This window comes from Taurulus bubalis (genome assembly GCF_910589615.1).
Source record: "Taurulus bubalis genome assembly, chromosome: 16".
NCBI classification, from domain to species: Eukaryota; Metazoa; Chordata; class Actinopteri; order Perciformes; family Cottidae; genus Taurulus; species Taurulus bubalis.
This window is the reverse complement of record NC_136604.1, coordinates 16,526,609-16,639,684: the sequence shown is the minus strand read 5'-3', so window position 1 is coordinate 16,639,684 and position 113,076 is coordinate 16,526,609. Positions and strand designations below refer to the sequence as shown.

Genomic DNA, 113,076 nt, shown 5'->3' with positions numbered 1-113,076 from the left:
ACCGCAGAAGTTGTGATTCAACCTCTAGGTCGCAATGTAAAATGTGCTTCTCCAAAGTCCTGGGAGCTTGCTAAAGACAGAAGACAAGAACCAGAGATTTCATGGTTTTATAAAAAAAAATCGTTGTAACTGTTGCCAGGCAAAATCCTTAAAAAAGCTAGACACCTCATTCGACATGATTTACTTTAATTGCATACATTTCTTCAGATATAATCACTTCATTTTGTTCTGGTGAGAGGATTCATGACAAATTATATTGCCTGCTTATGGCAGTATGAGTGCAGTAATATACTCAAACATTAAAAGAAACCTAATAACCTTGTAATGGAGACCCTCCATTTCGAGCATTGGTTCAAGGAATGAGAGACTCAAAAGGTTTAATGAGGTGGCCTTAAGTGGTGGCCTCAAGTAGAATTGTTTGAAGGCAAACCTGGGAATACAAATGCATGATTGGTTTGGCTCTTTTTTTTCTTCTTATTTCATTTATTTGTTTATTTTGCAGGGACAATACACACTAATCAACAGTAAAACTGTAAGTGAGCCAGAGTTAGCCAGAGAGGCTAATTTTCATCTGCTGTCCCTGGCAAGATTTCTTTATGGCAGCCTGAAATTACAAAATTTTCAATAACATAATGCAACTAAGATGCGTCGATAGACAGAAACGTATAGACACAACTAATTTACATCAAAGCAAAATAAAAGTGTACCTACAGTATAAGCACATATAAAACACTGGAGGCACAAAATACATCAACACTAAACAACACAAATGCATATATAAACCAAATAAGCAGGCAGGACAGACAGTACATTAATGCTTGCACACCTGATTGGCAACAAGCCATTCCTTAAGGCTATGTTTGAATGTGTTGTATGTTTCTTTTGTGCATATGTGTGATGGAAGAGCATTCCACAAGTTTGCTGAATTCACAGAAAATGCAGATTTTCTAAAAGAGCTTGACCTATGTGACCTTGTTGCTGGAGAATATGGATAGGTTTTAATGTTGTGCTGCTGGGTTGTGCCCAGCTGATTAAGCAGTAGGTCAAGTGGGGGATAATCGTTGCATTAAAATACAGTTTCACAGCCTGCATGATAAGACTGTATATATAAAATTCATGAGGTTAAATTTTAAAACCTTTGTCACATGTTTACCTGCTTTTTAAAGGAGAGATTAGAATCAATAAAAAATCATAAATATTTCAAATCTGACACTACCTGTAGCCTCTCACCAGCAACAGAAACACCTGGCTCTGGAGACACTCTTTGTCACCAGATCTTTGTGAAGAACATAAAGTATTTTTAACACTCAGGTGAAGGCTCTGACACACTGGGTTCTTCCTTCAAGGTAAGATTTCAGCAAGGCAAGAGACTCTCGATAAAAAAACAAATTTGACAGTTTATTAATCAGGACATTGTGATTAACTGTGTCAAAGGCCTTCTTGAGGTCAAGAAAAACCGCTGCTTCTAAACCCTCTTTATCCATTTTCAGCTTCAAATTCTTGAGGAGAAAGCAATTGGCTGTTTTAGTCAAATGATTAGCCCTGTAACCAAACTGCATAGGATGCAACTGATATGGAGAGCTGTTGAGATGTTTATTTAGTTGCTCTGCAACACATTTCTCAGCAATTTTGGAAACAGCAGGGAAAATACCGATAATTAGAGACATTGGTTGAATCTCCTGACTTAAAAACGGGTGTTACTATGGCTGATTTCCATCCTATCGGAAACACAAGGTGCCTGAGAGATGTTTTGACAACGCTCGTGATTGGATGGGCGAGAGTCCCTTTGTGTTTCTTCAGAAAAATATTGTCAAATCCATAAACATCTCTGGCCCAGAATTCTTGAGTGAGCCAAGAACTCGTGTCACAGTAGATTCAGAGACTTCCTGAATAGAGAAGCATGGTTGACCTTCATTTACTGGTGTACGATGAAATTGACCTGAAGCATTTAAGTTATTTGTTTATTTAAATAATAGTCATTTCATGAATGTCAATTATAGTGGACACCAGGACAAAATGAATGCATTTAATGACTCAACGTTGTTGTCGGAGACAGTACTCAAGCATAAAGGATGCTGTACCAGATAGTTGAGGGAGAATCAGATTTGGAGCTTTCAGATGATGAGAGGGATGAGAATGAGTTTGAGTTTGGTGAAGAAGAAGAGGAAGAAGATACAGGAGGCTCAGATGAGCAGACAGACTCAGAGACAGACAGGGATGAGCAGGAACGACGTGGTCCTCTGTGGGCCAGGAGCAGCACGTAGGCCGATGTTTGTTCCCAATGATGCACTATGTCCTGACTGCATTTAATCCAAATAGATTTGTGTGAGGTTTAATTATTATTCCTGTTATTAGCTTTCATTTAATGCTGTTATTTGCCATCATAATATATTCACACCTGTGCTACCTGGGCCTCCTGACTGTCAAGATGACTCTACAGCCTGTCCAGACTGGAGACCAATTCAGTACTTTTTCAAGTATGACAACAAAGTATTTGAAGATTGAGCAGCATTCATTCAAAGATGAAGAAATATTTTGTTTTATAATCAAGTTGAATGTATTATTGGTTTAATATCACTCTATAGCCATAATTTGTTAGTTTTTTTAACTTCTATATTTGGCTGTCTTTTCACACGGAAATTGTCCTGTCGTCCGCTACAGTGGACATGCTGTAAAATTAAAAATAAAAATAATTTTCCAAAAGTCTAAATTGTAAGATGTTTTGTTAACTCCAAATAGGTAGGAAATCACAAAAAATATGAATTTGGAAGACACTATTTTCCCTTAGTTCCCAGGAGGATATGTTTTCTCTTCATTACGTGTTGTAAAAAAGTGTTTCCTCTCTCCAGCGCTCTCTGATTTTAATTACATACATAATAAAAGTTATTGAGTGAAACAACAGATCAAATCTTTGAAGACAGTTGTTTGTGGTCCTTTTGTTGTTCAGACCTACAATGAACATATTTTAACCAGATGGTGAATAAGAAAACAGATGTAATATATAGGGGTGGGGAAACAAATCGATTCAGCATAGTATCGCGATATTTTGCGTGCCGATATTGTATCGATACACGGAAGCCAAGTATCGATCTTTTATTTAATCAATTATAAACTTTTTGGTGCTCGGAAAATAAAATCAATTGCTTTTTCACTGGATGGTGCTGTGTTGTTTTCTGGTGAGGTCAGCGGCGGTCCCGGATCAGCGTAATGTTAGGAAGTTGATAAAAACAAACATGGAGGCACCGGAGAAAGAAATTAGAAATGCGCCGTCCGTGTTTAAATCAGATGTCTTGACTTCCTGTCACTTGCATAAATCTAACTGTACTAAAAAAATAATGTTGAAAGACTCTTCCAGAACAAGCATCTGCTGAAAGGTGTCAAGCTGCAGAAGAGCGATTCCTCAACTGCTGCAGTAAACTGAGCAAAGTAGATATACTTTCAGGAAGCTGATCAAGTCTCCAGACTCAACTACCGCTGCTAGTTCTGTGGCAGCTCATGAGACAGTGAGGCGTCCGCTAGTAAAGACGGATCCGTCCTCCTCTGTTTGCGTAGCTCACATAGCAAAAGATATGCGTTTAAAATGTAAAACTCACGTGAAGACAGGGATCGAACCTGTATACTTTGTGATTACAGGGCAAACACTCTACCACATGAGCCACATTTATAGACAGTATTCAAGATTTGCATAGTTTTGCTTTTAATTGATCTCAATGTAGTCGACACATGACTATTTTTTGTCTCCTCTTCATAAGAGTTTGATAGTTATAAACAGGTAAAATAGCAATACAATGTCAAAAATTGTCTTTATTCTTGTTCTATAATTTCATAAATAGAACAAACTATAGTTTTTTGTATATATACAGTATATTATGACTGACTATATACACAACTTCAGGAGCTGTGATATCAAATAGCTTTTGCGGCTCCAGAGACATTTTTTTGTGTGGAAAAAAGGGCAAAATGGCTCTTTGGATAGGAAAGGTTGCTGACCCCTGGTCTAGGATAACGTTTGCTAGTGGACCAGGATTCAGTTGTATATCCCCACTTAGTAACAGCAGAAATAGTGCTGTAAACATACCTTTGTTTGCTTCTCTTGGTGCACCGTTTGCTGTCTATGAGAAATTCCATTGAAATGTTCTTTCTGCCAGAACATGGAATAAGCAGTCAAATGTGCCCAAAGAAATTCAATCTCTGTAAGTTATATAAAAATGCAGAATGTCCAGGAGTAATTGATTGATTTCCAGCCAAACAAAGGCCTTGAGCAGGTGGAAAAAGCAAAAATCATAAGCAGAAGAACAGTGTTAAAACACCTCCATTTTCTCTGTACCTTTTACTTCATTTGTGTCGTCTTTGCATTGTCTATATTGTCTTAGTATTTCTTTGAATTGCAGCGTTTTAGTTCAAAAGCATTGGCAAAACTGATAGAATCTGGAGTAAAATGACAGTTTGGCTCCAACACAAATTGTGATTTTACGACTTTGTTATTTTTGTATGAATGAGACAAATGAGATATGACATGTTAATTAGTGAGTTTTAGAGGTGCTGGAAGGCGTTTGTTGTTGTTTTGTTTCCAGCCTTTATGCTAAGCTAAGCTATATCGGCTGCTGGCTCGAGCTTTATATTTAGTCCACAAACACAAGACTGCAATTTATTTTTTCCCAAAATGTCCAACTATTTGTTTAATGTATAACATACACTTACATGTGAAATATGACACAGCAGGAAACTTATATCACAACTGTATGAAAAAAAAGGAACCAAATAATCTCTTCTTCAGAATTACATTATTTTACAGGAAATATTTAATCAGTTAAAAGTCAGTAGTCACTAGTGTGCTCTTCTATTATTGTATAAGGCATACAAAACACAATAAAACAGAACCATATCAATTTTGTTGTAAAATATACGGTATCTTTTTTAAATATAAGTAAAACGCTATCTAAAACTTCATTTTGTCGCTCCTTTGTATTTTGGCAGAGATAGTATTCAGTGTGTCGTCACTGTAGTCCTTCTGCTTGCAGCATCTCCTCTGGATGAATTTGTAGAGGGCAACCACTGGGATGGCTAAACTGGGAATTCCAGCCAGAATGAAGATGATGATGTAGATCCAGGACGGATATGGACGGAATTCAAGGTTGGGGAAGCTCTCCTATGGCCAGAGTTAAGGAAATGTAAAAAAAAATGGACGCCAATGTCAAGAGGTCTAAAAATGGTCTTTAGACTGAAACTATTGTGATGAGCACACTTACCGCCTCCTGGTCCCACACAAAGTAGACGAGGCTCTTGCTGATTTGGGTTACAAAGTAGAATACCAAGATGACGACCATAATGAGTGGACTGACAAACCTCCATGTCACCTGCCAGAAAATATTGGGCTTGTGGCCGATCATAAACTCAATGTCCTCGTTAAACCTGTTTGGAAGCAATAAAAGCGGGATGTGTCAGCAGAGTGTGCATGAAAGCATCCATGAAAGACAACCTTGTACTTTTATTAGATACAGTAAATACAGCAGCCTCTGTGGCTTTGTGTGTGTGTTCAACGTGTTGAAGCTGCACTGGACCTCAAGGAAATAAATCTCCATTTGTATTGAAACATAAAGACTAGTAACAGGGTGAAACACTACAATATAATAGCTTTCTTATGAGTAGCGTCATCAGCAGTATTATTGAATCACACCGGGAAAAACATATTTTCCATAATCCTCACTATAATCTTGCTACATGACACACACTTCTTTATCTCTTCAATGTTGACGAACACATTATCTCTGTTCCAAGGTCAGATTACAATGATCTGTTCTTTCTTACTGCAGTACTCACTGATATTCAGACACCCTCATTGCCTGTCCATCAGCTGTTTCTGTCTTATGCTTATACTACAAGAACAAGCCTAAGAGTCTCCAGCCATACTAGCAACTCTGTGGGGCTGCACTTGGGCACAGCAGTGCTTTGAGCTCAGCTGCTAGCCAGCATGCTAACATGCTCACAATGGCAATGCAAAAAATGCTGATGTTCAGCAAATATAATGTTTATCACATTAGATTATCATGTTAGTGTGTTGAGATTTTCTAATTTAAACTGAACACAAAGCTGCTGGCATGGCTAAAAAGACATTACCTTGGACTCTCTGTACCAATGACTCACCTATCTACGCCATAGATGTACATAACAGCAAACATTTCACAAAAGCCGATAACCAGAAGAGGGATAGAACCAGCAAAGTTGTCAAAAAGAGCTAGCCAGTAGTTTCCAGAGCGCAGGGAAAAGATGAGCCCAAGAGCGAGGGAGATTGAGCAAGTCAGAGCTGAAAAAAACGATACAAAAAGTGATTACACTCATATATCTAGATCCAATGTACTCATCCTGACATGAAAAATAAACTTATCAGAAAGATTACCACAGAGAACTTCTTTGGACCAAGATCGGGGAAGAATATTGAGGTCCTGCAAAGGAACCACCACTCCCTCTATGTTCCCGAACATAGTTGAGAGGCCAAGGCAGAAAAGCATGACGAAGAAGAGAACGGCCCACAAAGGAGAAATCGGCATTTTGATGATGGCCTCCGTGAACACGATGAATGCGAGACCTGTTCCCATCACACCCTGAAGTGTATACCAAATGTGTAAACCATTCATCCTCTGTTAAATCATATAAACATTTTTTTTTAAATTAAAAATCTAATGTAAATATTCATATTCTCGTATTCAATCTACTCACCTGACTGAGGAAAACCTGCATGTCACAAGTCTGCAATTGTAATCCTTGAATAATATCTGGATTTGTCTGGTTGAGGGTTGACAGAACCTCATTGTAGTTGTTTTCTGTGATGATGTTTTCAGGATAGTTAAAGGTATTCATCAGCTTCAAGATGTTGCTAAAAAAAAAGAAAAGCACAGTGAGATGAGTTAAGTCTTAATAAGTGAATCCTAATCATGGTTTTAAAGGCTTCTTTCATGAGATTTAAAACTCACTCTGATGTGCAGTCGTCAAAGTTTTGCATGGCCCTGAAGCCGATGATGGAGTAGATAACTGTCGCGGAGTACACTGAGGTGCAGCCATTGATGATGGAGATGAGAACAGCGTCCTGCTCGCAGTTGTTGCTAAAAGACAATTATGATCATGTGAGGAGAAATGTTCTAAGGAAGGCTTAATGCATAACTGTGCATTTTAGGCAGTTACTCACTGAATAGAGTTGTAACTGGAGAAAGAGATGAGACCTCCAAAGGCCACAGAGAAGGAGTAGAAAACTTGAGCGCCTGCATCTAACCAGGTTGTTGGATTCATTAATTCATTTATCTAAAAGAGAATAAAAAGTAACGTATATAAACAGTCAAACTGAGCACAGATTGCCATGCTAATTATTTCCTGTTGTGATATTCTGCTCTTCAGAAGTGACCTTCTGACACACCTACTGTTCTTGCCCGTGTTAATAATTAACATGTGAAAACACTGTAAACCAGGATCCTTAACGAGGATTTAAAAAATTACTGACTGTCATGTGACATCATAAAAAGTAAGCAATCAATCAATTGCTAAATTGCATGCGCTTAGTGTTGCTTTGAAGTCTTTTGAACCAAGTGCAAGTCAAATAGCAACATTACCAATGCTAGTATGACAATTACAACAGGACACTAGCCAAAATCACACCACACATGCTTCTTTTCTTCATTTTGTATTACATTAATTATACTGACAAATGTTCAGTAGTGCTTACATCTGGTGTGAATAGGAACCTGATCCCCTCGAAAGATCCTTTCAGAGTCAGTCCTCTGATGAGGAAGATGGTGAGGACCAAGTATGGTAGAGTGGAGGTGACGTACACAGCCTGAGAGGGGACAGAAATAACAACATAATCCAAAGACACATCTCTATATTTGAACAAATGCAAGCAGGCATCGGATCTCTTGCATCAGATTATTCAGATGTAATATGACATTCAGACCTTTCCAGTGGTCTCAATGCCCCGGATAGTGAGAACATAGAGCAGAGTCCAGGCAGCCACCAGCGCGAGCACAATCCACCACTGTGGACCGCCAGACTCATCAATAGCTGTTGAAGTGTTCAGAGTCTCTCTGTACCAGAAGTAGTCGGTAGTGCTGCTCCGAGCACACTCCTCAACCACACCTGCAAAGGATAAGCAAGTAGCAACTTGAGCAACCTTGGAAATAAATGTTACCACAGACTTTTTATTATTTGACTGTCTTCTTGATGCATGAGGGCATACCTGTCCTGTTAGCATTGAGAGGACATTGACTCCAAGGCAGAGGGTTTTGAAAGGAGTTGAAGAGATACCACATGATCCAGGCCATGATGGTGTTGTAGTACATACCCACCAAAAACGAGACAAGCATGGATGCAATACCTGTAACATAATGAAACAATTAGTCTTGTGGTTTTTTTTCTTCTTCTTAACAAATGTTGCAAAACTAACATGCTTATGATACGCAGACATGCAGGCCTGTACCAAATGTTATGGAACTCCATCTAATAAAACTACAAAAATGTGCATGTTGGTGATGGATAGAGGAAAGTTCAGAGGATCACCAAAGTAAGTACAATTTATCCTCTGTGGACCATGAATCCCTCCACCAAATGTCATGTTAATCCAGTAAATAATTGCTTAGATATGTCCGTTGGGACCATGTGACTGATGTGCAGGCAGACATGTCGGCCCTGGAGTAACACACCCTAATGTGCATGCTTCTTTCTTTTTTTACCCACCAATTCCAGTCAAGTATGGACTGATCGAGCTCCACACTCCCACACTGCCCTTTCTTAGGCGCTGACCGATTGCAAACTCAAGGTGCAGCAGTGGGATTCCCTCCAGGACGAGCAGGATGAGAAATGGGATCATAAAGGCTCCTAGAAGTACCACAGTCACATTGTCATAGTGAGTGTATTGACTATAATCTGCACTTTAATATAGGTAGGTAAGTACATATTCAAGAGACAACTTCATTCACAAAACTATTCCCATAAAGATGCCCATGAACTGTAAAAAGCACAATAGGTACTACATAAACCATGATTAACACTCACACATTTGCTTATCATCAAAGTTTGAGAAAGTAAAGGAACAGTTTATAACACCAGTAGTTTCCAAATGTACCAAATTGCCAGTTGATATTAATGAGAACATTTAAGTTAGGAGGCAATTTTCTTGGAATATACATTGATTGATTTTTCAGTTTAAGACAAACAGGCATTTCTTTTTTTTACATTTGAGAGCAAAAGCCAGACAGTCGAACATTGTGAACTGCTAAAAATACTTTATCGCTGTCTGTAAACATACTACAGCACCGTTAAACATAATTAGTGTTCTCAAGTTACCCACAATTATTTAGAAAAAATATTCTTATTTTATAGATCCAAACACTCAGTTTTAATAAATAACTCCCTTGAAATTGGTGAGTTAATGTGCTACGATTCACTAGAATTATGGATGTTTTGTTGGTTTCATTTTGACCAAAAGCAGACAAATTGCATTTTGGAAAAGCTCTACCCAGTTACTGAAAACTGGGTAGAGCATATTCTGGCAACGCAGCAAAGTACCTCCTCCATGGCTTTGACACAGGTAAGGGAACCTCCAGACGTTGCCAAGTCCCACACAGAAGCCCACGCAGGTGAGCAGATACTGGGCTTTGTTGTCCCATTTGGGCCGGTCCCCAGCCTCCTCCTTCTCCATCCTCTCCAGGTCCTCGTGAGAGGGGATCCGGTCATCCAGTCCTGGGTTTGGCAGTTTCAGCTTCAGCTTCATGATGGTACCCTGTGAACTCCGGTGGACTCAGAAATTGCAAAATGTAGCTGTTGAGTCTCACTTTGGTGACCAGTGGTTGGTTTTGCAAATTTCCTGCAAGTGAGGGGATGCGTCCTCTCTCATGCAATGTCCTCTATGGGAGCTGTTACTGATTATCCGTGGACTGTCTCTCTCTCTCTCTCTGAGTGCTTTACCCCTACTTTATGTCCTGGGAAATAGCACTGACGTATTTATCGTGACCTATGATACCTGAACCAAAGTTAAGCGGAAGAAGGTGGAACCTTCGTGATAATGGTTGATACATCACATGAGGTTCCGTCACAATACTTTTCCCTGAAAGATGAGCTTGTGTTGGAAATGGCTTGTTCATTCATTATAACAACCCTCTTAAGACCACAAGATTTCCTTGATGGTTTAAGCATATCCAATATATGTTGCAAAAAGAATGAAAGAATAACACACGAATCAGAGACAATCCATTTCCCATCATTGCCTTTTCCAGACCTTGAGAAGTCTAATTGTTTTATTGCATAGAGATCTACTAAAATATCATATAAGTCTGCACTATCTACATTCTCTAAGATTTGAATTTAAAATGCTGAATCCTTTCAGTAGTTATAAACATGTTACAAAGTAGAGGAAGGGATTTCTCTCTTTGTTTTTGTATCGTAAGATATTTCCTGCAGTGTAACAGTTAGACAATTCGGAGTGCATATAAACCTTATCGGTTTTCCAATGTTCCTTTCTAATGCAATTATTAACCAAATAATTACTACTGTCGGTATTTACAAAGTAGTGTATACTGAATGGCAATCTTTATACGCCATATAAAGTGTTATTTTAAGGATATTCATAAAAGCAGGGATCGTTCATTCACAGGACACATCCACATTCACGCCCACTTTCACACTTACGGGCAGTTTAAAGAGCTGACCTGCAATATTTGGAATGTGGGAGGAGATCGGAGGACTCGGAGAAAACCATGCAGACACAGGGCATGCAAACTCAAGATTTTTTTTTGATTTATTTTTGTTCATTCAGACACCTGCATCTCTGCACAGAAACTTTTATATCAGTTGAACACATTGTGAAATGTCATTCTCAAAATGGCTGTGCTGTTTGGCCTTTCTCTTATATCCTATCCACCAGTGTCACTTGTCATTTCATCAAAACACATTGTTTTGCACAAAATGCACATAAAAGTGATTGTTACACAACTTGTAGATTGAACACACATATTATGTACTGAATTCATCTGTGACTCATATTTAAACTGTTTCCATCAAATCAAGGGACAAATAAAATCTTCAGGAGTTGGAAAAAGAAAATCTTTATTATGAGGAGGCAGCTAGAACTTTACCTTGTTGATCATGCTTGTTATGATGAAATACAGTACATGTTTGTGGAGAATATTTCAATATTTTTATTCAGCTTGTCTCAAAATATACAAATTAAATAATCTCATGAATGTCTACAATGATTCTATACTGTATCAACACGTTGTCAACTAGTCAACATGTACAATTCCTCAGCACACACACAGTAAGTTAATCTCAAAATGCAATCACTTTAACAAACCAAATTTTAACAAAGTAAAGCATACCCCACCATGGAATAAATAATCTTTATTGCACTGGCCTCTTGTTTGTAAAAAGTGCACACCAAATTTCACATCTGCCAAGCTACAGTGTCATGTCCTGGTCAATCTAGTGAGTGTCATACATGTTGACATTGGCAGATACAGTGTTGAGTTCAAGTTTATTGATTGTTTTCTTGCTGCAGCAACATCTCTGGAATAATTTGTACAAAGCAAATCCAGGGACCATAAGACTAGGAAGTCCCGCCAAAAGGAAGATGATAACGTAGACCCAGCTGGGATAGGGTATTTTCTCCAAAACCGGGAAGTTTTCCTGTGACACAACAAAGATTTCAAAATGATGTATATATTTTGTAATGATGAACTGAGGAATGTTGCTAACAACGGTTGTGAAACATACCGAGCTTGGATTCCAAGTGATGTATGTCAGTGTGGCGTTGACTTTGGTGACAAAGTAAAACACAAAGATGACCAATACAATCAAAGGGCTGACCACTCTCCACATGACCTGCCAGAAGATGTTGGGTTTGTGTCCTATCATGAACTCGATATCTTCGTTAAACCTGTCAAAGGAGGTAGATCTAACTCAAGATCCACATGGCACATACATAAACACTATAGTACATTTCAGGGATTCTTTATGGCAAAAAAAGGCTTTTTAATATCCATTTGAAGTTGTCTTAAAAACTTACCTATCCATTCCATACAGGTAGGCTATGCCAAACATCTCGCAGAAGGCGATAATGAGCAGAGGGATGGAGCCTGCATAGTTGTCAAAGAGTGCTAACCAGTAATTACCAGAGCGCAGAGAAAAGATGAGCGCGATCAAGAAGGATGAGAGGCACATGATCCCTGCAATCCCAAACAAAATAACGTATTATTAACAATGTTCTTAACCCTTATTCTGCTGTAGAGATGTATGTAGCGTCAGCATACATGGTAGCCTGACCCGCCCGATGGGTTGTTACACAGAACCATCTGAGAAGCAGTCATTGGAAACTGTTTCTGTTAATCATACTCTCCAGTTCTGATGTAATTTATGCTATTGCAGTATCTACGCTAACCTTATCGGTATTTTTGACGAACAATGGCCTCTTTGTGCTGTCTCGCACACACCTAAGTCACAGCTGTAGCGGCCAGTAGCTCCACACAGGATGCGTATTGGTCCAGTCACAGCCTTGGTTGGACACAAATGCATTGAGGCAAATAGTTCAGAACAGAGACTCCACTGAGAGTCATTGTCCTGTATCTGTGTCACATGGATTTTGCCACTACCACGCCCCTTTAGGAGACAAGTGGCAGGTCCTGATTTAACTCCAGTTGACGTGAACATAAATTATTTCACTGCAAAATCACCAAATATTTGACCCATTTTTCAAAAGCCACATATCCTCTGAACATTCTTGCGATTGGTAACATGCAAGGAAACACACATGGACCTATAAGTAAATGTACCTGTGAGCACCTCTTTAGAACATTTAGGGAAGATCTTAAGGTCCTGCATGGGAACCACAACTCCCTCTATGCTTCCAAACATGGTGGAAAGCCCGAGACAGAAGAGCATGATGAAAAAGAGGACGGACCAGAGAGGAGAAACAGGCATCTTTGTGATGGCCTCTGTGAACACAATAAAGGCCAGACCCGTTCCTTCCACTCCCTGGAAAACAAAAGCACAATCAGTCGCAACACTCAATGGATTTGCTTACTGGAAATTAAACATGATGCCTCCAAAAATACATCATACATCACTGAGAAAGGTCCTGAGGTTGCAGGTGCCAAGGTCCAGCCCCTGAATGATCTCTGACCCTGAGATTGTGCTGTTGAACTTTTGCAGCATTTCGTCATAGTTTATCTCTGTGACGGCTCCCTCAGCCAGATCAAATGCATTCAGCAGCATCACGATGTTTCTGAAAGCGGAAATTTAGGAACGTGAGTGACTGAAAAAATATTCTTTACTTTTGCCCTGATTAACTTGAATACATTGATGGAATGCTCCATGCACATACTCATTGAGGCAGGCATCAAACTGCTCTGTTGCCCGGAAGCCAATGATCGTGTAGACGACAGTGGCAGCATAGATAGAAGTACAGCCATTAATAATGGCGATGATAATAGCATCTTGCTCACAATTGTTGCTGGAAGAAAAATTAAAATGCATAGTTTTATTTAACAATTTAGCAATGTAAAACATTGTATTATTTTTTTGATAAAATGCCTTAAATTAGTGTATATAATATGGCACTTTATTTTGTTCATTTCAGCTGATAAGATTAGCTGTCATTCAGACTTAACATGTACTTACTGGATAGGGTTGTAGCTGGAGAATGAGATGAGACCTCCAAAGGCCAAAGAGAAGGAGTAGAACACTTGGGCTCCTGCATCCAACCACGTCGATGGGTTCATCAACTCATCAAGCTAGAAATCAATAATATCATCAGCAGAGCGAAGAGTGAAATATCTTCCATGCTAATGGCATGGAAAATGTGATTAAATGACTAACATCTGGTGTGAAGAGGAACTTGATTCCGTCTACAGATCCTTTCAGAGTCAGTCCTCTGATGAGGAAGATGGTGAGGACCACGTATGGCAGTGTGGAGGTGACGTACACAGCCTGAGAGAAAGGAAAGAGATATATTGAAAAGGTGCAAATCGTACCTTTAAATATATATATATATATATATATATATATATATATATATATATATATATATATATATATATATATATATAAATAAATATATATATATATATATATATATATTTATATATATATATATAAATATATAAATATGAATATAATCATATCATCTTGAAGTAGATTCCATAAGAAACAAATTATATTACTCAAATTGGGCACTTTATTCTTTCACCTATGGTTTTGTTCGCCAGATCAAGGCCTCATCTTTGGAAACAGCTAGTCTGGCACTTTCCAAAGTTCCTTATTTTATTCAACCATTATTTTTTACTCAGAAATATATTGAGGTAGATAGACCTCATTTAAAATATAGCCAAATAAAACAAAGTATAAACAAGCAATCACAGACACCAAGAAACAAAACAAAGATACTCAAATAAATAATAATTTTAGGCAAATGAATCAACTGCAGAAAGAACAATAGGATGAAATGAAAAATGAAAATTGCCCTAAGGATGAAAGTGAGGTATATTGTTCTGGATGTTATTCCATGTTGTAGATGCCCCACTATGAAAACTGTATTTTTCTATCTCAATTATAACAGATGGCACCTGCAACATAGTCCATTGTTGTCATTTAGTGTGAGCATTTATCGAACATGATCATAAGACTGAAGCAAATTCAAGAGGTAAAAAAAACCTAAAAAAAACATAGCGTCTATCATGCCTTTCAGAGAGGCAGGGCCATCCAACTTTAGCTTCCAGCTCCCAATGATGAGTATAATTATCTCCAGAAATAAATCTTAATGCAGAGTGATAAATAGCATCCAAGGTCTTCAGAGTTGCAGCTGCATTCATGTATCAAGAGTACCATAATCAAATACTGATAATAAAGGAGGAAATGACAGAGTAGATTTATGGTAAAAAGAATTCCCTTCCTTACAGAATTTGGCTGAATTTCAATACATATTATGAATTTAAAAAAAAATATCTAGCTTTTCTTATTGTAGATATGGATTTGTTTCTAAGCTGCCTAAAAGCAAGCCAGTGACCGAGATTCCCAGGACATCTGGCAAGAGCCCAGACTTTTCGTTCTTAAAGCAAAGAAGACATTTCTGCTGAAAACCAGGGACTTGACCTATTGAATGTGTATTGATCCCAATACACATTCAAACTTGGTGTGGAGTGTGACAGGATGTCAAGGTTATCTCAACTGCTAACACTGCCATTTCAATCCAGCCATCCTAAATTAGCCACTTTTGCTTTGTCACCTATTTGGAGTGGTTTGTTAACAAGGGAAATCATATAAAAAAAACAAAAAACATAAGCCCTTTGGATTTTGTAGCCATTTTACCACCGGTTTGTTGACACATCCTGTAGATCTTTTCACCAGTGTGAGATATCACAGTCAGAATTTTCTGAAAAATATATTGTGAATCGAGCAAGTGGTGGAGTAACATTTTTTCATTGCATAGATTTTGATGTCATAGCAGGGAAAACACAGGTGGAAATGATAACAAAACAGTTATGGGGGTATTGTGCATGCTGGCTTATTGGGTTATTTGACCAAGCCATCATGTACAATATGCTTTTTGTTACATCCACAATTTTCCTAGTATGTCAAGCCAAAATATCATCTGCGAAAAAGATTTATATAAAAAAAAATGGTGCAACATAAAACCATAGACGTAAGATGGCTGATACATGGAATGACAAATCTATGCTGCCACATTATGCAACATTAATGCCATAGATGCCCTACCTTGCCTGTGGTCTCAATCCCTCTAATGCAGCAGAAATAGAGCACACTCCAGGCAGCAGCCAAACACAGCACCATCCACCACTGCAGACCTCCAGACTCCTCTATAGCCTCTGAGGTGTTTAATGTTTCTCTGTACCAGAAGTAGTCCACTGGAGAGCTGCGTTTGCATTCTGACACCACATCTACAGGAATATTTACATCATGTTTAATTAAAAATAGTTTTATTAATGGATCGTAAAATATTAAGGCTGAAATGTTTTTTTTTAACGATGACATGCCTGTGAGATTATCATTGAGAGGACACTGGCTCCATGGCAGTGGGCTCTGGAAAGAGTTGAAGAAGTACCACATCACCCAGGCGATGATGGTGTTGTAGTACATGCCCACTAAGAACGAGACTGTCATCGACGCCACACCTGTGATAGGGGGAGAAAATACAAGTGTTCTTTTTTGCACCACATAAATGTCTCATGACTCTCGCATGCTTTGTAATATTGTCGGCATTAATGGATTTCACTTTCATTTGACAAGTGTGTCCAACCCAAAAGAAATGATTTAGAGCAAGACTTTCATATTGGACTAAAATTCCCTTATGCATGCACTCACCAACTCCAGTCAAGTAGGGGTGAATTGAAGCCCAAACCCCTACGCTGCCCTTTCTGAGGCGCTGGCCGATGGCAAACTCCAGGTACAGTAGTGGGACCCCCTCGAGGACAAGCAGGATAAGAAAAGGGATCATAAAAGCACCTGGGGACACAACAATATCAGCTTAGATAACTGGAGACATAGGATACATGTGCGTGATAACATAACCTTATCATAACCTTGTATCCCTTTTTGTTTGTTGGCAACAATAAACAAAAAGGGATTGTTATTTTAATTATCTTCATTATCCTGCATGACGATGCATGTTGTTCCTGCTTAAGCCTGAAAGTTCACTCTGCTATCAGGATTCAGATAGAAGACATTTTAAACAGCTGATATGAAAAAAGCTGAATCATACACCAAATTACAATCTTTGCAAATAATCATTTAGAATTCTTGAGGAAGAGTTTTGCCATTTTGCCATATTACATTTTACTGCAGGTCGTTTAAGTACTTATGTCACTGAAGCTCTCAGTATGTAAGATAAAGGTGAACCACTTGAGATTGTAGAGTCGCCTGAACGGCAGCTCGTGCGTGACCTTGACATCAGTGGCACAGAGATTGTTGGGAGATCGGATGTCCACCCCTGAAAGGTTTTCCATTTATTTCAGCATTTCCTTCAGGGTTCAGGGCAAGTGCAAGATAATAACGGTATTTTCCCTCTGCTGAGTCAATGTAGGCCACACTAACTTGTGTACATAAGCTATGTTGTCATATTTAGCCTATTCTATCTTAATTACTGTCGGAGTTAGTTTGAATCCTCAAAAGTGGTTTGTAAGTAGCTTAACCATTATATGTGTTAAATTATTCCAAAGAAAAAAGAAGGGAAAAAAAGAAGGTTTGCCTGACATTATTTTCTTGAGGGTGGTTCTATTCGCCTGCTTGGGGATGGTGGGTAATACTACTCACTCAAACAACCTGGTTCTTTATTCCAAATAAACACGAGTAATTGATTATTGGGAACAGTTATCTGTCTATCCACCACTTTGCTCTAACAGCTGTATTGGTTGCCATTCACCCACAATAATGTTCCTTAGAGTATGAAGCTTACTGATTTGATAATCCCCTGATTTCCCGGTGTCTCCACTATTGTCATGTCATTTCATTTGGCACAGACATTCAAGATCTTCACAGGATGAATTGTAATCACTTTGCTAATCCCATAACTTTTTATAGTGACATCATTAGTTCAAAATGGTAATATTATTATGACCAAGTCATGCAAATATACTAAGCGTTAAACATGGTAAACATTACAGCTGTTAAACATCAGTATGTTAGCATTGCCATTGTGAGTATGTTAGGGTCTGCTAGTTGGTGACGTTAAAATAGTTCAAAGCAGCCTCACAGAGCTGATAACATTGTTGTTGACTCATCCAGTTTCAATTAGTTGATATATACGATTTAGTTTCATGAAAATGTATTCGTCCTCATAGAATACAATATTACTCCGATGTACTGCCCACTGTGCTGCTTTGGCTGAGTGTTTGCTAACTTGAGATATGCTGGTTTGTCTGATAAGTGATATCTGATTACCTCTCAGGAAACTCCTCAGCACACGACCTTGTTTATGTTCACATGCAATCACGCCGCTCACATAAAGTTTAGGAATCAGCCCAAACACTTCTTTAATTAATTCACAAAGCCAGCTAACCAGCAGTCAGTGTTTCTTCCGTTCAGTCACATTGGTGTTTTAAAACGTTCAAGCTCAAAAATCACCATGTACCGTGCTTTTTAATGCATCAGTGGTTCTTTGCTGTAAAATGGACTTTATAGCTTTATATGGCATTTATTCATCTTTGTAAGTTAATATTTAACCTAAATCACTTTGAGTGCAGATATTAAAATCATAATGATGCATTTTGGTTGTATAGTGCCACTTTGACTAATGGAGTTTGTTTGCTCAATACGTATGCTTTTATACTTTCAACTCCCACCAGAATCATTTGTCTGTAGCCAAAAATATGAATACACCTGACCACAGGGGTTTTCATGAATTATTAACAGGGATTGCGTCATGACAACATATGTGTTGCAAACACCACTTATTGCATTCTAGTGACGTTTTAGGTCCAATTCAACACAATCAACTAGGCAATCAGAATCGTCACATTTAATTTCTTTTTTCTTTATTACAACTAGCAATTATAATTTGATGTGGACATTTCTGAACACATTTATTAAATACTTTTCAGTTTTCACTTTCCACTGTGGGAACGGTTTACATGCGTTCTTTTCACATTTTAGCGACAGATAAGGAGAGCCTACCTCCTCCATGGCTTTGACACAGGTAAGGGAACCTCCAGACGTTGCCAAGTCCCACACAGAAGCCCACGCAGGTGAGCAGATACTGGGCTTTGTTGTCCCATTTGGGCCGGTCCCCAGCCTCCTCCTTCTCCATCCTCTCCAGGTCGTTGTGAGAGGGGATCCGGTCATCCAGTCCTGGGTTTGGCAGCACCAGTCTCATGGTGTCTGTGAAGTCTACAGATCAAAACGGGCAAAGCTGGAAGATTCCCTGTGCTGCAGATCTCAATCTCTGACTGTGTGTGTGTCTTTTACATTCTACTTATCTGTACATCTCAGCCACCATTTTGAGGACACATGGGTGTCAACATCATAAAATATTCCTGCCAATCAGAATACAATGTGTCTGGATTTGTGCGTGGTGGAACATTTAATAGACACACTTGGGGCAATGTGCACTAATTAAAGCAAATGAGGCTGAGGCCATGAAGACAAAAACCTCACACTAGAAAAACAGGACTCCACTGACCCGGACTCTGATCCCTCTGAGGGAGTTAATTTTGTATAATTTATTAACCAGAGACTCATGTTGGTGTCAGTTGGAAGTGACACACGTTGCTGCTAATACATTATATTGATCTTGTGGTTGTGCCATTCAAAAGGTGAGGATACACAGACTAAAAGTCCATGTGTTTATTGCACTAAGTACAAAAACACGACCCACAATAAAAACACAATATTTCAGAAAATTCCTCACCGGATTGACCAGAACAGATTTTAATGTCTACATTGTCGTTCAGATAAGGAAGAGGTGCTTACACTCCATTGCATTCTGTGAGAAGATATGTCTACTGTTATAATAACTCAACTTATGTAAGAATACGTCATTTTCTGCTTTGGCACAGCTGATCATTAAGACACCCTAAGGTCACATTGCAGAGTAGTAACTTCAACAATGAGCTAGATGTCTCAAGTTTTACGCTCTGGTTCTGTGCAGAGTGACTCCAATTTTTCTGTGAAGTATTGTTGGCAATGTCTGGTAACCATGAGCAATAATTAAGGACGTTCAACCAATATGCTGCCATCATTCCTTGAGCACTATTTGTGGTACAAAGGGGAAGTTGGGTTACATTTGTTATGGAAAGTATTAAAGACCACATCTCAGATATTACTCATTTCGTGGCCAATTAAAAGACCATCAACTCATTCCAGATGCCTATTTATGGTTAGAGATTACCTTAAAGTTAGGATAGCAAAAGCTGGTCATTCTTAACTATGCAGGAGAATGTGGCAGAGCTACATAACCTAACATACAGTGAGTGATTATCAGGGTGTGTGAAGAAACCTTTGCACTTTGTTCTTCACTTTACAACCAAAAGAATGCACATTATTATAACACGAAGCTGATGATGTGTTTTCCTTGAGTTTTATCAGCGGAGTACGTCGTAAAATAAGTGGCTTTCTGCCCTCCAGTGGTAACTAAAAGGTGATCTCCACTGATTTCCCCCCAAGGGATTTATGAAGTTATGTGATAGCTCTTGCTCACATACACAGATGATGTTTTCAGGTGTACAGAACAAGGGTCTAGTAATGAAGCAAATGGTAACTGACTGCATTTATAAAGTGTTTTCCTCACGCCGATGGCAGGAAGCTACTTCCATGCAAGGCACTGACTGCCCTTACCATCTTGATTTAAAACAAAAAATATTTTAATATGTTCCTTTAACTGTGAAATGGCACATTGTATAGCGATCCTGGCATGTATACCCAGTGTTAACCCAAATTAAATAATAATGGAGGAATAAGACAACGTGGGGCATCACTTCAGTTTCAGTGGAACTCTGTTATCCAAAAGTAAAACTTTGTCACATGTCAACTTCAGCACTTCTAATTGGTTGTTCTATTTGTCCATCAAACAGTAACTGAATTAACCCTATAAAGCCTGCATATGGCAATACAAAAAAAAAAAAAAAAAAAAAAAAAAATATATATATATATATATATATATATACACACATGTCATTGAGAACACATTTCCTTGTGTATGTTAACATCCCCACTTGTTCTCACACTGTTATCTTCAAAACAAACAAAAACATCATAACCAGGTTTTGTCCCTTTTCATCATGTACATTTTCATACACATGGTTAGTCCCCAAACATAAACATTTCAAACTTATTCAACTTAAACTTTGTTGCAGGTTTTTTCATCACATTTGGAACCATTTGGTCTGTTGGACAATAGTTCAAACTTATTCTCCCATCATTCACAGTTGATCTTATGAAATGATACTTGATGTCAACATGTTTACATCTCTGTCTTCTTACAGGGTTCTTTGCTAAGGCTATTGCACCTTGGTTATCCTCATAAACCTTAGGTGGTGCGTATTGACATCCGTCAATGCCCTCTAGTAGTTAAACTAGGTACATACACTCTTGTGTGGTTGTGGCTAATGCCATATACTCTGCCTCACAAGTTGATAGTGCAACAGTGGGCTGCTTCTTGGATTTCCATGAAATCAAAAGGACCATTCTCATTTAGGCTTAAACAGTAACCTGTTGTACTACGCCTGTCAGTTACATCAGCTTCCCAATCTGCATCACTGTATGCATGTAGCCCCAGTTTCTCACTGCCACATTTTGTGTAACACAACTCTTTGTCATTTGTGCCTTTCAGATATCTCAGTACATGTTTTACAGTAGTCCATTGCTCTTCTTTAGCGAAACGACCTAACAGAAGAACTTGGGAAAGGACGGCCGAGTTTAACCAGTCAAGAGAAAATTCATGGACGGGAGCCACTGGGGTAGGTTATATGTTTAATTAACCCTTTACATTCTTATTTACCCATCAGTGAAAGTCAGTGTTTGAGCACTGAATACTTAACGCTAACAGGAACGTGACAGGGTCAGTTTAGGTTAGATAGTGAGGCTATGGTCTGGTTAACTTGCTTTACAGACGTGGAAGAACCGCTATGTTTTGTGGCAACGTTTTTGGTCCACTTTACGAGTGAGCTCTGTGCTGACAGCGCAGAGAACGATCTCATGTGCATCCCCAACACACACACAGGTACAAACAAAGAACGTAACGTTAACTGTAACACTAACATCGTCATGGGTGTCTTAACGTTATATCTTTTTTTGAAGCTGTTTCACAGAGGTATTGGTTTAAATTAGGGCTGGGCAAAGTTGAAAAAAATTAACTGATTAATCGCATTATTTTTCTGAGATTAATCGCGTTTAATCGCATTATGCGCCAAATTCAATAATGAAGTAAAAACTAGTGTATTGCAAGCTTATATTTTAAAGTAATGTTATCAGAACAATATAACAGGCACTCTGTTAGCAAGTTAACAGTATATGAATAAAAAATATGACAGGGAAGAAAAAAAAAGATGTATTTTATTTTTGTAATGCTTCTATGACTGGTCATTCAAATAAATATTGTATTTATTTTCAGATGTTATAGACTATTTCATTCTAATGTAAAACAGCTTAATATCATGTTGTAGAAGAAACATTTGTCTTTTATCAGGGAACAACATAAACAGTCTGTTCAGTATTAAGGGTCCCTATGAGGGACAAGCCACTCCTTCTTTAGTCATGTTCAGTTTGTTGCTTACCTTAAAGATGTATGTTAAAGACCAGCAATTGATTAACTTTATACAAAAGCAATAATTGCTTTTGATCTTGTTCAGTTCAGTTGTTCTTACTCAGTGAGAAAAGTCCAGTCTGTGTTGGCTTGAACAAGTGCACTGAAGTGCAGCACCTGTGTGCTGGAGCATTAAGCCCTTCCCAATGCAAAAAAAAACAAAAAAACGAGTTAACGCATGATCAAATAATTAACGCCGTTAATAGTTTTCTGCCCAGCCCTAGTTTAAATATATTGTCATTTTGGAGGCTGTAGTTTGTGTTGTTGCTCAATAGTACATTTTACTGGGAGGACTACTGTATTAGTTGTTTCAGCAAGGTGGATCATCTTGATCATGTTTTTTTCTTTTCATCTTCTGTTTCAGAGGAGTTCAGAAGAATAAGGACAGTTCATCCAGAGAAAAGCATTTCCAAAGTCTTGATGATATTCTGGACCAAGAAGGGGTTGCAGGGACTAAAATAATGGCCGATGCTGGATTTACTCAGTTTGATGAAGTTTAAAAATTAGATAATTGTGATCAAATTATGTGAGGCTCATATACACAGAGAATAGATACCTGATGACATATTTGAACACATTCAATATTTGTTTTGGTTTCCCTGCCATTGTTCTATTTTGAGAACACATCAAATTGACATGAATAATAATGATTATTGTTTGGTAACATGAGCCCTGCTTTACAGAAATGTCTTCAATATGAAATAATATTTATTCATGTACAAGTCCATATGCCAGTTTAAACATTGGCAAGTCAATTCAGACAAGCTAAAATCAGTTCTGTCTTTTTAACAGCAATGTGTTGTGGGCAGAAGAGACGTCATCATCCGATGCTATGGCTGACTCCTTGCTTACTCTAGATACAGCACAAAAACGCCCAATCTCAATTATCTATGGTTCCATTGACTCCCTTAATCCGGATCAGACATCTCATCTGAGACAGACCTGGGAAAGAGAAATTGGTAAACCAGTATCTGAAAACCGCTGGGCTCACACTCTGGCCTTAACCCACTCTTCCTCTATTTGTGCAAGACATGGGCTACTACAATGCAAAATGTTGTTCCGCGTTCACTATACAAACGCCTGTCTAGCCAAAATTTACCCGAATACCAATGACAGCTGCAACAGGTGCAAACTATCACCCGCCAACCATACCCATATGTTTTGGTCATGCTCTAAATTAAAGGAGTTCTGGGATAAATTATTTGACATACTTGGGAATCATGCCATGTCTGCATATCAAAACACCCCTGACTTTGGTCATCACATTTATCATCTACTGTTTCTAGGTAATATAGTCTGTCATACTCATGAATGTGGAATGTTGTACCATCTCTGTCTTGTAGAACGTATTTCCCTTGTTTGAAGATTACAGTCGCTCCTCTGGCTGCTTGCATTGACGTGCTCTGGCTTTGTGCCATCTATTGCCACATCTGAAGCACACCATGCTCACACACCATGTTCGCACTCTCAGCTCCGCGGTCACTTGCACTTGCCACAGCGGGTCTGACACTTTGTTGTGTTTGCACCAGCATGACGTTGTCTTTGGACGCCGTTCCACCTCACTTTGCGTGACATGAATATCAAACGGCTTAAATGATTCTGGCAGTCCCTTCAAAATCATTGCCACCAACAGCCCGTCACTCAATGTCTAACCTGCGTTTCTCAAAGCTCGGTCACACACTCACTGCTCTACTTTCGAAGTGAAGTCAGTTCTGTGTACAAACTAATTACATGTGGCTTCCCTTTCCCCCCATAATAGTCTCTCAGTCTGTTGTCTGCTGCTTCTTTCATTACAAGCGACAAACTTTGATCATCCAGAAACAGGATTAGCTCTGCGTATGCTTCTGCATTCTCTGATCCTTCTTCCTCATCGATAGCAGGCTCATTTAGGATAGTATACTTAAGCTTTTGCAACCGAAGATGGCCCAAAAATGTTGTCTCCCACAGTTCATAATTCTTTTCATCTCCATCAAAAACTAGCCCGGGACCAACGGCTACTCGGCTCGCTGTTCCGCCGACTCATGGTGCTAGCATAGTATGCTAATTCTCACCGAACACGCGGTACGTTGCGACTTTTCTCTCGGTGGTACTTCGCTGGATAATTTTCTCTGGCTGACCTCGGGTAACTCTGGGTAACTCTGGGCCCATCACATGTTAGCAGATGAGGATTGTATAGCGATCCTGGCGTGTATACACAGTATTAACCCAAATATAATAATGGAGGAATTTTGGATTGGTTTGGTTTGGTTACTTTATTAGTACCCGTAGGTAGACTTGGTTTACAGTAATTAACAGTAGAAAATGAGGCATCCGTCTCAACATACATTACAACAAACACAGACAACCAGACAAACATGCTAAAAATACTCAAAGCTCCAGATCAGTGCTGCTTATAATTCTGATTATAATAAGACAACATGGGGCATCACTTCAGTTTCAGTGGAACTCTGTTATCCAAAAGTGAAACTCTATTGTCACATGTCAACTTGTCAATTTGAGCACCTCTAAGTGGCTGTTCTATTTGTCTATCAAACTGAATTAACCCTATAAAGCCCACATATGTATATATATATACATATATACATATATATATATATGTATATATATATATATATATATATATATATATACATATATATATATGTATATATATATATATATATATATATATATAAAAACATATCATTGAGAACACATTTCCTTGGGTATGTTAACACATATAGTGGCTAAATATTACATTATTCAACAATTAGTTTAATATGCTACAGGTACATTACGAGAATTGAATAACTGAGAGAAATACTGTGTAACCTGCATTAAATATAATTTGCCACAAGAGGTCAGCATTGTTCCAAATTGCAGCAAAACTCAGGAAATATTCATCCAGATATTACTCTGATCTGGACTTTACAACTGTCTGTGTACTCTCAGCTCTTTGACAACATTGTCTTCAAAGGAAATATTGAGGAATACTCACTCAATAATATGTTTCATTGCATATGTTGACTTATGAATATATTTGATTTACTCTATTTATTACTTTAATTACTTTATGGTATATTACGATTATGGTTGAGTATTTTATCTAAGGTTGACAATAAAAAAGTTATGTAATTCATTCAGGCTATATGTTCATAGTGTTCTAAATATTTTTGTGTAGGATTAGTGCAGTTCATTTTCATATAGGAGGCTAAAGTAAGCCGGAGGCAGTGAACTGAAGGGAGGGGGAGGAGGGAGAGATGAGGCAGAGGGGAAAATAGAAAGGGGGGGGGGGGGGGGGGGGGGGGGATTTACTGAGACTCAGACAGACAGCAGACCGGCTGTCCCAAGCTGCGCTGATCCTTCACTCTCCGGCATCACTAGCCACCTGCCTCTCCGAGAATAACTCACCAAAAAACCCCGAGGGCGAGCGCAACCACAGCGAGGGAGGCGAGACGAGAGACTGGCCGGTTCCTCGTGCCACCCGTTCGGCTTCCAGCACCCACCCCACTACTCCTACCCCCCACTGGTCCTGCGGGAGGACACTTGGAGACACCGGGTTTGTTGTCGTTACCAGGAGAGGAGCGCACAGCGACCCGAGCCGTATAGCCGACAGATCTACACAGCTCTCACTGAACCGGGCTGCCCTCTCGGAGGAGATACTTGCATGGATGCACAATGGCCACGTTTGTCTGCAGGGTTCAGTTTTTAGATGACACCGATCCGTTCAACAGCACCAATTTCCCGGAACCGACCAGACCGCCGCTGTACACCTTCAGGGAGGATATCCCACTCATCAACCAGTTAGCGGGCATCCACCGGCTCCTCAAGACTCCACACAAGGTAGGATTACCAGCGTGGTAAACAACTAGCCTGAGGTGATGTGTTGCCTTGGGACACTTATTATATTCCCGGGATTCAGGGATGTCCTATGTGTACAGATTGTAAAGCGCTCCGAGGCAAATTTGTAATTGAATTATTGATATATTAGGAGGGATTGTAGAGTGATACAATCCGCCATAACGCAACATAATATACAGAAAAACTAAAGTACAAAGTCAAATTATTTACTCTTAAAAATAATCTTTATTATGAAAAATATATTTTGAGATTCAGACACACATAGATTTGAACGGGACTATACGAGGTTGTTTTCACTGCTGTGTTTCACTTCAAGCCGACTGCAAACACACTTCCATAACCATCATTCAGAGGCTATTTTGAGAACACATTGCAAGCACAACTGATAGGCTCTCCAGCCTGAGGACTGAAACAAGGTTGCAAATGTCTATTATATGCCCATATACAAATAAGAATAGATCCCAATCTCAAAAATTGCTTCGCAAAGTGTTTTGCACTCTGTCACAGTGACAGGTGTGCAAAGGCATTAGTGCAGCCAGATTGCATGTGCCTGTGAAAGCTCTGATTCCCAGCGAAAGTCCTGAATCACAGATGATCACATTTAGCGGCAAGTGTCGGATTACAATGGGTGTGGGATAGAAAGTGTCTGTGTACCATTCTTAGTGAATTTCAGTGTTAAACCCAGTAACCCAGGGAAAAAAAGGAGTAGCAACACATTCCTTACTGACGAGGTTGGGTCACAACAAACACACACCCAGACAAGTGAAGCAGATACTTTGTGACCTTGTATTTATTCTTAATTTGTATATAGATGCTGTATAATTCAAGATGAAAACTGACTGAATTAAGGCACAGAGAGAAAGAGAGAGTTCCACTGCTGGCACACAACCTTGATGGCAAACCAGCGTTCGACAGCAGAGTTGTTTTTTCAGAACAAATAGATCTTTTGCTGCCCCATCTTTAAAAGCCACAAAACAAATGAAGAATGGCCCACAGCACAGCAAAGCTTATGATTACAACCTACACACAGACAGATGGCACAGCCTGCGTTCATGTTTGCAATTTTGTTCACATCAGAAGGAAGACTGTGCATAGTGACAACTGGATATCGGGCTTAGATTATAGGGATGAAACTGGACTGTTGCAAATTTTCTCAACAGGCTGTCCAGGATTCAAACGTTGGTGTTGAATGTTATATCGTTGGAAAATGTCAAAGCTAGCGAAGGTTTGACAATTTCCTGAGCTATTTCTCAATCCTTCTTTGTTGAAGCAGCCTTTCTCTCTTTTCTTTTTAACCTTGTGCGCTCTTCCCTGAGAAAAGCCTACTGTATTATTATGTCGTGATGGTAGAGCTCTGTGTATGGCTGGCTGGGCTGCATGTAAAGTATAGGTCACTTGTCCCAGAATTCCTGCGGCCGGGGCCTGGAACCCTGCGACACTTTGTTCTCCTCACTTTGGGTGCTGTGGTTTTCCTGACCTCTTCCTCCAACCTCCTCTTCCACCTCTCTGACCATGCACCACTTTATAGACTCAAACACAAACACACATATGAACATATACACACACACACACACACACACACACACACACACACACACACACACACACACACACACACACACACACACACGTGGTTCGGCTAACTTGCCAGGGCTAAATCAGTGCATGGGATGTGTCATTTTATCCAAACTGCTGAACAAAGAAGTTTCCTTTTTTATTCTCACAGAATCTACTATCCCTTTTCAAAAGACACATTTGAATGTTAAAGACGTTCAAAGATCGGACTTAAATTAAGCACTAAGACAAGTTACCCCCTAAAAATGATCCATAGATGTTAAGCTTAATGCAGAAGCCTCACCATCAGTCAAACATAAACCCATTCCCCTCAAAAACAACAAAGTCAAGACTTCACAGCTGAACTTTTATTTCATTACCAAAGGGTTCCCATTAAAGCAACACTGGGACATTTAATAGCTGTGTAGAACACACCCTCCTCCACGCTCTTCAAAGAAAATGATCCTCTGTGGCTCCAAGTTTGACTCAAAAAAGTTCTTAAAAACCCATCGTTTAAGTTACGTAAGGTTATTGTTAAGTGTCGGCCCGTCGTGATCGCCGGCAGGCTTGGTGTTGTTTTAACATGGAAGTAATTACTCCCCTACCCCCAATTTTATTTTCTCCCAGCTTTGCTCTTCTGGGAGAATTTGATTAAATGAGTGCAAAGTCTACTAGCCACTAAGTGTTTCCCTGGCCCGTCCTGGAGCCTTGAGTGTGAAGAGCTTGCGGTTCCTTCTGGAGCCACCTCTCTGCCGGCTCCGTCCAGCATGATGTGTTTTTTTTATGTTATTACTACTATTACCCAAGCGAAGTGTTTAAGGAAGGAGACACCCTTCGCAGGGTTAGCTGTTAGCGTATTGTGTTACAGAGTGGCTGGGGCTCACTTCTTGCTTTCCAAGCAGTATTTGTACGATTGAGTAATGTGTGTCGATTAAAAGCGGAGCAACAAAAGAAAGCAGGGAGCTGGAGGAGAAGGTGGTGGTGGGGCTCGGTCTTGGGCCATGTGTTCGAGACATAAACAAAGCCTCTAGTGGAATATAAAAAAAAAAAAAAAACGCTGAATAATGCCAGTGGATTGGGCACAAGAAGTGCTTTTGTCCGACAAAGATGCAGGAAAGTGGGACAAGGCATGATTACCCCTCCCCCGTCACTACCCCTCCTATGTAGCCGAACCTAAATCACTAGACGACAAAGAGGGCCCTAAAAATATTTGCATAAAATGCTTGTGTTTTTTTATCTTCTTAATTAGTCAATACATTTAGACGTATTCTTTGGATGAACATTTGGTACACACATTCATGTCCTTCTAGGAAACTAGAAGAACTAGAAGAACCTAGATTGAAAGTAATTGGAACATTCACAGGCTGATTAAATCCAAAAGCAAGACAATGAGATAGTTATAGTTGCAAGGAGTTCAGTTCAGTTTACTTTACAGTTCATGCGAGGTCAACACCACGCGAATAGAGTCAGAAAAAGGCCGATCAGCATATATGCGGACACTCTGGAGAGCTGGGTAGCTCAAGACAATCTGACAGGGACCAAGTGAAAGTGGTCGCAGGTGAGGAGATGGGCGGGAAAAAAACAGGTGACGGGGATCAGTTGATTGCATGGCCGGAGAAAATGGCGGGACCTGAAACGACTCGAGAGTTATAGTGAAAAAGCAGAACTAGATCAAAACAAACTAAGAGGAGCTTAAATCGCTTGATTCTATCTAATCTAAAATCATGTTTCTGAAAATAGCACAAGTCACCGGTAGAGTTGTTAGGTCAAAGACTTTTTTTCCCCCCTAAGGCCAGCATATGTTTTGGATTATTTGCAATGGGAGTGACTTGCATTTACACAATGCTGCAAGCGGCAGCATCGTCTTCTGTGCCGAGCGTCTATTCTGTGTTGAGCGCTGCACGTTTGTCATTTTGTTATGGCCACCGAGAGCTGAAATATGTTCAAATATGGGTAAAACGCTTCGCTCGTCAGTGTCACTTTTTACCCAGCTGCCCAATCACAGTGGAGGAGGGATGGAACAAATACCACAACATGTAGCCTACTCCTTGAACTTCAACTTCAACTCTTGAACCAAACGATCGCAGCGTACTCGCCGAGATGTTTCCAGGCACATGTTTAAATGTATGAAAGGTTGAATGATTTCTCTATTTTCCGATATGATCACTTGGTAAAACATTACGGACAATTATTGTGAGGACTCCTTAACAGTAACCAATGAACACAGACAGACTTTTACATGCATTATAATTTAAGATAAACCAAGATATTATCACAAAATGAACCCTCCATACTACTCTCTATCTTTCGGGTGTCTCTCAGATAAAAAAGCTTGGTGGCCCCTGGCTTAAATAATTCATGAAAGGTTAGGTTAGCCTTGGTAGTGCCCCCCTGTTAACTCCCAGACCCTGCAGACACACCCACTCTTGAGCTTGTGTGCATGCTGCCTCAGTGCAGGGTAAATATAGCAAGGTTATATTTATGCTGTGAGTCCATCCGACAGTCCGTCTCTCCGTTTCCCAGTGAGAAGGAGGGACAGACGGAGGGCAGCAGCAGGTCTTGTGATCAAGAGGTCTCTGCTGGTCAGGGTGTGTCGTCATGCAGCTTGACCAGACAGCCAGGGGGCGTTTGGCAGCACACCAGAGGCGTGTGCGTAGGTGCTAAATGCTAACTCAACTCATGATGCTGATCTCAGCCGCCTATTCATACATCGGCGGCTTTGACAACGAGTTGTAAAGCTCATAGCTTATTGTAACAATAATGCCATGATGTATGTCACTTTTTACGAGTTGTAGCTGGGACGGCTGCTTGCACCTGCCATCAACTTGTGACTGTAAACATCAATGCCAGGGGTGTGCGGATACATTACTGTGCACCTGGTCTCCGACTCAGCAGGGTTTCCCATTTCACAGAGCAAAGCTGGTGAATTCTGACGTCGGCCGCTCTGCAGTGCGACCTCAGATCATACCATCTCAGATGGATGGGCGCACGATTGCTCTGTTCTTGAGAAGCGCAACACAGAATCTGTGCGCAACTTCTGTATGTGGGAATAACTGTGATTGCTCCCTCCACAAACATGTCGAGATTGTACACAATTTCAACTTTGAGGGTCATTTTTCCTCTCACAGCTGGTATTTAAATGCACGAGAAACCTTTCATTCTCTGTTTCCCTCTGGTTCTGGTTTCATGTTCTGAAGCCTTTATTGCTATGTCTTCACTAGTTAATTCCCTTAACAGCTTTGCAACGCTGAAAGCACACCGCATATGGCTCTCCCACTTTGGATCACCGTACACACTCGACTCGTGTTGAAATCCTCGCCCCGTGAACTGGCTATATTTTACGGCCTCAAAAGGGTGCGAAACACATGCAGAGATATAGTGAGTGTATTAAACAAAGTAGGGATCCAGAGACCAATATCATTCCTGTGGATGGCACATGCACGTATCACAGCATGGCCAGGGAATGTTCACATGCCACCCTGCGTATGTCCATGTGCTGAATCATATTTTCCATCCCTATTTTAGGTGTAAATGCCACTTTTTAAGTTGTCCCCTGAGTTTAGTTCAACACAGTTTAATCAAGTATTATATATAATTCCTTCAGACTTCTGTTTTCAAAAGATTGTTTCATTCTTTCCCATAGCTTGATGACTGTACACTGCAGCTCTCCCACAATGGCACCTATCTGGATCTGGAGTCCTCTCTGGCCGAGCAAAAGGACGAGCTGGAGGGCTTTCAGCAGGACGACACAGGGTGAGACAGATTCACTTTTATACCCCTCCAAATAGTCTTATACACTCTCAGTCTTCACTGTCAAAACATCTCGAACCCTTTCTCTCTACCCCCCCTTCACACACATATATTTTCGGAGTTTCTCCATTCTTATAAAATGGGAAGAATCACAAGCCGCTGGATATGGATTTCTTGGAAGCACAAGTTCATGGAAAGTATGAAGCGCTGTGGAAAGCGAGACAGATGTGCCCTCCCTTCCACCGCTACAGCTCTCTCTCGCTGTGTTTTTACAATAATTGATATTCTGATCTTTGTGAAAAAATGTCACAGTGTGCAAACCTGTCAAGTCCAGAAGAAACAGCATGATCACTTTGTAATAGCACTGTCGTCCAGTATTATGCCTCTCTTTCGGGTTAACAAGAGAATTAAATAATAATTATAATAATGACCCTAAGCCTGATTCATTTAGAACCTGATACATCTTGTCTTGTATGTGTGAAACAGCACCTCAGTGCTGCCAGGTGCACGATAATCTGGATGCTACTGCAGCTCTTTGTGCGATCAACAATTAAAAAATGTACATGATTTTCAACATGGTTAAATATATATATATATATATATATATATATATATATATATATATATATATATATATATATATATACATTTTTATTTTTCCATATATGTGATAGTTATTGCCAGCCGTTTGTGGAGAGCTGTTGTATGTTGATCTCTTTGGAGACTTCATGATAAGTGTCAGTGTGTGGTTGTTTCCATGTGTACATTTACTTCTTTGTCAAAGTGGGTGTGTCTTTCTCATGCACCTGGCAAGTCATGTGACAGATTATGGACAGGTGTATAAAGGCCTGCGTGTGTTTCTTAAGTGGTTAGGATCTTGGAGAACCGGTTGGATTGAACAGGTCTGACAGAAGTTCTGTCATCTAAGGTCAGCCTGTACTGACAGTAAGACATTCGTCACACATTGGGTTGGGTTTGCTCCTTTCTTGGCACAACATCACAAAGGTTGAGGATGGATGCTTCTGACTAAGCACCTCCAGTCCTCCCTCTGTATGAAGAACACCGTTTAAATACTGCCACAAATAAATAAACTAATTATACTCAAGATCTCAGCCTCAAACCACACATTTTACTTTAGAGTCAGACAGGTTTTGACGGCTGTCTTGAAAGCCATATGGTTGTGAATGTTGGGATTGTTAAGGTGTGTCTCTTCATTTAATAATGTTCTTCATTAACAGCTGTCTGTCACAAATTAACATGTGTCTTTTCCAGCTGGATCGTCTCTAATCTTATAATAATCACAAGAAAACCCCTTGCTGTTTTTAACATGTTACGTGCCTTTGAATAACATTTAAAGCTGGATACAAATAAAATGTATTATTATTGCAATTGTATATGAATGGCCATTCAAATCTGTTTGTCAGTATGATGGCATTATGCCGATTGGCTTATGGATACTATTTACATGTGAAATAGACACACAAATTAGTTTTATAAAGAATAGTTTAATGAATAGGGATCATCACCCAGAATATTGTGATTCCGCTGCTCGCCACAGGCGACAGTCAACACGTCCTCTGGTGACGAGGAGAGCTCAGAGGATGCTTTCACTGAAGGAGAGGAAATAGCAGGAGGACACTGCTGTAGATTTTCATGTAGAGCAGTGTTCCTCCAAGCCATGAGGGCCGTTTGTGTATTATTCAACACATATTAAAACAGCGATTTGAATAAACAAACCATTGAGTAGAATGAATCTTCCAAGCTCCCTAAGCATTTTTTTAAAATCCAAAACATCCCTTCTTATCCTTCACAGTCTTTTAATGTCTCAACATCCAATGATTGCATCTTTGGTCTAATTATCCTTCCACTCTTCTGACTGGCATGCAGCCTCATTCCCACCCGTCCTTCTCACACAAGACATTATCATACTAGTCTAGCAAGGGAAATTAATTTGCAAGACAAACAGCTATCAGCATCTCAGCAGATTGTGCTACAATTTTTGCTCTATTTCCGAGCAAAGCTGATAACGCAGCTTAACAGAAGGATAGGAGGCCGGCTGGTTTCTTGTTTGGGTGTGTGTTATCCTCACTGCATGTTTTGCATGCTATCAGAGCAGTGCTTTCCCTGTTTGGATTGGTTGCTATCAGCATGTCAGCGATGGAAGTCAGTGATTAGCTCTCCCACAGATTGGAAGATAACAACTGAAGTCAGGAGAGCGAGAGTTGGAGTTGTTCTCCAAATACCATCATCCTTTACCCTTATGTTAGTGTGGGCTCCTTTTGTTTTCCCACTGGAAATATGCTGTGTATGAATGTGTGCTCACCATGGTATGCAGGGGTGTGTGTGTATGTGTGTTGTGTCTGCTCTGCCACTTTTGCGGTCTGTCCTCAAGGCTCAGATGCGTATCAGTATAGGGGGCGGGGGTACAAATTCAATGCAGGCCACTGTTTGTCTACACGATTCCCATCATGCCAACAGCCTCTGCATTATAAAAAAAAAGGTCCATCATAACAAGTCCTTGCCTCATAGTGTTTGTGTTAAAATAAAATGTTCCTTGACATAAGTAACCTTTTTTATTTTCCTTAAAGCAGTAGCCAACTGGGTGAGATAAATGCACTTCCGTATTCAATGCCATGTCATTTGTTGCAGTATATTCTTCTCCCGCATCAAGCGTGAATAAATTGTGAAACTAGACAGGTCACTCCACTGAAGCGAGGGGTTGTTCGTGAAATGGTGCAGTAACTAGAAAACATTGCCGCTTTCATAAAGATCTTGTTATGCTTTTCTTTCTTTCGTCAGGTCCAGAGGGAAGAAGCACAGTGTTATTCTACGAACCCAGCTGACCGTCCGTGTGCACGCCTGCATCGGTGAGTGCTGTGTGACATGTTTATATACCTGTTCAACACAAGGTTCTCCCTGGAGACACACACACACACACACACACACACACAGTCAGACACATCCTGAGAACACATTGCACTGCACGCTCAGATGGCTGTCCAGGGGTTTACACGTGGAACATGCTGCTGTCAGACATGAGACCTCCCAGTCAGAGGACACGTTTGACTGCAATGTGAAATTTCTCCAATCCAACGTGGGATTGTCATCATGCGTCAGCATTTGTATTAAACATGTATGACGGGAGCCTTTACACAGTTTCGAGAGAGAAAAGTGAACGGAAGCTTTTCATGTGTATGTGGCCATAACGTGTACGCTCCGGTTACCTTCTGGGGCTGGTAAATGCTTCACAGTGTGATGCCCTTAACTCTTCCTAGTCTGGGATAGTGAAGAGGAGGAGGAAGGAGGAGACAGAGTGTGTGTCTCATTGAAAGTTAGAGGGTGCTTAAAGAAATAGATCGCAGCACAAAAGGGGATGTGTTATGATAAGACTAGCAAGAAATAACTGAATGAGAGATTTTCAAGAGAGGGAAGGAATGATAAGAGATATCAAGCAACACACACATTCTCGTTTTTAACTGGCTACTACGAATACCTGAACTTTTCATTTCGCACCATGTCAAAATTTCAGTTTGTCCAATCCTTATATTTGGACTAAATACCGGCAAAACTAATGACAGTACCATCAGTCTTAGCTGTAAGCGACACGTAACTGCTAGCATAGCCTCACGTAGCTGCTAGCATGGCTGTAGACTGATAAACATACATACACATACAGCCATAGATACATTTTACCATTATCTAGCACATTTGACAGAACATGTCACATTTAGTGTTTCAGCTGCTACAAGATTTAATTTTCTCACTCTGGAATTTTCTTGTCTTTTGGCTTAACATGTAAAGTATGTCTATGTTCCTAATCTAGAAAAAAAGGAATGCTCTGAGAACACGTGGATGATTTAGCTGTCTCTTTTCTCATTACTTTCACATTTCAGCCCTGTCCTAAAACAAGCGATGTAATCCTGTTTCTGTCTGCAACTCACTCTTCTTTATATCACCCCGCACTTTGCCTCTGCTCACTTCTTTCCTCCATGTCTCCACGGTCAACATTCTCCATGCCAGTGATAGCGGTGCTAATTCTGGATCCTAGAATCGTTGCTCTGGATTGGTTGAGAACGTGATGAGGGGAAAGGTCTCTAGCACTGGGACTAGTAGTGTTAAGGAGAGAACATGTACACATACAGAAAATAATCAGTTTGTCAATTTAGTTTGTGACATAACTTGTTTTAATTTTTACAGTGTCAAATCAAAAAATGTAAGAAGAAAATAATGACTAAACTATTATCATACAAATCACTTTGAGACATATGTTTGCAACATGCTGGAGCAGTTTGTATTTAACCAATGTAAGGGACAAACCCCTGAACCTGCTCCCCTACTTAGATTGCTATGGACAAACCCTTACTTAACTTAATTATGTTCTCAAATTTAGAACTTTAAAGGTTCGTTAAAATTTCTTTGAGTATTTATCTGTTGCTTGTCCAACTATTCACCAGTTACTACCACATGAACCACACTTCACATCTGCATATTAGGATATATGTCACTTTTAAAGCCGGTTTCCCTGTACTCCTGTTTTCCTCTTCCAAAACAGTGGTAAAAAACAACAGGAAAGAAAAGCCATGAGTTGCGTTTTCATTAAAACATCATTATGACTTGTGTTTTAATTGATCTGCTCCATGTGTGTGTGGAGAGGCTAAGCCACGCACTCGGTGACACACAAGAGCAGAGGATATAAATGATCGTGTGAAACTTTAGCAGTGGCGCTCATCATTTTGTAGTGGCTGTGTGCTGCTGCAGAAGGACTATCAGGGAAACACCATATCTACATATGGGCTATATGCAATAGATGCACATGTATCCTACGCAAACGGCTCTCACACTCATGCACATAAAACACACACCCTCCCACGGCTCATCTTGGTTCTCTCGGCTAGAGAAGGCTGCATCCTCACCATATGAGATGCATATATTTTACAAGGGCGAGAGTAAAACTTTAATTTGACCAAAGATTGTCAATAAAGTTGGTTCACTCTATTGCCCACAATCCAGATTTTCATCCAGCATGGCACAGATGCTCAGCAACAACCAGATCCTGACTGGAGTTGATACTCTGGAGTGGCACTTTGCAATTCTGCAGCATTGGACGTATAATCTGATAGCATGAGCGCGTCACAGGAATCCATTCGCTTTAGAGATCTACTGACCATTTTCAACCCCCTCTCAGCGTTGCTTCAACGAAACAGTTCAGCTCTTCACTCATCTGCCAGTTTAAAACTCTCTAATCCTTTCAGGGCCTTGACCTTCAAATCGCCCGAGGAGTGGTCAGCATTTTTTTCATTAAGTGAAAAGTCTGTCACAATCAAGAATGCAAATTGCTTGTGGAATCAAGTATCTCTAAATCACTATTAGTTGGTCTGTGTGGTAGGATTGCATGGCTTTGGATTGAACGCATGGGTAGCTGACTGTGCCACACGCATGATCATCATTTGGTTTATGTGACTGAAATGCAGGAAAGGATCAATTCCGTACAGATTTTCCTAATCTTGCCATCTTCATCTGCTTTCCGGTTTGATTGACAAGAATCAGGATTTGATTGTATTTAGGTCAAATGTCAGGGAGATCCCTCAGTTGTTCATTGATCTTCCTGAAAATGGAGTACAACTTTAAGAAAGACAGCTCTCCTTGGCATTTCTTGGCATCGATGCTAACGGAAAGATCAAATTACATTCAGGCTTGCCAATTTGGGATTAAGGATGCTCTCTGATGCGTGTATGTGTGAGTGAGGCTGTGATAATGTGTGTGAGTTAATGAGTTGTTTCGGTTGCATATGAGAAGGAGAACCCATTGGCATGGTCAGCAATGCAGTGACTTTGTCTGCTGGTGTAAGCACTTCTCTGCAGGCAATGTGTCTGCACTGGAGAGGCCTTCATGGCACTTTAATGATCCAGCTCTTCGGAGTACTCACTGTATTTTCCTCACTAGGAGATTAGCGTCAATTTAACAGGAATTTATCTTTTAATGCAGGGTTCAGAGTGTCCTCAGTTTCAGGTTGAACAACGTTTAGCCCAAGCCTCCACTTCAACATCTCCCTTTTATTTGTTCAGTTGTCTCTCAATACCTCCTCGTCAGAGTGCCAATCAGAAACCCTTATTTAAGAGTCCATTTTAGCAGTTTCTGGTAGCTGACGGGTGGAGTGGAGGTTTTATCTTTAGAAAGTGTTGACAGCACAGAAACATGCGAGGAAGGCAGCACAACCTCTACTCGCTAAGTGTGAGAGTAACAGGATGCGAGAGGGGCGAAAAAGCGTGGATTTAGGAAGATAGAAGACAATTGGAAGAAATAATGATGAGGCGTTGTAAGAGAAAATAATGTGAAATCTATCTTTTGTTGTACAACTACTAGATTTCTTCCTCAGAAAACTGCACGAAGCAATGACAAGACTACAGAAGTCATCATCATTGGCACCTGGAGGCATTAGTGCTCATTACACAACAAAACTACATTATTTTATTATAAGAGATGTACATTTGTTGAGTGTTATTATTACTACCTTGTAAAATGAGCAAGCATGACCCAGAATATGCATATTTGATGGACATTTTACAATTATTTATTTACGTGGGTTATGTGCAAAGTTGACATATTGGCCTGAAGGCAAAGGGATCAACCTTCTGGTGTCATAAATGAGCTTAGCACATTCCATGGCAATCAGCCTATTGCGGTTGAATATTTTGTGTCTGTGTCTCAAGAGGCAGTGCAAAAGGTCACCTAAAACATCATGATTCATCATCTAGGGAAAACAAAATGTTACTATATACCCTAACAAAAATGTGATGACATTTCATTGGATATATTCATTAGTGACCCTGCAGGACTGACATGGAAGAGACTCATGGGGGAAAGATGTTGACCATAATTCAACTTGATAGGCCAGGTTCAGAGGGGGGAGAGGAAAGAGAAGAGAGAGAGAGAGAAAGTTTTGGCAACTTTTTTAACTAAAGATTAGCCTGTATGCTAGGCTAATAAAACCATGCTCTCCAGGTTAAACTTGAACTACCGGGTCCTCATCATTCTGCAAGCTAGCCAGCTGAGCTGCAAGAGTTAATATTTACTCCTTCAGTATTTGTTTTTTTAAATACTTATAACAGCCTAGATGTGTACGGAGTAGGACATTTCATAGTTGAAAATAAACTCTCATAGACACTTTTTGTAATCCATCTTAAAACTATTAGATTCAATAAATCGTTTCGGCTGATGGATATAACTCTAAAAGCACAGCAAATTTCATAGATATTGAGTACCTTAACTTTAATTTTGTTTTTGTTTAGTTTTGTTTGAGGCAAACTGTAATTCTCCCATTTGTACAGTGTTAAAGCGCACATTAGCAGAATGTTTTCAGAATCCCAAGGCTTTTGTTTCCCACTGTGGCCTCATTTCCCAGCCTGCCCTGAAGTGAAAGGATATGCAGTAATTAAATACAGTTTAAGTGATCAAATATAGAAAGGGAATGCCATCTGACAGGTAAAGCCTCCTGTAATGAGTTGTACAGCAGGTGAAACAAAAGAGCCGTAGTGCAGAACAAAAGACCTTGCCTGTGTTTTGGAGCCTATTCAATCCCTTGGCAGTTACCTCTGGAATTTAGCCCTTTTCCAAAAAAAATGTGGCTCCTATAATGCTGGATTTCTGTGCCCCAATTATCCGTCTCTAATCACCCCTCGCGGTAATGTAAAAGAGAGCGAAGGGGGTGGAGGTCGAGGTGTAGTGAAGGTTGACTTGCTTTGATTTTCTCTGATCGAGCTGTTGCATAACAAATTAGCAGCTTGTCAAAAACGGAGTCAAAGATTGTGTTGCAATCTGTCTGTCTTTTTCCAATTGTATTTTTTATTTTTGATCCCGCTTTCATTGGATAGAAATAACAAGCCACCGTGCAAAATCAAAGGTTTATAGTAACTGTATTTATACACTTTAAAGAGATGTTTTGAGGATTTGGTAGCATCAGGCAAAATCTCTGTAAATATGAGCTTACTGACATGGTGGTCTCTGGTGAAAAAGCAGTAGTCACTATTCAGTGTGGATTTACCGACGGGACGGGGGGGTGCGGTGGTAGTGACAGCAATCTGGCTCCGAGATGCTGCAGAAAGAGACGACTGCAGCTGGTTCCAACAGTGATTTACTGTGTTGGTGTCCCCCGCTGTGGGAGATAAGGCCTGGTAATGGCATGGTGTGACAGGGAGATAATGCTTTGTGATGGGTAAGCTGGGAGGGGGCAGTGGTACAGGACATCTGTGGCTGTGCAGTTGTAAAACTCCAGACATATTATATGGTTTTGCTGACACGCTGCACTCTAATATCCTCGCTAACCTGAGCCAACATGCTCTGACTACTTTTCAATCTGGCATCATTTCCCCTTCATCCTCTATTAATCTACTTTGCTCTACATTGTCTATTTGTCTCCATTTCTCTTCCCCATCTCCTGACTGGTTTCATTCAAACACTCACCACTTCTGTTGTTTAACCTCGGCAACCTCTTTCTTTTCCTGGCCTGCCCGCTCTGATCTCTACATCTATATTTACTCTGCTCAGCTTCACATACAGTTTGTGACTCTTTGTTCTCTTTGAACACCTGTGGCTTTGGCTCAAGAAATTGGGCCTTAGCAAATGTGTTTTTATGTTTCCGTACTTTGTTTTCGCTATCTCTTCATCACTTGAAGGTTTCTTCCTTTTTTCCCTGTGAAAGGGTTTGTTCTGTTTTTTTGGGGGGAGTTTTTCCTGATCCAATGTGAGGTCCTGGGACAGGGATGTCAATCTGTGTTCAGATTGTAAAGCACTCCGAGGCAAATTTGCAATTTGGGATTTTGGGCTACACAAAATAAATTGAACCTGAAATCCGTAGTTATGCAATCAGAATACAGGACACGCTGCGAGCTTTTCATCGGTGTTTTCACAGAGAGAAAGAAGGAAAGAGAAAAACACTCAAATAGTTTCCCCTCGTCAGCAGCTGAGACCCCGAGGAGCGACTGAGAGCATTGCGCCCAAATGACTCATGCCTTAGTTACTGCTGTGCGCTGATGAGGCATTAGGGATGAAGGTGTAGAGCAGTGGAAGTGGTAGGATAACTTTACAGCAGTAGCTGCTGTCGAAAATCCTGTAACACACATCTATCCTGCAGCTGTTCTCAGTTCCTACTGCAGTAGCACTGTCTCCAACTGTAAATAACTTGCCGTCTTGCTTTCTTACAGTAAGGTTGGGGAAGGGGACCCCGGTCCAAAGACAGTGACACATCCTCTATTGCAGTCAGCCATACGCGGACAGAAATACCAAGTGTGCAGCTTACCAGTCAAGCTTATATTATGCAGTACACCTTCAATGTGATTATTTATGGATTTTATGGTTTTTGCTGTGTAATCCGGTTGTATGTTGCAGCTGTGCATCTATTGTGATCAGTTGCTTTGGTGTGATGGTTCCTGTCTGTGAGTTGCAGTGTTTCCGCTTTCTGTGGATGTGGCAGGTTGTTTTTTCCTGGGCTCTATTCATGCTGATAAACACGAGAAGACCAACTGTTGTGCATATGCACAACACGTTGCTGTTTGACACTTGCTCTCCCCAACCCTCAGCACTCCCACTGGAAGAAATATATTGCACATGTGTGTGCGTGTGTCTTTGGCTTTGTATGCGTCTGAGTGTTATGTCTGGGCTTGTTCATATACGCAGCTGAGTGTACCTGCACAAAGCTCTGGCTGGCCTGTTTTAATCATTTTGAAGCGATTACATAATGCAATAAAACATTACAATTACCAAAAGCTAAACATCCAGAACACACGATGGAGAATCTGCGGGCTTGGCATCTCATCCAGCCGCGGGGTTTCAGAGATGATGGGTTTAGGGGATGTGTGGAGAGAGACGGGGAGAGGGATGATTTCCAGGGGAAATGGTGAATCACTTAGGGAGGAATACACAAGGGAAAAACAAAGCAAGGAGGAAATGCACCTGCCAGACAGAGCAGCAGCAGCAGCTGGCCAGCAGCTCCGCAAGTTATGTCATAGCTCTGTGGTCCACTGACTTACAGGTGAGGAGATTGAGGAAACAGAGAAAACTTTGCCATGGTGATTAGGTTAGTTTTATAAGTTATATGTCTGCTATTTTGGGGTTCCAGACTCCAGACTATAAAAGTTCGGCAATATTGCTTTGGCAGTTTGATTTTGAGAATAATTTGGCTGGACTAACAAGGAGTTCCTTTTGCTTCTAACCCCAGTACATAAAAAAAGATGTAAGCCATAAATTGTAAGCCAAAATAAACAAATGCTTGCTGCAGTTATACAGTGCATCTTATCTTACTTTATCTTATTTTAACCTTCATCAAAGTCTTCTAATCATCCATGTTTTGGGGACCTGCATTTGGTCCCCAAAAGGAAGGTGAGTCCCCACAATGTGACTGTGTAAAAAGACCTATGTCCCCACAAGTCATAAAAACACGCCTACCCCTGAGCCCTCGATCATCAACTATAAGCCAAGACCAGCAGGCGCAACATAGTCCCAAAAATGCTGAAGTAGTACATTCTTCTTCTTGCAAATATTCCTAACTGTGCCAGAACTCCTTTATAGCTTTTGTCTGATGTCATCGTACCTGCTGTATTAGGGTCACGTAAGGAATAAACAGACGCACAAGCAAGGTAGGAGTATAATAACAGGCAAGTGTTGTATGAGTCACAGCAAGATTTCATTGAGCTAATCTGTTTACCCGCTCTGGCTGCTGTTAGTCTTACTCTGCTTTCTCCGTCAGTTTCTACTGTTAGCTTTTCTCACTCACTCTTTTATGTCCATCTTCCTTTCTCTTCTTTGTCAGGCTCAATTTGCTGGATTAAGAATATAGAAATAGTCTCAATCCGGCAAATTGATTTGGGTGGCTCGCCATCGCAAACACTGAAGTTTAGACACTTAAACACCTTGAAATGTTAATACTTACATAACATAAGTTCTAAGATTACTTCCAAAATTGATTGATATCTCAATTAATATAATTGTTTTCCTTTTTTCAGTCTTATTTCTGTCATTGCATAATGCCAAAGGAATCTTTATGCACTTGTTGAGAAAAAGTTGAATCATTATCTTTGTGCTACGCTAAGCTAACTGGCTGTTGACTGAAGCCTTACACTTATTTTACATCCAATCCTTCTCATCTAACATTTCATTTTAAGATTATTTCTGACATTGCACATTCTTAGTGAATCCAGTCAATTAACATTGACATCAGCAGCAAGCGTGGGAGAGCGAGAGAGCGAGAGAGAGAGAATGGCTAAGGTAGGGGGGAGGGCGAGGGAAAACACTGGGCGCTTGTTTCACACGTGTATGCTTGCATGTGAGATTGAACGCCGCAATATTTCCCACAATCAGCTTTTGTGTCTGTCTGCACGCTGCAAAGAAAAAAAATCAGGTCACACTTTATAACTATATATTTCTGCAGATAAAAGACAGAGCGACCCCTTCACACTTTGTCAGTTGCATGCAACAGTTGGATGCAATTAAGTTTAATGACATACTTTACCAATTACAATGGTTTTGGTCATCTTCAGGACTTCAGGAAAATAGAAGGTGCTATTTAACGAGCTTTAGATGCGCTGGTGTTTTATTGACCTTTGGAAAGAGCCAGGCTAGCCCGTTCATTCTATTTGCAGTCTTTATGCTAAGCTAGCCTGTAGCTTCATATTTGCCATACGCACATGGGAGTCAATCTTCTCATCTAACTCTCTGCAAGAGAGCTATTGTGCTTAACATAAGGGAATGCTTCAAAATGATGTGCCGCCAACACAGTTTGCAGGCAGCAATCTTTACAGCACAGATTGTGAGGAAGCTTCTTTTGTTCCAGTTCAAATTGGACATTGATTTGTAACGGATATTTCCAGGATATACGGAAGAATTGCTCCTACAGTTATATCTGCTGCTTTCTAAAGTTCTGAACACAGCTGCGCTTGCTCAAAGGAGTTGCTCCAGTCACACATGCTTGACTGCAGGCGAGTGACCATCCCCTCCGAGGTGATATGCGTGCTGAATGTGGGCGGTGCCGAGTGGGGTCAACCACACACGTCTATGCTTTTGGTTGAGGCTGCAACTTTGTATGTCAAAGTTCACCAAAGTTGAACTCTACGTGATGAGAATCTTATTTTCTCCCCTTTGTTTGCTCAAAATGTACGTGAACTCAAATATTCGCCAATGTTAAGTTCTCGCGTGTGACCATGCAATGACTCGTGACATGTAACCAATCAGATAGTGCTGTGGGCGGGACATTGAGCGAGCCTACAGATTCGTTACTAAAGTCGTCCATCCATTCTTTTTACAACTTAAAAATGACGATGTGAGTATATAATGAGTCGTCACTCCCCGTTTGTACAGTACAGTAACTAAGGTCGTCTGTGTGTGAATATAGAGCAGCACGCTAGCTGCCTGTCATCACCGTAATATAATCAGATGCCCGTAAGAAAAGCTGGGTATATTTGTGTTTGTGTTGTGGGTAACTATTCCTGTGTGTGTGTGTTGGTGGACTAATTCAAATGTGCCGGGGCACAGGAAGGGCACAGGGCACGTTCTGGTTTTGGAATATGACGAGACATACTGTGTTTGCAAGCCTGCGTGTATTTTTCTGTGTTTGCATGTGTTTATGTGGCAGTAAGTTTCCTTCCTGAAGACATCTGCTTCTGAGATTCTTTCACGGCTGATGTCTTTCATCAGGGTTCAAGGTTGCAGTCTGGATATGTTTAACTGCCGGTGTGTGTCTATATATGAAAGTGTGTATGTAGGTATGTTGTATGAGCTGTATGTCAGTGTGTTCACTCTAAAATATAGCAGCCATTTGTTGCCACAGGGTTTGGATTTATGGGAATCATATAAAAGTTTGTTTTCATGTACTCTCAAGTGTTGTTGTACTGTATCTGCCTGAGGACGTGGGTACATGCTTGTGTGGGTATGTATTTTTGTGTGTGTGTGTGTGTGTGTGTGTGTGTGTGTGTGTGTGTGTGTGTGTGTGTGTGTGTGTGTGTGTGTGTGTATATGTGTGTGTGTGTGTCATTGCTGTGCCGAGTGTAATCTCTCTCTAGGTCCGTCGCCACTCTTTAAATCTTATGAATCCTACAGTGAAACCTCGGAGGTCTCACTCTTCCTCTCTTTTCCTCTCTCTCTCTCTCTCTCTCTCTCTCTCTCTCTCTCGCACACACACACTCACACTGAGCTCATGGGGCCTCTATCGTCATCTGTACCATCAGCAGCCTCCAGTACTCCATACTGTAGGCCAAGACCAACAGACAAAAAATAGACAGTCACAAAATAACCGAGTTATCCTCAGCAGTCTGGCCTTTGCTGCCTTCCAACTTTTCCTTTTCACTTCACTCGACATGAGACTGAAATCATGCATTATTGTCCAAACTCTCAATTATGACAGATTGATGGAGTATTTATTCTTTTAATGACAGATGAATGGACATGCCACTCCACACATATGTGCACATAAGAAGGAAATACCACCCAATAGTATCTTTGCGCATGGGTACGGATACAAAAAGCAAACGCTTCCAGAGAAATATGAAAAACTCAATATAAAGGCGTCATTTAATTTTGTATCACATTGTTTTAAAACAAGTGAAAACCAATTGTCCACTTGTGTGAAATGTCCTTGTTTCCAATGATCAGCTGGAGACAAAAGTGTACTAGTTGTTTATAAGACATTCCTGACAGAAGTGAAACTGCATCGGCACTAACCGGAATCGTATCATGGTTGTTCCCTTAACTGTATATTGAGCCACACACACACACACACACACTGCGTGACCTGAACAAAGATTGAACCCAGTACGTATGTTACAGCATGTTAGACACCCAACCCACCTATATTTAGCATGACCAGCACAGAGAGGTGAGGACTTCCTGGGATTATATCAAGCTCTCCAGCGTGCCATTATACCTCATGCTTCTTTATTTTAGATCCCTCTGAAGACCTGGTCTGAAAGCTAACTGACTGATTGGCCCAGACAGCCGTGTGGAGACTTTTTTAGAAGGGGTGCAATGAAATCCTTCAGAAACATGAGTCAGCGGTTATAACTGTGCTTTAATGCAAGACCACCAGCTGTGACCCGCCCCTCTCCAGCCTGACCCATAGACAGTTGTACCGTCCTGAAAATATTACCCTTGGTTGACCTCAGTGCATGCTTATCAGTAAATATCCTGTGACCCAGTAAAGATGTGTTACACTGAAATAATTCCTCTGATGAGGTTTACGTATATATACTGTTGGGGTGTTGCATTTTTCGATCTGTTATTATGGTGTTTGCATTGGATTGTGTATTCATAAATGCTCAACTTTTTAACAGTAATTACGCTCAATATTTAAGCAATGGCTGGAACAGAGTAAAATCATAAAGCAGTCGGTTCTATTGGATCTCTCACACTTACTTCCAAAGAGGGTAGGACAACATGAGTTCAGCATCTGTAACATCAAGTTGTTGAGACACTGACTTCCTGTGCAGAAATGCACTGACTTTGTTTTTCCAGAGAGAACTTGGGATTCACTTTGCACATTGGAGCCAGCATCTAGTGGTCTTGAGAGGAACTGCATCTTATGATTATTTTGCATACTCTGTTGCTTTTATCTAGGGCTGGGTGATGATCAAATATGATCATTTATCATCTTTCAATGGAATAAAATCATATATTGAGATATCATGATGTCTAAATTGATGATAAAAAATGCATACAAAGTAAAATGACTCAGAAAATCTGATTATTTTGCATTTATGCAGTTTTCTTCTCTTGAGTTTTTAATTTAGTATTCAATATCATGTGGTTATTTCCTACAAACAATTATTTTCTTGAAAAAAACTGAAAATCTGTTATAATTTTTATTTGAAGATATGAAATGACCGTTATTGCGACAGAATATTTTGACCATATCGTCCAGGCCAACATTTATCTCAGTTTATGATCTTCTCCTCTTGAGGGAAATGCAACATCTGACCGTTCAGCTGCTAAATGCTCCACTATGTCCATGAACTAGTTTCTAACATTGTGTGTGTTTGGTGCTGGGCAGGTAGCGTACTGTAGGTTTTTAGAGGCCAAAATACGACACAATGAGAGTGGTGAGGGTGAATAAATCAGTAAAGTTATGGGCCTATAGACACAAGAGTCACAAATAGAGACCTATCATGCTTATAATATAACTATAATAATATAACTTTGAGAAGCTCACATGCTGGATGTCAAACAGATTCTAATGATTCTCTTGGTTTGTCTTTGCATTTTTTTTCTTGTCAGCCTGCAAAATCACCTTTACACTGTTTCTGTAACAAAGTTGACTTTAAGAAACATCTGCTGAGCTGGCTTCCATTGTTTAATCTGAGGATTAAGTATAGTAGCTGTAGACTGATGGTGCCTTTTTTTTAAAGCCAACTAAACAGAATTAGACTTCAGTCAAGTGGGGACGCTGCGATTTTGCATTTTGCAGTACCAAGCGGTTTTGAGTATATTTGCTGTGGATTAGGACTAGTGTAGCCTGAGCTGGCCTGTGTGTTTTTCTGTTTGGAGATGTGTAGATGATGCAGTACATGTTGAGGGATTAGTCAACGCTGAAGGGTCACAGCACTAATCTCATTATGGCAGGAGGGGAGGGAGGCGTCTGACCACTCCTGAGAGACTGAGCAGACAGCATCGGCACCGGGGGAATCCCTGTTTCACTGTCGAGGACACGCCCACATGCACATGCACTTGTGTGCTGATGAACATACATGTTCTTCCAGTTTTCCTCTACTATATTCTAAATAAATGCATATTTGCACTCCATAAGGTATACCTATACTAGCCTCTTTAACCCATTATTGAGCCTTTGCATTATATTTTTTTCTGGAGGGATTTTTGGTCAAAGGAATTATAAACAAAAAGGATGATTGGATCATAATAAACATGGTGGCATATGTTCATGTCTGTTGGGTCCTCATTTGTTGTTTAGCATGTGATAAACCCAATGGAAATGTAACCCAAGCTCAAACAGTAGTAGTGTCCTTGTCTTTCCCTTCGATTACGATATCATTTAGTCCGGCATACTGGGAGAGGCTCTTGCAGCTAAATCACAACTTCTGAAACTAGGGCCTTCCGTGTTGAAACTGAAAAACACAAAATAAAACTCTCTGTCCTCATGCCAATAGCACATTGATGTGCCAAGTATAGAACATGATTATCTACTCTTTGGTATTTCCATTTGTAGCTTGCTGGCACACAGACTATGAACACAAATGCAATGGGGAAATACAAAAACAGGGTTATGTCTCAATACTCCTTTAACCACTTCAGATGTGATTATTTTAACTGATGAGGACATGAACATAGTTATTGTATTGGATTGTTAACAAACTACAGCATATTGCAACCAACTCTCTGTCCCAAATTGGCCTCCTTTGTTGTGCACACCAGAATCCTATTAATGGTGCTCAAGCTCTGATTTCTAAGTGATCTAATTGATTACAGCTGTTTTCACAGGTGCATTCTGAGTCCAGGTGATTAATAATTGAGTGTGACTATTTCCCTGACAGTGTTTAGCAAACAGCACACACAGGCTCTTTGTTTTGAATGATGTGTCTCAGGGAGAAAACTGTAGTTATTTGTAAAACGTGTGTTTTATAATTTCAAACTAGTGTAAAGCAGTCAATGTGCTGATAGTTCAGCTACCTGGTCTACACATAGGTTACACAAGTTAGTTTGTTCAGTTATTGTGCCACAAGTACCTGTTTTTGGGTCAAGGCAATTGCAAAACACAGTTTATAGGTAATGTGTGTTTTATTAAAAAAGAAAGTTGGTTCATTTAATGCATTTGAACCCAGAGTTTACTTGTAATCATGTTGGATTAAACCGAAAACATCAGAAACAAGTGGAAATACATCATTCTGCTGGCAGACTTTTTGCCCTGCTAAAAGAAAATTAAAATGTTTAAGATGGAATATGGGACTAAATGACTCGTTAAGAGTGACATATAGCAGTGCGCGTGAGGTCATGGTGAATAAGTGTGCACAAGAACTGCGAGTCCTCCAAAACAAAACAGTAAAACTCCGAGCGAACCTATAAATGAAATGTGCCTTTCTGTCTCTCCATCTGTCTGTCTGCACTCGGCGAACACAGGCACTGGCTCACACATGGGCCTGAGCACACGATCACATGTGCGTGCACGCACACACACATTCTACACAAGCACACGCACAAACCACAATGACACATCCCAGCTTTTTCTTGTGACAATAATAACATCTAGGGCCAGGAAAAAAAGGAAAATGACCAACAAGAGACACTGGGACAGGCAAATCCTCCCTTCAAAAAACTTACTTTTGCAATTTTCCTCTCCTTCCTCCTCACATATTCCCTCATCTACTCCTTTTTCTCTCAGACCAGTGGAGGGCAACTAATTGATTGTTAAAGTGTTATCTTTCTCGTTTGTGTTGTGTTGTTATTTCAGTCTCCCTCAAGGGAATACTAAGGCAGTGTTGTTTGGCCCAGAGGTTGAAGGGGAGAGTCATTTGTTTGAGTTATTTTCAGTCTGAATACGCCATCACTCCCAAAACTCAGACAGCTGGATCTCTAAACTTTGCCAATGGGAAAATGGCTCATTGATTATTTAGCATGTCAAATTCTGTTTACTCTGGAGCTGAAGGGTAATTATGCTGACGAGACTTTGTTCGCAACTATCAGGTGATTACAGGGTATCGCCATGCCAACATCAATGCTGGCATGACTGCGAGACAGCGCACTGCAAAAAAAACAAAAAACATCTTAAGTTTAACAAATTTGGACGTTTATGTCAGCTAAAAGTGTGAGGAACTCAGTCAGTGTGTTTGAAACAAGAAAATAAAGACATTTGATTCAATAAATAATGTGAAAGAAGGGGATTTTATTTGGAAAGAAATGAAATGACCTCAACCATCTGGCAGATTTCATGACTTGTCTCACAAAATGTTTTAGTATTCATTGCTATATTATATGACTGTGGAGATGGTTGGCTGTTACATAAAAAAAAAAAGTGTGGTGGTGTGCGACCTCTGTTGTCTGACAGCTTATAGTGTACACCATCTGCAGCCAGCTGGGTGAGATACCCCTCACGTGTGAGCATCAACATTAGCCTGCACATGGCGGGTCTTTCATGGGTCCATGCATCGTGATGCTTTCATCGTGAGTGAAAGTAAACAGATATGAAGCCATGTAACATTATCACGTTATATAATGGCTTGTATATATGTCTGCCGGGGAAGTAGAAGGTGCAAGGACGTGAGGTTTCTTATAATAAACCAGTCTGTAGGAGCTATTTATTGAATATTATAAGTTAGTCATGTTGTTTAATTCTAGTTGTTTGCTTATTTAGGTTCGTTTTTTGATGTATTAGGATAGTTCTTTCTTTTGATAGTTTTTAGTTGAATTATTTGTCGTTGTTTACTTAGTCTTTCGATTGGTTATTGGTTTATTAATTAGGTAATGCTATGGGCACCTGGGGTTTACTTAAAGGAGTAGGCGGGTACAGGACCGGGACGCACCTGGGTAGGCCTATGGTTTTTTACCAGCTCGACATGGGGGAGGCAGCATGGGGGGTTTCTTTGTTCTTTTGTTTGTTTGCTTGTTTTGTTAAGTTGCAAAAATTTCTGAAAAACCAGACTCCCGCATGGACACTGCATTTTTTAGCTGCGCAATTTACATACCTACGGTGCATCAGTGGCTTTTTGATTTTGTTTTATTTTCTTTGATTTATGTTTATTTCCTTTTATTCACGGGACAAATGGCCACTACACAGTCCGTTTTATTTCAAATAAATGCATAGAAAATGACTTGGAGAGGTTTCCATTGTCAGTATGTTGCAGAGAAGTAAGACAAGAAGTATAGAAATCAGACAATTATCAAACTTTTGCCTAATATAAAAGAATTACATCAAAGATTACATTCAGTGTGTGTTTATTTACATTGCTGGTTGTTGATCCCCGTAAACTCTAGCTACTTATAATGGCCACCTTTTCGCACCATTTGCATCACCACAACGAATCAAGCCAAGTTTGAGGTTTATCACTGCCGCTGACATGCCCCTGATGGACAGCAGACATTCTGGGAAAGGTGACCCTGACAGCCGCCTCGCTCATGGCCTGGTGAAGAACGGGAACATTACACGTGAGCGACTGATCGTTGACCGTAAAGGGCCAGGCAAAGTGTTCCCTCTGTCATCGAGTGGCCACTTTATTTCCAGGGAAACCTCGAGAAACGAGAACGTGGAGGTCCAGACCGAACTGGCCGTTTCAATATAGGAGTTATGACTGAGCCATAGTTTAGGGGTCTGTTGTGAATTATCGAATGAAGTCATTGCACCTGCCACTTATCTGTGTTCTCCTTATGGAAAAATAGCAATAAACCAAATGAAAGGTCACATATACGAGTGTGGCTCATCATCATCTGAGCTGATTCATTATTTAAATGTATTTTCTTTCTCCTTTATTTTTAAAGCGGTTCTGTGTATTTAGTATTCTGAGGTGACGAGTGTGCACAGGCTGTTCTCTGTGAAGCAGGTAGTGATTATGCCAAAATTATCTCCGTCATTTGAGGGTAAATGTGAAGTCGGTTGGGTTTCGCACAAACACTTGAACACTGTGTTTTAATAACAGAGATTACCGATCCAATACCAGTGTTTAATTAATAAGCTGAACGCCTCATTGTGAGGTTATTCCTTGTGCGTCAGGAAACACCAGGCTTGACTTCAATATTGCTCTTCTAACTTTGTACAATGCAATCTAACAAATACATACATGTATTTATAACTTTACTCCCTTGTTATTATGTTAAAATACTAAATTGTACACAAACAAAAAAAGATGGTGCATCCCTAAACTAAGCATCTTTTCAATCAGCTGGACAAACTCAGAAAAGGTTCAGAATCAACATTTGACTGAAGACATGGCGGAGACATACATGTTTGTGTATTTTTGGAAGGGGAATTCCACGTCTTTGGCTCTCTCATTTCTCTCCTCAGCCTTGATTACCCAGAAGCAATTGGCTTTCTTTCCTCAAATCAGACCCTGGCCTGTACTCAGTGGTCACCACTTTCCCTTTCTCTCTTTTTTCTTTTCTCTTTCTGTCCTGTTCTGTCTTGTCTTTCCATTCCCTTCTCTTAGTTCACCTCTTTCATGTTTGCGTGTAAATACTCTTTCCTCTCTTTCCCACATGTCATTTTCTTTGGAGTCACTTCTTGGTTCCCACACATGGAGAATCATTGCCAGTTGTCTCTTGGCACTAATGATTTAATTACCTCTGTCGCAGACGATCACAGATGTACTTAATGAATGCTGATCTCACAGAAATGTTCTGTGAGATGGAGAGACAGACAGGCCTGTAATTATTTGTCTGTATGCGGAATGATAATGATTTTGACCCTGGCCTTGGGTTAGCCTTGTCTAGCTTAGCAGCGGTTTCCACTGAGCTCCAGGCAGCCGGCCCTTACCTCTGGACGCTTTAACCCCCTCCTGATGGATTTACAAACACAGATTTTCAAACCCCCTGCTGACACACAGCAGAATGCACAAATGTTCATACAACTGAACAGACTGTGAGCTTAATGCAGAGCACACATGCTGGTAAATTACTGTGTAGTATATAGTATGCAAATAAATAATGGAAATCAGAACTTTTTAGTTTTTAACAAAATGATCATTACAGATCAAATATCCAAAATCAAAATAGTACAAATATGATGACTGTAATAGTATTAATAGAACACATACTACAGAACATGAACATACCAGAAATATGTAATAAACCCCAGGTACTAGCCAATCAGAGGCAGAGTATCAAACTATCGTAAATAACAAAGAGGTCATGCAGATGAGAGGACATATCAACATTTCCCCAAAACAATATTGCACTCTTATTGCTAGTGTGCCATTGGTTGCCACTGTCTGTTATTGATTGTTTATTTACACCTCACACACTTAATCAACACATACATACATACTTGCACTTTTGCACTTCTACTGTTTACAGTTTAATTTAATTCCTAAATCAATACTGTGCTTTTCTTTCATCCCAGCTATTTTTATTGTTTTTTTTTTTAGTATTATTATTGTATATATCTTTCATCCCAGCTGTTTTGATATCTTATTTTCTGTCTTTAAATTGCTGCTACTTCACACCAAATTTCCCCTTGGGGATTAATACAGTATATATTCATTCATTCTTGGTTAAGCTACTGCGTGGCGATGGTGGCACACGGGCCTAAGGCTGCCTACCACTGGAGGAAATACAAAAACACAAAGTACAGTTCACGGGGTCACAATTAACAACATTTTAAATCTCAGTAATATGATAGAAGTGATCTATTTGTGTTCAAGGATAATAGTAATCATTTTGAATATCAGTGTGATGGTATGAGAGCTCGTATAGTCGTTGGTTCTGAGTGCTTTCCATGTTGTGACCTGAATACCTCACCGTTGAAGCCCGGGCCAGCAGCTCATTAACATTCCAATAGAGCTCTAATCACTAGTGCAACGTGTCTGTGTGTGTGTGTGCGTGTGTGTGTGTGTGAGAGAGAGAGAGACCACGCACGTGTTGCTCTGCGAGTGAAAGTGTGTGAAGTGCCTTGCCTCAGGTGGTCAGAACCGAGCGGTGTGATTGGTTCCATCGACTCCCTCGGCGTTCCTCTGCATGTCAAACAATTGTGCAACTTTTACACAGCTGAGACTCATTTTAGTTCCAAGTTTTATTGATCCAGTCATGAAACATGTGAGGATTGGTGAGCGATGAAAGGTGCACCGGTGAATGAACAATACAAACAGAATGTGGCGAAAGAAAGTTTGCTTATAAAGTGAAGTCGAAACATTTTTGAGATTTTGTATGAGCTTTTTGAAAAGAGTCACTCTACTAAGCCTTGTTACTGTTTGTTGAATTATAGAATAATAACCACTACTTTGTCTCTTTCTCTCTCCAGAAAGACTGTATAATTCCAATGGACGTGACTTGAGGAGGGCACTGTTCTCTCTTAAGCAAATTTTTCAGGTAACACTCGCATATTTCACATGCAATTACTGTCAGTTTGTTGTTGCAGAATACAGCTGGTTATTGTGGCCGCCGTGCGCCTCCATGATGACAGGGATCTCCATCAACGTGGCGTTTCTCCCTCTGTGTGTGTGTGTGTGTGTGTGTGTGTGTGTGTGTGTGTGCGTGTGTGTGTATCTCTGTGGGTGTGTGTAGATCTGTGTGTGTGTGCGTGTGTGTGTGTGTGTGTGGGTGTTTGCATTTGTTTTTGTGCGAATCTTTATTTTAAGAGAAGAGTCAGCCACCTAAAACACCAAGTGCATTTTCTAGAACACACACACACATACACACACACACACACACACACACACACACACACACACACACACACATACACACACACTCACAGTCGTGTTTCCATCGCATTAAAAATACATTACATTTACTTGCTACTTCCCTAACATAGCCTTCACCTTAAAGTATAATGATTTACATTACGGAAACCTGCATTTTGACACACACACACACACACACACACACATACGCATACACACACAACGAAGCGCGTCTAGCGCGTCTTCAGCATGTGTATGCGACACTTCCACCTTCGGCAGAGCAACTGATGTAGACCAAACGGGGACCGCTGTAATGTCTCATGCAAAACAAATTAAAGTTGACATTTTGTCCCATCAGTCATTACTCATATGAGTCATTAGTGTTAGTCAGACTTATGTGAGTTGCTAGTCAGGTGACTCGTCAGTCACAAGCGAGTCACGTGGGTCGTCACCATGCTCTTTTCCTTAAAGCAACTAAGTGGTTTTGTTGCTCAAACCTAACTTCCTGTCAAGACGGAAGTTTATTTTGAAAAGACACTAGCTGCGTTATTTACCACATTGGTGTGTGAAAGTGAAACAAAACATGATGTGAGATCTTTGAATTACTGCAGTGATTGAGTGCTATTGTAAGTATCATGAATACAATTTTCACACACAAAAATTGCAAGCAAGTAATGAATGAAAATGTCCTTTACATCTCCTCGTCATTCCATTGCTGCCACATGAAGCTTTTTACAAAAAAAACACACAACCTCTACCAATGACACGACTTATTGTTGACCTAAAACCCTACAGTGAAATGATGCGTCACAGTGTTGAAAGCAACCTGAGGGCAGCATTCTTTGAGTTTGGCTAGACAACTTCCTTGAAGTGCTTCCATCACCCTTTTAATTGAGTTTTTGTTCTGAGAGATGATTTTGTCAAAGCAACACATTGAGAAACACGTGTCTGTTGACATGAAGAGTGTGTCAGCTGGCCTGGACACGTGGGGGATTGAAAGTCGATACTGTCAATGTAAATCCAAATCCTGCACGTTACTGACATCTTGTGGTAACAAAAGAGAATGCAACTTGAATATGTGAATACAGTGATGATTTGTAAGAGGGATTATGTGTGGCTCTGTATGTACACAGTTTGTGTTCATTGTTTTAACGTATTATATGCCCGCTCCTTCTCTTTCACTTCAGGATGACAAAGATCTGGTCCATGAGTTTGTGATGGCTGAAGGTCTGACGTGTCTCATCAAGGTGGGAGCAGAAGCTGACCAGAACTACCAGAACTACATACTAAGAGGTATCGTTTCTCTCACTCGCTGATGATCATATTCAGATACAGTATTACAAGCATGAATAAGGACATTAATATGAAATATATTTAAAACTTTTGTTAAGGTAAAAATAAATTAAAAAAGAACAGAACAAAATAAAATAGTAAACCTATGTAAGAATCAAGAAAACCTGCCTGCAACGGCAGATTTGACGTCTTTAAAGAAAAATATATAATATTAATTATATTAAACATTAGCAAAGGTTTTCAGAATATTAATGTAACATAATACGTTCTGTGTATGTGTGGGTTATCATTATGCACAATTAAAAAACACAAACCTAACAGAACCAATAAATTAAAATGTTTAAGATTATGATTAATACCTAATAACTATAATAATATTAAGGTTAGTAGAATAAATAAACCCAATATATACTTTTAATACTGACATAGTGCATTGTACACAGTGCATATAGTGTTTGTCACTATAACAACCAAGCTGTCATGAATAACATGAATAATGTGCATTAATTTGCTGAAATATAAACGTGAATATGCATCAGCTGGTATTCTGTAAATCTGATTGGATTTTGCAGGATAACTTCGTAACTTTTCCTTTCTGATGTAAAGGTCTTGGCATGGCCTTTTCTCTCTCTCAACATGTATGTCTGTTGTTGAGGAGATTCCTCCTTCATACAGTCTCCTTCAGATCTCGTTTCCTGATGATGATGTTCAAGTGTTTACTGTTCTCCCACTTGTGTGGTCAAAATTAAAGTTTAGTATTATATAAGTGCTATCAGGTCCAAACCAGGAAACTTGGCTGTACAAACAGGGAGAAAAGCTGCAAAGGCGTCTTTTATAAATACTGAGCTCAAAGCTCATTCAGTGAGCGCAAAACCACATCTCAACAACTCTACGTGTCTTTTTCTGTAATAGATAACAGTGGAAAACAACACCACTGAGGCTTGAAAAGAAAACTGCATTCATATCTTTTTTTTCTACTATTTGTCTGGCACAAGGTATCAAGATTTGCTTTCTCAATCTTTGTTTTGAATCGTTATTTTTTACAGAGAGTTCTCCATTCAAATCCCCTCACAACCCAACACCAATAAAACACTGAAGGGAAGATAATTAACAACTTTATTGATATAGAGTAACACACAATTAACAAACGTGTTTTTCAGGTGTAACAAGGAAACTGGATTGAGTAAAGTTCAGTTAAAAATAAATGATTGAAGTGTTAAAATCATCCGATGCCTTGATACAATAAATCATCAGATATTGATTTAAAAGCTTCTTAACCACTAGATTCTCCATATATTTTCTCATCAAAGCTGGTAGTTTTCAAAGAAACCAAAAAACTTCAAAACAGTTACAAGAGCAGTGTACAAGAGCACACACCCAACACAAATAGAGTAATTTCTTTTGTGAACAAAAACAACATTATTGTATATTTAACATAAAATTGTGTGTTCATGCAGGACCCATATCATTCATAGTAAGAAGCTGATTGACAAAAAAAAGTGTCATGCCGTGTAAGTAATAAAGCTATAATGTAGAAACAAACTCCTTATGTTATGTGTTTGTGTTTTTGATCTTTCATCCCAAGTATTTTGGTCGTAGCTTTGTTGCGGATGGATTAATGGATTAAAAGATAATAAAATATAGTTTTACATCGTTAAGACAGTATAGTAGCAGGTACGAGGAGGCATAAACCTGGAATGCAGATCTTGAAACAACAGACAATGAGACACCTGCTCTGTCTCTTCACAGAAACTTATTTTCAACATGCGGTAAAATAAGAGTAACAAATGAACAATGAAGTAAAAGTTAGGAAACAACACATCTTCCGTTGTTTTATATGAAGTGTCTAACAATCAATAACTCTTTTTTTATCAGAACTGTGTGGGTGGAGTTTATTGAAAGGGTTTTCCCATCAGCCCTGCCCACATCACAGCAGTACCCTGTCATGTGGTATAACAACACAATATAATGCGTTTGTGTTGATGATCTTCCATCCCAACAATTTTTGACAGCAATTTAAAGATTGAAGACAAACAGACACTTGCTCTGTCTCTACCAAAAGATTGATTTAACTGCAGAATAGAATGAATAAACAATACTACCAAGTAAACCGGCGTCATTGTCACTGCTTTCATGGTCATTTATTTCCTTAATCAGAATGCCGTACGGTCGAATGGAGCTCCTCACTATCTGTGTCTCCTCTGCAGGAGAAGCTCCTTGGTGAACAGGAATGAGCCAGTAATCAGGTCGTTGGCAAATCTTTCTCATTTCAGGATTGATTCGATTTTGCAGGATCACCTTGTAACTTTCCCCAGTCGTCTCCGATTTGAAAGTCTTGGCATATTGTTCACTCTCAGCAACATGTATGTCTGGTGTTGAGTAGATTCCTCTGCCGTACAAAGCTCTGCCCCCGGCTTTGTAGTAGCTACTGATGATGCCACTGGCTCCATCTAAGCTTGTTCCATGGTAGGAAACAGGCCATTCTCCAGGTACAGAGTGACTCCTCCATCCATTTGGGCCCAACCAGGCGTCTCCATCTGGATATCTACCTTTGACCTTTAAGCCTATGCGGTACCAACCTTTTGGGCGCTGGTAAAGCTCATCACCTCTCTTACACTCAGTCGAGTCAAAGATATTAGTGAAGTCGTAGTCATATGCAGAGTCAAAAAACATGTTCCCATCGATGAAAAATTGCTTCCCATAAGTCTGTTCCGTCCCGATGAGGTTGTGGAGATGAAAGTCTTCAACAGACAAAATGTCTGCTGGCGTCTGGCATCTTTTCCTGTCATAAGCTGCTACATTTTGTCCAAAAAGTGAAGCTATAACTTCAGCCTTAAAGTTTGAGTCCGTATACATGGTTGAGGAGGATGAAAACAAAGTTTCTCTCTTCTTCTGTCGTTCACGATGTGTGTGAGCTGAGCTCTGTCTCTTCACGGAAACTTTTTTTCAACATGTGGTTAAATAAGAAGAGATTAACTTTCACTTTCATTTTGATGCGTTGACCTAGAATAAACTGCGCTGCTTTGGCACACAGCAACAGAGGAACGCTACGACAGAAAGCTGTTTCACATTCTTGTCTTTGAAAGTGTTTCACACATTGTTCTTCTACTGACTTTAAAGTAGAACATGTAAATGAGCAGTACATAAGTGATATATCAGTAAGGTGAGCTGAACATCATAACAGGAAACTTGGCTGTATATCAAGGAGGAAGGGAAGCTGCCACGTCTACATTCATAGATGATGAGCTCAAAGCTCACTCAGTGAGAGGGAAACCACACCTCAACTCCTGGACATATAAAAATAAAAACTAACAATGCAAATGCAGTGGAAAACACTACTGAGGCTTGAAAAGAAAACTGCGTTCATATCATTTATATTTTCTGCTTTTTGTCTTTCATAAAGTCTCAAGATTGGGCTTCTCAATCATTGTTTTCAATCATTATTTTGTACAGAGAGTTCTCCATTCGTCACTATAAATTGTGTCAAACCATTTGTATTATAAGGACTGTGGTGTTTTGTTTGTTTTGTCAGGTCACAGAGTTGCACAACCGATGGTTAAATAAACGTTCAGTTTCTAGAGTCTCTGTAGGAAATCCTCTAACAGCCCAGCACCAATAAAACACTGAAGGGAAGATAATGAACAACTCTTTATTTATACAGAGTAACAAATGAACAATTAAGTAACATGTTATTTTGGGTGTAATACGCAATCTGGATTTAATAAAGTTCAGTGAAAAACAGGTTATTGTGATATTAAAAGTATCAGATTACTTCATACAATAATCATTAGATATTGATTTTCTTAAACCACTCAGAACCACTTCTCATCAAAGCTGGTAGTTTTCAAAGAAACCCAAAAATTTGTTTTCAAACTAATATTTTGCGATCACAGAAGGAACAAATTTAATTTTGCGTCATTGCCTAAATCTAAAATAAATTGTGCTGCTCTTGCCCAGCAACAGAGGACAACTACGACAGAAAGCTGTTTCACATTATTGTCTTTAAAAGTATTTCACACATTGTTGTTCTACTGACTTTATTAAAGTGGAAAATGTAAATGAAGAGTATAAGAGTACTATATCTTTAAGGGGAGCTGAACATCACAACAGGAAACTTTGCTGTATATCAAGGAGGGAGGAAACCGTCAATCTATTCATAGATACTGAGCTCCAAGCTCCAAATGAGAGGGAAACCACACCTCGACGCTTGCAAAGAGAACTGCGTTCATATCATTTCTATTTTGCTTTTTGTCTGTCATAAAGTCTCAATGTATCAATATTTGCCTTCTCAATCTTTGTTTTGAATCAATGTTTTTTACAGAGCGTTCTCCATTTGTCACTTCAATTTATACCAAACCATTTGTATTATGAGTACTTTAATAATGGACACAAGACACTTGTGTGGCCTGTGTCAGCCAACGGTCTTCTTTCAAACCTCGGATGGTATCTCGCTATGTTTCTGGTGCTGGTAGTCTAGTTTTTATTCTCCAGTACTATCTAGTGGAATGTAATGTTGGCTTGGCAATGCACATCACATTTATCATTAATAAATGAAGTAGCTTACCATGTCTATATTCAATACATTTTCCCATTAACATTTAATTTAGTTTATGCCGCACATTAATTAGTTAGTTTGCGATAGGTTGCAAATTTGGGATCCAAGGGACCCCCGAGAGCCTAAGTGTACAACATTCATTAATATATAATTGTTTGTAGGTTCAATATGGAAGATGATGATTTATGTCTGTGTTTTAATATGTATTTTTTAATTTACCTAATTTTTATTTTATTTTTTGTCTAGTTTGAGGTAATGTGTAACTTATATAAACGTATATATATATATATATATATATATATATATATATATATATATATATATATATATATATATATATATAAAGTTAGTTTGCTTACAACTAGCATAGCTAGCTAACGTAAGTAAGCTCATAATGTTAATAGTCCAAGAAATATAGACACAACTTTACCAAATATGGACATATACATACATTATCCCATATCAAATTATCTATTAAAGTTGCATCCATCCATCACAGAAAAATCCATTTATATTTTGGTTCAGTGTCCACTTCAACTTTCTAACCAGGCTGCAGGTTTCTGAGGAGGCACATCTCCTTAGACACTCAGTCCAGAAGTCAGAACATCTTTAACAATACCACTTATGCTTGAAAACAATTACATTTCCAAATAATTTTCATTTGCTCTGTAGATAGACCTGTGTGCTGCACACAGTTGCCATTTGGTGCACTTGGTTGGTTTGTTTACAGCAAGTGTTGAATCATCTTTCTATATTTGTCCTGTCCCTCTAACTTTTTGTTTTGTTCTCCTCCCTCTTTCTCAGCTCTGGGGCAGATCATGCTGTATGTCGATGGGATGAACGGTGTCATTGGACACGCTGAGACAATCCAGTGGCTGTACACTCTTGTTGGCTCGAAGGTATAGACCAGCATCCAGAAAGAAAAAAAAAACCCTCAATGAACACACAAACACACACATATACACACACTCAAGCAGGCCATTGTATTCTGTGTCCTGACTTGTTGGTGGTTTCTTTTGTTGGCCTTGTGGTATTTTCATAACTTTGTGAAGATACTCCTCTCCGTTGCACTTAAAGTATCAGTTTTGACTACAGTGGCTGAAGCCCAACATTACATTGTTCTAAAAATGGCTTTCATTTGATTGATATTCAAAATGTACATATAGTAGCAGATTTAAAACAAAGGCACTCCCTATCTTTATCTAATATTACACTTGTACAACTTGGAATAACATCATTGAGCCATTGTATCATCATTGAGACATCATCTGAATAATAAACAAGCATTAAAAGATCTATAATGATGCAAACATGATGTCACGATAATATGTCCCTTGTTTGTATTGTTTCTGTATCTGTGTGATTTTCTCGCTTTGTATTCCCCCGATCTAGTTCCGTCTGGTGGTGAAAACAACTCTGAAGCTGTTGTTGGTGTTTGTGGAGTACTCCGAGTCCAATGCCCCGCTGCTGATAGAAGCCATTTCTTCTGTGGACACCAAGAGAGGTAATAAATCAGCCAACACACCACCAGCTGGGGGAACTGGTTCTCATTCATTATTCTGTGTTATATACTGTATGCTGTCACTATTTAGTTTGTGGCCCAGGTTGACATATAAGGAGGGGTGGTTGCATAGAGAGTGACAAAGTATTTCATGTTTTTATTTGTCATGGATTTCCAGGATGCAAGCCGTGGTCCAATACGATGGAGATTTTGCATGAGAAGGATGGTGTGGACACAGAGCTGCTGGTCTATGCCATGACCCTCATCAATAAGGTGCCCACGCCTGTAGTGTCTACTGAATTTTATTTAATAATGTTTTTGTTATATTATATGACTGTGATATAACGACTGGTACTACAGCGGTACTTGGGGAAAAGACTCGTGCTGTCACAAAAGAAGAGAAACGGGAGAATTCTCAAAATCCAACCAGATATTTTAGGCACATAAAATACGTAAATATTCACTTTCAGTGTGGTAAATGACTAAATGATGCTGGTGGATATATCTATATATATATATATATATATATATATATATATATATATATATATATATATATATATATATATATAGCTGCAGTACAGAGATACAGTACAGCAGCATCAGACTGTCACCTCTCAGCCTATAGATCGAACAGCTGTCATGGTACAGGTTGGTTATTAACAGACAAACCCTAACAATACCTGGTGATTCTTTGAAATATGTATAGCCGTTCGGATAAACAATATCCAATGACTGTGTTGGGTAATTTATCCACTTGGAGGGGCGAAGACTGAAGGGGAAAGAAGGCAAACCGATCAACCTTAGTTTGTACATGTAAGGTCACAAAATAATGATTTGACATATCTGTAAAACAAACGTTTGTTTAACAAGAAATACCAAATGCAACTTGTCATAATTATGATTAAACACACGTCAAACTGCATTGGCATTTTATAATCCCCCTCACAAAGTGGCGCAACCGTGTTGTTTTTGCAAAAGTACCCATACTGTATGTGCCAGTCAACTCTATAAAGCATGACTTTTCTTTCCTTGATTTGTTATTTATTAAAACAAGATATCCCAAGGTTTCCCCTAACAATTTTGAGCAGGTGTGTTGGGTCACACTATGTTTTAATACTGCTGTTTCAGGGATTTTCTGCCCAAACCATCATTGGACATGCAATATTACAATATTTGCGAATTCAGCCACTTAAATCAAAGCATTTAAAACCTCAGTTACGCCTCGATGACTTATCGGTCTCCTTTTCTCTTTGCAGACTCTTGCAGCACTGCCTGATCAGGACTCGTTTTACGACATGGTCGACGGTCTGGAGGAACAAGGCATGGAGACAGTGTCCCAAAGACATCTGGGGAGGAAAGGCACAGATCTGGATTTAGTTGAGCAGCTCAACATCTATGAGGTTTGAGACACACAAAGTCATAAGATCACAAGGAAGATATTGTCAGCTAATTCATTTAAGATTTCAGCTATTATGTGCTTTTCACCTCCAATAAATAGGACTCCATACAGTATATACAGTACATTTGCTTCATATGTCAGTTCACACTCAATCAACTTTTCCTCCAGATGAGCCTACGGCATGAAGATGGTGACGATGACAGCCAGCATCCACCAACGGGACGCCCGGACCGCCGACGAGTCAGCCTTGGGGGCGGTGACAAAAAGCGCGGCCTCGAGAGAAGGCGGAGTCGCAGGGCCTCTCTTGGGCGATCCGGTCAGGCCTCCCCCTGCGGCTCTGCATCCCCACAGAGAGCCGGCTTCCATCCTTTCAATGGACAGAGAGCTGAGGACACGAGCGAGAGGTGAGAGACTGGGAGGATGAAGGAGTGTCAAAATTAACAAGTTACAGGGATATTTTACAGAGGATCATAAAGGGGTTGTTACAGCAGGTGTAACGAATGATTGCTGCCACATTTTTTGTTAACCCTTTTGAGAGGCACGTGTTAACTGAGTCCAAGAGGGACGTACTGACTGTCTTGTACCAACGTTTTCTGCTCCAGAGCTCTGTCAGGTTTCCTTCCATCCATGTAAGTTCAAAGGTCTCTCAGAAAAAAAGTTCAGCCGCTGACCTCCGTGGCCTTCTGCCGTTGGTTCCCTACCCCTGCTCACCTCCATGCTGTAACATACTTATGTGTCTCGTGTCACAGTGAGCTTTTTTTAAATTCTGCATGGAAATACTGGTGCAGACTTGTGCTCCACTGAAAGTGATACAAAGGTTCTCAGCAGCTGCACAAGCCTTCAGGGTTTGTGATTCTAATACAAGCTTACACTTCATTAAACCATCACAGGCTTATTTCAGTGATGTGTGTATGCACAAAAAAGGGGAATTTAAAGCCGGTTGTCGCTGCTAACATCAGGTAAATCTTTCCTCTTTACGCCCTCGTCACGTTGTCAGTTTGTGACGGAAGCAGATCATGTCCCGTACTCCGGCTAGCATTAACATGGTGGTTGTGTGCAAGAGTCTGCATTCTAGCACACATTTGTGTTTGGAAACGAAAGTAAAATTCAACACAGTTGTGTGTGAATCCACTTGCATACTGTTGGTTGGATGAGGTGATGGTTTGAAGTCAAAGACTGCTTCTTATCATGCACACACAGAAAAACAAACAAAACTTGTATTGACCGTCCCATTCGTCACACACACATGGCTCTGGTCTTGTGGAACAACACCTGGCAGCACACTCCGACTCGACTACAACATCTTTCATCTGGTTCCACTAGGCAACGCTGTTGGGTGACGCTGATCTCAAGTCAGTTCTTCAGCCATGGCTTATGCTCTTCTCTGCATTCCTTTCCCTTTCCATGTCAACTTCTTCTTGTGCATGTACAACCTTCCCGGACACATGGAGTGTGTAATGTGAAAAATTCATCCCCCTTTCCCCTTTTTCATTTCTATGTTTTATCTTGTCTTAAACCTTTTCTTTTTCTGTCATTTAATTCCTTGTCCATGTCCTTGTCTGTTGCCTTTGAGCGTCATACATGTTTTTGTGGTTTGATTGTGACGTTCTTAATATTATCTCCACACATCAATGTCATCTAAGTCTCCCTTCATGCTAATGCTCTCTTCCGTCTCTATCATTTCTTTAAAAGTGTGGTGATTACCGTTTGCATGCTTATCTTATGTATCGCATCATCTCTCCCTCAACCCTCCCCCTCAAATTTTCCACCCACCCATTCATTCATCCTTCCCTACCCGACCTCCACAGAGAGGAAGAATGTGAGGATGGGATAGAGGAGGAGGAAGAGGAGACTCCAGTGACTGAGTCTGATTCGGATGAGCAGGAGGGGGCTGATTCAGTGTCTAAACTGACCACCCTCAGGTATTTTAGGACATGGTGGTAACATGTAAATGAAGTAATGACCTTGTGGTCTTATTGTATGTAGGCGGTCTTTATATAAAGCCACAAAGCTATTTACCGTAAACGTCGGGTTACAAGCCGCTCCTACGGACGATCAGTGTCCCCGCTGCTGCTAGCTAGCGCTGCTGCTGCTACTGCTACTGCCCACGTCCCCTCTGCCCAAGTCGGGTGTCGAGCCTGGTCAGTTAGCGGGGAAGTAACGGAGCGCTAGCAGGAGCCCCAGCTGGCTACAGCCGGGAGCTAACGGAACACTGACCAAAGGTAGTAGCGGCTCGTAACCCAACGTTTACGGTAGTTCTCTTTTGTCACTGTTTTCAGTTGTATGTCTGGTTGGTTTGATCTCCTTGTGGCTTATGTACTTGGTTTAGGCTCCAGTAGGTTACACATTGTACTACTTCTCTAACATTTGCCAGTTTTGTCCATTTATTCCTCTCAATCCCTTCCTTTGTTCCTAGCCCGGCCAGGCACCTTCCAAGCATAGCTCACCGAACAACCGTCCAGTCCATCACCATCACTTCCAGAAAGGAGAATATAAAAGAGGAGGAGCAGAGGAATCGGACTGAACCACCTCCAGCACCCACCCTCCACTCCCCATCTCATCCGACCTTCTCTCCCCCAGTCTCATCCCCTCTCAGCCCCCCAGCACAACCCTCTTTTCTGGCCAGCCTGCTGGCCAGGAAGAGGTCCATTGTCACTGTCCCGGCTACCAACGAGGTCAGCCCGCCATCACGCGGAAGCTCCCGTCCCACCCCAGAACGCCTGCCTTACATGCCCCACTCACCCTTCCACCTCTTCTCCTATGACCTTGACGAGGAGCCGTCGCCCCCGGCTCCGCCCAAACCCACCGAGGAATCACCCAAAACGACTTCTCCCAGGTTAGACCGACGGACGGGAGAACTCAATCTCCCATGAGTTGAAGAAGCACAGAAAGCTTTCCTTGCAGCTCTCCGATGTTCCACTTGCACTTTTTCAATTTCCACTTCTCTTTCTAGCTTTCATCCCCCTTGCACCAGCTTGGATCTCTTTGCACCACTTTAGTTTTTCATCACCTCCGTTTCTCACCAGTTCTTCTCACTTCTTTGACTGCACGGCTTCACACCTTCAGCCTGTCAACTCTCTTATGATCACCTGTTGTTCCTTCACACCTCTTTTTCTGAGCTCTGTCAATGCGTGGATCGTTCACACCTGTTTAAAATCCTTGCTTTGTTTCCCACTGCCACAGCTTTTTCCTTCTTTTCAACGACTACTGTATATCTATGTAGCATATACTTGCTTCTTAGTATGATTATTTAGTGGATCTATTTACTGTATTACTGTGTAAGATCTGTTTTCTTGCTGGATTAGGACTGTATTTCCATATGAAGTTATAATAATCCTATATTCAGATGTTTGCTAATAATTGTGCATATTTACACTATTTCACCTCTGGATAGTGTTTAAGCGTCTGTGTCAACAGTGTTTGCCCGGCTAAATAACTATTTTAGTATCTCGTAGTATTATCACTCTTTTCCTCGAATCTTCCAGAAACATAAGGAAAGAAACAACACAAGTGTTGTGAATCAATGGCCTTTAGTGTTGCACCAACAGCATTCCTGCTTTGTGACAAGGTGTCACATTCGTTTGTCGACACCAGCTTTGGTCAATGTGGTGTCGTGTAACCGGGTGACTGAAGATGTCACTCAATGTCCCCCATTTTCTCACCCCTTCTCTCACCCAGGAATGGAGGTCTCACGTCCTACTCCTCCCTCACCCCAAGTACCCCCAGCTCCAGGTGAGAGGAGAGCGCTGACATGCGCCTGCACACATACATAACAACATCCTTAAATTACACATGCCATGTGTGCCATCTGGTGTATTCATGGTGATGACGTACTGAAGTGAATTTGACTCAGCTCTCTGGTTTCTCATGTGCAGAGCTGTTCATATACACCTCCACGGAGAATACAATCATGAACACATCATTTTACGGCGTGTTACTTACATACTTACACACATAGAAGCATGTGTTGTGTAAAGTTTGTGGACAGATGAAGCTGTTTTCTACACATTGTATCACAATTGTGCAGCAGATTCAAATATCTCAGTGGAAATTTGCTGATGAAAGAACAGGGATGCTGATGATTCATTGGCCAAACTATTTTGATTTGACGTTGGATACAAAATAATACAGGGAGTCACGGGCTAAACAATTGTGAATGCATAGTTTGCAACCATACAGTGCAAGAAAACCAGTGTTTGTAGACCAGAGATCACCATGTGGCATAGAAAATACATTGTCTATCAAACTAGCCACATTACAGTATCAAACAGTTTAACATTTGACATAAATTAATTAAATAATCCAAAACTCTAATACAGTGTGGCGGACATAAAATATTATTATGTTATATGTAAATCTGGTAATAAGTAAAGTAGTACCTTGCCAAATATTGGTTAGGGCCCAATTAATAGATTATGATGCAAATATGAAGGCAGAAATGGTGAAATATTGTGAGAGTAACGTAACATAAGAGGTTAATGCAGAGATCATTTCACTAATTTAGTCGACATCAAGTGTTTTAACAAGGATGGGCAATGTGCATACAGTGCAATTAATTAGAAATATGCTCAAGCCATATTACAATTTGTTCATTCATTTAAAAATGGGCGGCGTGCCACAGTCGGTCCCCGCAGACTTACATCTTTTGTACGTGGCTCTTTGGAGAAAAGTTTATTGTCACAGTAATGTGGAGTGCTTAAAAACTCAAATGGTGCTTGAGAATCACAGACTGTGCAGTTGTGTCATCCAAACGTTGTATTATGCTCTCGCTCGTTCCTTCAGGCCGGCTTTGGGAGGCCTTCTGTCCTCCTCTTACCGACAACACCAGGAATCTCTGTCGGCCGAGCGAGAGCGCCGCCGCCTGGAGAGAGAGGAGAGACTGCAGCGGATAGAGAGAGAGGAGAGGAACAAGCACAGGTGAGGCACCGCTGGCTTGGTGGTCATATGCATTGAATGTGTTGTAACTCTGTTATGTTGTATTCTGTATACGTGACATCTATCACACTTCTGTCAATCTGGGGAGACGGATCCTCCTCGGTTGCTCTCCCGAAGGTTTCTTCCCTTTTTCTCCCCGTTGTTTTTTTGGGGGAGAGTTTTTCCTGAACCGAGGTGAGGTCCCGTGATAGAGGATGTATTTAATATAAAAATAATGAGGAAAATTTGTAACTTGTGATTTTGGGCTATACAAAATTTGTTATATTCCTACACAGCTTAAGATGAGAGAAGGAGAGATGACGTCAAATTAAAATTAATTAAAGGGTTACTCCAACAATTTTGTATTATACGTATGTAAATATGAGGGGCTCACAAGCTCACATATTAAATTAAAAAGAGTATTTTATGAGGCCCCCTCGGCCTCTTAAATCAGGTTGTACCTAATTAATTACCAATTGAAGGTGCAAGATGGTTGCTGGGCAACCAGCGGAGACTACAGGAAGTAACTGCGCTCGGCCAAGAAATAGTCCAGCAAATAAACCCTCCATAAAACCACAACTCGTCATTTCTAAATTTTGCAAACATAAGAGTGGCATCTTTTCATCTATTGGTCATACAATCAAGGACAGAATAATATAAGCATGACTGCATGAATTAAAGTTTAAAAAGTTGATTATACATTATTGAGTGTGCAAAATAAGTGCAAAAGATAAATGAAAATATCTGGATTTGATACATTGATTTTTTTTTACAATGATTTTACCGTGCGAAGAAATTATGGAATTATGGGTTACACGAATACCTTGACTGCTTGTGCGCATAATGCGCACACGTGTCATATTCACAGTGGCAGGTCTACAGAGGACCACACTGCTGTAGGGTATGATTATCATGTTTTAAAATGTTCTGTGTGTGTGTCTCTCACAGCCGCGGCTATGTGGATAAGATGGAAGAGGCCCGGCTTGCGCGGGAGGAGAGGTAAGTGTGTGCACTAAATCAAAACAACACGCTCACAGAACAGCTGAACCCACAGGGAATATGTTTCAAGGGTTCGGGAAGCTTGGTAATTGTGTAATTGTTTTCAGGTTAAAAAGGTTGGGAGTGTACTGAACCGATTTTCTTTGCTCTGTCTGCCGTGTTTTTTTTTTTTTTTTAGGGAGCTGTATTTTAACTGCCGCGCTCTGCCAGGGGCTTGATTGTTTTGGCTGCGCGCTGTGAGAAAATTAAATTCCTGGATTTGTCAAGCCTTTTGCACCCGATGCACGTGCGCAGACACACTTTTTACTCACGCACGTGCACGTTTAAAGACACACAAAGAATTTTCACGAGGCTAATAAATATATCTTTGTGTGCAAATGGGAATCACAGGAAACGAGGGATTTACCCAAGAGGGTGAGGTCACAATCCAATTCAGGACGGAACATACTCAATTCAGGAGGTGATTCAGTATCTCCCCAACCTCTTCAACCTGAAAACAATTACCCCATCTTGTGTACTTCCCTGTATCGGCTCAAAGCTCTTTCAACCTCAATTTAAAGCACCGTTGATGCAATACCACACATTGTGAGAGTGGAAAGAAATCTAGGAAAAGAAAGACGAAAAAAGAGCAGTTTGATTCAACACCAGACGGAGGAAACAAGCACAAGACAGAGAGGGACAGAAAGCCGTGGGAGATGCATCCACTGGAGAGGTTGATGTATTGTGGTGTATTTCACGGTTATCACCCACAAGTTCTCTGGTTCATCGGTCTGACAAGATACAGCACTGTAACACCTGGGCGAAAAGGGCTATGAAATATGATGGCCGTCATGACAGACCACTCAGTCTAGAAATGATTGTCAATGCCGTGCGTACTAGAGTTGGACTGAAACTGGATGCCTGAAGCATGTGGCAAATATTGCCACTGGATACCATTTTTATTTCTTCCTGGAACTTTGGTTCATGATCAAATAAAATTTAAAAAAATCATGACAATCCATGTTATATCATCGTCATTCACGGTATCACTCATGACAGGTTTTTAGGTCAATATTTCACAATACATAGATATTGGTTGAGTACTGCTTGAGGACGCATAAAAACAGCTTATCAAAGAGTTATTAGAATTAGAATTTATAGACATAATTTATAGACATTATTAGAGTTAGAATTTATAGACATAAATTCTTTAAGTGATCTGTTTTGCCAACTCAACTCCTTTTATTTTTTTAAATAAAGACATAGAGCATATTGACGTTTTTTGGTCCAAGCACACAACACACAGTTGACTCACTCGCTCTACTTGACCCTTAATAAAATGCACAAACACACACACACACACACACACACAAATGTGGGTATCCAGTTTCCTCAGACCTCTGAAGTGGTCTGATGCTAATGAACCCTGAACAGAAGCTCTACACATTCATGGTATGGTGGGAAAGAGGAGGGGTTAGAGAAAGAGAGCGAGAGAAAGGGTTGACTCAGTGCCCTTAATTTTTGTTCTGGCTGGCAGGTTGAGTGGTGAAGTTTGGCAAGGGGGAGAAAGAGAGAGAGCAAAGGACGGGAGAGGAAAAAGACAAGGAGAGCTGATCGAGGCACATCTTGAACAGGTTTACTCTGATTCACTTCTGATGTTTGGCCTTTCAGCAGCCGACCTTAACTTCTCCCCATCTCTCCCATTCTTCTCTCCGGTCGTTCTCCTTTCCTCTCCCTCCTCCTCCATAACGCTGCCTCTTCTCCTCCAAACTCCGGTTGCACATTTGGACTGCTGGTCATAACTGAGCATTTAGCGAGATAGGAGAGGAGAGGAGAGGAGAGCAGGATGGTGGAACTCCCGACTGCAGGAAATGAAAGATGAATGCGTTGAATGCTTTGTTGAGGATAAATGGGACGAGATAGAGGAGTGAGGTGGGCTTATAGAGTTGTTCTTAATTTAACCATCGAAGCTAGACGTTTCTGATACATTCAAGTAAATATGCAGAGTGGTTACTAGTTTAGTGTCTGGCAATTTGTATGGCAAGGACCAACGCTGAGTGCAGCACTGCTGAGAAAGGCAAGACAGAAAGTGCGTTGTCTCTAACTCTATTTCTGCCTCTCGCCTCCTCTGATCCTCCCTCTCACTCCTTCTCTCTCAGGTACAAGAACGTGGAGCGTCAGGCGGCGGAGGAGTACGAGAGGGAGCACGTACGGGTGCCGAGGACTCGCCCTGACCTCAACCTGACCTTTGAACCTGCGGAGGCCTGGCCCTCATCATCGCGCAGCAGCACCCCTTCCTCCTTCGCCTCCCAGGAGGACGCGGAGGCTGACCTCGAGGCCGAGACCCCCGCCACCTCCTACCCGCCCTCTGAGACTGGTAGGACAACTGAGAATATCATATGTCTACGCACGATGAACTGTAGTGACTATGGACATGGTGTCTCTGTGGGGATATGAGTTATGTACAAGTCAAAAAGGCTTAGATGATAAGACTGACATGTAGTCAACTAAACGTAGTTTAAAATGGAACCTCTCCCCTGCTTGTTTCGAGGACTTAATTACAATTCTGTAGCCAAATGCCACCTCTTACAATAGCATTCAATATAACTACGGCTCCTAGGATTGTGTTTGTTTCTCATGCGCGTACTGTTATAATTGCAACCACAAGCTAATATTCACTGTGAACACTGTGAGTAGTTGTATGAAACAGTAGCAGACAACAGCAGAGCGCAGTAAAGAGAGTTGGTTACCTTGCTGAAGAGTTGGAGTTTACTACTATACTATATACTGATTCGCTGTCAAAAAAAATGCATAAAATGACCACGTATTGTTTTGTAGAAGTATTTGGATGAGGGATTTCTGTCAGTGCGGATAACAACAAGATAAAACTGTAGTAACGATGGATCACACACACGCATCGCTTCCTGCTTGAAGGCAGGCAATCTGAATCCAGCGTGAGAATGATGGATTCCACCGCTAACAAGGACTAAGTAGACGGTTTGTTACGAAATGTAAATACATTAAATGAAAAGAGGACATAGCATGATATACATAGCATTAAAAAAAGACGTAAAATGTTGTATCTGCTGGTTAATACTTATAATTAAAACCAGAAGGTCGTCACTTCAAGTCCCAAAAGTGTGCCCCAGAGCAATCATTCTTAACATTAAATTGTTTCAGTTTGCAGCCTGCCATTTAAATTAGCATGCAGGCGTGAGCAAAAATACATTACAGGGAAATAGTGAGGGAGAGGAGGGGATGCAATCAGGGAGGTGGAAAGAAAATATCACACAGAGAGAGGATATGGGTCAAAAAGGGTCAAATGGGTTTTTGAAAGACCTTTTTGAAAATGTAATTCCAAAACATCTTGTGTAAGAAAAAAAGCCTTGTTTTGGAGCTGAGCGCATGCACGGCCATGAGCTGAGGTACTGTAGCTCACTTCGGAGAGTGTATGAGGCCTTACAGCGGGCGTGTTATTCTAACCCTGCGTGCATCACTGCATGGGCTGTACTGTGGAGTTACGTGTTTGTGTGTGTTTTGACACAAACAGGAACTTAATTCTTCATTTCCTGTCCATATCCTGGTCCTTTAACAACCTGGCTTTTTGTACCTGCTATATTGTTTACATTAGTGTATGGGTGTGTGTTTTAGTTTTTCTTATTAGTGTGGGGCGTCCAATGTGCACGTCACATGTTTCAGACCGTATTTCACTGCATATAGTAATTTTAGAGAATAAAGAAAGACTGTTTTTTTTATTTTGACAGCAGAGGCCGAAGACTCCAGTGCCAGTGTAGAGCCAGAGGAAAAAGAAGCCACTGCTGAAGAGGAGGAGGAACAAAAAGACGAGGAAGTACAGGAGGAAGCAGCAGCAGAAAAGGAAGAGGAAGGCGAAGAGTTTGAGCAAGAACCGGAGAAGGAGAAAGAGGAGGCCGAGGAGGACAGCGGCATCCTAAGCGACAAAGAACGCCAGAATGAAGAAGTGAATGAGAAGGACAACTGCTCGGCCTCCAGCATCTCCTCCGCCAGCAGCACTCTGGAGAGAGAGGAGAGGGCGGGCAATGACAATGGTGGGTAGTTTTGTACTGCAACATCCAAGTTACATGTCTAGTGAATTGAGCTGCCGTTCTCTATTGACATCTATTGTTAAATTATTATTTAAGATAAACTGGATTTTTTTTAAAAACATAACCCCTAATCAAACAGTTTTTCACTTTTTAACACAATTACAGTCAGGTTTAAACTGGCACTGTGGAATATTTATCCACTTGTAATGCTATAGAGCAATGTTTTGATGAGTGGGTGTAATCCTGCTGCCAGTTTACTGGAGCAGACATGGATGTAACACAATCTGTTTTGGTGAGTTAAGTCTTTTGTAGTTTTAAACGTGTTGTTCGACCTGTGTGTCAAGCAAGTCGTATCAATTGGTTATTTAAAAAAATACTACAGTTCCCATAATACAACTCATCATCCTACTTTAGTAGAGACTTCCTGCCTCCTGAACGCCATCTTCTTGAGTTAGCAAAATGTAGGTCTCAAGCCCAAACCCATGGTAGATATCCCTGATTACATGGTCAAAGTTATTATTTAAAATAAAATAAAAGCTCTACCCTGGCTGAAACAGATCAAACTAGGATTGTTGACTATTTAAGTGTTCACTCTTTCTTATATCTCTCTCCTCTTAACCCCATCAACCTCATTCTCAGGCTTTAAGGAGCCAGAGGTGAACGAGCAGTGCGGAAAACTCCTCAACAGCAAGCTGTTCATGCTGGACATGCTGTACTCCCAGAACAAGAAGCCCAGTGATGAGGAGGAGGAGGAGGAAGAGGAGGAGGAAGAGGATGTGGAGAAGGAGAAGGAGAAGGAGAAAGGAGAGGGGGAGGAGGACAAAGAAGCACAGAAGGACACTGATGTCCAACAGGGCGATGACCCGGAAGGCAACCATAAGGCTGACAAATCAGAGCTCCACAGGGCCATCCGACCCTTCGCCGAGCGGTTTGGAGAGTTGATCAAGGACATCGGTTCGGGGCCACCTCTCCCGGATGTCCCGGCCAACGATCCCCCTCCTCCCCCGCCTCCCCCACCCAAAAAGGAATCGGACACGATCTGGGACCAGCTCCTGGCCAGCCCCCGAGAGCTGCGCATCGGGGACATCAACTTCACCGACCTGACGGAGGAAGACGACAAAGACATTCTGGATGCCGTTTTGATGGGAGGATGCAGTGACCACCCGCCCCCGCCACCTCCTCCACCCTGCCTTCCCCGCTTCCCTCCACCCCCACCCATGCTAGGCAGCTGCCCCCCGCCGCCTCCCTTGATTGGGATGATGCCGCGCGCTTCATTTAGCTCCCCAAATCCAGTGCCTCCTCCCCCGGAGCCGCCACTCTTCAATAAGAAGAAGAAGACGATCAGGCTCTTCTGGAGCGAGGTGAGTCAAGATACAACGACCACGTATCAGTCAGGTACAGCTATCATTCATCTAGATTAGAAGATGATAACTGGAGGCAGGGTGTCGCACAACTTCTTTAACTCTTTGAGCCCTAGGGTCAAAAATGGGGACCATTTTATATCAGGTTACAAGGTACAAATCAAGAAAAAAACATGGTTTAAATAAAATAAAAAACATGTTAGGTATCAAATTAAACATACAAATCAGGGGCTACGATAATATATAATCCCCATGTACAACCTCTAAACACAACTCAAACAATAAATAGGATTAGGGGTTAGGGTTAAGGTTAGGACTTAAAGGGCTACAGACTCAATTTACCATTAAACATTTTCTTAATTACAGTAATTGTACTTACCATATCAACCATGACGCCATTTTGACACGTCATTGCAGGATAAACACAGGCGAAATTAATAATATTGATTATGATCCTGTTCCATGTAGGTGGGCCAGGGCCCTGGTGTTGTGCATGCTGGCTCATTGGAATAACTGTGACACTGAATAAAACGGGACCATAATACATTTTGTCAAAATGACTAAATTGATAATTTTCTTCGTCAAAAATGATTGAAAACAACTTAAACGAAATCTCAACTACTTTGCCTTTAGACCTACTGTTTGCTGTTCAGATCATGGTAACTACAGTTTGTAAAGTCATAGCTCCGGGTATCCAGCAAAAGTCACCACAATTACAAAAAAAACGCTAATGATGTTGGCCGCCTTTCCGCTCTGAATTTAAACAAATTCAACTGCAGGCAAAACACAAGTCACAACTCAGCAAAGCAGGACGCAAATGTAATTTGTGGCTGTTTTTGTTGAGAGTCTTTTATTGCAGGTAATGGGAGTGTAACACATGCCTCTCCCTAATTCAGTCAATTTTTGCTCTGTTTGTCATCAGGTGCGTCCGACAGACTCTCAGTACAAGGACGTCAAGCGGAGGGGAGACACGTTCTGGTCCAAACTGGAAACAGTGAAAATAGACACGGCCAAACTGGAACACCTGTTTGAGTCTAAATCAAAGGAAATACCAGTTACAAAGGTAAACAACCAGTGCCTGAACAGGCAGCAGAGAGGTTTGTGACACTGGTTTATAATCTCACTGTGTGATAATTACTTTATGACTTCACTAACTTCCTCCTCACTATTATATTATTCAAAGTATCCAAGGGAAGTGCTGTTAGCTTTTTTGTTCATCTTACCTCACACATGATGGACTGATCAGTGATTGAGAGTTTGGATGCATCTTACAACCTCAGCATTTTCAAAATGAAACGTCATGGCCCTGAGACATCAACGGTGCCCAAAAGTGTTTTTGCTACGGCACCCCACCAGATTAAAAATCTGATATTTTGTGACTGATTAGGGGCAAACACGTTGGCTCTGCTAGCTACAAAGCCCATAAGGGTTGGTGTCTATTATCTCCAGCACATGAAAGTTGTTGGAAGTTTTAAGGGTGAATCGGCGACCCGTTTGTTCTGATCCTGATCACACATGGGAGTTTTGAATCGTTCGTAATTCTCACAAAGCCTCTAAATAAGAAAAGTATGGTCTGCTGAAATGGGGGCCTGAAACCAGGCCTCTCACACTTTGAACTCCTGATCCACTGCTTCAAGACCACAGCTCTTGTTAGAGCCGAACCAGTTTGTAACTCACTTCGGCTCGGCATCTGGTCTGCACATAATGTGACAGTGTGATGGTGGTCTGCAGCTATAGAATCGAAACAGCTCAAGCAAAGCGGTCGGTTAATGAGGAAATCCAGGATTTAGAGGACCACCAGAATATCGAAGCCATCAGAGGTCAGAGCTAACTTTACTGCTATTGTTTCAGCAGATTCTCCAGTTAAGGGTATGCAGTTATCTTACATTACCCATCTGAATGTTAAGTATGTGTTTTAACTACTAAAGGTTAGAGATTGAAAGGTTCAAATACATTTTTCAGGTTTTCACCTACGTGTTTGCTATCATTATATTGTTTTGCTCTTTTTGTTCTCTTGCCATTTTTTTCACCTGTATGATTAATCAGTTTTTTAACATTAACAGAAAAATTATTCCACACACACTATATCAGTATTTGCCATTATCTCTATTGTATGTGTTACACAGTCTATCCATCAACAACAACTATGCTAATGTATTTCTATAAGATACTCAAATATAAATATTAAATATAACAGTTAGATATAGTTATTTTGATCACTAAAAAGTATTGTTTAAAAATAGAGGCAGTCATTGGCATATCATAATAGCATAAAGTATAAGATGCTACTAGAGTTGTACTATAGCCTCCATATGTCGAGTATAACACTTCCTAGCGGCAGTAACCAGCTCTTTCACATAATCTGTTACACTTTCATGTGCTGACATATTACGACTACCTTCCATTTATAGCTTATAATGATCTCAAGGGCTGGTGAGGTCATATGTTCACATGCAGTGAGAACATGATATGTTACTATAGGACAATATTTGTGCAAACACACACTGTATAAACTGAACCGTAACACTATTTCCTCTTCCGACTCACCATATAGTTCCCGCAGCTGCAGTCAGTGTAACCCGAGTGATGATCCTTGTGATCCTCACCCTTGAATTAGACCACACAGACAAAAGAGACGGGGCGAGAGCGGGAGAACCAGCTATGACGCTCTCTGTATTTCTGCGTCCTAGAAAGCAGCAGCAGACGGCAAGCGTCAGGAGATCATCGTCTTGGATTCCAAGAGGAGTAACGCCATCAACATCGGTCTGACGGTGCTGCCTCCTCCTCGCACCATCAAGACGGCCATCCTGAACTTCGACGAGTACGCGCTCAACAAGGAGGGCATAGAGGTGAGAGATGCAGGCGTTGGAGATAAAGGAAGGAAGTGAAACTCATCCTCAAATCCTTTTGTCTTTTATTTGACACCTTATCCCGCTCTGTGTTTGCCTTACCCTCTTAGAAAATCCTGACAATGATCCCCACGGAGGAGGAGAAGCAGAAGATCCAGGAGGCCCAGCTGGCCAACCCCGATGTCCCGCTGGGCTCAGCAGAGCAGTTCCTCCTCACTCTGTCGTCCATCAGCGAGCTCTCTGCGAGACTCCAACTCTGGGCCTTCAAGATGGACTACGAGGCAACAGAGAAGGTGTGTAAAGACGTGGGACAAAAAAAAACTAGAACAATTTGAAAAGGTAGATACTTTATGAGAATGCAGACGAGGGAAGACCAAATCAAACGCACATTTAAAATCATAATGAGAGCGTGAATTGCTTTATCAAAGCAGAAACAGACGTACACATATGACAAAGCCAGCCGTAAAGGTTTGAGAAAATGAGCACAGCATGTGTGCGTGTGTGTGCGTGTGTGTGTGTGTGTGTGTGTCCTCCTGTGCCCGTGTCAGTATCAACATCCTTTTTAGTACAACATCCGCAAAGCATCAACACAGTTACATCATCACAAAGTATGCACGCTTATTAGCGGCACCTCGTCTTCCTCCGGCACACCATGTTTTACTCGGGTGAAGAATGCATCCAGGAGGAGAAGTTCAAAGTAAAAACCTGGAGAATGAAAAACACGCCACCCATCCGTTGTTGTGATGTCGATTTTACTGCTTTCCGCAGGATGCAGTCGTCTTTAATCTTCATGAAAGGCAGGACTCCCGACTGCAGAGCGGTGTTCCCCGATTTAGACTCTGTCGGGACGGTTTGGTTGCGGGAGGCTTAACGGAGGGCAACATAACATGCAGGCACACACACACACACACACACACGCACACGAGAGAAACCCCGCGGCACAAAAACAAACCAACACTGCGTGTAGTCAGAAGCGAAGGCTAACCGAGACAGCAACCTTTACAAGAACTCGTCATGACCTCAAACAAGCGAGACGAGGTGCTTTTATAACTGCGTAGACCAAAGAAACACATGTTTTGGGGCGTTTTTATTGACTCACCTAATGATGTGTGTGCACGTGTGTGTGTGTGTTTTCCTCCGCTCAGGAAGTTGCAGAGCCGCTGCAGGATCTTAAAGAGGGCATGGAACAGCTGGAGAAGAACAAGACACTCCGCTACATCCTCTCCACACTGCTCTCGATGGGAAACTTCCTCAACAGCACCAATGTGAGTCATGACCTCTACAGGTTCACCCCAAATAGTGACAAGCTACTTTTGTAGGAGTAGTTTGTAGCAATTGTAGCAACTTTGTAATAGTAGTCCAGCATTATTCTTTGCTCATGACGTCTTTTGTTGTATGTCCATGTGTCCAGGCTAAAGGCTTCGAGTTGACATATTTGGAGAAGGTTCCAGAGGTGAAGGACACGGTCCATAAGCAGTCTCTGCTGCATCACGCCTGCTCCGTGGTGGTGGAGAACTTCCCTCAGAGCACCGACCTCTACTCCGAGATTGGAGCCATCACGCGATCGGCAAAGGTACGCTCCGCACTCACTCATGGAAAGCGTGAAGACGTGCTATGTTGAATAGCTACGGTGCAAAACATTTTCAAGCTGGTTCAACGTACAAACACAACGGCCCCTGCCGCCATAAAAATGCACTTCACAATGACTAATTTGCCCCCAAAAAATGTGAAGTCAGCTAATTAAGCTGGAACACACTGAAGTTGAATTAACTTAACTTAATGCTAATTGTATATTAGCATTACGCTACTGAGATTTGGTGCATCCACTGAATTCCTGTAAGAAGTTTTTCCAGTGTAGCTGAATGACATTGATTATTTGTATCAACAGGTGGATTTTGACCAGCTGCAGGACAACCTGTGTCAAATGGAGCGGCGCTGCAAAGCCTCATGGGACCACCTGAAGGTAATCGCCAAGCATGAGATGAAGCCCCAGCTCAAGCAGAAGATGTCTGACTTCCTCAAAGACTGCGCTGAGAGGATTATCATCCTCAAGATCGTTCACCGCAGGATCATCAACAGGTAGTTACCCTACCAACAAGCTCTCTCACAGTCTGTTGCAGTTATTGAAACCACAAACTCATGTCGCCTATTTCATGACAAGGTGCACTACACCAGAAGCACATTGGTCTTTGGTGTGCACAACAATTGAGACCAATTTTGTGTCTGATATTGTGTCTGATATTGTAATGAGTATTGAGAATGCACACGTTGCATTTGTTTTCATGGTCTATATTTACAGTCGTGGTACAAATGAAAATGCAAAAGACTCCAGATAATAATGTTTTATATTTGGCACATCAGTGTGCAGCTGGCAGGTGGAAAGAGCTATGTATTTGGTGTTTGTGTGGAAAGTTTGGATGACAAAAATACAATGTTTAGAAGAGTTTATACAGTTTTGAATGATGGGTTTGCTTTTGCAAAAGATGTACGATATCTAAGAAGTCTCAGTCAGAAAATATAGACTGGACTTTATCCCAGTACTCGTCATTCTTTATAGCCAGTAAATATTGTAAAGAATATTTTTTCATGTATTTATTTCTGATTCCTAAAAAGTGAATATCTAAAACTATGTATGTTAAGCAAAATTTCAAGAATCTGTAAGTAGAATAATAATTAAATTAATTGTCAAATTTCTATTAAACTTTGGGTATAAATCTTCAACCGCCTAAAATATACAGTCAATTATGAAAATAGAACTACACCTGGAGAAAATATTTTCCACAAGGACTTTTGAATACTGACAAGAACATTTTATTTTCTCATTCTCCCTCTCCTCGTCTCCTCCCAGGTTCCATTCATTCCTGTTGTTCCTCGGTCATCCGGCCTACAGCGTGAGAGACGTCAGCGTCCACCGGTTCAGTAAAATCCTCAGCGAGTTTGCGCTGGAGTACCGAACCACCCGAGACCGCGTGCTGCAGCAGAAACAGAAACGAGCCGACCATCGCGAACGCAACAAGACCCGCGGAAAGATGATCATAGACGTTAACGCTCCTGTGAGCATCACTCACACACACACTCGCGCCAAGAATCCCTTCCACAAAGAAGCACTCAAACTTTCAACTCTCTTGTTCTTCTCTTTCCAAATTTACCGCCGCTTTCATTCTTCATTTTTTCTTTGACTTTGACTCTTTCTTTTTCCTGTAGTCTGATGATGAAGAGGAGAGTGAGGTATCAATAAGTGCTGAATGTCTGCATATGTGTGTGTGTGTGTGTGTGTGTGTGTGTGTGTGTGTGTGTGTGTGTGTGTGTGTGTGTGTGTGTGTGTGTGTGTGTGTGTGTGTGTGTGTGTGTGTGCATGAAACCACTAACCCTGACTGGACCCCTTTACCTCAAAGTTTTCATTTTCAATAATTTTAACATCTTGAGTGGGAATTGTTATCTTAGTTTACAGGCTGGACGTTTTGCTCGATGCTTCAGCTTCGGCATGTTTTGAGTCAAAATGCAAGCTGCTGTATCCTCATTCTCTGTCTTTCCCCATCAGTGTGGTCGGAATGGCTCCGGCAGCAGTAACGGCGCCCCGGGCGGTGGCGGCGGCCAGGAGGCGGAGCTTCCTCAGGGTTTGGGCCACAGTGAGGACGTTGCGGAGCACGAGCACATGAAAGCCGTGCTGAGAACCACCCTCAGCGGCGGGGACAAGGAGGCCAGCGGGGTGCCGGGGCTTCGGACACGGACAAGATCTCGGCCTGGACGGGGAGGTGAGGGCGACAGGAAGTTCCTAGCGGGGTCAACAGTAAACATAAGAGTCCCTGCACCATAGAGGGTTTCTATGTCCATGCATTCATCGTTTTTTGTTCAGGTCGCAGTATGCCGGCATGGACTCCACCTGCAGAGGACCCTCAGATCGGTGGAGACGACTCTGCAGACGAGATTATGGAGCGTATAGTGAGGTCGGCCACTCAGGGTCCAGGAACCAGAGCCCAGCCCAGAGAGAGGAGGCGGTCTAGGGTCAACCGCAAGTCATGTAAGAGCTCCATGTTTACTTCTGCCCCAAATCCACAGCCGAGCACACTTATTCTGAGCCTGTTTTGCTTTTTTTGTAAGTTCACACTGGAAACATGACAAGACAAAGAATATTCAAAAGATGTATTGTATTTTTTTAACATTTGCTAGTATAGACAAGTAGGCCCATGTTGATGTATTCTATAGTCTACTAGCTCCCCTAGCGATACCATACGAAGCTTAGTTTATAGTACATACTGTATAAGTTATGGAACTGGGACACATCATTACTTTTAGTACAGCTGACCATGTGATCTCTAATCTTGTCTCCTCACAGTGAGGCGGACTCTGAAGAGCGGCCTGACCCCAGAGGAAGCTCTCGCTTTAGGACTTTCCGATTCTCCAGATCCTCAAATGTAGTCTTCCAACCTCCCCCGCCTGTCGTCATTGCCGTGGAAACACAGCCAATCATCGAAGCGACATCTCTGTCTGCCTTTGCCACGCTTTACCAGTCACAAACCCCTTTAGGTTTTTGCCAGCTGCTAATTTTGCCTGATGTGTCTGAGTGATGAAGCTTCAGCCGTGACGTTTTTTTTTCTTTTCTTTTTTTTATGCAACTCAAAGAAAATGTATTCCTGAAGGAAAAGTGGAAGTGAAGAAGGAGAACTGATGTATTTAACTTGGCAAAGAAAAGAATGGATACTTTTTCAAAATCCAAGCATATATTTGAAATGTTGCATTCGTCCAAAGGGGTAATTTTTGCTTGTGAGTTCCTGCAGCTGTGACTTCATTTTTTTTCTTCTTTTTCATTTATTTAAACTGTGAATTTCGGTTGTAAAGATTAACGGGCTGAAGAAGAAGTTTGATTTATGCTCTTCCCGAGAGATCGCCACCAACAAAGAGGCTCACTAGGAATTGTCCTTTTGGAAAAGGCAAATGTTTGCTTCTGCAGATGCACGTTTGACAAGTGACGAGTGTAGTTGTGTGTCGTGGGAACGTGAAAAGATCAATGTGCTGATGTGCCTTTTATTTAAAAGGGACAATATTGTCCCTTTTCTCCATCTTTTCCTCTTGTTTCAGTCACCTCCTACTTCTCAGATGACTCATAAATGTTACATTCACAGGTGTAGTTATATCGAGAGAGACTGTTTGTTACAATTCACTTTTTTATTTTGGCAAAAATATTTATTTGCAAATCTCGGACATCTTGCACCTTACACAACACAGCTGAAACGAACAACTGATTCAAAACTCAGACAAAAGGAAGTATTTATCTCAGAGGAACTGTTTGTAAAGTGTAAAAAGACAAAAAGATAAAGACGTTTTTAAGATTTTAATAATCTATTTTGAAGGACATGCAGAGAATTCTGCATAAAATGTGTAAATGCCCTTATCAGCTGCCAGGTACTAAGTACTGTAGTACTAGTGTGCATGTTTAGTGCGGTTCATGTGTTGTATTATTTTTGTAATTTCTGTAGAAACTTGTATTATAGTCTGAAAGAAAGGGTACAAAAAGGGGCTATTCTGTGAATTGTAATAAAAGATAAATGAAAGATGTGGTCATAGATGAAATGTGCGTTTTCAAAGCACTGCTCCGTGCTGAGAGAGGGGAGCAGTATTTACTTTGAACTCTGTGGTCACATTGTACTTTGTATGAACTTGAAAGGTTTGTGGATAACGTAAGTCTCAGCTGAAACTGTTGCTCCTCTCACAGTACAACAAATACAGGGAAATATTGCTGCATAAATATGATGTGGGGAGCTGAACATTAAGCCACAGTTACATACACTTTCACTTGAAATGCTGTGTAGACACACTGCAATAATAAAAAACAAAAAACATTGAGTGGAAAAAAAAAGCATGTGCATGTCATTCTTCTTCGCTGCTTCCTAGACACACACAAGAACACATCCCCGCCGACCAACCTTTGGATTAAAGAGGGCCTATAAACTGCACAACTGCTTCCCACTTTAAACTTGTGCGGTTCAATGGTGAGTCATTTCGTTCTGTCTGTACCCATGTCCATGGCTAAATCGATGAGTCTGCTTTGGGGGACTGGATCCCCTCCCTGTTGAGTGACGATCACTCTGGAGGAAAAAAAGCTGCAGGGCTACAAACACAAGCTGCTGTCTTGGAAATTGATCCGAGAGGAAAGCTGGGTTTACACTGAACAGGATGATCGAACATGAACTCAAAGGTGCAGCCATATGCAGTCTGCGTGACATTATGTTACTAATACAGGTTTACTGACCATGCTTTAGTTTACATGTAAAGATACTCGGATACACAAACTGCACAATGACAAACTTTAAACCTTTTCATGCCAATATAATGTTGAAACAACATACTGAATGAGTCCAGTGTGACATGTTTATACGCGGAGGTGAAGTGTAAACACTAAATATGGTTTATGTTGAAAATGATATTGAAACAGAGGCTTGTTGTTCATGTTTTTTTTGTGATAGAATCCGTTCAAGTGTCCCTGACAGTCCTGCCTAACCAACACATGATGGAGGTTCTCCCCTCACTGACAAACACTGACCCTCCCATGTATACCGGCAGAGGGAAGGGAACGCGATGCACAGAAGCACTGAACACAGTCTCACATCATAGTAATATTCATATTGGATGATCTGTCTTAGATTCAGTCATCTACTAGGAATGGTTTTTCAGTCAAATCCTAAACTTGTATCTTCTCTTTAGTGTCTCTGTTGGGCAATACCTCAAACGGGGAGCACACAAGCCAGTTGCCCTCCACACTGGCTACCCAGTCCACAGGGTTTTGACATCGTCAAGTATCTCTGAAACACCTAAATGTCACCTTCACCATGTCATTACTGTAAGCTAGTTAAAATAATAATAATGAAAACTCTGTATTTATTTGTGTATTGTATTTTTCTTAATATATTATTCATCCAAATACGACTAAAATGAAAGCAAAGGATGAAGGGAACTTATTGTAAAGGACCTATTTGTAATACTGCCTCCTAACCAGCAGGCGGCGATACGCGCTGCCATTAAAGCCAGAGAGCCCCATAAACTGTTGGAACAACACATCTCATGTACACTTCAGTGCTTAGTGTGCCACGTCGATCTTTGTCGCGTGGGGAGACGAAGCAGAAGTGTGACTGCTGCGGGGGACGACCATGAGAGGGTTGTGCACAGTAACTCTGTAACCACTGTAATAGCAGCTGTGTTTACATCGTCTCGACGGTGTCCGCTGAGGGTCATAAAGACAATAAATACGGCTTTAACTGGTAGCTCATTCGAAACCTTTCCAAAAGAGACAGAACAGACCAAAGAGTAGATTATATGTATTTGTTAAGAAACAGTAGACGGCAGAGAAACCCAGCTGCTGTCTGTAGCCGCTTTCATATATTGGTTTTATTAATATTTATTGTTGGGACAAACTCATAAAACACTGAATCGGTGAGATAGGAAAAAAACATCCTAAACTAAAGAAGTTGCTGTGCTTTGTGTCATTAACCAGCCCATTGGAAACACATTTATTAGACTAACGCAACCTAGTGACTAGATTGCGTTAGTCTAATAAATCTCTCTCTCTCTCTGTCTCTCTGTCTGTCTCTCTCTCTCTCTCTCTCTCTCTCTCTCTCTCTCTCTCTCTCTCTCTCTCTCTCTCTCTCTCTCAATTCCGTTTCCAATCTCCATTACCGACGTGTTCACATATCGCAGAGACGGGTTGTGTAAGGTTTACAACTCATAGCTGTACAACAGATCACTGACAAATGAACTAAACATAACTCTATATGAATCAAATAAATATATACAGTAAATTTGACAAATATGATCAAAACAATTAATATCTCTCTTTCTGTATTGTTTAATGGCACGCACGGAGGCACGCAGTTACGTACGCACGCACGTCAGTAAATGCCATGGAAACCGGACCGAGGCTATTTAAGGGCCTCAGCGGTTCTGATTCTTTCCTTTGCACTTTGGACTTGGACATGGATTGAAAACCTCCTGTGAACCCAAACCGTGTAAAGTTAACTCTTTGAGTTTGAACTGCTTGAAATAATTTGCTGGAAAGAAACTTGTTGGCGAACAGAACTACTAGTTACACCTGAGCGACAGAGACCCTGAAAGAGGACCAGAGACCCTGAAACAGCACTTCAGTGGCCTGCTGAAGGGACTGGGCTGTGAGTTGGACCAGAGCTGTGGAGGTAAGACAACTTTTATGTTTCGTTTAGCTTTTTTTTATCATTATCAACGAAAACAATTAAATAAAAAAATCTTTTAAAAAGTGTTCTCAGTTTAGAAATCAGTGAAACGTTTTGACTTTCAATGTTTAAAGGTCACAGAATGTTGTCAGGCCTGTAAAATGATATTTGAGCGACAGAAAAAATTGCGGGAGATGTGTGGAGTGTGTTAACGATTAGTATAAAGGTTCGAAACTCTTGTTATTTTGGGTTTAAGGCATCAAAACGTCGAAATTTAACATTGAAATGTCAAAAACAAAATGGCGCCTGAGCCATTTTTATCGAATTCTGTAGATTGTGCACCATGGAAACCATATGGAACGCGGGGGCGTTCGATCCTGAGTTGTTTTGTTTTGACTGTTGAAACGTGACATATTGCACCCACATATGCTCCTTTTACTTTAGCATATTAAATGCATGATTTATTTAACACTTTTTTGCACTTTGCTCGTTGTTGCATACTTTGTTTTGAGGGGACAAGAGCGATCTGTTAAGTCATTATGGGACTGCATGTGCGCGTGCGTCCTCCAGCATCTCCTTCACGCACTGTGATATGCACCTCATGAACAGGGAGAATTATGAGTTATAAACGAAAGAGATTACCTGGTCATATTGGATTAATATCGCCATGATATACTGTGCGTCATGACGCACGTCCTCAGTGTCAATTAAATACGTTCGCGCCGTTTATTGCAAACCATTGATCGTTTTCTTCACACAAACACTGAAGTCCTTACAATTGTTTGGTGCAGAATAAATGTCTTTGCCGAGAGCACACGAGAACTCAACATGTCGGTTAATTGACCAGAAAAAAAGCTGCGCGTGAAAGGCACCTGCATGGTCTGTGCCTTTTTTAAATGAAGCACTCTTCATGTGCAATTTAAGCTTGCTAATTATGAACGCTACATTGTTGTTTGAGACAAATAGTAATACTGCTGACAATATCAATAACTATACTAATAATTATTGGCATTGGAATATATTTCTCTCTCTCTCTCTATGTAAGTTATATATATATATATATATATATATATATATATATATATATATATATATATATATATATATATATATATATATATACATGTATGTACATATACATACAGTGTATATATAGTCAAAATTTCCATCTTTGTGAACAGATGGAAGCAGTATTATTTGTTTCTGGTTCCCTCATCTGTTTAAACTAACACAGGCAGAACTTATGTATGTTTGATATTACTGTTTATAAATGTTTACAGACACAGCCTCCTATATGCTGTCTGCGTTGTTAGGTTATGGATATGCTGTCGTTTTTTCTTTTTTTAAAACTTTGCTCAATGTAATCCAGAAATATTTAATGTTATGAGAAATCCTTACGTTTGAACCTTTCCCTTTCAGCTGGTGTGAACTACGTCATGGAGCGTCCTGCTAGAGGCCCCGTCAGGCTCGCCTTAGACGACGAAGGTAAGGAAGGTGAGTTGGAGCTTGCATTTGTGAATGGTCATTTTGTGTATGGTGTTTTGGAACAGGGGGTGTTCATTCGCCAGCTCCTCCATGGCGAACGCCTAGAGGACGACGAGAGAGAGGATGACGAGGGAGAGGAGGAGGACGACGACGAGGAGGAAGAAGACGACGACGAGGAGGAAGAAGACGACGAGAGAGAGGACAACGAGGAAGACTGGGATTCCGAAGATTCCGGATATGGCTCCGAGGACGAAGAAGAGGTGGTAGAAGAGGAGGATGAAGAAGATGAAGATGACCCTATGGCGCCTCCAGCCCCAGAAGAGTCTGCGCCCTCCACATCAGGACTCGCACCCTCCGCCAAGAGGATCAGAGAAGAGGACGGGGAGTCTGCGCCCTCCACGCCAGGACTCGGATCCTCCGCCAAGAGGACCAGAGAAGAGGACTACAGGGATTCTGCGCCCTCCACGTCAGGACTCGGATCCTTCAGAAGATACTGGCAGAGGGATGAGGACAGCGACTCGGATTGAAACCGGCAGCCTGTTTGCTGCAGGATTGTAAAACCTTTATGTCTGGCAGGACTGATAAAGCACCAGACAGCCTTCCCTCGCGTCTGGCGGGGTTGGCAATAGGTAGCATCCTGCAGCAGAGGTTTCGGTGCAGATCGTCCTGAAGAAGCTTTGCTGAGGAGGAAGAAAAAGATGAAGCTGACCCTCTCACCCAGCGGTTCCCAACTCTGAGTTTCTGACAGGACCTGTAGCATCCAAGTCCCTTTCCCCCTGGCTATCTTTTCACCCTCCCTTTTGGCGTGGCGCCCCCAGCCCCACAGAGGTCAGAAGAGTCTGCACCCTCCAAGTCAGGCCTCAGATCCTCCACAAACAGAAGACACTGGCAATGGGATGAGGACAGCGACTCGGATTGAGACCGACCGCCTGTTTGCTGCAGGATTGTAAAACCTTTATGTCTGGCAGGACTGATAAAGCGCCAGACAGCCTTCCCCCGCGTCTGGCGGGGTTAGCAATAGGTAGCATCCTGCAGCAGAGGTTTTGGTGCGGATCGTCCTGAAGAAGCTCCGCCCCCAGTTGTGTACTTTGGAGTTTTGTGTAGGGTGCTGCGGGAGTATGGGGAGCTGGACCCGTTGCAACGGGCTATCTGGTCTGGTACGACTGCAGTGGGAGCTCTGTTCTTATTCTCTGCATTAAGTCTGTGAAACTGTGAATGGTTGTTATTCTGTGTATGTTTTTCTTCTTACGGTGTCTTTCCCAGAACAACACTTAATACCAGCAATAACAGGAGTCCCCTGAAAGTGTCTGGCTGAACCAGACAGATGTGTTGTAAACAATTACTAATGTTAAGAAAAGTTTCCAAGTCTCTTTTACTCAGGTATCGATGGCCGTGATACAGGAAGCAACATCTAGGGTCTCCTTGAAGACGCAGCAGAAGAGAAGGATAAGACTACAGGACCAGATGGAGAGCGGCGGTCGCCTTTCTTTCAGTGTGCTGAGTAAGTAATCCCTCCCAAGGACTACAGAAGTATCAGTAATACGATTCCATCATTGGAGGCCAGATTCAACACAACAATGTAAAGGTTGTGTAGTTGAGTTCCAAAGTATTCATCTCTTGTGTGTGTGTCTCACAGGGCAGGACTCCACAGGTCTCACTCTTGGGGCAGCTGAGGGTGGACGTCTACCAACCCGTCATCCCAGGACGACCCAGACCCACAACAGACCTGAACCCCTCTCAGCACCCCAGAGAGTCAGAGACCCAGTGAGTACCTCCCTGCCCCTCCACCCCGACACCACCCGCCCCACCCACCAGCCAAGAGGACGAGAAGCGTCCCGTCCCCACCAGCACAGAGGACGTAGTTTGTCTCCATCTGCTTCTTCTGTGCTGGTGGGTTCGGGAAGCTCCTCACACACACAGGAAGCTGTCGGCAGCTGTTTGCATCTGCTCAGAATTCAAGAAGGATACTGACGGTTCAGGCTGAACAAGAAATGATCATTCTAAAAGCTTTAAAGTATTTAATTTGTCACATAGAATACAGTATGTTCATGTAAACTGTATGCACAGTATTTATAGTAGTATTGGCATGATTACATACATGTTCTCCTAGATGTGTCTTTATATTAGAAACAATATCATAATATTTCTGATATAATTAAATGTTTGACACTTTATATACAATAAATATTGTGCAAATTATAATTGCATTTCTTTTTGATTTTCATTTGACTCAAAGGCATTACTGTTAAGTATTGATCTTTGTAATATTACATGTTGATACAAATAAAATGGAGGAACAGCCAGCAACGTGTAGTATAATTCTGCTTCTCATAAACAATTGTTATCTTTACTGATTGTGTACCAGAACAGAAGGTAAGGATACATACATGTAGGTGCATGGGAACAAGATATGACGTTAATATATAAGGGGGAAAGAATGTGGGAACTTAATTAATAATATCATTATTATCATGTTCATAACACTGCTGTAGCTTATTTCAAAATGATCACATAAAACTTACCAACACTGGAGAGACATAACAAAATAAAGAAATACATAGAAAATAACTACAAGATACATTTGTGTTTTTACTTTGCAACAAACAGGTCCGTCTCAAAGAGTATTGTCAGGTACTTATACTGTCGGCCTAAATAGATCAATGGAACATTTGAGAGTTATTGCACGATATAAAAATGAAATTATGAGATGAAAGTTCCGGTGAATACTCGGTCAATATGTCCAATATGGAGGGGGTGCACGCCGAACAACTTCCCGTCATCCCCGTATTTATGTTTACGATATCAGACAGCAGGCCTAGGTAGGAAATGCACGGCCCGCCACTGGAGGTCAGGGGTCAACCGCAAAACATCTGGTGTACAGTCTGATGCAACAACTAAGAGAAACTAACTCCTTTTTCACAGTTAAACGTCCAGTGTCACACAGATCAGACAGAGAGATCTGAGCAGACACATGCAGGGCAGGTTGTACATGGGCACAATAATCAACCAATTGCAAGTGACAGTAAATGGACCTGTACACATTCATTATGGATGTCAGACTGTTACACATACGTGGATGTTCAATGTGTTTTATTAAACTGATGAAAATCACATGCGGAGGAAGTCAAGAAACAAGGTTGCACAAGTCATATTAATGTAAACAAACAGCAGCCGGGCATTATCCATTCAATATTACAATACATTAATTAATTAACATTTTTACAGAATTTAAGTGATTTTAAAGCTCAATATTTGTTATGTATAGATGAGCCCACCATTCACTATCCATCTATCACTGTGGTACTGATGTGCTTTTTTGCTGGGCTTTAGCAATGTCAATGGATACTCTGTACATGCTTTAGAGAGGTATAACATATATGATGAGGAGGACTATCTCCCTCTTTACATGATTCAAATGAAATGAGTGTGATATGGAAGTGGAGCCCTCTGGGAAGAAACATGCTGTAATGGTTGAACACTTTACTTCTATACCCGTCTATAGTGTGTTTTGCAGAGTACAGTCATTGCTTAAAGTGTTTCAAATTGTTGACATGATCAATATCAGACATAAGTTGAATACATTTGTCATAACAAATATAACTCCTACATTTCACTGAAGCATATTCAGAACCTGTATGTGAATTAGAAATACTCATTATCAAAATATAGTTTGTTAGATTAGAAAAAATATATATCCTGTAATAGTCAGTAATGATCACAGTATGATTTTTGTAAACTTTCAGAAATAAAATTAGTTTTTCTTTAAAGTAGTTTCACAAAGAGATTAATAGCACAAATACAACATCATGCACTGCGTCAACACCATTTCAGGAACTTGAAGAAAGTTTGGAACACAACGCACTTTTCCCTTTCACAACAGTGCAAATCCAGTCAAAACAGTGAATGTCAATTACCAATCACAGAGATAGAGACCATCACTTATGAGTGTCACGACCCGGCTCCAACGCCATGACAAAACGAGAGGGAGACACCGTGTTTAAGGGAAAAACATAGGAAGGTTTATTTGCTCACTAAGATGGGTGGCAATGCACCCCAAAACATTCGGGAACGCTTACAGGGAGGTGCTTCCATGTAGGGCGTTCCACCTCCTGTTACCTGTTGGGTGCAGGAGACAGACAGACAGACCAGTGTACAGGCGAGGGAACCATCTCCTCTCCCTCCATAAGAGCTGGGTCCTGACGGGAAACCCAGCATAAAAAATATCACAAGTGACACCAAAGCAGATGTTCAAAATCACAGAAAATCACCAAATGTCCTGTTCCCATCTAAAGAACAACCAGGATGAACCATGACCTTCAGAGGCACAGATTTTAACGTCTAGTTTGGTTTGTCAGTCAGCTGATATATATGGCTAATTTTAATAAACCTGGAGATATCTTTTTTTGATAAGAGGCCAAAAGAAGTGCCTCATAATCAGGTCATAAGCTTTCCTCACACCAGAGTGCCCCGACTCATCATGAGCCACTTTTAACAGCGACTGACGGAGGGCAACAGGCAAAACTATCTGAAACACCGGCTTCCTCTCACTGTGCTGCACCCACTTTCTCACCAACAGCAAATCCTGAAGAAAATAACCACCAGCACTGGCTAGCACCTCAGCCTCAGGGCGAACCTGCTGAAACAAATTCTCCAGAGTGGGGTCAGCCTGCTGCTCTGCAACCAGGTCACTGCGGGTCTATACAATAATATTTGTTGTATATGAAGATGCGAATATACAGATAATTATTGTATCATATTGTCAGACTACAGTCGGAGCCAATATTGTCAAGTTGATGCTTTTGGTTGACAAGCATGAACATATTAGGGATGTTTAGGGCTTCTCCAAAATAAATTTGATAAAACTTGCATGTGTACATTTTATGAACATAGATCTGAACACAAATTGATCCTTATTTATTTAATTATAATTTAAGGGAAAAAATATTCAAACCAAATTAATAATACAATCGCAATACACCCACACAATTTTAATCTGTTAAAGACATTTAAAACGCGGTGTTAAGGTATTGTTGACAAATAAAATACTCAACAATATTGTGTACATTAAACATTTTACGTTTTTTGTCGATTTATTGAACAAAAAATAATGTTCACTTTGTATTAAGACATTTCATTACACATGTATTGCATTGTGTACTGTAGAAAATACAATACCGTGAAGATCTAGACATTTTCCTCAAAGTAAATGCACATGCATGCATGCAGCACGTAAAACTACACACCTCCCCTGCACAGTCTCTGTCTCCATCTAGTGTCAAACTAGAGTACACGATGATGACGTCACTGAGCAACTTCTCGCGGCTTTTAGGACAGCCAATAGCGCCTTTCCTTGCTGAGGAGTTCTCCGCCGTTTTATCTCGTGCGCAATTCTTTATCTCCTCTAAACTGTGCGGTCAGTATCGTGTCGGCTGTTAAATCTGAAAGCATGTCCCAGGACATGACTCTGCTGTGGGGCTCCGGCTCTCCTCCCTGCTGGAGGGTCATGATCGCGCTGGAGGAGAAGAGCCTGCAGGGCTACAACCAGAAACTGCTCTCGTTTGAGAAAATGGAGCACAAGTCACAAGAAGTGTTAGATATGAATGCCAGGGGACAGGTATGGGGGCGCTTCAATCCAGCGTGGTCTGTAATATAGTAAATTAAGCGTAGACAACCTGTGTTGCGTCACCCTTAACATTTCCCTTCCCCCAAATATAACACGGGCAACTAACAGCTATTCAGTCCATCCCCACCATTTTTATTCACCCAGATGGATTATTGTTTTGTAAACTGTCGCCAAACATCCTTAAAAAAAACCGTCTCAATATAATGTTTTACATCTTACCCATAACAATAGACAGTTGCAGAAACAGAACTGTAGGCTTAAGACTAGTCACGTGGGTGTGGCATTTAATTCGGCTTAGATCAAGTTCACCCAGCCGCAATTTTATTGGGACAATTTGAACTTTGAAATGTGCTCACTCAAGTGCCTTTCATGCAAAATGCCCATTATAGCACGGCAACGACTATGCAATGGTGAAGTACGTTTTTAAGAAAGTTTTTATTTGTTTTGCAGCAGGCACACGTGCCAACTTAAAATTCTTCGATATGCTGTGACAGCTGAAGCTAACGTGCACTACCCTTTATTTTTTGCAGTAATTACACACAGACATGTGTCACATTGGCTTGGAAATCACTGAACACATTATTCTTACTGGGCTGTTTGGTTAAAGCATATTTGTTGGTGGTGTTCCCAGAGTCCCTGTGCTATCCAGTTAAGCAGGTTGATATATTTAGCTCCCGGCTGCTGTAGCATTGAGACAGGAGGCCGTGGTGATGACGTTGATTGCAGGTAATTCACCTTTGAAAAGTTTCTCGTCTGTTTTGATTTTTAAGCTTCCCTCTTTCAAACATGGAGACGTCGTCGTGAATGAGTCCTACGCAGCCTGTTTCTACCTGGAGGTGAGTGAGCCTGTCCCATCCTCGAACAGATGCCAATTTAACATGTAATGTTACAAATATCAACACTGGAATTCATCATTTTAAAGTGTGACATCAACTGTGTGTGTCTTTTATCTCCTAATGGCAGAGTCAGTTTAAGTCTGAGGGAAATAAACTGATCCCAGACAGCCCTGCCGAACAAGCCCTGATGTACCAACGCATGTTTGAGGGTCTCTCGTTCTACGAAAAACTTAGTAAGGGATTGATAATAACCCCTCAGAATCCTCTTTTAAAACAAACACAGCCAAGAGTGTCTTGCAGTTATCGCAAAGAAAAACTGGCTAGTGATATTCTCCATTTTTCTTATTGTAAGCAAATCGAATTAAAAGGCCAAGACCAATAATACTGTGTGACATGTTTCCTTGTTACGATGCACATGGGAACATAGTTTATTCTGAGTTGCATACACTGATCCAGTTCTGAAAATACACACTGCAATAAATGTGTGTTTATCTGTGGAATAGGATAAGAATAGCCCCCATCAAATGTGCCTTTCCTCCTGCTTGAGTAACTACAGTACCCATCAGCCTTTGGCCTTTTAAATAAAATAATACCATCGACAGTATATATTTGACCTGCTTTTCATACTGAAGGATATGTTAATAGTAATAAATAGAATAATGTAGCTTTATTTTTAAACTATAAATTATTGATGTGTGTGTGTGTGTGTGTGTGTGTGTTTCTAGATACAGTCATCTACTATGACTGGTTTGTCCCTGAAGAAGAGAGGCATGACTCAGCTCTAAAGAGAAACAGGGAGGCTCTGGCCACTGAACTCAAGCTCTGGGAGGGTTACCTGCAGAAGGTAGCGTGTGTACAGTACACACACACACACACACACACACACACACACATGCATTTGCACGTTCAAACGTAGCTTTATTTTTCACCTCTTTCTTTCCAGCTGGGCTCGGGCTCTCACCTGGCAGGACAGTCCTTCTCTTTGGCAGATGTGACCGTCTTTCCAACTGTTGCTACTCTTTTCAGATTTGGGTCAGTGGGGAGGATGTTGCAATTTTCTCAAGTTAAAAAAAACATTAAACAAATGAGGGATGTGTGTCTTGGCATTGCAGTTCAAATGTCTCCCACCGTCTTTTCTTTAGGTTGTCTGCAGAGCACTACCCAAAGCTGGGAGAGTATTACGCTCTGCTGAAGGAGCGCCCCAGCATCAAAGCCAGCTGGCCTCCTCACTGGCTGGAGAACCCCAAGGGACAAGACGCACTCAAAGACATCTGAGAGCCACACACACACTTTATAGCCGAGTCTGCCTGTAATGTTTGGGTTTCCATTCAAATGCTTTTGTTTAATATAGTTACAGCTCACACGTTGTCAAATGTGATGATGCTCTTTTAGTTATTTCTGCTAATGAATAGGGGAAAACAAAGTGTTCCGAATACCAGTTCTGAGTATTCCTGTTACAGAAATGTGCTATAAAACTAGTTTTCATATTTAGTTTAAAGGTTTTTGCCAGTCATGTTTCTGTCAAAGCTTAGCCTAGAAATCCGTTGCTAAACACAGGCTTTGTTAAACTGCCACATGTGATGTTTGCAGAGGAGGAGGCGTATCCATGGCTGTAGGCAAACTAATTGTGGTGGTGATGACAATGCAGTTTTTGTTGCAGAAATACATGGCATGTGAACTGAACATCAATGTCTGTTGACTAATACATACAATACACTATAACAGCCATTTTGAGTCTTCCTTTTATTTCATAGGTTTCGACCTATTTTGTGGACTAAATAACCTCCACTACAGCGAACATGTCTCGTAGGCTTTGTATACGGACTTGTGAACCTGTATATTGGATATACAACTTTACTGAAACATGAGCCAAATAAAGCAAAGGTGTCACTGCTGAGTAAGACGATTAGAGTATGGACTATAAACCCTTAATGTTAGGGTCAAGTCTAGGAAATACAAAGGTAGATGGAGTCTTTGACAAGGACCATGCAGTTTAATTGTTTCAATGGCCGTGCCAAAACTGGTTCGCTTTGCACAAAGATAAGTGAAAAGCCCTGTGTTTGCATGTGTGAGATGAGATTATTTCCATAAAATGCAAACTATTTTAGTGCAGAGCGTTCAGACCTTCACAGCAGCTGTACTGGACTTTTGGTCTCGCACTTACCGAAACAAAGTTGTGCATCCGCTCGGTGTTTTACATGAGCGTGGGTTCAGATCCTGCACACTACAAGTACACTACAAGTACAGCAGCTTAAACAGTTGCACTGCAAAGCAGCTTGAGCAGACGGATGCAAAGTATTATCCTAGTGGCCCTCTTAATCAGACTAACTATTCAATGCGTCTCAGTGGCATTTCAAAGGAATATGTTCTCTCTAAGAACTATGGGAACAGATCTGATCAAATACAGTCTTCTTATTTGTTAGTTATATAGTTTCTGGAAACCAAACTGATTCCTGACAGGACGAGGACAGCGTTGGACTCATACGCGCATCAGTGAACTAGAATGCTGGGAAAGTGTGCAGACAGGTTCTGTTCTTCATGATCATGCTACATACATGCTGACAATCAGCCTACAAAAGCACTTTTAGGATATTCAAAAAATAAAAGCCAAGTAGTGGCATTGTTAAGCCACATTTTCAAATGTGATTTTACTTTTGAAAACAAAAAAAGCCTCATGTAATTATGTAAGGGTTAAAATATGCTGGTGCGGTTTGGCATCCTGTGTGCACAGATACACACCAACACATTAAATGCTAGTCATGCGTTTCAAGCAGAACCTGTGTATCAGGTCTAGTGTAAGCACCACTGCTTTTTGTCCTCTATCAAATGCTTTGTCAATACAAACTGTTTATGTCATGGTAGTCAAGCAAAAATGAAGCTGATGAACTGACTCACGCACGCTAAGGTCACGCCCACACTCGAAAAAGAAGATTTACACATTGATAAAGACAAATATATTTTTTCTTCTTCTTAGTGGCAAGAATGTTAGACTGAAGATGGAACGATATGAAAATGTGGAATGACACACACCCCACTTATATTCAGACTAAATGCTCGGAAGTCCTTAAAATATGGAGAAACTGTGATAATGTTGTCTAACAACAGAAAGGGGTTGTTTTAAAACCTTTCGTGATTTAATCACCAGACACATCATCCCAAAAATGAAATATTACGCTCAATTTCCGGTTCATACTTGTTTTTCGGGTTTCTACTAGAACATGTTTACATGCAGTTTTGTTAAAAGAGGAAACACAATAGTTTTAAATCACTTCACTCAACAGCATTCTAAAGAATATTCCCATGGACATACTGAACAATGACACACATATAAAAAGAGGCCTTTATTACCACAACTAGCCCAATGTGTTTCACAATATAAAATGAACGGACTTATGACCTATGCAATGTAATTGATCAGGGAACTTGTGCAACTGTTGCCTTTCACCCATTTCAGGCAAATACTTTAGTGAATTTGATACAGTAGAGGCGCATAAATGACACAAGTGTGTTTGGTCAGTTTGTTTTATGGGTTTAAGAATTGCTTTGTTGCTCTGCCTGAGGTGTTGTGTAGATCAGCTACTTTGCAGCTTAATAGGCCCTTTTCACGAAGCCATTTTGACACGGTGCTGCAGGGTAAACACAGGTGGAATTGATAACACAAGTCCAGTGCCCCATTGTGCATGTTGGCTCACCGAAATGTCTCTGACACAATGAATTAAATGTGTTCATAATCCATTTAATCAAATACACATGTGTCAAGCAGAAAGTCAACAGGTTTACTTATGGCATTGTTAAGATTTAGAAAGGCGAGGTAGCTCTTTAGTAAATGCATCCTGTCCATATATGCCTCGTGGTGTCAGCAGTGACTGAGACACCTTGTATTAATGGCATGTTCATTATTCTGTGTGAAATCGGATGCTTGCTTAGTTTAGCTCACCTGATACTTACGTACCTGGGCAGGTGGCAGTTGGCAGGTTCCAATTAGGCATTGCTGTGAGGCTTCAGCAAGCTTTTGTTTGGTGTTCTTCAGTTGTATTGAAATCCCTGGGTTTCATTTTTGCCCTTTATTTTAATGAACTTTTCGTTGATAAATGTCAGTTTTTTTGTTTTTGTTTGCACTGCTCCTGCTTATCGAACTGGTTTGTTAACATCTCTTTTTAAAGTTTCTGCTGCCAAACCAACCCATCTGCACCTCCTAATATGGTGTGACAGCACACCAGACATGGAAAAACTGGATCGCTTTAAACCAACTCTATAAAAACATTGGATCACTGATGCAATAGAAATGATTAAATTGGAAAAGTTATCTTTCAGACTGCAAAATAATGAGACGGAATATGCTGTAACTTGGGTGACTGGAAGAGTAGTTCATTTCACTATAATAAATACATAAATAAAGAAGAATGGAGGGAAATAAAACTGAATTAAACTAATAATTGTTGTCTTCTTTTTCTGTAAGTGCCGTTCTACAATGTTTAGGACCGATACTGTATGAGTGGTGCATTGGTTTACATTATTTTATTTGCTGTTTAGGAGGGATTTGAAAAAAAAATTACCACTGGTCAGCCGGGGAATAGTGCTGGAAGGCAGGCTTCAGCAAAACCACATGTTCTTCATGTGATATCTGCATCATTCTTTCATGAAACAAGTTGTCTTGCAACTGCAGACCAGAAGAGCAGAAATATTAACTGTAAACTCAAAATACATGCCAGCGCTGATACCGGCAACTACTAAAGTCCACAATGTCTAGAGTTCAAAGGCCAAACTCAGAGAAAGCGGCACAAAGAAATTGTAGCAAATGTGAACAGTGTAAATAGTGAGTTCTAATTTTTTTATTTATGTCACGCTCGGATAAGGATACATTACATGGGTGGTGTGTATATTACATCCAGTAGCAACTTGTTTGTTTAAACTGCCAGAGCTGGTTTGTTCAGTACGTGCAGGGGTGAGTGAAGAGTGCTGAGTCACTATGAGTTTTCAACATTCAAATTGCAAGATGCTGCAAACATGCAACAAGAAATATTGACGAAAATTCCCACAATAATAGTTATCATTAAAGGCAATGGACCAAAATAATATTCACATAGTTTTCCACATATGTTATCTAAGTAATGTTAGTTGGAATGTTTTAGTAAAAAATACGATTACATGTGAAGTTATACCTTCAGTCAATAAGCTGATTGTTAATTACAATCACAGATTATATGTGTAATTATTACAAGTCTCCTACAGTGCACCAAAAAAACATTATTTCAGCGTCGGATTCGTGTTTTTCTTTTTCTCATATTCCGTGGTCTGCGTGGCTGAGATCAAAGAGTATAATGCGAAGCAAGAGAAGTCTCTCCTTCGCATGTGTGACTTTGCTAATGCCCGCGGAGCCAGAGGCCTAATTCACATTGAACTAATTTAACGCAGTAACTGAAATACGCTGACGGTTAATATGACATCACGTGGTCTTGATTTGAAGGTAGATTGGATACAAAGGAGGGGGTGAACATGCTTGGGTCGGGTGTGAACTACCTTGACTGTCTTGTGCCGCAGATCTTTGGCGAAAACAAAGGAAATGGGATGGGACCTAATTCCACCAATCCAGATGCGAAGAGGCTGGAGCTTCTTATATAAACTGACGTTTTACAAGTTCTGGCTTCACTCCTCACATCCTCGCACTACTTTCTCGTCCAGGTTTTACAGTTCACGCTCCAACCATGGCCAAGGAAATGACTCTGCTGTGGGGCTCCGGCTCTCCTCCCTGCTGGAGGGTCATGATCGCACTGGAGGAGAAGAACCTGCAGGGCTACAACCAGAAACTGCTCTCGTTTGAGAAGGGGGAGCACAAGTCAGCGGAGGTCATGGCCATGAATCCCCGGGGACAGGTACGTTCACGTCACCTAGATTGATATAATGCATATTTTTTTTCTCCTTATATGCACACATTCTTTTTTTAAACTGTTACCTTACATTTGCATTCCTCTCTCTTTCTTAAAGCTTCCTGCCTTCAAACATAAAGACTACGTCCTGAACGAGTCCAACGGTGCCTGCTTTTACCTGGCGGTAAGAACTTTGCCCCTTATTAAAATTGTATATCACCAAGGAGGTAATAAGTAGGAGGCCTCATTGTGTGTTCAACAATGCCTCGTAGACATCAGACACCCTACAACCTTTCAGAGGAAAAGAAACCGGATCGCCGTGCAGCTGTTCATAATGGTTCCTCTTTGCTTGTCTCCCAACAACAGAACCAGTTCCAGTCCCAGGGAAACAAGCTGATCCCTGACTGCCCAGCTGAACAAGCAATGATGTACCAGCGCATGTTTGAGGGTCTCACACTCAACCAGAAAATGGGTGCGTTAATTCTGACGGGATTGTTTTATTTTTTTTTAAGCTGTTGACCCTGTAAATCCTGCATATTAATACATTTTTAAATGTATTATACAGTTTAACTTAATGACTTTGCTGGTGTTGTTCCCGTTTAGAGGCCTTGTGGGACTTTGAACATCATTGCTCTTGGCAACAAACTATACACTACCCACTGAAGTGCCTTGTTTAACCCTCTGAGACTTCATGTCCCCCGTTGCCCCAGGAACCTGAAACTCACGCCATGCACTAATGAGCTGATTCACTTTATAAAGCCATGTCAACATGTATATGTTTATGTAGTTCACCCTTTTTACAATTATTAAAGAAAAAAGGTAGTGAAAGTAATTCTAATTCCACAAAGGATCACATGTTCAGACCAGTTTGCCTTCAAGGCTCAAAGTCATGCGATGGGAGTACTTGCTTTGGGGGAGGGGTGCATTCCCATCAACTCAATAGTAATCGAAAAAGCAGTTCAGTGAACATAATATTTTCTGAGGAGGCCAATTCACACTTTATTTGAGCCACTTTTACTGTCTTCAGTTTGAAACTTGTGTTGCGTAACCCTTTCCTGCATTAGCCACCCTCAAATGCTGGGGAAATGAAAGCAATTGGTCCAAGCACAAAGTGGGTGTGGATGTTGTATCCTAAAATATGGAGTGGATAGATTTGCTTGATTGCAGCTGTCACGACTAACTGCCTTTTTTTTTTTTGCATTTTTCAGCTGATGTGATCTACTACAACTGGAAGGTTCCTGAGGGAGAGAGACATGACTCTGCTCTGAAGAGAAATAAAGAGGCTCTGACTACTGAGGTCAATCTGTGGGAGGGATACCTTCGCAAGGTAAACCTGAACCATGTATGCTCTGATGAGATTTTTATTTTTTAGACCGAAAGCTGAACTTATTGTTCTCGGCATCGATTTTGAAAAGTGCATTTATCTATTCGATCAGTTTTAGCTAATGTAAATCCCACTTCGTCACACTCAGACGTTGCACTTTTACAGAGCCAGGCAACCAGTTTACCCCATGCCGCTGGCTCTAGCTTCATATTTGGTATCCTGACAAAAGGGTGGCATCCATCTTCTGTCTTATCTTAATTGGTGTGTAACAAAACAAATGGTGTGGTGTAGGTTTTTGTGCCGGACCTACCAGGAAGCACATAACCAACAGTTATTACTGGTTCTACAACTTGTTGATTTTACACTTTGGTCTACACAAACACTGACAATGTAGTTTCTGAAACTCTTCCCCCTGCCTGTTTTACAAATGTTCTATTTTTAGAGGCTTAACATGTCAAGTGTGGATGAGGAATATTAGCAAATTAATGCTGCTGTCTTGGGTGTCAAATCTGCCCACCAGCACATGGTCTAACTCTTTTCCTGTCTTCTAGGGATCGGGCAAGTTCCTGGCAGGAAATAACTTTTCACTGGCTGATGTGGTTGTTTATCCAAGCATTGCTTATCTCTTCCGTTTCCAGTAAGTGGGTTAAATCACAAAATAAATGCACTGATTACAAAGCAGCAGTACGTTTGTAATTCGAAGTTCACATCAACTGTTCTCATTTCTTTAGGTTATGTGAAGAGCGTTACCCTAAACTGGCCGCCTACTATAACTCTCTAAAGGAGAGACCCAGCATCAAAAAATCCTGGCCTCCTACCTGGTTGGAGACCTCAGATGAAACAGCCATGCTCAAGGGCATCTGAGACTCAAATGCATCAGCTGCACCACTGTTCCTGTTGCGTGATCTGGAACCACTCCTTGCATTGCACTATTTTAGCTGGCTTCACTTTTTAAGAAATATACATTTGCTGTGTTTATTTACCTAACATCATTTGTGTGGCTTAAAACGGCAGCTTATTCTTTCTATGCTGTAAACAATAAACATTGGGTTTCACCTTTGCGTGTTTTATTTGTAAAAAAATGAGATTTCAGGGTAGTACTGCGTGTAAGTGAGTAATGGTATTGGAATATAACTGTAGGTTTATATGCCAACATATTGGTGAATTTAGTCTTAAAAACGTGTCAAGAAGTTTGTAGTTCTGACAAGAGGCCACTAAACTGAAATCAACCTCCACTGCGTTCTTTGGCTTTATGCCATTAGTCTCCTTGAACTTGCAAAGTTCCTGTCATTCCCTATACGTCTAAATACACTGCACAAACGGAACAATACCTTGAACTTTCCAGATTTTTCATACAAAGATGTTTCTCAAGTCTGGGTCAAGATCCCTTTCTTTTCATCACCACCTTGCTGACCGGTTTAGTCCCTCACTGTGGGAACGAAGCAAATTAAACTAAACCTGTGTGACAAGTCAGCCATCAAAATATTGTTTTAACCTCACTTGGTACAACCTAATGCTTAATTATTTGTATTAAAGCTGCTGAAACTCATTGTGGACTGAACATGTAAATCCGTGACAGGATTTAGCGTGCCAGAAAACCAACAGCAAACTAAACCGCAGAATAGGTCAGAGCAAAAGTAAACAGCTCGGACACTGTTCCAAATAATTAATCTTTAATCTGGACTTTCAGAAAGTCAAACCTATCCCATATGGTCTAAGTCTGTATGTACTAAACATTGTACTGATAACAGAAATTGAACATTCACTATGAGCTGATGAAAGATGCAGACACTTGTCAGAAGACCTGTAATCATTGCAGCCCCTCCTAATTCATGACCACTGTATTATTAGTGCATATTTGAAGATGCTGTTATTGATCTTGTCTTTTAGTCGCTGCTGCTATCTCAATCGTTCCATCACCATGCCTGCTCCTCATACAGTTGCCAAACTGGTCAATGTTGTATCAGGCATCCAACTGAGGAACTGCGTGCATATTGCTTCGTCATGGGCACTTGGTCCAAGGTTGCTCCTTACATTTGATTTCTGTTTAGGCTGCAGATGATTCTTTTTGTGTATAAACAATAATAAACAGGAAGAACATCAGTTTGCTTTCAGCCTGCTTTATTCATTTGAAAGTCAGTATTCATACTTATTTTAGCCCACTTGTAAGAGGAATATGGGTAACATACTTTATAATAACTACACACTGTTTAGCATTAGTAAAGCATGAGTAAACACATAGTTTAGTAATGGTAGTAATACATGTTTTATTCTTGATTAATAAGCTTGACCCAGTTTATGATTGGGTTCTAAAACTTCATAACTGAGACTTTTAATAACTTTGAGGCTCTGGTGGCTTTTCAATGTAATTTAGTAATGCTTAGTAAAGCATGAATAACTGCTTAACTACCTAGCCTCTTTAGGCCCAGCCAATTTAATGGCGAAAATTGCGAATGGTTTGCATTCAACTAAATACTGAATATCTCCTAAACCCCAAGGTCTATTTGAATAATTTTGAAGCTTTCCATCCAATTGGTTCCCTCGCGAAGCTTCATGGGGCTTAATTTGCTTTACTGCGCCATCAAGTGGACAATACATGTACCACAGGCAGAGTGATTATAATAACACCATGGCTTTGGTGAAGCTTTGAATTGAATAAATGAACCAATGGTGTTTGTGATGCCAATACATAAATTATGAACTTATTAATATTGGGTCTGTCTTTATGATCCTCAGATCCTCCCTCAATTGAATAATCAACCCTAACACCGCTTTCACTGTATATACTACACTATATTTATTTACACACTTTTATTTTATTATTGAATTTTCTTAAATGTCTCTTATCGTCAACTTCCTAAAATAGTGTCATTTTTCCAGGTTTTTCAGAAACTAATACTAAAGTAATAGGGGTGCACACGCTGCCTCTAGATACTGCACAACAGGCATACTGTAATACCAGTCAAATTATGTTATGATTATGAATATTATGTTCGAGTGAGATTTTCATTGACAAAAATGATAACTAAATTGCTAGTTTAAATGCTAGCTTAAAAATGCCATATTAAAAAGCTTGTAAAATTGCCAAAGTCAGATTGTCTTTTGACTTAGACAAAATAAAATGGCCTTAGTCACACTCTTGACATAAACCATTATACTATATGGGTAGAATCGCATGATCTGTTCAACTGAGGATGTAGGCGATTTTACAAGAGGTGGCCAGTATCATGAGGAGATGATAATCATAAAAGTATAAAAAGTATTGTTGTTACACTTGTTTTTTTACTGTGTTTTTACAGTTTGATAAACATTACATCTGTTAATTCAGTTAATTTGTATGCTTGTTTTATTTTAATGGGACACATATATAGGTTGTTTTATGAATAAAAAAAACATAATTCATAATTCATGAAAAAAAATCAATAAAAAATGCTGTGTTTCAATGTATTGATCACCATAAGTAATATACAAGTTAAATATTTGATTTGGCACAGATGGTGCCCAAATGTGCCTAAATGCTCATTTGAGTCCTCACCTGAATTATCTCTGTACTAAACCCTCTCAAACTTTTTCTGCTTCACTTTTTCAAAGTCAAACTTTGCAGAGATAATGTTCACATATTGTGTTATGATTTAGGAGAAGTTTAAACCTTACGAATGCCTGATTTCAAAGAAATAATCATCCTGTAAGTGCTTTTTTTCTAGGTAGACCTGTAAACGTTTTTGCTATGTGTCATCTTCATTTACTCTTAACCAGTAACATATACTGATATTTACACATCTGAACCAAATCTCACATTATACTTGTTTGTTATAACACCAAAAGTATTCAAGTAGCCCTAGTGGTTGCAGAGATACACCCTTTTTAGTTTGGTTATGCAATTTTCGAGCAGAAGCCTAAAAATAGCTTGGTGCTTTTGTTCTTCAGGTGACAATTGAAGTTGCTACTGCTGCTGCAAAAAAAAAGAAGACCGAAAATTAAACCTTGAGAGTTGAGAATAGATCTGACTGAAAAGGACAATTAAATATTTAAGATACTGTCAGGTAAGTTGCTGGAACAATGAACAGGCTAATAAAAGCACTTTCTAATTACTTATTGCATTGTTTTGTTGGAGAAAACTGTTTAACTACCTGACAAAAGGGAAGAAGGTGCAGTATGAATGAGCAGAGCACAGAGCCTGACAGTGTTCAGGAGAGGCAGCACGAACAATCATTAAGACATTTTCTGGGATGTCAGTGCTTGGAACAAAACATGGGTAACACATTAATAAAGCATGCACAACAATCTGCAAAGTATTTTCCAAATGCTTTTGCTCTGACTGTTTGGTTACCTGGTTCAGATGCTTCAGTGTTGTGCTGGTTGGGAGAATCCAGATACTACATCAATAGGAATTATCGGTACTGCCCAGCTGAATTTAAGGTGGCACTTGTACCTAAAACCAAGCACTTAATTGCATAGTAAGAGAATTGGAGAGCCTATAACGGCACCCTGCTGGTGCCAGAGCAAAGCCTCCCTCTTACTGTTTGAATTACACCAACTGTGTTGAACAACTTGGGAGAGGATAAAACAAACAATTTGACTTCAATAGCAGTGAAACATTGTGTGATCCAGTTTTACCTGATCTTGTCATCTCTGAAGACCGCATTGACAAAAGTAAAGAACTGACAGGTAGGGTCCTGTGTGCAGACTCTCTGACACTCCTCATAGTCGGCTGTGAACAAGGTTTGGTAGTCGGCCCCTGGGAAGTCTAAGTTATGGTAAAGCTGAGGCAGACAAGGCTCTGGCAGACAGAGAGAGTAAATGAGAGTGGGATCAATAATAAACAGTGTATGGAAGGTTACTTAGAAATGTAATAGGTTACAGATTACTAGTTACCCTGTTGATGGTTGATGGATGTATTGGATATTTGTGTATTTGCACATGTAAAATTGTGTGTTATTTTCCATTTATTTATAATGTGATCCACAGCTTCAGGAGAATATAGGTTTCCCTGGAACAGACATCAAATTCGTCTTTTCTTCTGATGCTCATCACTGTCAGCAGCTTTGCACCCAGTACCCCGCATGTCTCTACTTCACCTTTATTCGTGCGGACTGGACCGAGGACAATGGGTACAAAACAAGCAGTTCAACCATAAATTTAAATGAGTAATAAGAAATGATTTGTTTTTCATTTTTAATTTAGAGCCATACACTACCAGAAGTATAAAAACAAACAGTTTATCTAATCTCTTTCGCAACCATACATTAGAAGTATTATCTTTACAAATGGCTGTATTTGCTTTCAGGCTACATATTTGTCAATTTGTTTTCACTGCAACAATGATGCACTTTCCTCTTGTGTCTTTTTTCCTTCTTATTTTTAAAAGGTTTTAAAGGGCCAGTGTGTAGGCAGTGCATAATCCCCTGCAACTAAGAACCAGTGTTTCCGTTTCCTTAGAATGATTTGTTTACATCTACGTAGAGAGCTATAGCGCTTCAAGGAGTATGCCGTATTGCACCTCCATCTTTCTACAGTAGTCCATAAGAACAATCCAAAGCTCTACAGAGAGCCTTTCTCGTGTTTGTTACTAAGACCATTGCAGTTCTCCGACATGCTTTGAAGTGAGTTGTGAGCTGAGCGGTTTACAGTTGATGACACAAGATCACCAATAAATCCTTCACACTGATGACTCTCTCTTTCTCTCTCTCTCTCTCTCTCTCTCTCTCTCTCTCTCTCTCTCTCTCTCTCTCTCTCCCTCTCTCTCTCTCTCTCTCTCTCTCTCTCTGCAGGCACTTCTACTGCTACCTCAAGACCAGTGCCTCTGGACAGCCCAATGTGCGGACTCCACTGCAGGGTGTCACCTCTGGATTTTCTCTCAAACCCTGCGGCGCAGATCCACGTAGGCTCACAACACTTTTATCACTAACAAGTAACAGCGTTGTGTAATTCAATTACAAAATAACAGACATTGTAATCAGTTACAGTTGCTGAGAAAAAAGTAAACAAAAAGTAAATGATTAAATTATACTTACTAATCAAAATGTTGGTGATTCCAAAAGAGACATTATTTTTAATAAAATATCTTATGTATAGAATGAAAGATAAATGCTGTTGCTCTGTTCAAATCTTATTTCAAGTTATATTGAATCACTTTTAATTCAACTTTGACAGTAATCAGAGATGAGTCCTGTTGTGATGTTTACACTGCCTGGTTTGAGTTTATGTTATTAGCACTTTAAAAAAAAAATCTGTATTGCCTAGTTTAACATAAGTCTTAGAAACAGTAATCAAATTAACAGGGTAACTAGTAATCTGTAACCTATTACAATTCTAACTAACCTTCCATACACTGTTGATTATTGATCCATGACCCCACTCCCCTTTACTCTCTCTGTCTGCCAGAGCCTTGTCTGCCTCAGTTTTACTATGACATAGACTTCCCAGGGGCCGAATACCAAACCTTGTTCACAGCCGACTATGAGGAGTGTCAGAGAGTCTGCACACAGGACCCTGCCTGTCAGTTCTTTACTTTTATCAATGCAGTCTTCAGAGATGATAGGTACAGGTAAAACTGGATGGCGTAATGTTTCACTGCTGTTAGTCAAAGTCAAATTGTCATTTTATCCTCTCCCACTAGTTGTTACACTCAGTTGGTGTAATTCAAACAATGAGAGGGACATAGGCTCTCCAATTTCCTAGCTATGCAATTTCTTGTTCGGTTTTAGGTACCTGTGCAACCTTAAACTCAGCTGGGCAGTACCAATACTTCCTATTGTTAAAAGAAACGTTTATACAATATCTGGATTCTCCCACAGAGCACAAATAACTCAAGGATCTAAACCAGGTACACAAACAGTCCGAACAAAAGCATTTGGAATGAACAGATTGTTGTGCATGCTTTATTATATATATATATACCCATGTTTTGTTCAGTATGTCAGGGTAAGCTTTTTCCAAACACTGACATCCCAGGAAATGACATTGTGGTTCATCCTGCTGCCTCTCCTGAACACTGTCAGGCTCTGTGCTCTGCTCATTCATACTGCACCTTCTTCACTTTTATCAGGTAGTTAAACAGTTTTTTCCAATAAAACAATACAATGAGTAAGTAGAGAGTGCTAATATTAGCATATTCATTGTTCCAGCAACTTACCTGACAGTTTCTTAACTGTCCTGATGCGGTTAAAGATTGAATTATCCTTTTCAGTCAGATCTGTTCTCGAATTAGAAAATATAGACATTCTTTTATTCAAGGTTTCATTTTCATTCTTATTTTTGTTTCAGTAACAACTTCAACTGTCAGCTGAAGAATAACAAAAATGAAATGGTGCTTACAGCCAAAGAAGGAGTCACATCTGGATTACCAGCACGGTTCTGTCAGCTGGATAACAGTATGTATTATTTACAAACTCTAAAACACACTTTCAGTAGACCATCTCAGACCAAAGACCACCTGAACTATATGGATTCACTAATTCAATAATTTATTGTTGTTAAGATGTTCTCCAGACATTGATGGCTCCCAGATGATCCATCCTAATAATCTTGTCTTTTGAGTTGAGGGAATTGTCTCATTAATTATGAATGGGCTGCCATGGATCTGACTGAACACCTTCTACGTCCCTCAGGATGAAGCATTATTTTCATAGCTGACTTATAGCAACATGCTGTGGCCTTGCTTGCATTATGAAGCGTTTCATTCTTTGCAGTTAGAACAATTAGAATCGAAGCACTGTGCTAGAAGTCCAAATCTGAAAACATTTATGGGAATGTCAGAAAAATCTTTGTGATGTTCCTCTCTGTAACCAGACTGGGTTCAGGTCGCTATTGAAGGAGTAGATTTTGTAGGTAATGACATTCGCTATGAGCTGATGGACGATGCAGAGGCTTGTCAGAAGACCTGTACTGATGATCCTAACTGCCAGTTCTACACCTATGCCAAGACAACTTTCCTCAACATTGAGTACAGGTATACTCTTTATGCATGCATGCAAAGCTGCATTAACACAAATACTTTCCTTTTTTTGTTGATAAGCATTCCGACACCATTGCAGCCCCTCCTTATAAATTACATTATGACAGCTGTATTTATGGTGCATATTTGAAGATGCTGTTATTGATCTTGTCTTTTAGGCGCCGCTGCTATCTCAAGCGCTCCATCACCATGCCTGCTCCTCCTAAAGTTACCAAACTGGCCAATGTTGTATCCGGCTTCCAACTGAGGAACTGCATGCATAGTGCTCCACACACAGATCTTGCTGCTTAGTTCTTTAATATGGACACTTGGTCTGTTGGTTGGTCCTAACATCATCTGATTGCTGTTTAAGCTGCAGATTATTCTTTTTGTGTGTAAACAATAAAAACCAATACAACAGGAACAACATCAGTCTGCTTCATTCATTTGAAAGTCAGTCTTCATACTTAATTTGGCTCAATTGTTAGAGGAATATGTTTTCAAGAGTATCGTTATGTTCTGGTAACAAAACATGGACCCAAAAGCAGCACACACTAATCAAGGTTGAAGGTTGTAACAAATAAGGATTTATTAAATAATACTGGAAGTCTTCGAGGGAGTGAGGGTAATGATGTCGGAGAGCAAGCAGGCAGGTCAACAGGGAGCGGAGGCAGCTGGCAGGTAGAGATTCCAAAAACTAGGGGGAAAGGAAATAAAGTGAGCAGGAACAGAGTTAAACAGCTCACGAGTTAGATCATGGCCTGAATGCGTAACTACCACTGTGGCGACGAAACTATCTGGCGATGAATGGCAGGAAGACCAGGGTTGATATCCTGATAGCAGATCTGCTTGCCGACAGACAGACAGGGTAAAACCAACAGCAGACAAAAAGACAGGGAAACAGAGGAAACACAGGGAAACTACTGGGCCGTAGATGATAACATGACAAGTATATATTTATAGTATTTAGGTGAGCAATGTTACTACAAATACATCGGTGTGTTTCTACACCAACACAATCTACCACAGATGCAGAAGTTTCATAAAGATAAAAAAAAACATCTGTTCCAAAGGGCATTACAGTATTTACTTCGTACTGCTGAGCTCTGTGGCAAGCCGCTCCGCACCGCTCCGGACCAGGCACCTGCCCCAAAATGAAGGCAACAACGTGTCGCAGGATTTGCCAGTATTGCAAAAGCAAAGGCCTGCGAAAAGTCACACCATGGAAGTGCAGCCGGACAGAAACTGTCGTGGACTGCGGTGCCGCAAAAAAAGCTTTAGTTTTGGCCGGTTCCAGACCCCGGTTCCCGTTTGGTGTCGCATCCGGCTCCCTAATGACATCAGGACAGCAGAAAGTCTCTACATCTTCCGTCGCAAACGAAAAACACTTTCCGACTGTAACTTGAAATGAAAAACATTTTTTATTAAAAAAAACTGAAGCTTTGTAGTTTGGCTTTCTTGAATAAATTGTATACTTTTTTGATTCTTGTTGTTCTGAGTTTGTGAATGCATGTTTTGTAAGTCGCTTTGGAAAAAAGCGTCAGCTAAATGAAATGAAATGTAATGCATTTCTAAACTTTCTGTTCATTGGTTTTGGTGTAATTCTGTTCTTCTTCTTCGTTGGTTCTTTTACTGTTGCTTTTTGTAGTTTAGCCAGCAGGAGCAGTGTAACCTTGTTCCTCAGACTAGGTTAAGAAGCGTCATGCATTTTTTTATGAAAGCTGTTAAATTAAAAATCATGTTCTAAAGGACTGAGGATATGAATCAGTGAGAGGATTTAGCATGCCAATGTACAGCAAAATATACATTTTGAATAGGTCAGCAGGGTACAAGTAAACAGTTGGCACACTGTTTAAATATTTTGAGCATCCAAATGTTGATTGTAATCTGGACTTTAAGAAAGTCAATAAACCCATAGCATACGGTCAAAGTACGTAGAGGGCTGCCTTTAAAATTGATGGATGAACCATTGATTTAAAGAATTCTTCAGAACCGAGAAGATGGAAACACATTGGATTGTGGGGGTTCTGCTGTCTATCTGCAGCCTCTCCTTTGGTCAAGGTAATGCATTACGTATTATATTTTCACCACTTATATGTAATAGGATGTATTGGATATTTGTATATTTGTACATGTAAAAGTGTGTGTTCTTTTCTGTTTATTTAGAATGTGACCAACAGCTTGTGGAGAATGTAGATTTCCCTGGAACAGACATCAAATTCATCTTTTCTCCTGATGCCAATCACTGTCAGCAGCTTTGCACCCAGTTCCCCACATGTCTCTACTTCACCTTTATTCGTGCGGACTGGACCAAGGACAACAGGTACACAACAAGCAATGCACCCATGAATTTATGAAGTAATACTTGTTTATTTTTCATAAAACAGGATGGTGAAAATACATTTTAGACTTTGAGAGAACTGGACCATGAAAACAAACTCCAACTCTCACAATAAATACTTTTTTACATTTTGTATTAATTTTAAATGTAAAGCTACCATACACTACCAGAAGTCAAATGAAAACAAACAGTTTATCTGTCTTTTGCAACCGTACGTTAGAGGTATTATTTATACAAACGTCTGTGTTTGCTTAAATGTCATGTACTGTATATTATTTGTCAATTTGCGCTGAAACTGTGACCATGCAATTTCCTCTTATGTCATTTTTCTAAGTTTTAAAGGGACAGTGTGTAGGATGATGTATTGGCAGAAATTAAATATGTTAACTATGTTTTCATTTGTGTATAATCCCCTGAAACTAAGAACCACAGTGTTTCCGTTACCTTAGAATGATTTGTTTATATCTACATAGAGAGCAATACCTCTTCAAGGAGTATGTCATATTGCACCTCCATCTTTCTACAGTAGTCCATAAGAACAATCCAAAGCTCTATTGAGAGCCTTTCTCGTGTTTACGTTACTAAAGGCCACCGCAGTTCTCCGGCATGCTTGAAATAGAGTGTGAGCCCCTCAGGGTGTAGCGTTGAGGCCACTAGATCACCAATAAATCCTTTACACCGATAAAGTCAAAGACTCACACACACACACACACACACACACACACACACACACACACACACACACACACACACACACACACACACACACACACACATGTGCCTCTCTCTGCAGGCACTTCTACTGCTACCTCAAGACCAGTGCCTCTGGACAGCCCAATGTGCGGACTCCACTGCAGGGTGTCACCTCTGGATTTTCTCTCAAACCCTGCGGCGCAGATCCACGTAGGCTCACACAACTTTTGTAACTAACAAGTAACAGGGTTACATAATTCAATTACAAAATAACATTAATTGTAATCAGTTACTGAGAGCAAACAAACAACAAGTAAATAATTAAATTAAACTTACTAATCAAAATGTTGGTGATTCCAAAAAGGTTGGAGCTGAATATATTACTTTTGGAAAAAAGCTTTTATGCTGTTGTTTTGTTTGAATCTTATTTCAAGTTTAATTGAATAACTTTTAACTATAGTTTGAAAGTAACTAGAGATGAGTACTGCTGTGATTTTTACACTGCCTGGTTTGAGTTTATGTTATTAGCACTTGTTATCTTTGTTGCCTAGTTTAAAACACGTGTTAGAAACTGTAATCAAATCAACAGGGTAACTAATCTGTAACCTATTACATTTCTAACCTTCCACACTGTTGATTATTGATCCCACTCTCATTTACTCTCTCTGTCTGCCAGAGCCTTGTCTGCCTCAGCTTTACCATAACTTAGACTTCCCAGGGGCCGACTACCAAACCTTGTTCACAGCCGACTATGAGGAGTGTCAGAGAGTCTGCACACAGGACCCTACCTGTCAGTTCTTTACTTTTGTCAATGCGGTCTTCACACCAGAGAGAATCAGGTAAAACTGGAACACACAATGTTTCACTGCTGTTGAAGTCACATTGTACTTTTATCCTCTCCCACTAGTTGTTACACACAGTTGGTGTAATTCAAACATTGAGAGGGAGGCTTTGCTTTGGTACCAGCAAAGGCTCTCCAATTACCTAATTATGACATTTCTTGTTCTGTTATAGGTACAAGTGCCACCTTAAATTCAGCTGGGTAGTACCAATAATTCCTAAAGCTAACAGACAAGCTGGTGTAGTATCTGGATTCTCCCACAGAGCACAAATAACTCAAGGATCGAAACCAGGTACACAAACAGTCAGAGCAAAAGCATTTGGAATATACTTGGCAGATTGTTGTGCATGCTTTATTAATGTGTTACCCATGTTTTGTTCAGCATGTCAGGGTAAGCTTTTTCCAAGCACTGACATCCCAGGAAATGACATTGTGGTTCATCCTGCTGCCTCTCCTGAACACTGTCAGGCTCTGTGCTCTGCTCATTCATACTGCACCTTCTTCACTTTTGTCAGGTAGTTAAACAGTTTTCTCCAATACAACAATACAATGAGTAATTAGAAAGTCTTTTTATTAGCCTGTTCATTGTTCCAGCAACTTACCTGACAGTCTCTTAACTGTCCCAACGTGGTTAAATATTTAATTATCCTTTTCAGTCAGATCTGTTCTCAAATTTTAAAATATATAAATACTTTTATTCTAGGTCAAAGTTTTGTTTCTTCTTTTTTTTTCAGTAACAACTTCAACTGTCAGCTGAAGAATAACAAAAATGAAATGGTGCTTACAGCCAAAGAAGGAGTCACATCTGGATTACCAGCACGGTTCTGTCAGCTGGATAACAGTATGTATTATTTACAAACTCTAAAACACACTTTCAGTAGACCATCTCAGACCAAAGACCACCTGAACTATATGGATTCACTAATTCAATAATTTATTGTTGTTAAGATGTTCTCCAGACATTGATGGCTCCCAGATGATCCATCCTAATAATCTTGTCTTTTGAGTTGAGGGAATTGTCTCATCAATTATGAATGGGCTGCCATGGATCTGACTGAACACCTTCTACGTCCCTCAGGATGAAGCATTATTTTCATAGCTGACTTATAGCAGCATGCTGTGGCCTTGCTTGCATTATGAAGCGTTTTATTCTTAGCGGTTAGAACAATTAGAATCGAAGCACTGTGCTAGAAGTCCAAATCTGAAAACATTTATGGGAATGTCAGAAAAACCTGTGTGATGTTCCTCTCTGTTACCAGACTGGGTTCAGGTCGCTATTGAAGGA

At 40.6% G+C, this 113,076-nt stretch overlaps 5 protein-coding genes across 5 annotated transcripts; 3 read left to right on the top strand and 2 right to left on the bottom strand.

Annotated features, from left to right (window-relative positions):
• Window positions 1-4,939: 4,939 nt before the first annotated feature.
• LOC306748782 (sodium-dependent neutral amino acid transporter B(0)AT1-like) lies at window positions 4,940-9,757 on the bottom strand (the record flags this gene model as incomplete). The annotated part of the gene is made up of 12 exons (XM_079231999.1): window positions 4,940-5,149; window positions 5,250-5,412; window positions 6,145-6,304; window positions 6,398-6,602; window positions 6,718-6,874; window positions 6,972-7,100; window positions 7,184-7,296; window positions 7,715-7,825; window positions 7,943-8,124; window positions 8,225-8,362; window positions 8,722-8,862; window positions 9,553-9,757. The coding sequence occupies 12 exons, from the start codon at window positions 9,755-9,757 to the stop codon at window positions 4,940-4,942; spliced, it is 1,914 nt and encodes a 637-aa protein (XP_079088125.1).
• A 1,706-nt stretch (window positions 9,758-11,463) lies between these two features.
• On the bottom strand, window positions 11,464-18,862 carry LOC306748506 (sodium-dependent neutral amino acid transporter B(0)AT1-like; the record flags this gene model as incomplete). The annotated part of the gene is made up of 11 exons (XM_079231680.1): window positions 11,464-11,667; window positions 11,755-11,917; window positions 12,047-12,206; window positions 12,810-13,011; window positions 13,099-13,261; window positions 13,361-13,489; window positions 13,657-13,769; window positions 13,855-13,965; window positions 15,751-16,166; window positions 16,357-16,497; window positions 18,664-18,862. 11 exons carry the CDS (start codon window positions 18,860-18,862, stop codon window positions 11,464-11,466), a joined length of 2,001 nt encoding a protein of 666 aa, XP_079087806.1.
• Window positions 18,863-25,945: 7,083 nt separating this feature from the next.
• Window positions 25,946-82,507, top strand: fhod3a (formin homology 2 domain containing 3a; the record flags this gene model as incomplete). Its single annotated transcript, XM_079231755.1, has 30 exons — window positions 25,946-26,110; window positions 31,326-31,435; window positions 34,232-34,299; window positions 53,367-53,434; window positions 54,936-55,041; window positions 60,401-60,495; window positions 60,989-61,100; window positions 61,276-61,370; window positions 62,357-62,500; window positions 62,668-62,903; window positions 63,102-63,128; window positions 64,308-64,421; window positions 64,916-65,335; window positions 66,178-66,231; window positions 67,282-67,416; window positions 68,362-68,412; window positions 70,551-70,768; window positions 72,156-72,458; window positions 73,095-73,816; window positions 74,739-74,879; window positions 76,507-76,665; window positions 76,776-76,958; window positions 77,811-77,930; window positions 78,077-78,238; window positions 78,554-78,744; window positions 79,514-79,718; window positions 79,870-79,893; window positions 80,207-80,420; window positions 80,522-80,686; window positions 81,002-82,507. The coding sequence occupies 30 exons, from the start codon at window positions 25,946-25,948 to the stop codon at window positions 81,082-81,084; spliced, it is 4,890 nt and encodes a 1,629-aa protein (XP_079087881.1). The 3' UTR covers window positions 81,085-82,507.
• A 9,220-nt stretch (window positions 82,508-91,727) lies between these two features.
• LOC306748632 (glutathione S-transferase A-like) lies at window positions 91,728-94,652 on the top strand. Its single transcript, XM_079231838.1, has 6 exons — window positions 91,728-91,944; window positions 92,724-92,789; window positions 92,917-93,022; window positions 93,515-93,633; window positions 93,733-93,821; window positions 93,932-94,652. The coding sequence occupies exons 1-6, from the start codon at window positions 91,777-91,779 to the stop codon at window positions 94,062-94,064; spliced, it is 681 nt and encodes a 226-aa protein (XP_079087964.1). The 5' UTR covers window positions 91,728-91,776; the 3' UTR covers window positions 94,065-94,652.
• A 3,799-nt stretch (window positions 94,653-98,451) lies between these two features.
• Window positions 98,452-101,036, top strand: LOC306748633 (glutathione S-transferase A-like). Its single transcript, XM_079231839.1, has 6 exons — window positions 98,452-98,662; window positions 98,775-98,840; window positions 99,023-99,128; window positions 99,865-99,983; window positions 100,532-100,617; window positions 100,712-101,036. Exons 1-6 carry the CDS (start codon window positions 98,495-98,497, stop codon window positions 100,842-100,844), a joined length of 678 nt encoding a protein of 225 aa, XP_079087965.1. The 5' UTR covers window positions 98,452-98,494; the 3' UTR covers window positions 100,845-101,036.
• The last annotated feature ends 12,040 nt before the right edge of the window (window positions 101,037-113,076 follow it).

Coding starts and splice junctions, on each gene's coding strand:
- LOC306748632 (XM_079231838.1), top strand. CDS start 91,777: ATGTCCCAGGACATGACTCTGCTGTGGGGCTCCGGCTCTCCTCCCTGC. Junction 93,023..93,514: donor CTCGTTCTACGAAAAACTTA/GTAAGGGATTGA, acceptor GTGTGTTTCTAG/ATACAGTCATCTACTATGAC. Junction 93,634..93,732: donor GGGAGGGTTACCTGCAGAAG/GTAGCGTGTGTA, acceptor CTTTCTTTCCAG/CTGGGCTCGGGCTCTCACCT.
- LOC306748633 (XM_079231839.1), top strand. CDS start 98,495: ATGGCCAAGGAAATGACTCTGCTGTGGGGCTCCGGCTCTCCTCCCTGC. Junction 99,984..100,531: donor GGGAGGGATACCTTCGCAAG/GTAAACCTGAAC, acceptor CCTGTCTTCTAG/GGATCGGGCAAGTTCCTGGC. Junction 100,618..100,711: donor GCTTATCTCTTCCGTTTCCA/GTAAGTGGGTTA, acceptor TCATTTCTTTAG/GTTATGTGAAGAGCGTTACC.